The following is a 136189-nucleotide window of genomic DNA, read 5'->3' as shown; positions in this document are numbered from 1 at the left end:
TTTTGGGGGATAATCATGTGATTCAGTACTCCAAACCCAAGCTCTTAAGGAAATTATGGATTTTTCTTCTCCCTCCAATTTTTGTTTGGTTTGGGGTTTGGTTTGGTTTGGTATTGGGGGCCACTCTTGTCAGTGCGTCGGGGGCCATGTGGTGTCAGGGCTGGAATTTGGATCTCCCACATGCAAAACCCACACTCCAGCCCTCTGAGCCCTCACCCAGGGCCCCTTCAATCTTAAAAGGAATTGGAAAAACTTTCGACCTTGGGGGGCTGGAGCGATAGCACAGCGGGCAGGGCTTTTGCCTTGCACAGAGCCGACCATGGTTCGATTCCCAGCATCTCATATGGTTCCCTGAACACCGCCAGGGGTAGTTCCTCAGTGCAGAGTGTGACCCAAAAAGAAAAAAAAAACTTTTGACCTTGCTTATAAAGTTTTCTCTTGCTGTGAAAACTTCCATTGTGAGAACTGGGACTATCTCAGTCTTTTCTCCCTTCCCTCTGGATGTAACATATCCTTATCTCCCCTAGCAGATGGACACCACGGGCTCCAAGGCTGAAGTTATTTATCCAGAAATTGCATGCTATGTTTCAAAAGATAACTTTTCTAGTTGAACAAAATTCTCCCCATCCTCTCCCTTCCACCTGCAGCTAGCCCAGGACGCAGAGGTTGAAATTGCAAGATTTATTGCCAGGGTTGATACTGTGCAGTCAGTGGTTGAAGTGCAGTCCTACTGTGGACTGAGCATGGGGAAATGTAAGTTGTTCTGTCAGTGCAGTGTCCCATGGCACTCGCTCCAACCTGGGAATAAAGCTTCCCTTCCTGGTAAGCACTTACAAATGCCTAGCAGGAGACATCCATAGGTGAGTCAGGTACACTGGTGTTGACAAGGCCTGACAATGAGGAACATCAGCTCTCTCACTGGGACAACTGTCTTTCTCACAGAAGGTCTTCAGGGGTGGGAAATACTCAGCCAGTACTCAAGGAGGCAGTGAAAGAAAAATCAAGCAGCAGGTGCAAAGTTTGGGGGCCTGAACACATGCATGCCCAGTTGCAGTGTCCTGTCAGGAGAGAGGTCCCTGGTTCATCCGTCTAAGCCACGCGGTAGCACAAGACTCAACCTCAGCTTAGCCACGCTTTCTCCCACTGTGAAACAAGGTTGTTGGATAATTCCCTAGCTAGATGCATGGGATCTGGGAGCTGGGAAAGGGTTGAGTTAAAAGGGGGCTGGGGTGATAGTACAACAGGGCGGGCATCTGTCTTCTGGGTTTGATCCCCGACACCCTGAGCCCTCCTGGAGTGATTCCCGAGTGCAGTCAAGAGTAAGCCCTGAGCACTGCCAGGTGTGGCCCAAAAACCAAACAAAAAAGAGGTTTAGTAAGTATCAGCTACTGATCTAATGGAATAAGAATAATAAATAATGAATTGTTGGACAGGTGACCCACCATGGGCAATGCGAGGGCTCTGATTTCTAACCCACACACGCACGTGGACCTTCGAAGGCAAAGGCTGGCCCTAGATGAAAACGGAAGGAATAAAGCAAGGGTGCACTGAAGCAAGGGGAGGGTCTTTTTTTATTATTATTTTATTTTATTGAATCACCATGTGGAAAATTACAATGCTTTCAGGCTTAAGTCTCAGTTATACAATGCTGAAACAACCATCCCTTCACCAGTGCCCGTATCCCAACACCAAAACAAAAACAAAAACACAGTACTCCTTCCATCCCGCACCCCCCGCACCCCCCCCCGCCTTGTAACTGATAAATTTCACTTTACTTTCTATTTACTTTGGTTACATTCAATATTTAAACACAAACCTCACTATTATTGTTAAGAGTACCCCACTAGAGTCAGACCTGTTGTGAAGAGATATGAGGCCTCGCGGTTTTGGATTTCTGTACCTTAGCAACTAAATCCAGGGAGATTTCTTCCAGATATTGGATCATTGCAAGCTTGTAAACCCCATCTGTGGTCATCATAATATGGCGGTAACCATGCCCTTCACCCTCCACAAGGAAGAGGTGAGAGAGAAATACCTTTCCCCTCCTGGGAGGGCATGGGGCCTCGGCTTAGTTCTCAGTCTGGAGACATTCTGCGAGGAGCTGCCCATGCCGAAAAATGTAGCTGGCGTCTGGAGTCACACTCGTGCAGCCTTGGAGAAGCCGCACATGTGCGGCCTCCGGGATCACATCTTGGCGGCAGCAAGGGAAGGGTCTTAAGATAGAAAATCCAGTTAGAGGTGCCAGAGCGAATAGCACAGTGGATAGGCACTTACCTTACTTACCTGACCGGGTTTGATTCTTGGCTCACCATTATGGTCCCCCAAATTCTGCCAGGAGTAAGATCTGAGCTCTGCTGGGTGTGGCTTAAAAACAAAACAACAAAAAAGCAAAAAAAAAAGTGATAAAAGGAAAAAACGAAAAATGTGCCCCTAACTAGGGGTCACAAGGAGGTGCAGAGAAGGGAGAATTTCATACGTCAAAGCTGTAGCTTTTTTCACTGGAACAATAGCTTTAGAAAGCAAATGATTCATTAATCATTAACAGCAGATGTTCAGAAGCCAAGCAAGATTGTCCCCCATTGTCTACATGAAATGCCATCTAGAAAAGAGGGCTCAGTGGGGAACTTTCGAGCCTTTTCCAACTAAGCACCCCCACGTAATTCCCAAACTTTGTGTCTCTCTGGGCGACAGCCCAGGTGTCGGGGCGGCTCCCCGCAGTCCTAGCGCGCACTGGGACACTGGGGCTACAGCCCAGCACCCTCCGCTGCACTCAGACCCGGAGCCATCTCCAGCCACACAAACTAATTTTTGTCTGTTGGGGGGCCATATCCGGCGATGCACAGGCGTTACTCCTGGCTCTGTCCTTAGGGACCACCCCTAGCGATCCTGGGATGGTGGTGGTGGGATGCTGGGGCTCGAACCCAGGGGCCCTGCGTTCAAGGCAAGCGGCCACCTGCTATACTATCGCTCCACTCTTCCTCTCATCCCCCCAAACACACAGAGAGATTTTTTTTATCCCCATTTTTAAAAATTAGTATTCTGGGGCAGGGATGATCGTCGATCCAGCACACGGGACTGCAGCTCCGAGTCCGAGCGTTCACTGTCGGGGCCGCGCCAGCACCGAACCTCGGGGAGCTTTCCGTCCAGTTCCGTGGAAGGTTACAGCAGAAGAAAATAGTTCCAGACGTTCGGGAACTTTTCCCGGGTGCAGAGGGAGACGCACGTGCAGGCTGGTGGGCAGCGGTGGCGGGGAGGGCGGGGGGGAGGGGGGCAGCGGCGACCGGGCCGGAGACAGACGGCGGGCGGGCCTGAGCTGCGCCCGGCGCCCGGGAGGGGGCGCTGGCGGCCGGGGAGCCGAGCTTGGGGCCCCCCAACCCCAGAGGCGTCTTTGCGGGGGGTCAGGAGCAGGCTCAGCTCCTGGCCAGCTGCTTCTTGTCACCAAGCTCTTTCTGGTCCTCATCCCGCATTCAGGGAGCCATATTACGGTTGCAGAAAATGAGGTGGTCTGGAAAGAAAGAAAAATGAGAGGTTGGGCAACCAAGGTTGCTCCTGCCTCCGTTTTCTCTCCCTCAAATTGATTTTAGATGTGAATTGCGTTGAGGGGCCCCAAGATCAGACTCCACGGAAGGTCCGTCTTTTATCCTCACCTGATACTTAGAATTTTGGTGCAATGGTTATTTTACCAAGTGGACGCCGCATGACGCTGATGAGTGATGGACATTACCCTGGGTAAGGACTTTTGAGTTTTTGTTTCAAATCATTCTCATGTACATCCTGACTTCAAGTGAGTCAACTTACACAGCTCCGTCCAGCCCTAATCCACGTGATTCCAAAGACAAATATCTGCGCAGATAATTTCTCTAGTTTTTCCTTATTCAGATTTAGGACATTTTGTTTTACCCTATATGCGTTTCAAATAGTTTTTGCTGTGATGTTCTTGGGGGTAAAGAGAAGACAGTATCTCCTGTCAAAAAACATTTAGTTGGGAAGATACTGGATATTGCAAATGATACATCTGACATACCTGTCAACCTGGTTTGAGACAGACAGCTTTTAGAGTTTCATAGACATGGAGTATATACTATGCTTGTATACGAGAAATCTTTGTAAAATGTAAGTTCCTTACATATAGAGATTCTGTTGTATTCTTTAGTACAATGGAATTAATATCATTTGCAGTGTTGTGCATCTAGAAGGGTCTGAGAGGCTGGAGCAATAGTACAATAGGGAGGGCATTTGCCTGGTGTACAGCTGATCTGAGTTCAATCCCAGGCACCTCATTTGGTCCTCTGAGCCCTGCCAGGAGTGTTCCCTGAATGCAGAACCACAAGTAAACCCTGAACACTGCTGTGTCTGGCCCAAAAATTATAAATAAAAATAGAAGACTGTGAAAAATTGGGCTGGGTTTTTTGACTCGAGGGTCAAGAGCCTACTTTGTATGCATTAGACTTGGGTTTGAGCCTTCACACTTAGATACTGTCACTGTCATCCTGTTGCTCATTGATTTGTTCAAGCGGGCACCAGTAACATCTCTTGAGAGACTTATTGTTACTGTTTTTGGCATATCCAATACACACAGGTAGCTTGCCAGGCTCTGCTGTGCGGGCTCAATACTCTCGGTAGCTTGCCGGGCTCTCTGAGAGGGGCGGAGGAATCGAACTTGGGTCAGCCGCGTGAAAGACAAACACCCAACTGCTGTGCTATCACTCCAGCCCCACACTTAGATACAGAAATAAATAATCAAAGGGTCTCAGATGGGACAGGAACTCATTAAATGGTAACTCTGAGTTATCTCGAAATGATCAGACTCACAAATGAATCTCGGAACAGAGCAGCTCACTGCAGAGACCTTGCACCAGGCTGATTTCACCTGGGCACCTCAGATGGGAGCAGGCATTGTCCCTTCACCTGTCCAAATGAACCCTGGCGGCCTCAAGCCTCCAGAACCCAGTCACTGCCACCCTCACCGTGGATCTTCAAAGGCTCCTCCCGAGCCCCCACGCAAGAGAATGAATCTGCTGAAAAATTCAAGACCAGTGACTGAAACTCCAAGCCTCAAGGAGCCCAGAATGGGTCCCTTTCCACATCCCCCCCCCTTCCCAGGTCCTGGTTGTCACGCCCATGAACTGCCTATGGGCGCCATTTAAGCGTATTAACGGCCATGATCCAGAGACTCAGAAATGAATCTCGGAATAGAGCACTCGCTGCAGAGATGTTTCTGGACTTTGATTATTTTTTATTTTTACTTTTTTGTTGAATCACTGTGAGATAGACCCTTACAGACATCTCATACTATTCATAACAACCAACACAAAATATTCTAGCATCTGCCTGTGGGGCAGACTTGAGTGGTGGTGGAAAAATTTGAAATAATGGTGGTGGGAAGGTGTAATGGTGGTGGGATTGGTATAGAAATATTGAATGTAATCAATTATTGTGAACAACTTTATGAAAATAAAATTTAAAAATTTTTTAAAAATTAAAAAATAAAGGGGCTAGGGGCTGGAGTGATAGCACAGCGGGTAGGGCGTTTGCCTTGCACGCGGCCGACCCGGGTTCGAATCCCAGCATCCCATATGGTCCCCTGAGCACCGCCAGGGGTGATTCCTGAGTGCATGAGCCAGGAGTGACCCCTGTGCATCGCCGGGTGTGACCCAAAAAGCAAAAAATAAATAAATAAATAAATAAATAAAATAAAGGGGCTGGAGCAATAGTACAGCAGGTAGGGTGTTTGTCTTGCACACAGCTGACCCGGGTTCAATTCTCAGCATCCCATATGGTCCCCCAAGCAGCGCCAGGAGTAATTCCTGAGTGCCGAGCCAGGACTAACCTCTGAGCATCACCGGGTGTGACCCAAAAAGCAAATAAATAAATAAATAAATAAAAAGTAAAGAAACCCAGTCATGTTTTTAAAAAAAATGATCTGAGTACTCTACATAAGGCAAGCAACAAATATTGGTGAATACCTTGTTCCACAGTCTACATATGGGGGAATACCAGGATCCCTACAGGAAACCTCTGGGAACTCTCTAGAACTCTGACTTCCTTCCAACAGTGGGTTTCAAGTGGCCAGGTCTAGGCAGGAGAGTGGGCATGTCGGTTAGAGTTCTGGCCTTACATGTGGGCAACCTGGATTCCATATGGCCCCCAAGCACCACCAGAACTGATCCCCACGTGTAGAGCCAAAAGTAACCCCTGGGCATTGCCGGGTGTGGCCATAAGAAGAAAGAAAAATGGAAATAAAGAAGTGGCCAGGTCCATCCTGCATCCCTTTTAGCACACACAGGCTCCCTTGGATTTGGAATATGGGCCCTTTGACATTTTGGAGGGACTGGGGAAAGAGTCTAGTTAACTAATCGGGCCTTGGGCCTGATCACTGGGTGAGTGTGGAATTTGAGAAGTACACCGAAATATGGAAAAGCTAAACTCACTTGGCACACAGACCAGGGGGAGAAAAGGTTTCTGCACACTATTCATGTAAAGCAATTAGCGGGCCAGCTTTTTGGCGTCATTCATGAGGAGAGAGCTGGCCGGGAGCCCTGTGATCTGCTGGAGGAATCAAGACCAAACTGTCTTTGTGTTTCTGCCCTTAGCCACATTCAGGTTTTTTTGGTCACACCTGGCAATGCACAGGGGTTACTCCTGGCTCTGCACTCAGGAATTACCCCAGCAGTGCTCAGGGGACCATGTGGGATGCTGGGAATCCAACCCGGGTCAGCACAAAAGGCAAATGCCCTACCAGCTGTACTGCTCCAGCCCCCCACATTCAGTTTTCAGAATGTTTGGGGGAAAGATTGAAGCTGAACATGGAAATCTGGTTTATTTTAAGACTGTGAGACTGTAAATGGTGGAAACTTGTTGAGTTTTACTGAACTGCTTCCTGATATGACTTTGGTGAATTAATCAAAAGGGTTCTGTTAGAACATTCCAGACTTCTACTAGCTCATAAAATTGTTCTTTCTGACCGAGGTGATATGGCAGCCAAGCAGAGTGCATGGCTGTATTGGGGGAGGGAACGGAGCAGGGCTGTAAGTGCTCAGACTGTTCTTGACAATGAGATCCAACTGCCTTAAAACGGTGAGTTGCCAGTGGCTGGGTCTAGGGGAGCAAGCACAGTGTTCCCCATACACAGAGTGTGGAGTGAGTGGCTTGAACCCTGCGCGTTTTCTTCTGTTACTTTACCTGGACTCAGCACAAGCACCGACTTTGAGCAAGGTGGGAGACATAAAGCTCGGAAGCTTTACCAATGTAAAGGCATTATATTTCGTGTTTCAAGGACTGTGTTTAGAACATGCACCTTCAGATGGTGCTCTGATACTCATCCAAATCTGCTGTGAAAATAGCTCAGGTGCCCGTGCCACTGTCCTGGCTGAGAGTAAACTCTCAAAATATCACTGTATCACTGTCACTGTCATCCCGTTGCTCATTGATTTGTTTGAGTGGGCACCAGTAGCATCTCTCATTGTGAGACTTATTGTTACTGTTTGTGGCATATCGAATATGCCACTGGTAGCTTGCCAGGCTCTGTCATGTGGGTGCGATACTCTCGGTAGCTTGCCGGGCTCTCCAAGAGGGGCGGAGAAATCAAACACGGGTTGGCCGCGTGAAAGGTGAACGCCCTACCACTGTGCTATCGCTCCAGCCCAACTCTCATCATAAAAATAAATAAATAAATAAATAAATAACCAGAGAATTATAGAGATAAGCAGATAAATTACTGAAGGACTTGAACATTTTTAAAAACTTTTTATTAAATCACCATGTGGAAAGTTACAAAGTTCTCAGATTTATGTCTCAGTTATACAATATTCAAACACCCATCCCTTCACCAGTGCCCATATTCCACCACCAAAAACCCCAGTATACCCCCCGCCCCCACCCCCTACTGTATAACTAATGAATTTCACTTCATTTTCTCTTTACCTTGATTACATTCCATATTTCAACACAAAACTCACTATTGTTGTTGGAATTTCCACCCAAGAGAGACAGACCTACTACCAAGGAAGCATTTGATAATTAGTTTTCCATTGCTGGGAATGAAGAGATATGTAGCCCCACTGCTACAACTCTTTTTTTTTTCCTTTTTCCTTTTCCCTTTTTTTTTTTTCCCCCTCATCCCCCTTCCCGCGCCTCATAGTATGGTGTACGCCACGCCGCGTCGGCCAGCGTGGGGCTTTTGCTTAGTTCACAGTCCAGAGAGGTGGCTGCTACATTAATAACCTTCAATATTTCAACAAAAACTTACTGTTATTATTTGGAGTTATCCCCCCAAGTCAGACCTGTTCAAAAGGAACTGTTTCACATTGCTGACAATTATAAATGTTAAGGTTTTGGATTTCTGTATAAAGTACAGGGAAAATTCTGCCAGAAATTGCATAGCCCAGCCACAGTCCCAGTGCATTCCTGTAAGAAGTCTCTGGAATCAAAACCTTTAGGCGCAAAGGTTCCGCTTCACTCTCAGCAGCTCTGCATTTATCTGGGCCGAGGGCGTGCCGGTTACACCCCCTTCCCATGAGTCCCTGGGAGCCCCAAGTGTAAAAATCGAATACCTCTGGGTTAGGATTCTTACAAGATGGCACCTGCCATGTGGGTGCCGCCAAGCCGCCATTTTCCGTTCAGGAAGACAGGGTGGGGAGGAAAAAATCCATTCCCAGGTAGCACAGAGTTGTAGCCCAGTTCGCAGTCCCAGTGCATTGCTATTAGATGCTGCACTGGATGCCCGAATGTGTTAGGTCTCTGGAATCAAAGTCTTTAGGCACAGAGGTTCCGCTTCACTCTCAGCAGCTCCGAATTTATCTGGCAGGACTTGAACATTTTTGAAGGCTCAAATGGGCCAAAATTCTGGGAAATGCTTGGATGTTCCAACATTGGAAATGCTGCCAATGTTGAAGTCTGTTGTCAACAGTTCAGCCAACACTGAAGCAGAGGCTGGCATTGTTGGTATATACCTACAGTCTGAAACTGAATGTGCCTGGCTGACTATAATTTATTCATTCAATATGTATTTATTAAGTGCAAGGCTCAGAGATATCTTAGTTCTTACTGTCTGCAATAGTGCTATTAGGAATATATTTTAAGTCACAGATGTAGTTAAAATTTTTCAAGGGGGCCAGTGATATCACAGCAGGTAGGGTGTCTGCCTTCCATGTGGCTAACCTGGGTTCCATTCTGGCACCTCATATGATCCCCAAGCACCACCGGGAATAATTCCTGAGTGTAGAGCCAGGAATAACCCCTAAGCATCACAAGGTGTGGCTCAAAAACAAACAAACAAAATCTTTTTTTCTAGGGGCTGCAAGTGTAATTGAGTAGTAGTGACTATGCCTCACACATATGAGTCCTTGGGTTGGATCCCATGCACCGCAAAATAGTAATAAATTAAGTTTAACAATACATTTGACTTCACTAAATATATGAAAAAATGATTCTTTGAATATATCCTCAACATAGAAATATGAGTAAAATATTTTGCATTCTTGGTTTTAAGTTGTTTTTCTAATTTGCTGTGTATTTGCGCTTAGATTGCAGCTTACACCCATAGCCACTTTTCAGGAACTCAAAAGCCACATAATGACTTGTGGTAACCATAGTGGGTTGCGTGGGTCTTGGGGGAAATACAGATGAGTCAGAAGGCTCATTTCAGACAATGTGACAAAGGCTGTAACAGAGAAGTAGAAGGTACTATGAGGGGGCTGGAGCAATAGCACAGTGGGTAGGGTACTTCTCTTGTACACTAAGCTGACCTGGGTTCAATCCCAGGCATCCTGAGTGCAGAGCCAGAAGTAAATCCTGCATACTGCTGATATGACCCCAAAACAAACAAACAACAACAACAATTTAAAAAAAAAACAGTGAGGGGGCTGGAGCAATAATACAGTGATAAGATGCTTGCCTTGTACACAGCTAACCTAGGTTTGATCTCCAACACCCCATAGATCCCAATACCCCCACCAGGAATGATCCCTGTGTGCAGAGCCAGGAGTAAGCCCTGAACATTTCCAGGTGTGGTCCAACAAATAAAAAAGAGAAGGTACAATGAGATTCTGTCAAAAGCTTTCTTCCTTTAGTTCTTCCTCCAAAGTTCTCAGGATTCTCTTTGCTTCTCCGCATCCTTCCTACTGCCTCTCAGATTCTGTCATTACCTCTCCCCTAGACTTCTCCAGTAGCCAATAAAATCTCCTACCTGCACCACCAACACCCCCAGCTAGAGTGATCTTTTAAAACATGCAAGGGATGGGCAGAGATGGCACTTCAGGCAGGGCATCTGCTGCCTGCCCAGCATGCGGTCCACCTGAATCTAATCCCTAGCACCCCAGTTGCCTCCAGAAGTGGTCCCTGAGCACCACTGGGTGTGACCAAAACTCCCCCCAAATTAATAAATAAAATAAGAACATGCAAGAGAGCCAAAGAGTACAGTGGGTAGGGCACTTGCCTTGCACACAGCACACAGCTGATGTGGGTTTGATCCCTGGTGCCGTAGATGGTTCCGAAGCACTCCCAGGAATGACCCCTGAGTGCAAAACATGGAATAAGCCCCAGCATTGTCAGGTGTGGCTCAAAAACTCTCCACACTTCCAATTTAAAATGGGCTGGAGAGATAGTACATGGATTAAGGCACTCAACCTTGCATGCAGTCAATTCTTGTTTTTTGTGTTGTTTTTTTTTTTCTATTTGGGTCACACCCAGCGATGCTCAGGGGTTACTCCTGGCTCTGCACTCAGGAATTATTCCTGGAAGTGCTTGGGAGACCATATGAGATGCCAGGGATCGAACCTGGGTCGGCCGCTTGCAAGGAAAATGCCTACTCTGCTTTACTATCCCTCCGGCCCTCAACTCTTGTTTAATCCCTAGGGCTGCATATAGCCCCTTGAACACCACCATGAGTGATCCCTGAGCACAGAGCCAGGAGTAAGCCCTGAGCACAACATCTGGGTGTGCCCCCCACAAGAGAAAAACTGAAGAGACCCATGTATTAAATTATATCACTCTCCAAAACCTTAAATTGGTGATGAATACAGGTGGAACAAAAAAGTGAAATGAAGGATAGAAAGTTCCAGGCTTAGAGTTAGAAGTTCTGTTCTCATTTCTCCTGTTAACTCTCTGCCCTATTCTCCCCTCTCTGCTTCCCAGTCTTTTGGGGGAGGGGCACAAAGCAAAGCAAGTGGTGCTCAGGACTTACTTCCATCTCTGCTCTCAGGGATCATATCTGGTAGGACTTGGGAACCCTTTAGAGTACCAGGGATTGAACCTAACTCAGTCAGAAGCAAGGCAAGTCCTAACCACTGTGCCATCACTCCAGCCCCATGCCTCCTTCCCCGACCCCAAATCTCACAGATTTATTACTGTACTGAGCCACAGACTAGGTAGGAAGAAGGGCCAGAGTAATAGTACAATGGCTAGGGTACTTGCCTTGCACACAATTGACCCAGGTTTGATCCTTGGCATCCTCTGAGCATAGAGCCAGGAGCGAGTTCTGAGCACTGCTGGCTGTGACCCAAATTTTTTTTAAAAGGAAATTGGGATTGGAGTGATAGTCCAGCATGTGAGACACTTGATTTATATGTGGCCAACCTGAGTTCAATCCCCAGCACCACATATAGTCCCCTGAACCTGCCAGGAATGATCCCTGAACAAGGAGCCAGAAGTAAGCCCTGAGCACTGCTGGGTGTGGCCCACCCGTGCCCCCAGAAAAAGTTTACATAGAAAGAAAGAAAACGACTGTTTTCCTAATCCAACATGCTCAGACGGCGGAACTGTTTGAGAGAGATGACGAGGACCACCACAGCACTAATGTGTCTGAGACCCAGCTGGTGTTTCCCCAACGAATCCTCTCAGAGTAGCGACTCTGCCTGGAGCTCCCGCTCAAGCCCACTGGAGAATGGGGGGCCCTGGGGGACCCTGCTCTGTTTCCGGTCCAGGCGCTGCTTGATGTTGAGTCCGTGCCTGCCGTGACCGGGAACAGTGACCTGAGCACAGTGCCCTTCTGTGCTGCTTCTCCGTCTGTCTCTCAACTCCTCAACATCATCTGATGGTTTTTTTCTTTTACCTTCAATTTCTTTTTATTCCCTTCCTTTTTTGTTATTTTGGGTGTTCTCTCTCCTTTTAGTTTATTATCATATAGAATTTAAAGAAATGAAAAATTGGGGTGGGATGGGGCTGGAGCGATAGCCAACCCGGGTTCGATTCCCAGCATCCCATATGGTCCCCTAAGCACTGCCAGGAGTAATTCCTGAGTGCAGAGTCAGGAGTGATCCCTGTGCATCGCCAGATGTGACCCAAAAAGCAAAAAAAAAAAAAGAAAAGAAAAGAAAAATTGGGGTGGGTTATGATTTACTTCTACTATTCACATATATTTTTGTAAAAGCATAATAGGGCCAGAGCAATAGTACAGCAGGTAGGGCACTTGCCTTGCACACAGCTGACCTACATTCTATTCCCATCACTCCATATGGTCCCCCTGAGCAATGCCAGGAGTAATCCCTGAGTGCAGAGCTAGGAGTCAGTCCTGAGCATTGCCAGGTGTGGCCCCAAAGCAAAAACAATAAAAGTGCTTTTGTGCTGGGGAGAAAGGCCTGGCATACATGCTTTCACTGGGGCTCCCACATTTGGCCCCTGACTCTATGTCTCTGAGCAGCACTGGTTGTGGCCCCAAGACAAGAAGAGATCAAGGAGGAGGAGGAGGAGGAGGAGAATTGGGCCAGGATGAATTGAGATACCAGCTGTTTCAGTGTGGTCTGTCTGCATTCCCCTTTTCCTTCAGACCAGAGAGCGTCTGTAGAGAAACACACCTGCTCTTTCTGGGAGGGAAACAACTCCTTTTCATATATTTGAATTTTTGTTTTGTTTTTTGGCTTCACATGGTGGTGCTCAAAGCTTATTCCTGGCTCTGTGCTCAGGGATCACTCCTGGTGTGGGTTGGAGGACTATATTAGGTGCCAGGGATGGAACCTTGGTCAGCCGTGTGCAAGGCAAGTGCCCTGCTGGCTGTATAGTCTGTCTGGCCCCTATATTTAAATGGTTTTATTTAATTTTTTTTTCCAGAACCCAACCTCCACTATGCTCACGGCTGATCTCCACAGGTTCACTCATGAGGTAATCTGCAGAAAAATCCAGGTATGCGGGACCCATGACTGAAATCTCCAGGCTCACTGTAAGTGGGAATGGGCTTCCTCCTCCCATCTCCCAAGTTTACCCTTACTTTAATTTTTTTTAAGGGGATGAGCCGCAATTTGGCTTTACGGCTTCAACGCCCAGAGTGACTGAGCCTCTATGCCTTCGTCAGCGCCAACGTGCCCACGACTCTCCTCTGCTGGCCCAAACCCCTTTCTGGCCCGCCTCTCCCAGGTCTGCCTCTGTCATTTTATAGAAGAGTAAACGGTGCCGTTGGAAATGAGTCAGAAGGAGCCAGGAGTCTGCCTCCAGTCCTGCCTCCTGGCACCGGGCGCTAGGAAAGTGAATTATTCAGTGTCTGTGGAGGTCAATAAATAAATGAGACGCCTAATGCGCCAGCTTCAGGGTACCAAGAGCTGGCAGTTTCCTCACTTTCACACACCATTCTTCTCTTCTTGGAGGACCCATTCTCTTGCTTGAAGCAACTGAGGCAAATGGGGTGTTCTGCTTTCCTTCCAAGAAAGAGGATTTCTGGCCATCTGTGCAATTACTCATCTTTCTGTGTGTCTTCAACATACACAACTGTGCCTGAAAGCAAGCTCCCTTGACCGCTCCTAAGAGCCGGGAGAAACCATGAAACTAGAGAAGGAAGATGGAAAGTTGGAAGTAATATAAACCCACATGACCTCAAAAAGGAAAACCCACAGGCTTCTTCTCCCAACCCGTATTCTCCCTTGAGCCCGTAACTCCTTTGTTTGCCCATGTGTCTCTGCTTGCCCACGTCCACTCCGGAGAAGTCCATGTTCTCGCTTGAACTCTCTTTCTCTCCCTCAAATCTTTCTAAATAAATTTCAATAAAAAGTATCTTGCTTCATGAAAGGAAGAAAGAAAGAAAGAAAGAAAGAAGGAAAGAAAGAAAGAAAGAAAGAAAGAAAGAAAGAAAGAAAGAAAGAAAGAAAGAAAGGAAGAAAGAAAGAAAGAAGGGAGGGAGGGACGGAGGAAGTCAAGGCTTCCTAGCTGGCTGGGGGGGACAGGGGACTAAGGACACTGGTGGAGGAAGGGTTGCACTGGTGGTGAGACTGGTATTAAATCATTAAATACTCGAAACAACTGTGTTGTGAACAACTCTGTAAATTACAGTGTTTAATAAACTTCCATACCAAAGTGGGGGGGGGGTCGAGGATTTCCTGATGGCAAAACAGGATACAGTGGCACAACACAAATCAGGAGGATTTTATCCTAGGAAAAATATTTTTTGTTTTTTGGACCACACTGGGAGTGCTCAGGGCTTACTCCTGGCTCTGTACTCAGGGATCACTCCTGGCGGTGCTCGAGGACCCATGTTGGGTTCCAAGGATTGAGCCAGAATGGACTGCGTGCAAGGCAAACGCCCTCCCTGATGGACTATCACTCCAGCCCCAGAAGAATGTTTCTGTGCAGAAGAGAGCCCCGTCCTGGCCCAGAGCTGAGGAGGCCCAGCCCCCAGAAGACTGGAGCATCAGATTTAGCCTCTGCAAACATATGCTGAGTAGAAACTCCATACAAGGCGGCTCCATAGCCACCTTTTTATCATTTATTTGCAATATTCGAACCTCAGAAAAGCCCTTCAACTTTCCCCAGATAGAACCTTCCTGAATAAAGTCCTGCAGAATGAAGACCCCTGTCCTATCTGTACTATGGTATCTTCGGTAAAACAACATCCCTGAGTGATTTTCCTCCAACCTGAAACATGTTTCCCAATTTTGACCCTGACCCCTGGCACTGGCAGAGATGCTGAACCACAGACCATCCCAGGGCACGTGACCTTTGCTCTGCTTCTCCTGTCAGCCAGGACTACTCTAATGAAGGGAAGATGGGAAGGATGGTGAGCCGCTGGGAGAGACTCACTGCCAGATGCACAGGTCGGATGGGGATGATGCAGTCCAAATAGAGCACAAGTTTAGCCTATTTCCGGGGAGCAGGAAAGCCCTCTCAGCCCTTGGGCCCTTTGGAAACCCAAGTAACTGCAGTCTGCTGAAGGCCTAGAGGAGCTGGAGATGAGGCAGTTACGTGCCTAGATAATGGCGTATCCTCGCTCCACCAATGGGCTCTACACATTCGTGCCAGTTTGCAAACAACTTGTGACTAGTAACAAAATCACAGCAAGAACAGAAATGGCAAGCAAGCCTTAGAAAACTCGAGAACCGGGGACGGCGAGATAGCAGTGCGTAGGGTGCTTGCCTTGCAGACCCGGCTACAATCCCCCACATCCCATAGGGTCCCCCGAACCCCGCCAGGAGTAATTCCTGAGCAGAGGCAGGAGTCAGCCCTGGCATGGACGGGTGTGTCCCCATCCCAAACAATACGAAGCCCAGTCTGCAGCTGCACACCTCGCCGCTGGGAGGCGCTCTGGGGACCCGGCCACCGCGCAGGGCTGCAGAGCACCGCGCTGCGAGCTGAGCCCCAGGGGCCAGGAGCCGCCCAGCCGGCCCCGTCTTGCCCATTGTGAGCTTTTTCTTTATCAGTGAGAAGTTTGCTTCTTTCTTTGTTCTGGGCCACACCGGTGTCCTCGGGGATCACTCCTGGTAGCATCAGGGGCCCTAACGGGGTGCGGGGTTCGGACTCGACCCAGCCGCATGCTGCAGCTCCCGCTTCTTTAAGCCCTTTTCTTTTCTGGAGCCGAGCGGACCCCTGAACTATAAGGGGTCTGACCGTAGTGCGCTGTCACCACCTCTGACCTCCGTGACCCCCAGCCGCCAAGACGGCGCCCCTTGGGGCTCTTGGAGGGTCTCGGCAAGGAGTGAGTCGGAACCCCCGCTGTGCTGGCTACTGCCCCCTGGAGACTGCCTCTGGAATAGCCGGGACGCCTTCGCTGACCCAGCCTGGAACCGCGTAGGGGACCAGCGTCCTAGCTCAGGCCCTGGAACGCCTCGTCCACGCGTTACCCCACCGTACCTGGGAAGGAGCTAATGTGGAAGGCGGCACCGGTAGCTGAAATCCTGTCCCAGACCTGTCACACCACCTACGGCTTTTTCCTGATGCAGGACCTTACTGTGTGGGTGGCTCTAAGCCAGGAAAGATCAAAAACAAAACAAAATGTGGCCCAGAAAGTCCCAGCAGTTGATAAGATTTCCTTAGGCAAGACAGGGGCTCATGAGTGAAGAAATTGGGGGTACAGTCTCATCCCTGCAAGAAACCCCTTCAGAGAATTCATTTTATTTGAGCATGATGTTGAAGTCTAACTGTCTGGGGGCCAGAGAGTCAGCACAGTAGGTAGGCCCATCTGCTTTAGAGCCCCAGCACCCATCATGGTCCCCCGAGCCTCCCAGGAGTGATCTCTGAGCACAGAATCAGGAGTAAGTCCTGGGTACTGCCTGGTGTGGCCCCGAAACAAACAAACAAAAAAAGTCATCTAGGTATGATTTCTGCCTTTGCCCTATGTGACCTTGGGTAAATTAGTTAATTTTTTCTGGACAATAATTCTACCAATAATGTAATGATTGCAACAATTAGATATAAATAATATTTGACATATAATCAAACTTGTTTATGGAAATAGTCTTTAAGGTTTTTTGTGGTGTTTTATTTTGGGATTTTTTGCTTTGTTTTTATTTTAGGCCCTACTTGTGGTGCTTAGGGCACCTGGCTTTGAACTTACACCTGGTTAGGCTTGGGAAACCATATGGGGTTCTGGGGATTGAACCCAGGTCAGGTGCATGCAAGGCCAGAGCCCTACCCACTGTACTATCACTCTAGCCCATGTACACAGAACACATCTGATTTATTTTAAAGCTTCCAAATGGAACACTCCTGCTGTGGTTAATCTCAGCGAGAATACAGCCACAGGGATGGGAGTGATGGGACAACAGGGACAGAGTTAGCCTTGCATGTAGCCTACCTGGGTTCTTCCTTGGCACCCCACATGCCCCAAAACCCACCAGGAATAATTCCTGAATGCAGAGCCAGGGGTTACCCCTGAGCATTGCCTGGTGTGGCCCAAAACTAACAACAAAAAAAACCTTCAGCCACAGGGTGGGGGATGCCTCAAGGGTGTAGAGCCTCTTTGGGTTGGTGTGAGACCAGCATCCCGGCATCAGCTATTCCATGTGCCAAGGGCAATCCTGGTGGCACTGTCAGGACTTCTGGCACCACAGCCACTTCCTGTGTTGAGTATACCAAAGCCACGTATGCGTGCAATACCATACATTCATGCACAAGACAGCCCCCAGCATCCACGGCCTGAGCCCTCTGTCAACACAACAAAGGGAAGGAGAGAATCAAAATGGATAAATGGGCGCTTCTTTCCTCAGAAACAGGAAGACAGGGAGAAGGAAATTTCGAAGGGTCAGACCAGAAACAAGGAGAGGCTGATTCCTGAGCGAAGGGGGGAAGGAATCTCTCTTTGCTTAAAGCTCAGGCACAAGGGAGGAGTCACAGGCCAAGGGAATGAGCTGCAGCAGGACCGCCTTTTGCGGAGCTGGGAATGAACCCCCTCCTGTTTTCACACTGCATAGCCGAGTATTGGCCTGAGAGCCTCACGGGCCGTCCTGGACAGAGTGCAGACAGTGTGGTGCTGCCAACGGGTGGGAAGTTGTGTTTTATTTCTCTGCCTACTGTTTTAGGAAAAAAATCTTTCATGAATGATTCATTTGTCTCATTACTCAGAGTACAAATTTATGAGCTGATAGCAAGAAAGTGAAATCTAGGGAGAACAAATCCACCCTGGCTCTCTCTCTGACGCCACAGACGTTCGCTCTCTTATGTGCTGGGAACTGCATGGATGTGTATGCATGTCACATGCAAGACATACACAACTACACTTCTTCAAAGCCCTCTAGTTGCACATTTGCATTTCTGCAGTACATTGTATGTCAGTTGTATCTCAGTAAAGTTGTTTGGAAAAAATAATCGAATGTACATTTAAAGAACTTTTTTAGCTTGGAGAGATAATACAGCAGGTAGGGAACTTGCTTTCTGTGCAGCCGACACAGATTTGATCCCTGGCACCCCATTGGGCCCTTCAAGCTCACCAGCAGTGATACCTGGGTACAGATCCAGGACTGAGCCCTGAGCACCACTGGGTACAGCCCAAAAGTCAAAAATAATAATTTTTTTAGCTCACACCTAGTAGTGTCAGGGTCCTCTCCCCACAGTGCTCAGGCATCCATGGGGTCCTGGGGACCAAATTTGAGGTTCCACAAGCAAACATGCTTGTGCTTCCTGGTTCCTACATGTAAAACCTTATATCACAATTTGGATCTTTTACTTAAGCACTTTTTGTTTCTGCAAGGTGTGTGCCCTACTCCCTGCACGATTGCTTCAGCCCCTCTTTATGTATGTTTTAATATATAAATTTCTCTATGTTATCCTTATATGTTGGGGAACAGTTTTCCCCCAACGTGCCGGGACACGTTGTGCACAGGGTCTGGGCAGATGCGGGGTGAAGGATGACGGGCGCATGGAGAAACACTCTCCAACGCTTATAGGCATTGAAAACAGTCATTGTGAAATAAAACACAGTGATATGATTATCTGGAGAAAAACAAAGAACAGCCACACAGCAGGATAAACTGTCACTCCTCAGGGGGTGAAAGGAAGAGGAGAAAGTTTTCAGATAGTTGGAGTGAGAATGTTGTGTTTTTTTGTAAACTTTTTGTTATTCTTTAACTGACTGATTATCCTTGACCCCATTAATTTGCTGCGTGCAAATCACGGGCTCCAACTCTGGTCCTCGTTAAATTATTCTTATTTGCAGTGCTGAGACTTAACTGCAGACCTCACAGAGCTAAGAAGGATGTTCCTCACTGCTGAACCACACTCCCAACCCTGCCGTTTGTCCCGTTTACTTAATTTATTGGCAGCCACCTTCCTTTCCTAGCTTGTAGAGCTTCTTGGGAAGCCACGTGCCCCTCCATGACGATCACTTCGGAAGGGCTGGAGAGCTGGGTGGTGAGCGCGGCACTCATCTTGCCTGTAGCTCACCTCTGTTCTGACCCACGGCACCATGACTAGTCCCCAGCATGGGCAGGAATGACCCCCGAGTACCACCAGATGTGGTAACAAAAAGAAAATGAAAATAATCTTCTTGGGACTGGAGAGACAGTGGCAGAGTGTCAGGCATGTGCCCAGCTGGACTCCGCATCCCCACACCTGACTCCCCGAACACCACCTGGTCACTCCTGAGCACTGTACAGTGAGGCCCAGCACCCCCGCCTGCAGGGCTATTTGTGGACCTGGGAGAGAGCTCACTGGACCAGAGCTCATGGTTTACATGTGGGGGCCATAGATTCGATCTCTGACACTGCATGGTCCCCTAAGCACTGCTGGGAGCAACCTAAGAACACAGCACCCAGAGCAGCCCCTGAGCATCAGAGGGCACAGCTTCAAGCACTCAGGGGCACTTTCTCTACTGACTGACATTTGTAGCTGTTGTGCTGCAATGTACATGCACACACTCTCCCTACATTTTTCTAAATCGAGCCCTTAAAAAAAAAACCTAAATTCCGAAACAGGCCCAGACTGGAGCAGTAATATAGCAGGGAGAGCACTTGCCTTGCACAGTTCAATTTCCAGCATCCCATATGGTCCCCCAAGCAACACCATGAGTGATCCTGAGTGCAGAGCCATGAGTAAGCCCTGAGCATCCCTGGGTTTGGCCCCCCAAACAAAAAACAAATGCCAACACAAAAGAAACAAAATAGAATATATCAATACCAAGATCTTATTCAAGGGGCTAGAGCGATAGCACAGCGGGTAGGGTGTTTGCCTTGCACACAGCTGACCCAGGTTCGATTCCCAGCATCCCATACGGTCCCCTGAGCACCGCCAGGGGTAATTCTTGAGTGCAGAGCCAGGAGTAACCTCTGAGCATCACCAGGTGTGACCCAAAAAGCAAAAAAAAAAAAAAAAAAAAAAAAAGATCTTATTCAATAATTTGCCCATTTGTTTCTCCTTAGAAAAACTAGAATAAAATTGCCCCATCTTTTCACCACTCTGCAGAATCAGAGCTCCTCAAAAAAAGTCACCCTCATTTCTAGGAACTCCTGAATATGTTACCTGATAGATAATAAGGGACTCAGGGTATGAATAAAATTAAAGATGGGACTTAAAGCTGGGGAGGGGATCCTGGGTAATCCAGGTGGGCCTGATTTGATCACATGTCACTCCAAAGGCAGGAAAGAAGATCCATGTCAGAGAAGAGGCAAGTACCCAGGTTTGATCCCTGGAGCCCCGCCCCGTCTGGCCCCCTGAGTCTACCAGGAGTGATCCCTGAGCTCATAGTCATGAGGAAACCCTGAGCATTCAGGTATGGCCCAAAACCCAACCAACCAACCAACCAACCAACCAACCAACCTCAGAGGAGAGGCTGGCAGGGCATGGTCAGAAAGTGGGAGTGAGATTTGTAGCTGCTATGCTAATGGCCCAGTAGACAGAGCAAGGCCCAGGAGCCGAGGAACACAGCCAGAGTCCAGCACCCAGTGTCCAGCGGAAAGAAAAGCCAGGAAACACGCTTTCCTCAAACCTCCACAAAGAAGGCAGGTTTTAGGATTTCTGGCTTCTCATTCCAGGATGTAATCAGATAATTGTAGGTTGTTTTAAACCACAAAATGTGTGATAATTAGTTGCACAGCCACAGAAAATTAATTTGGAGGTTGGGGGTGGAGAGGCGGCATTGTTACCACATCCAGTGATGCTCTGGACTACTCCTGTCTCTGCACTCAGGAATCACTCCTGGCAGGGCTCATGGGGCCGAAGATGAAACCTGTTGTCTTGCCTGTGAAGCAAATGCCCTCCCTACTGTACTATCACTTCACAATTATGATTCTTTTTTGGTCTGGGGCCATACTAAGTGATGCTCAGGGGTAACTCTGGGCTCGGCATTCGGCATCACTCCTGGCTGTGCTCGGGGGACTATATGGGATGTTGGAGATTGAACCTAGGTTTGCTGCATACAAGGCAAATGCCCTCCCCATTGTACAATCCCTCCAGCCCTTGATTATTTTTTTCATAGACAAGGAAACTGAAAGTCAATTGCCCAAATATGCCCTTCAAGGGTCAGAAAGTATATTCAGAACAAATATCCTTGTTTCTCCTTTTTTTTGTGTAAAGTATAAACAGCAAAGGCCATAGCAATAGTACAGCGGGTAAGGCATCTGCCTTGCATGTGGCTGACCTTGTTCAGTTCTCGACATCCCAACATCCCAACCCTGAGTCCCACCAGGAGTGATCTCTGAGTTCAGAACCAGAAGTAATCCCTGAGCACTTTTTTTCTCTTAATAAAATAAAATAAGCAGGGGCTGGAGCAATAGCACAGCGAGTAGGGCATTTGCCTTGCACACAGCCGACCCAGGTTCGATTCCCAGCATCCCATATGGTTCCCTGAACACTGCCAGGGGTAATTCCTGAGTGCAGAGCCAGGAGTAACCCCTGTGCATCACCAGGTGTGACCCAAAAAGCAAAAATAAAATAAATAAATAAATAAATAAAAATAAGTAGCAATAAATTTATAGTGAAGGACAGAATAAAAGCATAGTTCCTTTACTCTGATCAACCAGCTTTCTTTTTCTTTTTTTTTTTTTTGCTTTTTGGGTCACACCTGGCAATGCACAGGGGTTACTCCTGGATCTGCACTCAGGAATCACCCCTGGCGGTGCTCAGAGGACCATATGGGATGCTGGGAATCGAACCCGGGTTGGCCGCGTGCAAGGCAAACGCCCTACTCGCTGTGCTATCACTCCAGCCCCAACCAGCTTTATTTTTCTATGTCTCCTGGTTTTCATCTATGTAAAGATAGATTTAAATAATGATGTGTATATTTATATGTCTACAGACATTACTATTTTACTATTAGTAGTAGTAGCAGTTTGGGTCCACACCCAGCAGTGCTCAGGGGTCATACCTAGCAGGTGTTGGAATTCAAGCTAGCATTCTTATCAGCCTCAAGTGCCTTGACCTTTGTCTTACCTCTCCAGCCTTAATTAACATTATCTTACTGTAGCGGTGTGTTCCTTTTTTTTTTTTTTTTTTTTTGCTTTTTGGGTCACACCTGGCGATGCACAGGGGTTACTCCTGGCTCTGCACTCAGGAATTACCCCTGGCCATGCTCAGGGGACCATATGGGATGCTGGGATTTGAACCCGGGTCGGCCGCGTGCAAGGCAAACGCCCTACCCGCTGTGCTATCTCTCCAGCCCCAGCGGTGTGTTCCTTTAGGTGTGTTCCTTTAGGTCCTGTGGGAAATGGATGTGAGGCAAAGTGAGGAATGTCAGAGGGGCCAGAGGGAGAGGAAGCAGGGGGCACTGGCCTTGCATATCGCTGACCTGGGTTCATCCCTGGCATCCCATATTCCACATGGTCTCCTGGGTGATTTCTGAGAGCAGAGCCAGCAATGACCTCTGAGCATCACCAGATGTGACCCAAAGGCCTAAAATAAAAAAATGAGGAATGTCATAGGTTTATTGGGGTAACGTGGGAGAACTAAAGAGAGGAAGCAGGAGGGCCAGTGGCGCCCTAAGTTGGGCTGTAGGGGCATATGAGCCCGGACACATGGGAGGGGCCCCAAGAATCAGGGCAGGGGCTCAGGGACAGCTCAAAGGACTGGAACATGGGCTCCTTCCCCAGTACTGCCTGGCCCCAGGGGTGGTCCTGGGGTCCCTGAACACCACAGGGAACCCCTGAAGTGATTGTCGGCTGGAGGAGTCATGGTGGCCAGGTCCATTGTCCACATCTGCTCAGATCTTGCTTCGGAGCTTTCCGGGAAGCTGTGGTTCCACTTCTGAGAGCATTTGCCCATTTCCCATGTCTCAGAATCACACATGTGTGGTGGAACCAGGGATGACGTCAGCAATGCCAGGGACTAGACTCACATATTGCAAACAAGTGCTTCATCCCTGGGCCCAAAAAAGTACTCTTTTTTGTTTTGAGGGGGGTCACACCTGGAAGGCTTGGAGAGCATATGTGGTGCTGTGGGTTGAACCCAGGTCAGCTGCAAGCAGACAAACACTATCTGGCTCTCAAGCTTCCAGCAGTAAGTGCTGCCACGTGGCCCCCATTGCTTTGGGCCCCGATATCCTGCTACTATAAGACAATCCGGAGCCAGAGAAAGTGTTTAGGGGTTAAGTCCGCTGTCCTCTGGCTCCTGCTTCATGAGTGTTCCCTTCCAGAAGAAAGTCCACAGGGAGGCCTGCTCCCATCTCCCTAAGCCTGTTGACGATGACCTGGGCATGGGGAGTTTCTTTGGATTTCTAGGGTGCATCCCTCGGCAGGCCTCCGCCTGGCTGTTGTGGGCTGGCCATGGCAATGAAACTGTACTCAGCAGAGATGAGCACTTGCTGCCTGATTTGAGGAGCCCCTGGGCAGAGCCCCTCTAAAAAGCTGATCCTCTGCTCTCCGCCGAGATGTGACCCCAGTGCTGCAATTGTGCTGCCTCTCCGCAGCTGCACGAGCATGATCCTGAAGGCCAGCTAAACTACTTTTGGTACCGGCAGCTTCTTGCAGAAACATCTCTAGACTTTGAACTAAGCTGCAGCCCCATGTCTGCCCAGGAGTTTCTCTCTTCTCTCTGTCTTTCTGTCTGTCTCTGTCTCTGTCTATGTCTGTCTCTGTCTCTCTGTCTCTCTCTGTATCTGTCTCTTTGTCTCTGTCTCTCTGTCTGTCTGTCTGTCTGTCTATCTGTCTCTCTCTCTCTCTCTCTTGCCTTTTCCTTGCCAGGGGGTGAAGGGCGTGGCGACCACCAGCTTATGTGGACCACTAATGAGAGGTACAAGCTTGCAATGATCCAATTTCCCTGGACTTAGTAAAATACAGAAATCCAAAACTGCGTGGCTGCGATCTCTTCGGGTCTGATTCTAGGGGGGAAACTCCAAACAATAATAGTGAATTTTTTGTTGAAATATTGAATGTAACTAAAGTAAAGAGAAAGTAAAGTGAAATTTATCAGTTACACAGATGGGGTGGGGTCGCTGGGGGCGTTGGGGGGGTGGTGGGAGGTATACTGGGGTTTTTTTGGTAATGGAATATGTGCACTGGTGAAGGGATGGTTGTTTGAGCATTGTAAAGCTGAGACTTATGTCTGAAAGCTTTGTAATTTTCCACATGGTGACTCAACAAAAATTAAAAAATAATAATAATAAAATAAAATAAATAAAATAAAAAGCTGATTCTGTCCCATGATAGTGGCCCCACAGCCAGCTGGCTCTCCTCCTGGCCTTAGATTCTGGAACCTGATTCGAGCTATGCACAACTGATGCCAGCGTTTGCCCTCAACAATTCCACAAGAACCTCATTAAGGTGCTGGTAGTCCCTGGGGAGCTTGTGGGACCCACTCAGAGAGGGCAAGGTCTCTGCAGGGAGCAAGGGGAGTTCTGAGTTTTTATTTGATTTTTGTTTGGGCCATACCTGGTGGTGCTCAGGACTTTTTCATGGGAGACCCTCTGGGGTGTTGGGTGCAAGGTCAGCGCCCTCCCTGATGTCCGAGAGAGTGGAGGCCAGCACCTTATGGGAGAGGGTTCAGAGGAGTAGTGAAAGCAAAAGTTTGGGGGTACACCTTAGGTGCTTCCATTCCATGCCCGGTTTTCCCAGCCGGGGCCCTGATGTTGGCTGGGGACCAGCCCGGGAAGTTCAGTTTGCTGGTTCTGTTTCTTGCCCCTGTGGTGGGAAGTGTGACTCTGTTACCCAGTGGACGTTATTTGGCCTTCACAGTTCATGTTCGGTGTTGGAAACTGCTCCCCCAGCTTCTGGTTCTTTTTTTTTTTTCACTTTTTGGGTCACACCCGGTGATGCACAGGGGTTACTCCTGGCTCATGCACTAAGGAATCACTCCTGGCGGTGCTCAGAGGACCATATGGGATGTTGGGAATCGAACCTGGGTCAGCAGCATGCAAGGCAAATGCCCTACCCACTGTGCTATCAGTCCAGCCCGCTTCTGGTTATTTCTTGGCAGAGCTTAATGAAGCCTCTTCCCAGTCAGTCAATTCTGCTGTCCTGGGGTTCACTGCTCCCCGCCCTCCTCTGCCCCAACCACCAGGCACTGAAATGTTCTCCTATTTGCCAGCAGGGAAACTGTCCACATCTATGCCGCCAGCTTGCCCCAGAGCCTTGCTCTGTGTCCTGTCCAGAAGGGATTCACAGGGCTGGAGTGATAGCACAGTGGGTAGGGTGTTTGCTTTGCACTTGGCCGACCTGGGCTCGATTCCCAGCATCCCATAGGGTCCCCCGAGGCACCGCCAGGACTGATTCCTCAGTGCATGAGCCAGGAGTAACCCCTATGCATCGCCGGGTGTGACCCCAAATGAAAAAAAAGCAAAAAACAAACAAACAAAAAACAACAGAGGGGTTCTCTGGATCAGGCCCTGAAGCTCGTGCTCTCCAAGGCCCAGTGGACAGCTGCTTTTTTTTTAGTAAATTCTTTATATTTAGTTTGGAGGCCACACCCAGTGGTGCCCAGGTCTCACTCCTGGCTTGGCACTCAGGGATTACTCCGGGAGGTGACGGGCCCTGTATAGAGCCGGGGACAAACCCTGGCCAGATAGGCACAAGGCAAGTGCTCTCCTCACTGTTCTCTCGCTTCAGTCCTGACTGCCTGCTTTTAAAAAAAGTGGGGGATGGGCACATCCTACAGTGCTCAGGGATTACTCCTGGCTCTGCAATCAGAAATCACTCCTAGCGGTGCCCAGGGAAGCTTATGGGGTGTCGGGGATCAAACCCGGTAGGCTGTGTGATAGGCAGACGCCCTTCCCAGTGTTCTATGGCTCCACGGCCGCATGCCTGCAGTTTAGACCGCTCTGTCTGCCAATATTCTTGGAAACTCCGAGCCAGTTCAGATGGTCTGGGAAACAGATCCTGAGATAAAATCAAGAAAAGAGGTTGATGGGTAACAGAAAAAGGCTAAGAGCTGGAGATCCAGGCTTTACCTGCATGTCGGAGCCCTAGGGTCAGGGAGTGGTATTTTTTTTTTTTTTTTTTTTTTTTTTTTCTTTTTGGGTCACACCTGGCGATGCACAGGGGTTACTCCTGGTTCTACACTCAGGAATTACTCCTGGCGGTGCTCAGGGGACCATATGGGATGCTGGGATTCGAACCCGGGTCGGCCGCGTGCAAGGCAAACGCCCTACCCGCTGTGCTATCGCTCCAGCCCCGGGAGTGGTATTTTTGGAGTGGTACCCTGAGCACCAAGTCTGGAGTAGCTACCCTGACCCCCTCAAACACCACCAGATGTGGTAAAAAAAAAATTCTGAAAATGATAAAGGAGAAGGAAGCAGGAAGGGCAGGGGAAATGCAGAGATAAAGGTGAGAGAAGCTGAGGCGGGCAGGGGATGCTTAGGCCACTGGACTGCCCTAGGGTTTGAGAGATGCGCTTGCTCGTTCAGGAGAGGCAGCCGGGCTGGATTCCAGGCTGCGGCCAGGACTCCTGCGGGCTGCCGGAACTGGTCCTTGGCCCCGAGGGGCTGTGGCTGGCGGCACACAGCTGCACTCCATGCAGAGTCTTCCCTAAGCGGGGCTGGAGCCAACATCCTTCCCTAGCAGTTTTATTTATCTGGGGTAGGACGTAGGCCCTGGTGGTGCTCAGGGGACCCTACATGATGCTCTGGACAGGACGGAGATGAGTCTGTGAAGGTGAGCGATAACTCTTTGTCCTACCTGCCAGGCTGGGCCCCCACCAGGTGTGATAGGGCTGTGTCTACAGACCAACTGCCTCAGTGTCTGGGGGAAGGCAGGGGCGTGAGTCACATCAGCACTGTTCCAGGCTCAGTGCTACTTCCTGGTAGTACTGGGGAGTTATGCAGTGCTGGGAGTCAAACTGGAGTCAGTCATGGGCAAGCACCCCGACCCCTGGGTGGTCTTTCCAGCCCCTTGACTCTGTTTTTGAAAAACAAACAAATGAAAAACAAACAAATGAAAAACAAAACAAAACAAAAAAACCAAACCAAAACCCAACCAAATGCTCAGATAAGGAAGGGAAGCAAATCAGGCAGAGTGGGGCGTCACTGAGACTCTGCTCCAGGGAGAAAAGGGAAGGGGGTCGTTTGTTTTGTTTGGGGGCTACATCCAGCAATGCTCAGGGGTTACTCCTGGCTCTGCACTTAGGAATCACTCATAGTGGTGCTCGGGGAGCCCTATGGGATGCCAGGCATTGAGTTAGGGTGGGCCAGGTAAGACAAGCGCCCTCCCTGCTGTACTCTCGTTCCCACCAGAGAGGGAGGGATTGTGTTAGTTGCCAGGTCTAGCCGCCTTCACAGAGAGACTCTGGGAGGGGAATCAGCTGTTGTTTGGGTGTGTGGAGGAAGGCGGCTCTCTGCTCCCAAAAGCATTTAACAGCAACCCAGCAAGAATCTGTTCTTTTGAATTTCCTTGGGATTGGAATCGAGTTGCCTTTTTTGCTCTCTCTCTCTCTCATATTCTCTCCCTCTCACTGGCTAGCTCTCTCTCTTTCCTTTTCTTTTTTTTTCCTTTCCTTTTCAATCCTATTCTTATTTTGAATTGACACTGGAAAAGGAACATTCTGGAATGTAAGTCCTGAGAGAAGTGTGGGGAGGGGGGAGGGCAGCTGGAAAGATAAAGGGGTTTGCATTTAGTGGTGACTCAAGGAGCTTTGAAACAGTCTTTTTTTCTTATCAGGGAGTGATTCTGACTAGGTTAAGAAAGGTTACTTGGAATTCTTTGCCTCAAACAGTCACCCCATTATGTTCCAGATACGGTAACGCGGTAACATTTTTGTTCCCAAAGATTAAACAAACAAACAAAAGGAACGGACAGAACACAGCTAGTATCCACCCACACCTCCACTAAAGGAAACTCTAAAATAATGGACTGCCATCATCTCCTTCATTTCTTAGAGAAAACTGAGTACCCTGGATTTTAGGGAGGTTGGCCAGGCCTGTGGTACTCCCAGAATTAATTGGCATGTCCAACCTGACCTCAGACTCTCTGGCTCTCCATCCTTCCTTACCCCAACCAAACTGAGGCCAGATCAAGGGCCCGGGCTGAAGACAGCGAAGTGCATCATGGGGCCTTTGCAGAGCCTGAGCCCCAGCGTTGGAAGGTATATAAAGTGTGACCATTTCTTATTATCTCCCAGCAGAGAAATTTGACTCAACCAGGAAAAGGCCTGAGTATTAGCATAATTATATGTTATTATTTCCCTTGAAGTATTTGTCAGCAAAGCTCAGGAAAGAAAGGATGCCCTTGGTGCTCAGAGACACAAAGTGAATGCTTCCTTTCCCCCTCCTCTGCCACCTCACCCCAACCTCCCTTCCATCCTGTGGCCCAGGACAGCTTTCAGCAGGGCCGGAGCTCCAGAATTCCCAGCTGTTCCTGACCTTATCCTGAGGCTCCCATTCACAGCCAACTTTCCCTTTCTTGGTCTCAGGTCCTCCCAGATACTCCCGGGACTCTTCAACCAACATTAAGAAACTATTTCCAGTTTCCGGGCTGGAGCAATAGCACAGCGGGTAGGGCGTTTGCCTTGCATGCGGCCAACCCGGGTTCGATTCCCAGCATCTCATATAGTCACCTGAGCACCGCCTGGGGTAATCCTGAGTGCAGAGTCAGAGTCAGGAGTAACCCCAATGCATCGCCAGGTGTGACCCAAAAAACGAAAAACAAACAAACAAAAAGAAACTATTTTCAGTTTCTCCCAGAAATATTATGGCTCTCTGCCCAGGGGGCCTTTGTCATCCATTTTCTTATGCATGTCCCCATTCCTGCCTCCCCATTCACCCATTTCTTTTTTCCCTTCCTTTTGTTTTTTGGTCCACACTGAGGGTTTTCTCCTGGTGCTGTTCTCAGGAATCTCTACTGGCAGGCTCAGGGATGCTAGGGCCTGAATTTGGGTTAGTGCCCTCCCAGTCGTGCTATCTTTCCGCTACCCGGATTGTGTCCCCTCATTTCTCTCTCCTTCCCTCTCTTTTATTATTATTGTTGCAACCACATTTGGTGGTAGCAAATCCTAGGAGCTGCTGTGGCTTTGGCTATCGCAAATGGCCATAGCCTTGCACATACCATGTGTGGCAAGCAGACAGATTGCCACTGAGTGTTCTCCGAGATACTGTTTGTTCCAAGGCTCCACTGAGGTAGTACCCTGTTCAAATTGAGTGGGAGACTTTGTTTGCTCGTTTGTTTTGGGGCCATACCCGGCAATGCTTAGGGCTTACTCCTGGCTCTGCACTCTGCAATCACTCCTGGCTGTGCTCAGGGGAACCAGGGGGGATGCTGGGGATTGAACCCGAGTTGGCCATGTGTAAGGCAGAGCCTTGCCTACGTACTGTTACTCCAGCCCCATGAATGGAAGGCTTCTGGGCGCGGGGAAGCCACATCTAGCAGTGCTCTGGGGTTATTTTTGCTCCCAGCACACTCCTGTCCCTCAAAGCGTTTTGGAAGTGCTCAGGAGTTGCTCCCGGATTGGGGCTAAGGGGAACCATGTAGTGCCTAGACTGAACCTAGGCATCTTGCATGCAGAGCATATTCTAGCCTCTTGAGCTTTCTTTCTAGCCCTCAGGCTTTTTTCTATGGGTTCCCCCATCCTGCCCGCTGCAGGCAGAAAGTAGAATGTCTTATGTCTACTGGTATGATCTGGTAAATGTTGGGGGGATCTGAAAATAAAATTGCTGCAAGTTTATGTGGATTGAATCAAAAAGACAAAGATTCCCAGAACTCCCAAATAGCCTACCAGATCATACCAGAAAGGAATGCTGTGGGCCGGAGAGATGGCAGGAAGGTGCTTACTATGCACAAGGCCAACCCATGATCCCTGGCACCTTATGTAGTCCCTGACTCCTGTGTGCAGAGCCAGGAGTAAGCCCTGAGCACTACTGGGGCGGCGCCCCATACCCCCTCTAAATAAATAAATAAATAAATAAAAAGGATGCTCTGCTTCCAAGTAGGCAATTTCGACAGCTCCAAATGTGTTTTGGAAGTCTTCAGGCTCAGAATTACTTCCTTCTTTGATGGGTTGAGCACTAAAGAAAAGAGTTTTCTGGTACTGGAATGAAGCCAAGGGCCTCCCACATCCATGCAGGTGAACTAAGATTTGACCAGCGGCCTCTGCAGCGTTGCTTCCAGGGCTTTTACTTTATGCCCCGAATCCAAACTAGAGCTTTCCCCCCAAGTCCCCATGCCTCAGTCCTCCCCCCAGGGGGCACTCAGGTCCCAGTTTACATGCTTGAGGTACATGTTCTGCCAATGAGCTACTTACCTCCAACTCTCAGTTTCTTGCTCACTTATCTGGCTTATATTTGGGGGGTGGGGGGCACACCACAGGTGCTCAGGGATAATGCTTGGCCACTCCACCACCATGTTAGGGGTTCAAATCACGGCTGACTACACTCAAGGCAAGTGCTTAGCTCCAGCCCTAGTCTCAGGCCCATCGAAAGGGACTTTGGACTCTCCAGATTGAGATCTTGGTGTCACCTGTTCCAGTGGTGGCTTCCCTTTTGTGTAGTGCTTCCTGGAGGATCAGATGACCAGGATAATGGTGGTGACTCACTGCCCATTTCCTCCCGTCATCTGTGTGCAGTGTACTAGGTTGGGGTGTCTCTTTTACTACCCTTTTTTTTGTGGGGGTAGGCCAGCCTCGCCTTGCTCAGGAGTAACTCCTGGCTCTACACTGAGGCTCTACACTGGCGATGCCCGGATCCAACCCGTGTGGGCCGTGTGCAAGGCGGTACTATTTCTCCAGCCCCTACCTCTCTAACTCTGTATTAACTACAAAGACACTTAAGTGGTTTTCAGGTTAGCATTCTTTCCTCTTTTACAAAAATACGAAACCACCCAGAAATGTGGAGGAACCCGGTGCAGGTGACTCTTAATTGGTATCCCCACCCCCACGCCCGGTTGTTTTTTCGTTTGTTTTTGGTTCCTCCCTGGGGCAAGGGTCGATTTGATGACTGTAGTCCCGGATAAAGCTTCCTTTGGAATTTAGAGCCTTTACAACCCGGCCGCGGAACCCGCAGGTGGACTTTACCCTGCGGAACTCACAGCTCGGCGCTGGGAGGGGGAGGGGGGAAAGAACGCGCTAAGCTGCTCGTCAGCTGGAGAGGCCACAGCGGCAGGGCCTCGCCAAGGCCCACCCGGGTTCGATAAACCGGTACCCCAAAGGTTCCCCCGAGCCCGCCAGGCGTGATGCCTGAGCACAGAGCCAGGTATCGGCCCTGGGCACCGCCGGGTGTGGACCCAGCAGCCCAGCCGGCTCCGGTGGCCGTGCCGGGATGGGAGCCGGCGTTCCTGCTGCCCACCACAGTGGCGTGTGCGTCAGCAGATGCCGGAGTACCGTCCCCGACCTCGGCTGGGCACGGCCGGCGGGAACGCGCACTCCCGGCCGCGGGCAGCTGCCGCATGAGCACAGTCTCCCGAGCACCCCCCTGCCGCAGGAGCACAGCCCCCCCCCGAGCATCTGGCCGGCCCGTTCATCCTCAGCTGCCGCAGGAGCACAGTTCCCCGAGTATCCGGCCGGCCCGTTCACCCTCAGCTGCCGCAGGAGCACAGTTCCCCGAGCATCCGGCCGGCTCGTTCATCCTCAGCTCCCGCAGGAGCGCAGCGCCCCGATCCCCCGGCCGCTTTATCTCCCTGCCGCAGGAGCACAGCCCCCCGAGTCCCGGCCGCTTTATGCCCCTGCCGCAGGAGCACAGTCCCCCGAGCCTCGGCCGCTTTATGCCCCCGCGGTTCCGCGCGCTGCACCACAAGTGCCGCTGTGGGCGTTTGCGGACGCTGCACGCCCGAGGCCCGTCTCTGGCCGCGCTTGGTGAATAATGCGATTTGAGACACGAAATGATGTGGGCTTGTCAGGCGCTCAACGCTACGCTTGGAGGCGGTCGGGGGGCAAGCGCGGACTGCGGGGCACGGCAGGATGTTCGCGGCGGAAAGTGGAGGGGTCGGGTTCGGCGGAGGGGGACGAGGGGCGGCGCGGGGCGCGAGTCCCGGGGGAAACCTGGGCAGGCCTTCCCTCCCACCACGGCTGGGCCAGGGGGCGCCACCGCTACGCCCCCAAAATGGCCCCGGGCCCCTCGGCGCCCCGCCCGCGGCGCCCGCCGACCGCGCCCACGTGACCCGGCCCGCCCCTTCCCGCCGCCGGGCCGCCGACCCCGGGTTCGGGTCTGAGGGCCGGAGGCCCCGCCCCCTCCGTCCACAGACCAATCGCAGCACGGATAAGGCGGGGCGGGCGGTGACGGCCAATGGGGGTGGAGCTCGGGAGTAACAGGTTGGTGGGCGGGGCCGCGGGGCGGGAGCGCCGAGGGACGCAGGGGAGGGCCCGGGAGCCGCGCGTGCAGCTCAGTGCGAGCCCTAGCCCGGAGCAACGAGCCCGGCTGCGGTGAGTGAACGCGGCCCGGGCCCGGGCTCCAGAGCCGCCTTCCGACCCTCCGCTGGACCCCTCTTGCGCTGGGGGCCGAGGCGATCGAGGTATCCGCACTCCCCTGCACAAGTGGTGCGCTGGGAGCAGGGCAGGGCAGGATGGGGTAGGAGAGCTGATTCCAAGCCGGTGTCCGCTCTGAGGTGCCCGCGGCAGGTGCTGGGATCGTGCCAGGTGAGGGGTGAAGGCTGTTCCCAGGGCATGAAAGCGTTTCAGCGCCAAGAGATCTCTGGAGGTCAGACGTCGGCCCCAGGGGCGGAATTTGCCTTGGAGACGGGGTGGTGGTAGGAAGGAGCCTAGAGAGCTGAAGCCCGAGGCCCCGAAGGCCCCGTGGCGTGGGGTGGGAGATGCTCGCGAGGTGCTGTGTTCCCGAGTTCTTCCCCACCCCACTCCCCGCCCCCAGACTGCCAGTCTGAGCTGGGGCTGGCACCTCCCTCTTGCCTTTACAAATGGCTCAGAGTTGTGGATCCCCCACTCCCCACCCCCCTCCACCACCACCACCTACAGGTGAAGACCTGAGAACAAGAGGCACCCGACTCTTTGCTAGGTGTGAAACTATTTAAGGCTTTCTGTGTGTGCCCTCCTTTGCCTTCATGCCAGGGAGAAATTTTCCTTCTTCGTCTTGAGACAGTGCTCACCAGATTTGGGAAGAAGCCGAGTCCCAGGCCTGCAAAATAGAAATAACTAGAAAGTTCTTCCTTCTTTCTGGGGCTGAGTGTGAGATCCTCCCCCAAGCACACACGGTCTCCTGTGGGTCTTGCCCTATGGGGCTCTCAGTTTCCTTTGTGGCCCCCCGGGTCCTTCGGACTCATAGGGGCATCCCTGAATCTGGACTCCTAATGGACCTCACTGGTAGAGGCTCTAGAGGTGCAGAAGGTAGACAAGCCTTCCAGGAAGCCCCAGAACTAGGGGAGTTCATGTCTACAGGCTGGGTGACAGGTGCCCATACAAAACTTTTTTGGGCCACACCCAGTGATGCTCTGGGGTAACTCCTGGCTCTGCATCCAGAAATTACTCTTGGTGGTGCTGGGGAGTGGGGGGGTGGCGTATGGGAAGTGAGGACTGAACGTGGGTCGGATGAAACACTGTAGGCCGCATGCAAGGCAAAAACCCTGTTATTTCTCCAGCCCACAGACAAAACTTCCAGGGCACGTTTCCTGGCCCTCGGCCACTGAGGGCATGGCACCAGCCTTCCAGCCTTCACTTGGCCCCTTTGATGCTCTGCCTGAGGAAAGTGGTTGTAATTGGGAAGTAATTAGCAGCCGCTATGTTATGGGCAGGTTGCCTCCGTGTTCTTTGCCCTCGTCTTGCCTCCTGGTGTGCGGAAGTGGGGGTTTGGTGAGGGGGACTGCTCATCCGGAGACTTGTCCGACTCCCTCTGGCTTGCCAGAGCCCTTCCTGCATGCCAGGCTGCATCCCTGGGAGGGGAAACCCGAGCAGGTGGCTGGGCTGGGCCGGTAAGCGAGTTGTCAGGAATGCAGGTCGGGAACCTGAGAGGGAGGGGCAGAGACACCTGGTTCCTGTGCCCTGCCAGCCTGCCCTCACCAGGGCCCCTGTGCTTCCACTCTCACCGCCTTCCCCCCTCAGTGCCTTGGCAGCACCCCTGCCTGTGGTTTTCCCACTCTGCCTCCTTTGGGGAGTGGAATTTCTTGGGTCTCCTTTGCTGGCTCTGGCCTTCTCCTTGCACCTCTCAAACCAGTCCAGCGAGTTTGCAGGGGCCAGCTCATCATTGTGCACCCCCCACTCTCCACTGGCCAAGTTGCTGGAGCCTGGTGCTCAGGTTTCGCCTTTTTCGGTGGACTCAGCCAAGATTCCACAGGGGGTGGTGTTGGGGAGGTTGTTAATCTCAGAGCCATAGGGAACCTTCTCTCTGCAACTCTCCGTGAGAAAACAGAAGCCTGTGCCCTTCGCGCGCTTGCTGGCTTTGCATTGACTGCTTGGCCTTCCCTGCTACCCCAGAGGGGAGCCCTCCCAAATTCCCGACCCCCATGTGCGTCATGAGCCAGTGCTGAGACTTGGCTTCTTTGCGTGTGTCGGTTTTTCGAGGAACATGCCTGAAGCCACCCCACCTCCACTCCCTTCCCAGTGTCCAGAGACCCTGTTGTCACTCTGGGCTGGCGGAGGGGGTGGAGCCGGGCAGGGCAGGCTAATGAGTAACCTGGGGAGAAGTTAGTGTGGGTGCAGCTCCCGCCATGCAGGCAGGAATGGCCATGGTGGAGTTGCAAGATCAGGGTGTGAAATCTCAGCGGGGGGGGGGGGGGGCGGCGAGTTTCTCAGAATTACTGCTGGTGTCACCATAGAGGAGAGAGCAGGGTCAGGCGTGGGGGAACGTTCAGGCCCTGGAAGCCATGCTACCTTGTCACCTGGCACTGGCTCCCTGTTTACCTACTCTGGGGCTTATGCCAGCTCTGAGAGTGGCCTGCCCCTGCCCCACCTCACTGTCCTCTGTCACTGAAGGTGGTTTGGTTTCGGGTTTTCCGGCTTGAATCATTTAGAACCCACTTCCTGATCTACCCCAAAGGTCCCTTCTGGCCCCTAACTCTAATTAAGGGAGATTGGGGGTGCCACAAAGACCTGGTGTGTACTTGGCTGCCACCCCCCTGGAGGATGAGCAGGGGACCGTGAGCACTGTTGGGTGTGGCCAGGACTCTGGGCCCTGGATCCAGAAGATGAATGAATCAGCAGCCTCCCAGGCCATCAAGGCCAAAGTCCCTGAAGGCGGCAGGGAAGCCTGGCGGCAAGTGCGGCGAGGGTGGAAGGAAACTAGCTGTAAGGGGGCTGGACAGGTCCCCCCAGTGCTGTGGGGGGCCTGTCTTGGTGCAGGACAGGTGCCAGGGCCTGGGCACACACCATTCAGCTGAGAGCCAGGATGCTCTTCCCCCCAGTTTAGAGTGAGGGGGCCAGGAAACTGCCCATCACTCTCCCCATGTGTAAAAGCAGGCCAAGGCGAGGGCCTGGAGGCTGCATGTACCGCCTCAGCTGCCCGGGCTCTGTCCGCCGCCTGTGTGAGGGGAGAGTCCTCTGACACCTGGGAGCAGGGAAGGAGCAGTGGCAGCCCGAGACAGATTGTGTGTATGTTTACTGTCTCAGCATTTTCCTTTTTCAAAGGTGAACCTAAATCAGTAAAGTGCCCAGATCCTAACTTGATACAGCTTTAAAAAAAACATTCTCTCCATTCTATCATGATTTCTATCTAACTCTCACAGGGAGATCAATCTGCAGATGAGGAGACTGAGGCACAGGCAGTTTGCTTAAAGTTATGGACATTTAGGAAGCTGCAAAGTTGAGATTCCCAGCGGGGTCCTTTCAGCGGTCAGCGCCTGTTCTGCATGAATCTTGGAGAACTTAACCTCTTTGCCATATTGTTATTATTATTATTATTATTTGCTTTTTGGGTCACACCCGGCGATGCACAGGGGTTACTCCTGGCTCTGCACTCAGGAATTTCTCCTGGCAGTGCTCAGGGGACCATATGGGATGCTGGGATTAGAACCCGGGTTGGCTGTGTGCAAGGCAAATGCCCTATCCACTGTGTTATTGCTCCAGCTCCCTCTTTCTTTTCTTCTTTCCTTCCTTCTTTCTTTCTTTTCCTTTTTTTTTGGGGGGGTGGGGAGCACACCCTGCACTGCTCAAGGTCATTTGGGATGCCAGGGATAGAACCTGGTTCTTTGTGCAAGGCAAGTGCCCTACCCGATGTGGTGTCACTCTGGCCCATTTTTCTTTCTTCTTTCTTGCTTTCTCTCTCTTTTTTTTCTTAAATGTAGGAGTACTGCTATTTATTCAGCCATTGATTAAGCTGATTGAAGTGGGCATGAACTCCACATTACTTTTATTTTTTATTATTTTTAATTGTATATCTGTGAGATAGACCATTACAAAGCTATTCATAATTGAGCTTCAGTCACACAATGATCCAGCACCCATCCCTCCACCAGTGCACATTTCCTACCACCAGTGTCCCCTGTTTCCTTACCACCATCCCCCAACTCTCCAACCCCCCATCACCAGCCTCCCCCTATAAGAGGCACTTTCCTTCTTGTTCTCTCTCCTTTTCCTTTCATGCATTTTGGTTTGCAATACAGGTGCTAAGAGGTCATGATGAAGTTCAGGGCATTTGGTATTTTTATCTGGACGGTAGACTGGAGTAGCTTTTCAATTGGGTGACAGCTTTGGGGTATGGGATATGACTGCTGAGGCTTCCGGAAGCACAGGGAGGTGGGGAGAGGTAGCCCATCCCGACCCTGAGAAAGCCTGGAGATTTCAGTCAACAAAAACTGAATACCCGAATTTTCAGCAGGTTATGTTTTGGTGAGATTTGTCCTGAGATGGTGGAGTCAGGCTGGGGGTATGGTAGCGATTTTGGATTTTGGAAACAAGTGACTGCTGGGGGCTCTGCTTGGGTGGGTAGCAGTCTGATCTGATTCTGACTCTCTCTCTCTCCCTCCTTTCCCTCCCTCCCTCCCTCCCTCCATTCTTCATTCCTTCTTCCCTTCCCTTCCCTTCCCTTCCCTTCCCTTCCCTTCCCTTCCCTTCCCTTCCCTTCCCTTCCCGTCCCGTCCCGTCCCGTCCCGTCCCTTCCCGTCCCCTCCCCTCCCCTCCCCTCCCCTCTCCTCCCCTCCCCTTCCCTTCCCTTCCCTTCCCTTCCCTTCCCTTCCCTTCCCTTCCCTTCCCTTCCCTTCCCTTCCCTTCCCTTCCCTTCCCATCCCTTCCCTTCCCTTCCCTTCCCCTCCCTTCCCCTCCCTTCCCTTCCCTTCCCTTCCCTTCCCTTCCCTTCCCTTCCCTTCCCTTCCCTTCCCTTCCCTTCCCTTCCCTTCCCTTCCCTTCCCTTCCCTCCCCTCCCCTCCCCTCCCCTCTCCTCCCCTCCCCTTCCCTCCCCTCCCCTTCTTTCCCTTCCCCTTCCCTCACTCCTTCTCCCTCCCTTCTTTCCTCCCTCCCTCCCTTCTCCCTTCTTTCCTTTCTTCCTTCTTTGGCCTACATCCAGCAATGCTCAGGGTTACTCCTGGCTCTGCACTCAGGGATCACTCCTGGCAGGTCTCAGGAGAACACATGTGGTGCCAGGGATCAAACCTGGGTCAGCCTCATGCAAGGCAAGTGCCCTCCCTATTGCACTCTCTCTCCAGCCCTCCATCTCAAATGGAGACTCAGCAGTTAGAAAGATGGAGAGTTGTTGGCCTCTTCTCCCATTGCTGGTAAATAGGTTTGTTTGGGATACATGGGAGAGGAGAGAGAACAGGGGGTCCCTTGGCATAAAAGAAGGGAGTGACACACGGAGTTGGATGTGGGGAGTCCAGGGAGGTGCACCCTGGTGCCTCAGGAGGGGAGTCAGCACCCCCACCTTGCCCTGGGCTTCCGAGCATGGTTTCTGGAAGGAACCTTGCCCGGTGACTGCTGCAGCTTTGCGGGCAGGCAGGTGGGCTGCGTTGTTTCTGTGTGGTCCTGGAAGAGGCTCCTCCTCTCATTTGGTTCTCGGCTCTGATGATGAGCAGAAGGGCTGAGAGGAGAGGAGCCGAGGCTTACTTGGAGAACATTCTGTTTGCTGACTCTGAGCCTAGGCAATGCAGACCAGGAGCTGCCTGGCGACAGATCTCTGCTCCAGCCCCTGAGCCCTCTTGGGACAATCAGCCTGTCTTGGACGCTGTCCTGGGATTGTTGTTGTTGTTGGGTTTTTTTGGCCACACTCAGTGGTGCTCAGGACTTACTCTTGGCTTTGTGCTCAGGGATCTTGCTTGGCAGTGCTGGAGTGGTGCTCGGGATCAAAGCCAGGCCGGCTGTGTGCAAGGCAAGCATCCTGCCCACGGTACCATCTCTCCAGCCCCTGGACCAGCACTGGACAACATTTTCTTCAGTCTGGTACCAAATTCAAAGGAGACAGAAAGATGCACTGTAGGGAGCCAGGAACTCCCCAATTTCTGTTCCCATGCCTCAGTAGTCCCCACTAGCCCCCAGCATCACGGTGATGTTCTGTATCAGTCTAGAAGGGCACAGTGCGCTGTGACGGCTTCTGCTTTGTATTTTGGCTACACTTGGCGTTGCTCAGTGTTTGTTACTGATTCTGTGCTCAGGGAATCATTCGTGGTGGGCTTGGGGGACCACATGGGGTAGCAGGATCGAACCATGGTCCACAGCTTACAAGGCAGGCCCTTTCCTCTCCTGTCTTTGGCGCTGTCTTCTGTGTTTTAAATGGCCCTTGGGAATGGCAGCCCTGGTTCTGGGGCCTCACTTGAAGCTGCCTGCAGAATGTGGGCTCTGCCCTCACTGGGGTGTGTGTGAGTTCAGAGTGAGCATCCTCTTCAGTGCCACCCTTCCACGCCCTGCAGGGCAGGTTTCAGAGGAGAGCCTTTTAGGTCAGTAGGTCTCAGAGTGTGGTATGTGTACCAGAAGCGGCAGCATCACTTGGGAGCTTGTCACAAACAAGAGTCCTTGGGCCCTTGAGCTGCTGAATCACTCATTCTTGTCCAGCCGGGCTTCCTTTCTCTCTCTTTCCTGACCTGGCATCACAGACCCTTGCCGCAGAGCACGTGACTGGTACGGGACTTTGAACCTGTGTTCTCACACGGGTAGGTGCTTTATTTATGGACGGTTCGTTCTAAATAGTGCTGGGGGTACCACATGTGCAGTCACTGGGGTCAGACGCTGGATCTCCATGAATCAGGCTCCCCTCCAGCCCTCCAGGCACTGCACAGATGCTTCCAGTCAGGGAGCCACTGCCTGGCCCCTGCAGCCTTGTTGCCAATTCATTTGCAGTGTCCACTGAACACAGGGCATGCCCTGTGCCATGTCCCGCACACGTGTCCAGTGGAGAAGGAACTGGCTGGCTGTCCAGTGGCACATAAAGTAGCCCCTGCTGGTGGCCAGCAGAGGTGGTTAGGGCCCTGCTCGGGGCCTCTGGGCGTCACCACTTTCCTTCCTCTCGCAGGACCGCTCGGAACACCCCCGCCATGGCCGAGCCGCGGGGCCCCGTGGATCACGGAGTCCAGATCCGCTTCATCACGGAGCCCGCTGGGGACGCGCAGATGCGCACTGGGCGGCGGCCGGCCAAGGACGCCAGGGCCAACACCTACGGGGTGGCCGTGCGTGTCCAGGGCATCGCCGGGCAGCCCTTTGTGGTGCTCAACAGCGGGGAGAAGGGCAGCGAGTCCTTCGGGGTCCAGATTAAGGGTGCCCACCGCCAGGGGCCCCCGGGAGCCCCGCACTCCGACTTGGAGCTACCCGCCGAGCACTCACGCCCCCTTGCTCAGGAGAACGCGGGCACCTGGCAGGGCAGCGTGTCGGATGAGGAACTGGGGGACCCCTGGAGGGGCCGGCTGCTGCGCTCCCAGTCCCAGGCTTCCCTGCTGGGCCCCGCTCCCCTGGGCCCCGGCCACAGGAGCACCAGCCTGCTGGAGCTCGGGCCCCCCGGGCTCGGCGCGGGCAGCGCCATTGACACTGCGCCCCTGTCCTCCGTGGACACCCTCATCCACAAGTTCGACCGGCACCAGGGGGGCCAGGCCCGGGGCCGCACCGGCCGCCGCATGAGGGCGCTGCCCGCCGAGCAGCGCAAGCGCAGTCAGAGCCTGGACAGCAGGCACCTGCGGGACCCGCCCGAGGACCGCCGCTCACCCGTCCCCTGGGCGCCTCCCAGCAGGCCCGGTAGCGCGGGCAGCTCCAAGCAGCCCGCCCCCAAGCCCATCCCCACCAGCAGCTACAGTCGGGCTCGCCAGACCCAGGACTGGGTCCTTCAGAACTTTGAGGAACCCAGGACCAGAGCCCAGGACCCCGCAGTGCTACAGGTGAGACCCCGGCTTCGGCACATCCTCAGCAGCCCAGAACTATCCGCCCCTGGGGCCCTGGAGCGCCAGATCCCAGGCAGTCTCTCCCTCCCTCCTGACTGCTGAGGGAGTCCCCTATGAGACAGCCACATGCACAGCTCCAGCGGGAGCAGAAGTAGACGGGAGCAGCGAATGGGATCATGGGTACAGGACTTGGGGCTTGGAGGGTGAGGCTTACTACTCCCCACTTTTCTGTAAACCAAGAGTAGTACAATAAAAGTTTAGAGGGACAGAGAAGACAAAGACAAAGCAAGAAAGAGAGGAAGGAAGGGAGGGAGTGAGGAAGGTAGGAAGGAAAGAAGATGAGAGGGAGGGAAAGAAGGAGGTAGGATGGAGGGAAGGAGGGCAACAGGGAAGGAAAAGAAGGGAGAAAGGGAGAGGGAGGGAAGGAGAAGCCTAACTTGGCTGGTGATTTCTTTTTTTTCTTTTTTCTTTTTGGACACCTGGCAATGCTCAGGGGTTCCTCCTGGCTCTGCACTCAGGAATTACTTCTGGTGGTGCTTGGGGGACCATATGTGATGCCAGGGATAAACCTGGTTTGGCCGTGTGCAAGGCAAATGCTCTACCCACTGTGCTATCACCCTGGCCCCCTGGCTTTTCTTACTTCACCAAAAGGAAGCTGAGTTTTTATGTTCTAGTTTGTGTTTGTGTTTGTGAATGTGGGGCATGTATGTATGTACATGTGTGGACGAGTGAGTGTGTGTGCATGCATCTGTGTGTGTGTGTATGTGTTTGCAGGTCTGTGTGTGCATTTCCCACCACAACCAGGGGAGGTGCTAGTGTCATACTTGCCCACCATCAGCCTAGCTGTCCTGGCATGCTGGATGCCCCGGGTGTGTCCCCCAGCGTGGCACACAAGAGAAGGGATGCTTGAATTTCTCTCCTGGGCATATGCCTCTTCTGTCTTCTCTGCAAGGAAGTGGCTGACCATGGATTTGGCCTTCTCGGTGTGGGGGGTGCCTTCTTGCCCCTGGCAGTTCCTGGGGCATTCCTTCCAGCATTGCTGGGGCTCTCCTGACCTCGCCATGCCCTGACCTCCCGCTCAGAAGAGCGAGACCGTCACCCAACATGGGGAAGGCCCCTCTGCCCAACAGTTACTGGCATGTTGCACAGCTGCAGCTGTGGTCATGAAGGGTCTGCATGGTTCCTCCCCAACTCAGCGCTGGGGAAAACTGAGTTTGCAACAACCCTGGGGCCAGGCCTTCCAGGGCAGCCCCCTGATGGGTGCCTGGGCCTCGGCAGGGGTGCTCCTGTCTTCCCACTTCAGGTTCGGTCATGGGACTAGGAGAAGCTCTTCTCCCTCATGCCCCACCACCTCTGACTAACTTCCTGTTCCTCTGGGTTCCTGCAGTTCAAGTCCACTCCGGACCTATTGCGGGACCAGCAGGAGGCCGCCCCACCGGGCAGTGTGGAACATGTGAAGGCCGCCCTGTATGGCATCCTGAGGGAGGGGTGAGTGGGGCTGCTTGCTCGGTATCACAACCAACCTGATATCATGTCACACTTTGTTTCTTTTCCTTCTCTGCATGTGCGCGCACACACACACACACACACACACATTTTGGTAGGGTTCAAACCCAGGATCTAATATAGTCAATGCATTTTGCTCTGCTACTCAGCTGTGTTCCTGTGTTCAAAGTCCTATAAATGCCCATGTGTCCATCCATCCATCCATCCTTCCTTTCTTCTCTTCCTCCCTCCTTCCTTCCTTTCCTATTTTTGTGCCACACCCAGTGGTGCTTTAGGGGCTACTCCTGGCTTTGCACTCAGGAACTACTCCTGACTTCTCAGGGCGCCATATGGACTCCAGGGATTGAACTGGGTTGGCTGCCTGCAAGGCAGACACCTTCCCCCTGTGCTGTCACTCTGGCCCTGCTTTCTTTCCTTTATCTCTGTTTCAGCCACACCGGGCTGTACTCAGAGCTTGCTCCTGGCTCTATGTTGAGGGATCACTCCTAGCAGAGTTTGGGGGACTATATGAAGTCCTTGGTTGCTTGTGTGGCCAGCACCCTCTTCTCTGTCCTCGGGCTCTGGTCCTTCTGGCCCTTTTTTTCTAAGTTTCTGTGCTTCTGTCCCCCAGGAGCTCGGAGAGTGATGCCTCTGTGAGAAGGAAGGTCAGTCTGGTGCTGGAGCAGATGCAGCCTCTTGTGGTGAGCGACTTCCCTGCAGGGAGCATGGGCCACGTTTGGGCCTGGGGCAGCTGTGGGATGTGGTTTTGGGCTCACTTCCTCCTTCCCGTGTTGCTGTCAGATGACAACTGGGTCTGCAAAGGTGCTGGCAGGGCAGGGCGAACTCGCCCAGAAGGTGGAGGAGCTGCAGAGAAAGCTTGATGAAGAAGTGAAGGTGGGTGAGCTCGAGGTGCAGTGGGACCAGGGCAGGGAGAGCCCAACTCAGCTTCCTCGCCACCGAACCTATGCCGGGGATCTCCTGCAGGAGCGGACAGGACAGTGAGGACTTGGGGTTCTCTGGAGCCTCAGGTGGGGGAGCACTTCCGTGGGGGTCCAGCTGCTTCCCACTCACTCGTGGTCTCCCAAGTATGGTCAGGTGGTCATCCTGAGCACAGAGACCCCCCCAGACAACAAGTAAATGAACCAACGCCAAACAGGAAACTCAAACTTTTAGTCAGATGCTGAGAAGGAGAGAGGGAGGGAGACTCTTAGCGGCCCCCACCAGCAAGGTGTCATCAGGGGCTGTTGTCGTTGGAAGACTTGGCAGGAGTTGTGGTTTCTTCTAAAATGTCCTACTCATGGCTGTTGCTGGGGGCCAACTCCCTGCCATCCCTTCTTCCTGGGGCTGCTGTGTGCTTGTAGGAGAGAGCCGGGAGAGAGCGGGGGGGGGGGGGGGGGGAGGAGGGGGGAAGGGAGGGGGACGGAGGCTGGTTGGTGCGTCTGTGGCGAGTCTCAGAAGCCCTCCTTGTCATTTTCCTTTAATTTCTGCTTTTTTGGGAGTGGGGGCATCATACCCAGCAGCGCTCAGAGATTGCTCCCTCTGCACTCAGGAATTACTCCTGGCAGTGCTTGGGTGACCACAGGGGGTGCCAGGGACTGAACCTGGGTTGGCCACTTGCAAAGCAAGCACCTTCCCCACTGTGTTATTTCTCCAACCCATGGTTCCATCCATCAGAGGAGAATCTCTAAATCTGACCTAGCAAGACTCGAGACTTGGAAGGCTGCCCTTTTTGAAAGGAATGTCCGAAGAATTTGTGGACTTAGTTGATAGCTCAGGATCAGATTTTGGGCCTCAAACACGTGAAGCACGAGCTCTGCCGTCCAGCTCCACCCCCGCCCTGGCGGACCTGTCACCTCCACCCTGTCTGGGCCTGCCAGGCATTGCTGCTCATCCTGGTGCTCTGTGGCTCCCTTCCTCGCCTTTCCAGAAACGACAGGTGCTGGAGCCATCGCGGCTGGAGCTGGAGCAGCAGCTGGAGGAGAAGGCCGAAGAGTGCCTCCGCCTGCAGGAGCTGCTGGAGAGGCAGAAGGGGGAGACCCGGCAGAGTGGCACCGAGTGAGTGCTATTGGGAGGGCCATGGGGTCTGAGATGGCAGGTCACTCAGAGTCCCCACCTCAGCAGGGGCCCGGGCTGGAGCCCACCACACCATGCAGAGCAGTGCTTTCAGGGGCAGAGGGAGTGGTAGGCAGGAAGTTGAGAAGGTGGGAGTAGGTTAAAGTGGGTCTGACCCGAGGTTGCGGTGGGCCGCCACCATGTCTGTGGCTAGTCGTCTCTGAGGTTGACCTTCTCACCAGGCTCCAGAACTTGAGGCTGCTCCTGGACCAGGCCGGACGGGTCCGAAGTGAGCTGGAGACGCAGGTGATGGAGCTGCAGGACCAACTGAAACAGGGGCCTGTGCCCGCTAAGGAGGGGCTGATGAAGGTAGGCGAGGGCAGGCACAGTGCTGGGCATTGAACCCGGGTCTTCACATGCAAGATGTGTATTCTACCACCGATCTACTTGGTCAGTCTTCCTCCACTTTTTTTTTGTTTTATTTTTCATTGTTTGGGCCAATCACAGCTGTATTGTCCTGAAGGACCCAAGAATGGAACCGAGTGCAGAGCGTGTGCACTGGCCATCGAACCAGCCTTTGCCTGCTGGAGGCCCAGGCTCCACTCCTAGCACTCCCAGCACGGTGCCCTAGCACCATCAGGAGCAAGCCGAGCACTTTTCTGGGAGTAGCCCCTGAGCATTTCTGGGTGTGGCCCAAGCCAATCTCCTCCCCACAACCCCTCTCCACACACACACAGCAGGGAGATAGCTCTAAAGACCAATGTCCATGCTTTTTTTGTGGTTTGTCTCTGGGCCACATGGGCTGTGCTCAGGGCTTAATTCTGACTCTGTGCTTAGGGATCACTCCTGGAGGGCTCAGGGACCACATGGGGTGCTAGGGATTAATCCTGGGTTGCCTGCAGGCAAGGCAAGCATCCTCCCCACTGCCCTGTCTTCCCAGACCCCAGGAAACCTGTGTTTTGATTAGCTGAATGAATTGATGGGCAGGTGGGGCTTCAAGGGTCGTTTCTGTTCTTCCTCCTTCCTCTGCCCCAGGACCTGCTGGAGACACGGGAGCTTCTGGAAGAAGTCTTGGAGGGGAAGCAGCGGGTGGAGGAGCAGCTGCGGCAGCGGGAGCGGGAGTTGACAGCCCTGAAGGGGGCCCTGAAGGAGGAGGTGGCCTCCCGCGACCAGGAGGTGGAGCACGTTCGGCAGCAGTGCCAGCGGGACACGGAGCAGCTTCGCAAGAGCATTCAGGACGCCAGCCAGGCATGCACCCAGAGTTGGGGCTGGGAGAAGAGGCACCCCTGAAGCTTTCCTGAGCTCACACGGTTTCTGCACTGTGGGCACGGAAGCCCAGGCCTTGCGCTTGCAAGGCCAGCGCCGTGCTGCTGAGCCACACTTGTCACAGAGCGACACACACATGTGTGGTGCAGTGGCCCGGGGACCTGCAGGGCAGAAAGAGGCAGCACAGACTGCAGGCAGATGGTCCCTGTGTGTGAGCGAGTGGGGATGCAGGGGCAGGTGCCTTTGGCTGGCCTGGTCCCGGGTCCCCCAAGGAGTCCGCTGAGGAGCTGGGCGTGTGCTCTGGGGTCCCCTCCTGCCTCCTGACCTGCCCCTCCCCTAGGACCAGGCTGCGCTGGAGGCAGAGAGGCAGAAAATGTCAGCCCTGGTGCGAGGGCTGCAGCGGGAGCTGGAGGAGACCTCGGAGGAGACTGGGCACTGGCAGACCATGTTCCAGAAGAACAAGGAGGAGCTGCGGGCTGCCAAGCAGGAGTAAGACCCCAGTGCCTGCCTTGTACCCCTGCCATCCTTGGGTCCTGTGCCATGGTACCCGTGCCGTGCCAGTGGCACCTGGCCCTCATACCCCCACGCTCCTGTGCCTTCTCTCCGTGTCTAGTGTGTTGGCTACAGGGGCTGGCTTTTGTGGTCCTGTGCCATGCATGGCCAATGGGCTGACCTGCTCCCTCCCTCCCTTGTGCTTCTGGGTCAGGCTCCTGCAGCTGCGCATGGAGAAGGACGAGATGGAGGAGGAGCTTGGGGAGAAAATGGAGGCCTTGCAGCGGGAATTAGGGCAGGCCCGCGCCGGGGCTGGAGGCTCTCGGCAGGTGGAGGAGCTCAGGAAGGTAGGTGGGATGGGGGGCTGGAAGGGCAGGTGGGGAGCAGCACCTGCCTCCCCAGTCCTAGAACAGCGCTGAGTCCCACTCACTCTCCCAACTGGGCTCTCCTCCTCTCCCCCGCACCGGACCCCCACATGCCCAGTGTGAGGTCCAGGTCTGGAGTGGACGGGGCCCTGGTGGCCAGGTGCAGTCCTGGCCAGCATTCCTGGCAGTATCCCAAGAGACCTCAGGGGTAGTCGTGTTTGTGAAATCCCAGGGTCGTTTTCACACGTTCAGAAGCATCGTGAGGACAGTGTGGGAAGTGGCAAGTGTATGGGCTCGACTGGCAGCTTATTAGTGAACAAAGCGCAGCATTGTCCTCTGCACTGGGACATGTGTGTGGTCATGGCCAGGTGACCTACATCGGAAGCCAAGTTGTGACTGGAAGATGCTTAGAGAGGAAGTCTCTGACCCTGGCACAGAGGCACCAGGCTCTAAGCCCAAGGCCTGGCCCGACATGCCTGGGGACATTCTGCTCTCTGCCTTTGCTCTTTTCCCTTGAGAAAATTCTTTGTATTAGATAATCTGGAGAATAGAAATGATGGCATCATAAAATCAGAGTGAGCATACAAAAATGTCTTCATGTAGCTGACATTTTATTCCATCAGAGACAACAAAGCAACCAGTTATTTTAGATGGTTTTGAGACTTAGAAAATATTGTCACCAATTATAGGGAACTGTCATTTGTAGTTTCCCAAAGCTCCATTGGCAGCGTGTGCTTCCTGGCCTTCCCATGCTTGGTATGCAGTGTCTAGTAACAAGTATCAATTAGTAACTACGTCACCTCAACTATGATACAAATGATATATATCATTTGTATTCATGTATTCATGAGTCCATTCATGAGTCCATGCATATTTGTCATACCTGTGCTATAGGAAGAGTGCTTGTTTGAAATTGGGGTGATTCATTTTGTTTGGGGGCCACACCTAGTGATGGTGCTCAGGGCTGACTCCTGGCTCTGTGCTCAGGAATCACTCCTGGCAGGGCTCTGAGGACAGACAGTAAGGGGTGCTGGGGATCAAGCCCAGATTGGACATGTGCAAGCCGAGTGCCCTGCTCACTCTACCTTTCCGGCCCCCGAGACTTAATCTTTTGTGGCTTTGGTTTGGCTCACGGGGTTGGTACTGGGCGTCCTGGCGTTGAAGCAGGGAACCTTCTTTCAAAGCATGTGCTCAGACCTCAGCACCAGGCTCCCTGACCTGGCATGGTTTTAAAATTCATTCATGGAACTAGCACTGATTCTTTCTTTCTTTATTTATATTAAAAATTTTTTTAAATTTTTTTTTCTTTTTTTTGGGGGGGGTCACACCTGGAGATGCACAGGGGTTACTCCTGGCTCTACACTCAAGAATTACCCCTGGTGGGGGCTGGAGTGATAGCACAGCGGGTAGGGCGTTTGCCTTGCATGCGGCCGACCCGGGTTCAAATCCCAGCATCCCATATGGTCCCCTGAGCACTGCCAGGAGTAATTCCTGAGTGCAGAACCAGGAGTAACCCCTGTGCATCTCCAGGTGTGACCGAAAAACCTGAAAAAAACAAAAAAAAAGAATTACCCCTGGTGGTACTCAGGGGACCATATGGGATGCTGGGAATCGAACCCGGGTTGGCCGTGTGCAAGGCAAATGCCCTACCCGCTGTACTATTGCTCCAGCCCCTATTTATTTATTTTTAAATAAATACTTAATTACTTTTAGTGACTGAAAAATCTGCTCTTTGTATGGATAAACTATTTTGTTTTTCTGTTTGGTAATTGGTAGATATTAGAGTCATTTGCTGTGGACATTTGTGTACAAGGTTTTGATGAATGCAGATTTTCTTAATTTTTTGGGGTCACGCCCGGCCGATGCACAGAGGTTACTCCTGGCTTTGCACTCAGGAATTACTCCTGGCGGTGCTCGGGGGACCATATGGGATGCTGGGAATTAAACCCGGGTCGGCCGCGTGCAAGGCAAATGTCCTACCTGCTGTGCTATCGCTCCAGCCCCAATGCAGATTTTCTTTTCCCTTTTTTTTTTTTTTTTGTGCGGGGTAGGCATCTTACTCAGGGCTTATTCCTGGTGGACTCGGGGCACCATATGGGAAGCCACGGATTGAATCCGAATCACCCATGTGCCAGGCGAGGGCCCTCCCCACCATGCTAATTGTGCCAACCCTGAGTACAGATTTTTTTTTTTCCCTGAGTTTTTTTTTTTATTAGTTTATTTTTAATTAGAGAGTCATCGTGAGGGTACAGTTACAGATCCATACATCTTTGTGCTCATGTTTCCCCCATACAAAGTTCGATAACCCATCCCTTCACCAGTGCCCATTCTCCACCACCAGTAAACCCAACATCCCTCCCCCCCTCCCCAGTCCCGTCTTCCCCTACCCCACCCTGCCACTATGGCAGGGAATTCCCTTTTGTTCTCTCTCTCTGATTAGGTGTTGTGGTTTGCAATAAAGGTGTTGAGTGGCCATTGTGTTCAGTCTCTAGTCTGTATTCGGCCCGCATCACCCTTCCCCCCACATGACCTCCAACCACATTTTACTTGGTGGTCCCTTCCCTGAGTTACCCAGAATGAGAGACCAGCCTCCAAGCCATGGAAACAATCTCCTGGTACTTATTTCTACTATTCTTGGGCGTTAGTCTTATAGTCTATTATTCTATATTCCACAGATGAGTGCAGTCTTTCTATGTCTGTCTCTCTCTTTCTGACTCATTTCACTTAGCATGATACTTTCCATGTTGATCCACTTATATGCAAACGTCATGACCTCATTTTTTCTAACAGCTGCATAGTATTCCATTGTATAGATGTACCAGAGTTTCTTCAACCAGTTATCTGTTCTAGGGCACTCGGGTTTTTTCCAGATTCTGGCTATTGTAAACAGTGCTGCGGTGAACATATAAGTGCATATGTCACTTCGACTATACTTTTTGAGTACAGATTTTTGATGCTCTTGGCTAGGAGTGGACGAGGTGGGTCGGAGGTTCACTGGCCAGCTGTGGCCTTGCAGGCAGCCCGCCAGCCCCGTCCCCCAGCCGTGGCCGCACAGCTCTCTCTGCCCTGCCCTGCACGGCGTGTTTTCTTCCCTTCCAGGAGCTGCGTCTCACAGAGGAGGAGCTGAAGGAGCTGCAGGCCACACAGCAGAGCCGGGAGGTGGCTGGGCGGCAGCGAGAGCGGGAGCTGGAAGAGCAGCTGCAGGGAGAAGCCGAGCGAGTCCGGGAGCTGGAGCAGCAGAACCTGCAGCTGCAGAAGAAAACACAGCAGCTGAGCCAGGATTGTGCAGAGGCCACCAAGGCAAGGGGAGTGGGCACAGGGGCCTGGGAGGCTCACCCGCCACAGAGCCTGTCGAGGGCCTGCCCTGGTGTGTCCTGACTAGATGCCTGGTCCAGCGTGTGCCTGCCTGCCGGCCGGGGCCGGGTCTGTGACACCCATCTTCTCTGCAGCACGCAGAATCGCAGGGAGGCCCCGGACTGGTGGTGTCGCCCCTCTTGATGTCTGATCCTTGGGTGTTGTCCTTCCTGGGGTGGGGTTGGTGTGGCCCTGGGCCCTGGGGTCTGAGCCGTCCCCCTTACCTTGCCGCAGGCGCGTATGGCAGCAGAGGCAGAAGCAGCAGTGCTGGTGCAGCGGCGGGCAGCTGTGGAGACAACCCTTCAGGAGACCCAGGGCGAGAACGACGAGTTCCGCCGCCGCATCCTGGGTCTGGAGCAGCAGCTGAAGGAGACCCGAGGCCTGGCGGAGGGCGGGGAGGCGGCAGAGGCACGACTTCGGGACAAGCTGCAGAGGCTTGAGGTTAGGGCCTCTCAGGATGGAGTGGCACAGATCCCAGCTGGGTTCCAGGCCCCCGTGTAGCCCCGCGCCCTGGCCTGAGCAGCGCTGCCTCCTCACTGGCAGCCTCACTGCTTAGCTGAGAACCACTGGGAATGTCCCCAGCCTCCTGAGCACGGCCCGTGAGGTCCCCTCCATCCCCAATAAAGCCAGGGCCAGAGCGACAGTACAAGCAGTTAGGATACTTAGCGCATACATGGCCTGGTTCCATCCTTGATGCCCGTTATGGCCCCCCAAGCACTGCCTGCAGTGATCCCTGAGCACAGCTGGGTGTGGGCCCTCCATGGAAACCAAACAAAACCATAGGAAACAAAAGGAGACTCAGCCCCCAGTCCTAACCCAGCCTCCCGCCCCGGGTTCACCTCGCCTTCATTCTGGGGTCCGCTCTGGTGTGAATGTCTCAGCCTCTGTACTAGTATTTTTGTCCTTTGTCGCAGTGGGCTTTTTCTTTTTTTTTTTTGTGGGGGAAGGGGGTGTGAGGGACCAAAACTGGATCTGCTACAAGCTAGGCAAGAGCCTTACCTGCTGGCTTGTTGCTGGCCTGGCATTTCTGTCCAGCGTCTCCCTCCCTTTGCCTGTTCTCTTGCTGGTCTGGAGTGCGTTGTCGCTGCCCACCTTTTCTTTCAATTGTCTGGGGTGACACTCCACCTCTGCAGGTGGAGAAGCAGCGGCTGGAGGAAGCCCTGAGTGAAGCCCAGGCAGAGGAGGGGAGCCTGGCTGCGGCCAAGCGTGCGCTGGAGGCCAGGCTGGAGGAGGCGCAGCGGGGGCTGTCGCGCATGGGGCAGGAGCAGCAGGCACTCAACCGCGCCCTGGAGGAGGAGGGCAAGCAGCGCGAGGCCCTGCGCAGGGGCAAGGCCGAGCTGGAGGAGCAGAAGCGGCTGCTGGACAGGACTGTGGAGAGACTCAACAAGGAGGTGGGCTTGGTCTCGGGCGAGGCTGCCCCTCACCCACCGCCTATTCTTTATGGCTTTGATCTTGAGATGGGTGAGGACCTGGGGTGAGAGTCCCTAAGGCTCGGCTGGGGAGGTGGCCTGGAGGGCCTGGGTGGATGCCGGGTTTGACCCTGCCCTGCAGTCACTGAGTGCTGCCCTTTTCACTGCTGGGCGTGGCCAGAAATCAGGGAGAGAAGTGGTGTGTGTGCGTGGCCTAAATAGAGGGGGAGGGGGGGAGGAAGAAGGAAGCAAAGGTAAGGAAGTGCTCTTTGTTTTGCTTTGGGGCCACACCTGTCAGACCTGTCAGTACTCAGGGCTTACTCCTGGCTCTATGCTCAGGGATCACTCCTGGCAGGGCCGGGGGAATACCCATCATGGGATGCAGGGGACACCACCTAAGTCACCTACATGCAAGGCAAGCAAGAGTCCTACCCACTGTACTCGAATTGCCTGTTTTTAGATAAGGTTCTCCTGCTAATCTCTTTATAATACAAGATTAAATAGAGTTGTCAGTTCTGACAAGCCCATTGTATCTCCTTAGATCCTCTGAGTTATCTAATAATTCAGGGTGGGAGTGATAGTACAGCTGGTGGACTTGACCTGGGGTGTGTCCCCAGCACCCCATATGGTCCCCTCAGCCCCTCTAGGAGTGATCCCTGAGTGCAGAGCCAGGAGAAAGCCCTAAGCACCGCTGGGTGTGGCCCAGACACCAAGGAAAAAGAAGAAAATGTGTTGTGCTTTGAGTGGCAAGTTTCCCTTTTCCAGTGATGTCTTAGAACTGTATGAACCTTGGGGTTGTTGAATAAGGTTATTTCAAGTTTCCTTTGTCTCAGATGCTGTTGTAAGGACTTTCCACGGTCAGTTAAAGTAATTTTCATAGCAGCTTGTGAGCTAGTCATTGCTAGTCCATTTTATAGGTGGGAGAGCTTAGACTCAGAGAAGCTAAGAAGTTGCTTCAAATGCACAGCGAACAAGTATCAGGACTGTCAGGATTTGAGCCCCAACAACCTGCATGGCACTGGTGGCGATGCTGTGGGGAGGCTGGGAGGAGGGCTCTGTGTGGGGGGCTCTGGGCGGGCAGGGCTCTGTGTGGAAGGGGCTCTCGGTGTGGGGGGCTCTGGACGAGCAGCAGAGGCATCCGGCTGAGCCCTTCCTTCTGCCCCGCAGCTGGAGCAAATCGGGGAGGACTCAAAGCAGGCCCTGCATCAGCTGCAGTCCCAGCTGGAGGATTACAAGGAGAAGTCCCGGCGAGAGGTGGCGGACGCCCAGCGCCAGGCCAAGGAGTGGGCCAGCGAGGCCGAGAAGTCCTCTGGAGGCCTGAGTCGGCTGCAAGATGAGGTGGGAGTTGCTGGCCTGAACTCACCTTGGGGTCTTGTGACAGCGGGGTGGGGCGAGGAGGTTAGGAAGCTGTGGGGGCGAGGGCTGGAGAGGGCATCTTTAGACTGCAGTGATCTGGGGAGACTAGGCATCCTATGCAGGTTTCCCCCCGTATCCAAAAGTATGTGGGCTGGAGCTATGGTACAGCAGGTAGGGCGTTTGCCTTGCACGAGACTGACCTGGTTCAATCCCCAGCATCCCATATGGTTCCCTGACCCCACCAGGAGTAATTCCTCAGCACAGAGCCACTCACCACACAAACACACGCACAAAACCAAATAGTTTTTTTTTCTCCATATGATTGGTTAGTTAGTTGGGATATGTGGGAACACTATTACCATAAATTTATATGCAGAAAATGAAAAAAAAGTTGTTTTGTTTTTTATTGTTTAATATTGAGGTTCTGTGGAGCTGGATCGATAGTATAGCTGGTGGGACATTTACTTGCAATGGCTGACCAAGGTTCGATCTCCAGAATCCCATACGGTCACCCAAGCACCGCCAGGGGTCATTCCTGAGTGAATGACAGGATATCGTCAGAGCATTGCTGGGTGTGACTCCAAAACAAAACAAATTGAAGTTCAGTGATTTATAATATATGGTTAATGATGGCTTCTTATTCTATGCAGAACTTTATTTTTTTTTAATGAGTGTACCATGAGATACACAGTTACAACATCGTTCATGACTGGGTTCCAGTTATATAACAACCCAACACCTGTTCCTTCATCAGTGTACATTTCCTACCACCGTGTCCTCCGTTTCCCTCCAGTCACCACCTCCCCTCACTCCAGGCTGCTTCTATGGCAGGCACTTTTATTTTCTTTTGCTCGCTCTCTCTCTCACTTTGGGCATTTTGGTTTGCAATACAGGTACTGAAAGGTTATCATGTATATCCCTTTGCCTCCTTTCAGCACTCAGTTCTTCATTTATTTGTTTTGCTTTTTGGGTCACACCTGCCGTTGCACAGGGGTTACTCCCTGCTCTGCACTCAGGAATCACTTCTGGCGGTGCTCAGGGGACCATATGGGATGCTGGGAATCGAACCTGGGTTGGCTGCGTGCAAGGCAGACGTCCTACCCGCTGGGCTATCACTCCAGCCCCAACAGCACTCAGTTCTTATCCAGAGTGATCCTTTCCAACTATTGTCATAGTGGTCCCTTCTCTATCCGAACTTCTGTCCCTCCCATCCTCCTAGCCCTTGTTTGACTGTTCTTAGGTATTAGTCTCATACTGTGTTTTGTTATGTCCTGCAAATGAGTATAATCTATGTCTGTCCCTCTCCCTCTGACTCATTTTACTGAGCATAATACTCTCCATGTACATCCATGTATAAGCAAATTTCATTACTTAATTTTTCCTGGCAGCTGCATAATATTATGTATTGTAGATGTGCCATAGTTTCTTTATCCACTCATCTGTTCTCAGGCACTCGGGTTGTTTCCAGATTCCGGCTAATGTAAATAGTGCTGCAATGAACATAGAAGTGCAGGTGGTGTTTCTGCTGTGTGTTTTTGAGCCCCTGGGGTACATTCTCAGAAGTGGTATTGCTGGGTCAGCTCAATTTCTAGTCATTCAATGCAAAACTTTTTTGAACCATCCCATAACCCCCATCCACGCCCCCAGATAAGCCACCGATCATTCCAGATAGCAGTGCTCTGCCTCCCCGGAGCAGGGACCCTGTGCCCAAGCCACAGCCTCTGCCACTCCATCATCGTGCTTCCTGGAACTGGGAGCCAGGACCAGGATTCTGGAAACCTGGTGGCTAATTTCCAGGTTGTGTGGAGAACTCCAAAACCCAGAACCCAACTCGGAGTCACTCAGTGTTCATTACCATCACGCTCTGGTGATTCGAAGGACGTCAGCCCTGGAATATTCTCCCTGGGGAGGTGGACTGCCCGCACCCTGCACCCCAGCCGCCCTCCTGACCCGCCGGCATTTCTCCTTCTGCTCAGACCCAGAGACTGCGTCAGACCCTGCAGGCTTCCCAGGCTGATCTGGACACAGCCCGGCTGGACAAGGAGCTGCTGGCACAGCGACTGCAGGGGCTGGAGCAGGAGGCAGAGAAGAAAAGGCGCTCACAGGACGATAGGACCCGGCAAGTCAAGAGCCTGGAGGTGCGACCCTGCAGGGTGCCCTGTGTGCCCAGGGGCTGCTGGGCAGCAGGAGTCCTCAGGCTTGTGGGTATTGTGCGGCCACAGCAATGTAAACTTTTTGGACTTCCCTCCGAGTGTTGCTGTGTGTGGGGAGCGTGTCAAGATGGTTTTCTCGGGGCTGGAGAGATATTGCAGAGGTCAAGGCAGTTGACCACAATATTGGTCCAAATCCTGGCTCCCCATATGGTCTGCTGAACTCCACCAGGAGTGACCACTGAATTTAGAGGCAGGAGTAAGCCCTGAACACTCGAAAATGTGATCTCCCCCTCCCCCACCCCCAGAAGAGCACATTTGGTTTTCTAGTTTCTTTATTTCTTTTAAAATTTTTTATTAGTGAATAACCATGAGGTACAGTTACAAGCTTATGAACTTCTGTGTTTGCATTTCAGTCATCCAGTGATTGTTCCACCCATCCCTTCACCAGTGTCTTTTACCCACTTAGCTCGCCTAGGGCTTCTGATGTTGGTGCTGACCAGCTGCTGCCCCGCTTTGCTTTTTTTGTTTTTAATTTTTTTTAAATTTAAACACTATCGTTTACAAAGTTGTTCATAATACAGTTGTTATGGGCTTTTGATGTTCTAGTACCAGTCACACTACAAAGTGACCTTCCCTCCACCATTGTTCCTGTTTTCTTTCTTTCTTTCTTTTTTTTTTTTAATTTTTAACTGAATAACCTGAGATAGACCATTACAGAGCTGTTCATGGTTGGGCTTCAGTCATACTGAACATGTTGTGTTCATCCAACACCCATCCCTCCACCAGTGTATACCTCCCACTACCAATGACCCTTGTTCCCTCCTACCACCCCCAATACACTCCCCCCCACCCTGCCTGCCTCTATGGCAGGAACTTTTCCTCTGTCTCTCCTTTTGTGCGTTACGGTTTGCAATGCAGGTGCTAAAAGGTCATCATATTTGTTCAGGGTATTCAGTATTTTTATCGAGAAGGTAAGGCTGGAGTAGCTTCTTAACTGGGTGGGAGCTTTGGGGTGTGAATGTGACTGCTGAGGCTTCTGGAAGTACAGGAAGGTGAGGGGTGGGGGTAGCCCATCTGCCCTCAAGAAAGCCTGGATATTTCAGTCACAAAAACTCACATGCCCAAATTTTCAGCAGATCATATTTTGGTTCGGTCTCTCTTGAGATCGTGGAGTCCTGCTGGGGGCATGGTGGCGATTTTGGGTTGTGGAAGCAAGTGGCTGCTGGGTGCTCTGCTTGGGTGGGCACCAGACCTGCCCTCCTCCAATTTATCCCAGTCTCTTCAGCCCTGCGTGGGTCCAAGATTAACTGTGTCTTTTGATTTCTTTCAAGATTTCTTTATGGGTCTCTGAAGCAAGACTGTAGAAGAGCTTACATGGTGGTGCTGGAGTTGGTTTGTGGGGGTGACAGCTGGTGCTTCCGGGAGTATAGGGAGGTGGGGGTGGTAGCCCATCCCAGCTCTGAGAAAGCTTGGAAATTTCAGCCATAAAACCTGCATATCTGAATTTTCAACAGGTTCATATCTTGATGAGGTCTATCCTGAGACTGTGGAGTCTGGCGGGGGGCATGGTGGTTTCGGATTGTGGAAGCAAGGCTGCCAGGGGCTCTGCTTGGGCAGGCACCAGCTGACCCACCCCCCTCCAATTTACCCTGGTCTGTTCAGCCTTGGGGCGGGGGGGGGGGGGGGAGGGCGGGCGGCTAAGATTAACTGTGGCTTTTGATCTCTTGAGATTTATTTATTTATGTATTTATTTGTTTATTTATTTTGCTTTTTGGGTCACACCTGGTAATGTACAGGGGCTTCTCCTGGCTTTGCACTCAGGGATTACCACTGGCAATGCTCAGGGGACCATATGGGATGCTGGGAATTGAACCCGGATCGGCCACGTGCAAGGCAAACGCCCTACCCGCTGTGCTATTGCTCGAGCCCTGAGATTTATTTATAGGTCTCTGAAGCAAGGCAGATAAATGAGCTTGTATAGCTGAGCAGGAGGTGGTTTGTGGCCTGGTTCCCACATACCTAACTTTTTTAAAAAATATTTTGATTGAACCACTGTGAGACACAGTTACAAAGCTTTCATGTTTGAGATTCAGCCATACAATTATCGAACACCTGTCCCTTCACCAGTGCAAACTTTTCACTACCAACGTCCCCATTATCCACCCCACCTCCACCCCAGTTCTCACCTTGCCTCTGTGGCACACAATTGCTCAGATATTCTCGCTCTGTGTTGGGACATTATATTTTGCTTGAATTTTCCCACCACCATTCAAGTCTGCCTTCCAAGGGGAGGCAAAGATCATTTATTTTCTATTTCTCATTTTGCATATTATGAAAGGTTGTGCGGGCTGTGTGCTTCTGAAATTCTAAGATTAAAAATGGTTGAGTTCCAGAGACATCTCTGTAGGGAGCTATTTTGTTTTGGGATTCAGTTGGGAGTTTCTGGGCCTGGCTGTTGGTGCGCCAAGATGGCGCTGGGGGGTTGGTTGTGGGCGTGACTTTGGCATCAGGGGCGGGTGGGGAGCCAGCTGAGACTTAGTCCTGAAAGCCACCTACTGGAGCATTGCTTGTGTAACCACATACCTAACTTTTGGCTCTTTAGTTTCTTGGGAACCTTGGTCCTGAGTTATTGGGGTCCGGCCAGAGGCACAGCAGCAATTTTGGGTGTCAGGAAGCCTGAAGGCACCATCAGGATGCTGATGCACTTGCCTGCAGGTATAGGTTGACCTGCTGGTGGCACCGCACCTACTTTTTATTTCTTTCTTTTTTTGCTTTTTGGGTCACATTCAGTGATGCTCAGAGGTTACTCCTGGCTCTGCACTCAGGAATCTCTCCTGGCGGTGCTCGGGGGACCATATTGGATGCTGGGAATCGAACCCGGGTTGGCCGTGTGCAAGGCAAACGACGTTCCTGCTGTACTATTGCTCTAGCCCACACTCATTTTTTCTTTCTTTTTTTTTTTTTTGTTTTTGGGCCATGCCCGCAAATGCTCGGGATTACTCCTGGCTCAGTGCTCAGGAATTGTTGCTGGTGATGTTCGGGGGTCCATATGGGGTGCTGGGGAGAGAACGTGGCTCAGCTATGTGCAAGGCAAGATAGTACTTGCTGTGCTGTCTCTCTGGCCCCGACTTTTCCCCTTTGAGCAGTGAGCTTCAGTTGGCTCTCTTTGGGCTTTTATATTAACACACCAGTAACAGCAGCAGCTGCAAACGTGTGGATGATGCTCTGGGCCAGGCGCTCAGGATATGGTTGTGGAGCCAGTCATCTTGCTTTCCCCATTTCCAGAAAAGAAAAACGGAGATGCAGGAAAGAGATGTGTCTGGCCCAGGCCTTCTGCTGGCAGTGCTGGGTGTGGCTTCTGAGCTGAGGGAGCTTGGCCTGAGCCCACCCAGACTCTGTGGCTTCCCCAGTCTGTGCCGGGTGCTTCAGGCTTGGGCTCTTTCCTCTCAGCCAGGGCTCAGCCCTTGGGTGTCTGGGGCTGCCTGGGTGAGGACCAGATTCTGGGCTTCAGCATCCTTCAGAGGCAGGGAGTGCTGCTGGCCTCGGCTGTCGCGCCGCACTGGCCAGCAGGGGGCACCAGACCAACAGCTTCCCTGGATGTGAGACGAAGCAAAGCCCGAGGAAACTGGGGCTTGAGAAGCGCCTGCACCGAGTTGGGTAACCCGTGGCCCAGCTTGAGGCAGAACTGACCTGCTGACCCACTGCCACAGGAAAAGGTGTCCCGGCTGGAAATGGAGCTCGATGAGGAGCGGAACACAGTGGAGCTGCTGACCGACCGGATCAACCGCAGCCGGGACCAGGTAGCCCCCCTACCCCCGCTGGCACCACCTCGCCCGTTCCCCTTCCTCCACCCGCCCCCAGCGCTGGCCTCCTCCAAGAGTTCTGCCTCTAGGACCTGTGGGTGGCTCTGCTTGGGGTGCCCTCTGGTCAGATGGGGAGTGGGCAGTGAGTGGCAGGAGCGATGGGTCCGAGGCCGCAGAGGCTGTGCTCTCCTAGCCACTCCTGGGACCTGGGGGCCCGGGAGCCCTCTGTGTGTTCAGTTCAGGCCTTCACTGTGGTCCTCTCAAGTCCGTTTCCTTTTGTCTCCCTGCCCAGGTTGACCAGCTGCGCACCGAGCTCATGCAGGAGCGGTCCGCACGGCAGGACTTGGAATGTGACAAGATCTCACTGGAGAGACAGGTCAGGGGACAGACAGGTGTCTGACAGGGTGTCGTGGGGTCACCCTGGGAGTGGGGTCTGCATGCCGCCCCTCCCTCAGGACTAACCACCAAGGCTCCTTCTTTTTTGCAGAACAAGGACTTGAAGGGGCGCTTAGCCAGCTTGGAAGGCTTCCAGAAGCCCAGTGCCAGCCTCTCGCAGCTGGAGTCACAGAACCGGGAGTTGCAGGAGCGGCTGCAAGCAGAGGACAGGTACCAGGGCAGTCCTTCGTGCCCAGCCTGCCCTCCTGGACTGACCCCTTGGGAGAGCAAGGAGCAGCAGGAGGCTGTGACAGAGAGTCCAGGCCCCACCACAGCCTGCCTTGCAGGGAGAAGACGGTGCTGCAGTCCACCAACCGCAAGCTGGAGCGCAGAGTGAAAGAGCTGTCCATCCAGATCGACGACGAGCGGCAGCATGTCAACGACCAGAAGGACCAGGTATGGCTGATGCTGGGGCCACGGAGCCACACCGCAAAGACGCACTTTGTGTTTGCTTGAGAGCCACAGGCAGCCCCATGGCTTGAGTCGTCTGCGCTCGGCCCTCCCTGACTGGCAGACCCCGATGAGAACAGCCACAGTCACGTGCATTTTGGCTTTTTAAAGGGGTTCCGTCTGTTAACTCATTTCATAGATGGCCCCTTGGGGTGGCAGCTCGCCCGTGCCCACAGCACTTCTCTCAGCCAGTGATCAGAATGGCCACATGAGCAACTGATGCCTTTTTGGTTCTGTGTTGTGTTTTCCTGTACTCGTGGCCCTGCCAGCTAAGCCTGAAGGTGAAGGCTCTGAAGCGGCAGGTGGATGAAGCAGAAGAGGAAATAGAGCGTCTGGATGGCCTGAGGAAGAAGGCCCAGCGAGAACTGGAAGAGCAGCATGAAGCCAACGAGCAGCTCCAGGCCCGAATCCGAGCCCTGGAGAAGGACTCATGGTGAGGGCAGGCTCCCGCCGGCCTGCAGGGAAGGGCCGGGCGCCTGGGCTAGGGCTGCAGGAGTCTGCGCAGGGCCTTCTCGTGCCATGAGCATGGAAGCCAGCTTGCTAAGCTTTTCTTTTTGTGGAGGGCACCTCCCAAGAGTGCTCAGGGGTTACTCCTGGCCCTGCACTCGGGGGTCACTCCTGGCAGTGCTCAAAGAACCATGTGGAGCGCGACCAGCTGTGTAGAGGGTGAGTGCCCTCCCCGCTGTGCTCGTGCCCCAGCCCAGGCTGACCCACAGTGCCTTAGTGCATCTCTGGTAGATTACTTGGTTTGGGCATGGGGCCATCCCTGGCGGTGTTCAGGATTTACTCCTGGCTCTGTGCTCAGGAATCATTCCTGGCTGGGTCCAGGGGACCCTATATAGTGCTGGGGATCCTGGCAACTGTCGTGCCCCACTGCACTGTTTCTCTGGTCCCCAAATCTCTGCCTATTACGGGATCTAGTGAGTAGTTTTGGGCGGAAGAGTGGGGCATTTGTTTCCTTAGCCGGAGAAGGGGGCTGCCTCAGTTTCTCCCTCCCTGACCAGTATCTCACTCTGACTCAGGCGCAAAGCTGCCCGGTCCGCTGCCGAGTCCAGCCTCCAGCAGGAAGGGCTGAGCTCAGATGAGGAGTTTGACGGAGTCTACAACCCTAACTCCATCGCATCCTTGCTCACGGAGAGCGGCCTGCAGACCAGCTCCTGTTAGCCCCAGCTCAGCTCCCCAATTCCTCCGGGGGACCCCACTCTTCGCCCCCTGAGACAAGGAGGGATGTGAGCTGGGTGCTTAAACGAATCTGCCCAGTGGCACGCTGATGTCCTTCCTCTGATCACATGGGAGTGTCAGGCCTGCTGAGCACTTCGTGGGAGCCTGAAACTCTCCCGGGGATGGGCTGAGGAGGCCTGGATCGAAAGCATCATTTCTTTAGCCCTTAACCCTCAGGCTCAGGGAAATACCTGATGTGCTTCTGCTCCCTAGAACCCAAGACGCATTTTCTTCCCACTCTGGGGCAAGGTGAGGGCCAGGGGGATGGGTCGTGGCACGCTGGCGTGGCTCTGCGCACTTCTTGAATGCATCACTTTGCACAGTTAGGGCACCCCCGGGGTCCCCACCTGCCTTCACTCCTTTTTTTATTTTCCTTTTCTCTAAACCAGGGGCTCCAAGGGACCCTTTCTGCCACCCTTTCCTCCCCACCATTCCGGCCAGCCTTCTTTCCTGCTCGTGCCTTAGGTGGGGCCAGGAGATGGGCTGCGTCTGTTTTCCACCTGTGCATTCATACCTCTCTAGGGAACAGCCTTCTCCCGCCCCCCTGGGAGAGCCATGATAAGGTGTTCAGATCTGGGTTTGAGAAGGGTTCCCACCCTCCTCCTTTGCCTCTGTAAAATCTCTGGAGGTTTTGGGGCTGGAGCGATAGCACAGTGGGTAGGACGTTTGCCTTGCACTCGGCCGACCCGGGTTCGATTCCCAGCATCCCATATGGTCCTCTGAGCACCGCCAGGAGTAATTCCTGAGTGCAGAGCCAGGAGAAGCCCCTGTGCATCGCCAGGTGTGACCGGAAAAAAAAAAAACCCCAAAAAATTCTGGAGGTTTTTAGGAGGTAGTGGCCCTCAGGAAGCTCATGTTTGCAAAGTGACAGTTTTCATCTCTGCTCTCTGCCTTGTGGCTGCTCTAACCAGGGCGGTGAGGAACCAGTGGGCCCTCAGCACCTCTGGCCAAAGACTTGTGGTAGAAATGAGGAGAAGCCAGGGAGAGTCCGTCCCTCTTTCTAGTTTCCTAGAGGGGGCGCAGCTGTGGTGGGGAGGAGGTAAGGAAGAGGTTCCCCTCAGCTCCAGAGTGGGTTCTGGAAGGCATCTGGAGGGGAAATGGCAGTTTGCACCAATGACTTGTAATTTCATGATTTAATAGCAAAGCTTTTATTTTTCAAATTTCTCCCAATCCAGCATTGATTTTATTTAAACTAAATATTAAATCTATGTCTATACTGAAATCCTTGAACTGTTGTCTCATTCTTTTTCCTGGCCTTAAAAAAATAATTGGGGGTGAGAGAGATAAAACAGCAGGTAGTGTGTTTGTCTTGCACATGGATGACCTGGGTTCGATCCCCAGCATCCCATCTGGTCCCTCAAGCACTGCCAGGAGTGATTCCTGAGACAGAGCCAGGAATAACCCCTGAGCATTGCTGGGTGTGGCCCCCAAACAAACAAAAATGGCGGGGGGGGGGAGGGGGCAGAGAAAGTACGGTGAGTAAGGTGCTTGCCTTGCACTCCACTTACCTGAGTTCGATCCCTGACATCCCCTGCAAATTGAGGCTGGGAGCAAGTACAGCGGGGAAACAATTGCTTGCACATGGCCAACTTGGATCCCCAACACCCCTATATGGTCACTGAGCCCCTCCAGGAATGATCCCTGAGCACAGAGCCAGGAGAAAGCTCTGAGCACTGCCAGCTGTAGCCAATAATACAAAAATAGTAAAATTGGGAGAGTGAGGGCTGGACAAGGTCAATGCTAGAGGTGCTGGTACAGGTCATATGCAAGGCAAGTGCCTCAACCCTTGTATTCTGTCTCAAGCCCTGACTTATATGGGGGCACAAGTTGTTTAGAAAGGTCATTTGAACTGTGCAACTTAGAGGCTGAAGCTGTTTTTTTTTCCCCTTTTTTGGTTTGTTTTTATTTAGGTGGGGGGTGCTTACTCTTTGCTCCATGCTCAGGGATCACTCCTTGTGGGACTTGGAGGTCCATCTGGGATGCGGGGGTCGAAACCAGGTCAACCACATGCAGGGCAAGTACCCTGCTTGCTGTACTAATTTCCTGCCTCTCCAAACTGGGTTTCTTTCTCCTTTAGAAGCCCTTGACAGAACCAGATGGAGCTTAGGCAGCGGGAAAGCTTAAAGGCACTCCACTCTCTTGGACAACTGGCAGGGCAGTGAGATGCTTTCTTGGAGGATCTTGGGAGACGGGATAAATTCTTTTCAGTCTTTTGGGGTTATCCCAGCATTCATGAGAACTTCCAAGCACAGGACATGGAAAGCCTGGAGATGGGCAGTGCCGATCATTCGTGACCAGGCGGCCCTGTCCTAAGAAGGGGCTCACTGCACTCCAGAGGGGGTCAGGCATCCTGACAGCCTCTGTGCCCCCTCTCCCCAGCGGGACAGTGCCCTGCAGAGAGCATTAAACACTGAGTCTTAGCTGCCTGACACTTTGTCTTTGAGGCCCTTAAGTGCTTACCAGGGCTTAGGGAACACGCCTCTGGAGAGGCGGCTGCTCCCCCAACCTCAGGACAAGTTCCTTTTAAGGCAAGACGTCCAGCCTCTCCAGCCGTATAAGGGCAGCTTGGTTACACCAGCTCCACCCAGAGCCCAGTTGGGAAAAGCAACTACCAGACTGGCTTAAGCCAGTCTCAGTGAGCTGGCCTTTAGTGGCTGCTTTTGTAAGGTGAAGGAAAATTTGCTCAGCTTCTCTAAACTTACAGGAGGGCGTACGCATGCGCGCGCGCGCACACACACACACACACACACACACACACACACACACACACACACACAGAGAGAGAGAGAGAGAGAGAGAGAGAGAGAGAGAGAGAGAGAGAGAGTGAGTAGGGAAGTGTTTTGGTCTCTCCCTCCCCCCCCTTTTAATTCAATCACCATGAGATAGTTACAAAATTGTTTATGATATTGGAACAGTCATACAGTGTTCCAATATCCATCCCACCACCAACGTCCCCAGTTTCCCTCCCGCCACCCCGCCTTCAGAGTTTACTCCTGGCTGCGCTCCGGGATCACTCCTTGGCATCCTGGGGGGTGGGGGTGGGAGACCATATGGGATGCCGGTAACTGAACCCGGATATGCCGCGTGCAGGGCAAACGCCCTCCCCGCTGTCCTATCGCTTCAGGACCCCTAAGAGACTTTTTCGTTGTAGCCGGTTTGGTTAGGCTACGTCTGGCATCCGGGTGGCGCGTAGGAGGGCCGTATGCATGTAATAAAGCTATCTGGATATCTGCCGGGACCCAGCCGGCAAGCAAGGACAGCGCTTTATCCCTATACGGTCTTGTCCGGGGTCGGGGGGCGCACGCGGCTCAGGTTTTGAAGCTGGAAGGAGAGCGCAGGACTGAGGATGTGCAGAGACCCAGGAGGAAGCTGCCCAGGTAGCTCCCAGCCCCGCCCGAACGAGGAGAGTTCCGCAGTCCTCAGGCCGGGCCACGCCCCTCGCTTGCTCTCCGCTCTCATTGGCGGGGCGGCCGGGGCGTGTCCGCGAGGCCCCTCCCGACGCGGCCGTGCGGGGGGCGGTCCAGGTGCGCCGGTCCTGCCCGGGCGGAACCGGACCTTCTATACCTGCGGTAGGAGTGGTGGACGCGGAGTGGACGCAGACGGAGCTCCGGCCCCGCCGAGCGATGAACGGGACGCGGGACTGGGGCGCCCCGGCTGACGTGCCCCCGGACGGGCAGATCACGGTAAGGACAGGCGGCCGCACCCCGTCCGCGCCCGGCGTCCGAGCTCGTTGACCCGGGCGGGCCGGGGCTGTCCGCGCGGCCGGCGCCTTTCACCGCGCCCTGCCCGTGGCTGGAGCCCGAGTCCCGCGCGGCGAGGCTCGAGCGCGGCGCGTCCGTGCCTGCCCCCTGCAGGGCGCCGGACTCGGGCCGGGCGGCGCAGCCTTCCGCGGCGACCTCGGGAGCCAGGGGACAGAGCGAACTGAGAGGACATCGAGGGCGAGAGAGCGAGGGACTCGCCCCGGCTTGGGACTGGGGGCGCGCGACCCCCAGGCTGGCCGTGTCGGCGCGGGGTCGCCTTCCCGCGCCCCTGCGCTTCGCTCCCCGGCTCCCGCTGCGGCCCCGGAGGCACCCCGGGGGTCGCCGCCCCGCGGGCCACGCTGCCGGCGCCCCCTCCGCTCGCCCGCGCCCCGCCACGGCCGCTTCGGCCCCGGGAGGGAGAGGCAGGCGTCGCGGCCGAGCGCGTGTTCCCCGGCGGGAGAGCCGCGGGGCCGCTCTATGTGGGGCATGTGCGGGGCGAGCCGGGTGCCACGGACTCTGCCCCTCTCTGCCCGCGCCCTGCGCCCGGGGACCGACTCCCCGCGCCTCTTCCGCCGCGTGCACCCGGGTCTTGGCTTGTGGTGGCCCCCAGCGGGATTTCTGGTGCCATTTGGTCGTACTTGGAGGTGGGGGTTATGCAGTGCTTGGGGTTTGAATCTGGTGTGGCCGACACATATCAGGCGAGTACCTTAACCCCTGCACTCTTTCTCAGCCCCTCTTTTCTTTTCTTTCTTTCTTTTTGGTGGGAGGAGGGGTTTCAGGCACATCCTGTCGTGCTGTGGGACCAAGAGATGTGCTTGTCGGAACTTGAGGCTTCCCCACGCAAAGCACTTAAGTGCTTTGAACCACCACAAAACAGTATGGGGCTTGCTCCACCTCTACTCCAGGGCCCCAGCACCTCCCGGTCACTCCCACAGTGGTATTCGGGAGGGATAGAAGAGATTCAGCCCCTGTCAGTGGTGTCAGCCCCACGTCTTGCCCCATGGCTTCTTGCTCACTGTACTGGAATGGTTGAGGCAGGGGAAGGATATGAGGAAAGGGAGGGCTGCCGGAGCTGCTTTACTCAATCCAGAAAGGTCTTAAGACCAAGGCAGTGTGGGGAAGGAACCCACAGGCTCTTTACTGCCTGTCTGCTGGAACAGAGGACCTGGCAGGTAAGTGGTGAGCAAGGAATTCAGTCCAGCCATAGATCAGTTTGAAGCTTACCGAAAACGTCTAGAACAACAGGTAGACAGAGATTCCTTTTTGTTTATCCCTCCTTTCCTCTTTATTCTTCTCTTTCTTGGCCAACTTGAGAGTTACTCTATGTCAAAGCAGAGAATGAAATGATCAGTGCCTCTGTCTGATCATGGAGAATTTCCTGAGCTCTTACGTAGGGGGAGGAAAGAACAGCCAACCAGTCAGGAGAAGGCTTTGTCCTGGATTCCTCTCCTCTGAGCCAGCCCAGATAAAGTTTATGGCTCTGGACTGTCCCCAGGAACCTGTCAGATGTTCTACATCATCGAGGGAGGCTGGGCGCCAGTGGAAAGTGAATAGCTAGTAGCAGGGTGGCAGCAGTGCCTGCCCGCCCACCATTTCCCATCTACTCAGCTGTGAGCCTCAGGTCTGACACCACTTGAGATAGAGCTAATGCAAACTCTGGGTTTGTTTTTATTCTTAAAGGCAGGTGTAGGGGCCGGAGCGATAGCACAGCGGGTAGGGCGTTTGCCTTGCACGCGGCCGACCCGGGTTCGATCCCCGGCATCCCATATGGTTCCCCAAGCACTGCCAGGAGTAATTCCTGAGTGCAAAAGCCAGGAGTAACCCCTGAGCATTGCTGGGTGTGACCCAAAAAGCAAAAATAAATAAATAAATAAATAAATAAATAAAGGCAGGTGTATCAGGAACTGGTGGCCAGTCTTTCTTGGACCTTCAGAGGTGAGCACCACCAGTGGATCTGAAATCAAATTAGTGGGTTAGAACCAGCACTTAAAAAAAAATTCTCTGCAAAAAAAAAATTTCTCTGCATTGGAGAGGTAGTTCAATGGGTGGCATGTTTGCCTGGCACACAGCTGACCCAGATTCAGTTCCTGGCCCCCCATCCTTGCCAGGTCCCCAATCCCTGCTAGGAGTGATTCCTGAGCACAGAGCCAGGAGTGATCTCTTAGCACTGCTGGTGTGGCCCAGAAACAAACCAACAAACAAAATTCTCAGGCCAGATAGAGTGCTTGGTTGGTTGAGCTCTTGATTTGGATATGAGTTGTCCTGGTTTGATCCCAAATAACCTACCCCCAAGCATAGAGCCTGGAGTAGCCCCTGAGCACTGCTGAGTGTGACCCCAAAAGGTATTCTTACCATGTGACACTCTGTTTTTTTTTTTTTTTGCTTTTTTTTGGGTCACACCCAGCGATGCTCAGGGGTTACTCCTGGTTCTGCACTCAGGAATTACTCCTGGCAGTGCTTGGGGGACCATATGGGATGCCGGGGATCGAACCCGGGTCGGCCGCGTGCAAGGCAAACGCCCTACCCGCTGTGCTATCGCTCCAGCCCCACCATGTGACACTCTGAAAATAGCAAAACCATGGAAACAATAAAAAGGTCAGTAGTTGCCAAGATTTTGGGGTCATGGTGAGGTCCATAGAGCATGGACAATTTGGGGGAATTGGTGAAAATAATTTGCTGATATATATTCCTATATTTTTATCCAAACAATAGAACATACACCATCTTTACTTTGTTAAGTGAACCCTTTGGACTTTGAGTGATTATGGTGTTTTAATATAGTTTTATCCTTGGTAAAAAATAATGTATGGTTCTGGTAAATAATGTTGATCGTGGGGGAAATTTATGGTGGGAATGACAAGTATTTGGAAATCATACCCTCTAGATTTCATTATACACTGAAAACTGCTCTTAAAGTCTTAAGTAGGCTTAAAACTCTTAGATTGTTAAAGTAGATTTTAGTTTCTGTAATATATTTATCTACCATATCTATTGTAGTTATAATTATAAAAATATGTGAGTAAATATATAAATATAAGGAATATATTTCTCTTTTATAGTTGTATTTATGTTCATAGGATCATGCTGTAAAATGTTTTTCAAGTAAGAAAAATAATTGTGAGCCACTGTAGTAAGTTATAGTGGCAAATAAAAGCACAAATAAATCTCAAATACTTTGATTAGACAACCCTGTTGGGTTCCTTTAGTTCTAAGCAACACAGAGTGACTCGAGCTAACTTAAGTAGAAGAAAAAAATTTGGGGGTGGCACACCTGGCAATGCTCAGGGGTTACTCCTGGCTCTGCACTCAGGAATCACTCCTTGCAGTGTTCTGGGGGTATATGGGATGCTGGGGATTGAACCCAGGTTGGCTGCCTGTGAGACAGTGCCCCGCCCACTGTCCTTTGCTCTGGCCCCAGAAGAAGAATTTACTAGAAGGAAATAATCGGCTACCAGAACTTAAGGCAAAGCTTGGGAAGTCCAAACCAATGGTGCCCAGATGTGTGGAACTGGCTACTACAGGTTTGCCTTCTGGGTGAATTGGTCCCAGCTCTTTTTTTTTTTTTTTTAATTTTATTGAATCACTGTGAGATAGTTACAAGCTTTCATATTTGGGTTACAATCACACAATGATCAAACACCCATCCCTCCACCAGTGCACATTCCCCACCACCAATATCCCCGGTATACCCCCCTTTCCCACCCTCCCCCTGCCTTCATGCAGACAATATGCCCCATACTCTCTACTTTTGGGCATTATGGCTTGCAACACAGACACTGAGAGGTCATCATGTTTGGTCCGTTATCTACTTTCAGCACACATCTCCCATCCTGACTGATTCCTCCACATCTCCCATCCCGACTGATTCCTCCAGCCATCATTTTCTTAGTGATCCCTTCTCTATTCCATCTGCCTTCTCCTCTCCACTCTTGAAGCAGGCTTCCAGCTATGGGGCAATCCTCCTGGCCCTTGTATTTACTGTCCTTGGGTGTCAGCCTCATGTGATGTTCTTCTATACTCCACAAATGAGTGCAGTCCTTCTATGTCTATCCCTCTCTTTCTGACTCGTTTCACTTCGCATGATACTCTCCATGTCTATCCATTTATAAGCAAATTTCATGACTTCATCTCTCCTAACAGCTGCATAGTATTCCATTGCCTCGATGTATCAAAGTTTCTCTAACCAGTCATCTGTTCTAGGGCACTTGGGTTGTTTCCAGATTTTGGCTATTGTGAACAGTACTGCAATGAACATACAGGTACAGATTTCATTTCTACTGTGCTTTTTTGCATCCTCGGGATATATTCCCTTGGTCTCAGCTCTTGCTTCAGGGCTTCCTGCCCTGGTGAGGGCAGCTTAGCGCTGCTCACTAGCCATCTCTGATGACCCAGTGAAGGATGGAGATTCTGCAAAGCAGAATCCACTGGTTTTCCAGCCATGTGACACAAGTTCCCTACATTAAACTTTAGGTTTCAGTGATCTCTTATTTGTTTTTCCTTTGTCTGTTGGCCACATCTGGTAGTGCTGAGTCATCCCTTGTAGCAGGGCTCAGGGGACCATATGAGGTGCTGGGAACTGAACCTTAGTCAGCCATGTACAAGGCAGTTCCGACCCATTTTTTTTTTTAAATTTATTATTATTTTTTTTTGTTTTGTTGGCTTGGGGACCATTTGGTGCCAGGGGTTAAATTTTGGGCTTCTGCATGCAAAGCAAGTGTGCGCCCCCTGGAGCCGTCTTCCTCACCCATATTTTTATTCATTTACAAAAGCAGAAGTATTGAAAATCATGGCACCTCAAATAAAAGGAAAAATAACCACCAAAATAAAAAAATGCAGGAGGCTTTCATAAAACCTTTAAGAGAAACTATATTCTCTGTTAAATACATAAGAAGGTCAGAAAGAGTACAATGGATCAGTACACCTGCCTTACATACAACTGACCCAAGCTCAATCCTCAGCATCACTTATGGTCCCCGAAGCCCTGCCAGCTGTGATCCCTGAGCACAGAGCCAGGAGTAAGCCCTGAGCATCACAGGTATGACCCCAAAACAAAACAAGCAAACAGACATTTAAATCTAAAGACAATATAGTCACGATTGGACAGAGACCTGGGCTGGGACAGTGCTGAGAGAGCTTGAGCTCTGCCTTGAGTTTTTTTCCAGCCTTGTCCCCACCTCTGCCCCAGGGGCACGATCCTGGTGGTCCCCTGCACCTCCGGATCTGAGTGCCATAAAAGGCTAACCGGAAGCAGTTAGTTTCCTGTCTCAAACCTGCTCCATCCAAGCAGCCTTTTCCAGCTCTAACTCCTTTTTTTTTTTTTTTTTTTTTGCTTTTTGGGTCACACCCATAGATGCATAGGGGTTACTCCTGGCTCTGCACTCAGGAATTACTCCTGGAAGTGCTCGAGGAATTATATGGGATGCTGGGGATCGAACCTTGTACTATCGCTCTAGCCCCTCTCACTGCTATTGTCTGGTGTTTTTCACCAGTTTTCTAATTGACACGCTAATTGTCAGTCTTGTGATCTTTTCTAGCTATCCAGTGACTTCCTGCTATAGGAATTATAGGAAGGTTTATATGCCCACCCAGCCCTTCCATGTTTTCCTTCCCTGCTTCCAGCCTTCCCATGCAATTACATGACAGTGTTTTAGTGGGGAGGGGCTTGGTTACATCCAGCAGTGCTCAGAGTTCATTCCTGGCAGTGCTTAGGGCTCCATACGGGGTACTGGGGAATCAACTGCAACACAGTCGCCATAACCCCTGTACTCTCTTGCTGGCTCCTACATGCTAGTTTTTAGTTAAACTATGATTTCTGTTAAACATGTGGTAAGAACTTGATTCTGGAAATCTGACCCAGTGGACTGTAATTTCTAAAGGTTAGAAATTTGCTTTGCCTGTGATCCCTTAAGTAAATTCACTTCTTTCCCCAGTGTCGATGTCATCATCTGCCATTCAGAATAGTGCACCATTCTTACAAGGTTGTTTTGAGGATGAAATACGAAAATGCAGGTTGGGATGTGACTCAAGTGTCAGAGCACGTGTCTTGCTTTTACTTGGCCCTACGTTTGATCCCCAGCACCACATGTCTTCCCCCACCACCCTGCATGCAATTCCCTTCAGTAAGGGGAATGGGACCAGGGAGAGAGGGCAAAAGCCTGGGTGCAGGCTCTGCAAGCAGGAGGCTGTGTCTGACGCTCAGCACTGCGTGGTCCCCTAAAAATCACTGGGAATGACCCCTGAGACAGAGTCAACCAGGTATGGTCCCAACCCTCTCCCCTCTCCCCATGGTTAAGTGGGTGAATAAATTTAGAAAGAGATAATGCATTTGAGACATTAAGCCTTGTACACAGTAAGTGCTCAGATATTAACATTTGTTTGCTTTTTGGGCCACCCCGGTGATGCTCAGGGGTTATTCCAGTTTGTACCTGGTTTGCCTTTCTTGTCTGTTCACATTAGTTGTTTGCCCACTGGTTTGTTTTTGTGTGTGTAGGAGGCACACCCAGCAATGTCCAGGGGTTAGTCCTGGCTCCCCATTCAGGGATCACTCCTGGCAGGCTCAGGGGACCTTATGGGATGGCGGGGATTAAACCCTGGTTGGCTGCAAACACCCTCCTCGTTGTACTATCTTTCAGGCTCCGACATTGTTTGTTCACCTGTTCCTTGAAGAAAGGTACCTGAGTAACCTTTGCTAATTCCCACTCAGCCAGCATGGTGGTCCTGCTGGCCCCTTTGGACCCCTCTCCCGCCTTCCCAACCTCTCGAGAGAGGTGGTGTCCCATAATGCTCAGGGTCTTGGATGAGAAGATTTGCATTTTTTCCATCCGCTGTTTTGTTCTTTTATCGTAATCAGTAATAGCCAGAGATTTTTTTCCTTCTCTCTGTGTAGATTTGAATTTTTATCATCATCTGTAGTTGAAGCCGGTGTCTTCACACTAGAATAGGTGTTTTTCATTTAGGCTCAAAGAAAATGAATTAATTTGATACAAAGTCTGTCCAGAGTCCCTTAACACACACACACACACACACACACACACACACACACACACATAAGTAAAGCTGTGCTATATTAAAATCGTTTGTTTGGTTTTGGTGGTACTCAGGGCTTATTCCTGGTTCTGTGCTCAGAAATCACCCTGAGAGGGTTCAAGGTCCTGTATGTAGTGGCAGGGATCACACCTGGTTTGGCCAAATGACAAGTACCTTCCCCATTGTACTGTCTCTCTGGCAACCCCCTCACCCACCCCCATGTCAAAATCTTCCCATGGGCCTCATTTTCTTTTTTTAATAGTTTTATTGAGACATAATTCACATATCCTACAAGGCACCCATTTAAAGCAATCAGTTCAGTGGTTTTTAATATATTCTGTATTATATTGTATATATTCTGTAGAACCCTTAACACAGTTTTAGAACATTCCATAAACCTGTAAAGAAATCTTAGCCCTTAGTTGTCACATGTTCCCCAACCCCCACCAATAAGTAAAATGCCAGTTTATTTCCTTTTTTCTACAGATTTGCTTATTCTAGATTTGGGGTGTGGAGGGCAGGGGTGAGGTTTGGGCTGTGCCTGGCAGAGCTGAGGAGCCCACATGCAGCAGTGTTAGTGAGCAGGGCTGCCTGCACGCAGGGCAGCATGGGCCCTCCAGTCCCTCCACGAGATGCTTTATGGAAATGTAATGACGTAATGATGTGATCCATTGTGCTTGGCTTCTTTCAACTCACATGTTTTTGAGGCTGACCATGTTGTGACATGAATCAGCAGCTCATTTCTTTTCATGACTGAAGTCATATTTCATCATATGTATGGATGTATATCATATTGTTTCATCATGGATCACTGCTGGAAATTCGGTTTGTTTCTCCTTTTGCTTGGTTGAGTGCTGCTGCTGTGAACAATTTCCTCACACTGTTTTACATGGATATGGCTTTAGTTTTCTCCTGGAGAAATACCTCCAAGTGGACTTGGGCCAGAGTAGCTGCGTTTAGGTTGCTGCTGTTTTGCAGTTCTAGGATCGAGTTCATGCCTTGCTCTGCAGGGAAGCTCCATCCCGCTGAACCACTTCCCCAGGCCCCAAGTAGTCGCATTTTATTTTTTAATTTTTGATTTTTGGGCCACATCTGGCCGTGCTCAGGGCTTATTCCAGACTCTGCAGCAGTCAGTCCTGGTGGGACTTGGGACCCTATGAAATGCCGGGAGTCGGACCCAGATTGACCAAACGCCTTCTCGCTGTCCTATGGCCAGGCCCCAGTTCATCTGAAAGAGGGTCTGCCTGTGGGATGGGGGAGTCTCCGGGGAAGTGGGGATGGTTCTGAGTCGGTGCAGACTCTGGTCAGAGACTCGGCGGGGGAACCTGCCGGGTACCATGGTGTGTTTCACTCCTGAGGCCCGTCTCAGTGTGTGTGTCCTTGTCTGTGCACACCGCTCCGTCTCCCTGCATGCCGCACGCTCGTGGGAACTGAGGCTGCAGACTGTTGGGGAGTCCTGGGCTTACCCAACACCCTGTGGTGTTTGGTGCCAGCATCTCCCCATATTTGTCCAGGGTGGGGGTGGGGTGCGGCTGGCTGCAGAGGGTTTCGGTTCCAGACACGCGTGCCCAGAGCATGGGATGGGCTTTCCCGCCTGCCGTGATTAAGGAGCTTGGCTCTTTGGGTGACAATGCAATCTTGTGAAACACCTTTGTTTTCCACAGATGGGGAGGTTTGGTCGGGGGAATAAGCATGTGCCAAGTGGTTGGTGGCCTAGATTCAAGCTTGGCCATCAGGGACAGGAAGGGGAGGTGAAATGTCTTTTCAGATGGGATGTATAGATGCAGATAGAAAGGAGAAATAAAGGGCTCTGAAGCATGAGAGCAAACAGACCAAGAGGCTGAGGGGATCCTGAGGGTGAGGGGAGTGAGGGAGACGAGGTGGCAGAGGAACTGCCCCAGGTTCCAGGCTGGCCCCACCAAGAAAGACTGGCAGACTTCCTGGAGGAAGGGGTGTGAGTTAGAGTTGTGAGGTCAGCCGGCACCTCCCTCTGTGCGTCCTCGATCATGCCGGGACCCTGCTTCTACCTGTGTCAGGGCTCCAGGTGAGCAGAAAGGCCCCTCCACCGAGGGCGCCACACTAAATCCCCTATTCTCATCTCACCTCCCAGTCACATGCCTCTAGGCAGCTTGCCAGACCTGAAGCTGTTTGGGAAAGGGGGTGTGGAGTAGGACCTCCTCTGAGCCTGGAACTCAGCACCCGCCAGATGAGTTTCGGCCAGTATGGGGCCCTCCCGCAGCTGCTTCAGAGAGGGGCCTCTTGTTGGACCTTGGGGGACTGACTAGTTCATTTCTCAGGGGGTAAGTCAAGGCAGAGACTGCTGCAGCCTCGTGAGAACCCACCATCCTTGCTTGTGGGAGAGGGCATGGCAGAGGGACAAGAGCCGCACCCTTGGCAGCTGGACAGTGATCTCTGCTTGCCGGTCCTCCGCATGGGGGCTGCTTTCTCTGTGCGTAGCCTTGCTCCTTCCCGCATCACCCAGTCCTGGGTTTGGTTCTTTGTTTTGTTTTGAGGTCATACCTGTAATGCGCAGGACTTACTTCTGGCTCTGCACTCCGGGATCACACTGGTGGGGTTTGAGGGGCCCTTTGGGGTGCCAGGAATCAAATCCAGGTGGGCCCTGTGCCAGGCAAGGGTCCTCCCTGCTGTGCCGTCGCCCTGGCTCTTCACAGCAGCCAGGGAGAGGGAGCCGAGAAGCCCAGTTGTTCCCACGCAGGGACGCTCTGTGAGGACCTCTGGCCCCCCATTATCTCACTATCATTTCCCGGTGTCTGGGTCTCTGCCCCTCAGCTGTGAGCTAGCCCCGCCCTGCTCGGAGCACTGAGTCATAGCTGAGACCTGTTTGAACAGAGCCCAGAGGTCGCCTATAATTTGGAGGTGGCCGGGCTTCTCCCCGAGAACGTTTATGAGGCTAGAGGCCTGTTCACCTTGTGATTAGCTGCTCCTTTTCCCGAGAGAAGAGTGCTCTCTGGCCACTCTGGCCTCTCTCGGGCCCTGCCTCACAACTTCAGGGTGCTCTGAAGCTCCCCAGAGCCAGAGACCGGGCCCCCCTCTTGCTCTGGGCTGGGATCATGGGTTAATGCCGCGCCCCCCACAGACCGGATTCTCTGGTTCTCGAGGGCGAGTGCCCAGGAGAACCCTACATTTACCCCCTGGCTGCTGGGACTTCCCTCACCATTGTCTCCCCTCTGGATGCAGGGACCGCCCGCAGCTCTGCCCACCTCTGCCCTCCCTGGCGCCTGGTGCTGCTGCCCACCTGCAGGTTGGAAACAGGCCCAAAGAGAAAAGATGGTTCATTCGAGGATCACTGGGTGTCCTCATGGGACTCACCCCACTATCTGGAGTTCAGGCCCTTATCCTTCCTCCCTTTATTTATCCCTCTGTATGTTAGTACAGGTGTGTAGAACAGGTACATTTGGCTGCTAATGTTTAAAACACTATTGTGGTGCCAGGTGATAGGACAGCGGGGAGGGCACGTACCTCACGTGTGGCTGACTGGGTTTCACCCTGGCATCGTGAGCCTGCCAGGAGTGATCCCTGAGTGGAGAGCCAGGAGTGAGCCCTCAGCTCTGCTGGGTGTGGCCCCCTAGAGGCCCCCAAGGCAAAACAGAACAAAAAAACTAGGTGTGTGTGTGTGTGTGTGTGTGTGTGTGTGTGTGTGTGTGTGTGTGTTTCTGTGAATGGAACCGAGGACCTCATGCATGCAAGGCAGGAACCTTCCTGCAGAGCCCTGTCCCGGCCCTTATAGAGTAGAATGAGGTGCTCTCCTGCTCCCCCACTCCCATCCTGCCCCCTACCCCAAGCCCTTCTCTAGCTGCATCTGCGTGAATTCAGGACTTCCTCTCAGTGGTCACTGTCAAAAAATGCTGTGTGGGCTGCAGGCCAGGGGCCAGGCTTTGGAGCCAAGGGCCTGGGGTTTCCTCGTTTATAAAGTGGGGGTGTTGATTGTAATAACGACCGGACAGTATTGTTGTGAGCACTGAGGGGTGAGTACAGGAAAGCTCTTCAGGATAGGCCCATGGAGCTGGCAGCCAGCAGCTGTTCCATAGGGGAGTTGCCAGTGACTCATACTATGCTTTGACTTTAATGTATTTTTCCATCTTAACATACAAAATATTTCTATTCTTAAATAAGGGGAAAGCCAGATTATTTTGTGAATTCAGAGGTCACTCCTGGCTCTGTGCTCAGAGATCACTCCTGGCGGTGCTCAGGGGACCTTATGAGGTGCTGGGGATTGAACCCGGGTCAGGCAATGCAAGGCCAGCACCCTTCCCACTGTCCTGTTACTACCCTGTCCATTTCTAGAGGCTTACAGGAGGGTGTTTCACAGTATAGATGGTACTGCACTTTAGGGCTGGAGTGATAGCACAGTGGGTAGGGCGTTTGCCTTGCACACGGCCGACCCAGGTTCGAACCCCAGCACCCCATATGGTCCCCTGAGCACCGCCAGGAGTAATTCCTCAGTGCATGAGCTAGGAGTAACCCCTGTGCATTGCTGGGTGTGACCCAAAAAGAAAAAAAAATAGATGGTACTGCATTTTAGATACTCCTGGCTGGAGAATAGTTACACTGTTTCCAGCGTTTCATTGGAGGGGGGCCGGGGCCTCCCAAGCGTTGCCCAGGAGCCCTTCCTGGCACTACTGGGTTCAGGAGCTGTGGTGCTGGGAGACCCCAGGTTACTCCCCGGGTGCTGACCTCTAGAAGATATTCTTGGGCCAAGTGGTGGTGGGGATTGAATGTGATGCTTGTGGCTTAACCCCTGGGCTGTCTCCAGCTGTTTCCAGTTAACCATTGTAAATGTTGGCAGACTCACAGTCCTTGTGTTTGCTTGTTTCTTTTATTTTGGTGGTTCTGGAGATGGAACCTGAGGTTACACACACACACACACACACACACACACACACATGCATACATATGAGGCTCGTGTGCAACTCTAGGGCATGCATCTCTGGGCAAAATGCAGCTATTTTCAGGGGTCACAGTCTAAAAGTGGAACTGTGGGGTCAGAGGATTTATATAAATAGGCAGACTATTTTCATATTGTCAGCTTCTAAAAATGCGTTTTCTCCACAATAGATGAGATTGGTCTTTCCTTGCATCTTTGCCATCAAGATAGTATGTCGGTATTTTTAATATTTGTCATTTGTTCTAAAACTGATCTTTCAGTAGAATTTACATGAAGAAAAGTTCACCATTTTGTTGAGAAGCAAGGAAAAAGGTTATGGATATGGGTAGTTTTAAAACATAGCAATAAAATTGACTCCTATACACTGAACATGCAGCATAAGAAATAGAATATTTTCCATATTGTTGTAAGCTTCTAGGAGGCCTTTCTACTTCCTGATCCCCAGCTCCTGACACAGGAGTCATCACTGTATGGAAATTTCTGTTATGCTTTACTGCATATGCTTAGTGTGACATGCTTTGACCTTTATATATACAGTATTAGCCATATCCTGCAACATTTTGGGGGAGGGTGAGGAGGGCACACCCATCTGTGCCCAGGGATCACTCCTGGCAGGGTTTAGGGGACCATATCCAGTGCTGCTGGGGATTGACCCCTGCGCTCTCTCTCTGGCCCTCATCTATTTCTTTCCTCTTGGGGAGATTGGGGAACGTTTGATCTACACCTGGTGGTGCTCAGGAGCTGCTCTGTTCATTGCTCTGTTCATTGCTCAGGGGATCACGTGGTGCTGGGGATCAGGCTGGGGCCGTCAACATGCAAGGAAAAACCTCTTCCTAAGCCCTGTGCTAGCTCTCTGGGCTTGTTTCCTGTTTTGGTTTGGAGGCTGCCTCAGCAGTGTTCAGGGACGGCTTCTATCTGTGCAGTCCCAGGTGGTGTGGACATAGAAGGCAGGGCCTTCTGCAGCAGGTCCTGTGGTGCTCAGGGCTGACTCCTGATCTTGAGCTTGGGAGATGGTATGGGGTACCGGGGATCAAACCAGGGTCGGCTGCGTGCAAGGCAAGTGCCCTTCTGACTGTGCTGTTGCTCCAGCCCTCTGTCTCTCTCTTGTTAGTGGACTGTTGAATTATTCCCAGGGTTCTGTCAGTGCCGATGTTGCTGCTGTAAGCACACTGTCCCTGCATCTCTTGCATCTCTAGTTTTCATGAATCACCAGGGATAGTTCATTATTGTTTTAACCTGCATTTCCCTGAATTGTTTTAACCTGTGTTTCTCTGCTTTGCCATGCGATTGAGCATCTTTCATAGATTCTTTAGCTACTTATATTTCTTCTGAGAGTTGCCTTTTTGAGTTTGGGCTAATTTTCCAAGCCTGGCATATTTAATATGCCAAAAACAGTAACAAGACGTCTTACAATGGAGACGTTACTGGTGCCCGCTCAAGCAAATTGATGAACAATGGGATGACTGCTACAGTGCTACAGTATGTTTAATATTTATTTCTTTTAAAAAATTATTTCTTTTTCCTTTTTTTTAGTTGAACCCCCATCAGATACAGTTACAAAGCTTTCATGTTTGAGTTTTAGTCATACAATGATAGAACACCCATCCCTCCACCAGTGCACGTTTTCCACCATCAATGTCTCCAGTATCTGGGCTAATTTTCTTTCTTGTATTTTTTGCTTTACATGCCCACTTTTTTCAGTAATTAGTACTCCTTCTCAAAACAGAGGGTTCTGATTTTTTTTCTTTTTGGTTCTTGGCCCACTCTGGCAGTGCTCAGGACATACTCCTGGTTCTGCCCTCAGGGATCACTCTTGGTGGGGGTTGGGGGGCCCATTGGGATCAAACCCAGCTCAGTCACATACCGGGCAAATGCCCTACCTGCTGTACTGTCTCTTGGACCATGGGGGATGAGGTTTTTTTTTCTTCTTTTTGGATCACACCTGATGATGCACAGGGGTTACTCCTGGCTCTTCACTCAGGAATTACCCTGGGATTCAAACCCGGGTCGGCCGCGTGCAAGGCAAACGCCCTACCCACTGTACTATCGCTCCAGCCCCAGGATGAATTTTTTAAGAGAAAAAGAATTGGGAATGCCCTGAGTATGTTCTCAGGGCATTCCCAATTCTTTTGAGTGCCTACGTCCTGTGTGAGCTGCCCGTGTCTTCAAGTCACTTCTGACTTTCATGGGGAAGATGAATGCAGAAGCAGCCTCGAGGGAAATGGAGTCAGCATCATAGTGGGGGGCAGGTAGGGTGCAGGGGGCTGGTGGTGCTGAGAGGCGCTGGACTGGGACCCTTAGGGGAGGAACCCCATGCTGAGCCTGCACACTGAGCATTGGAACATTTGAGCACGCTAGGGTGGGGACAGGTAGTCCCAAGGCGGGGAGGCCCTGTGTGCAACTCTGGGGCGGCAGGAGCACATCTGGCATCGAAGACTCAGTAGAGAGAGGTGGGTCTGGAGGCCTTCCTGTCCTCCAGGGGGAGCAAGGGACTGAGAGAGTGGAAGGCATGGGTGGACACTGGTGGGATTGAAGATATTCCAGACAGTGGGGGCTGGAGTGAGAGCACAGCAGAGAGGGCACTTGCCATACACACGGCTAACCCAGATTCAATCTCTGGCACTCCATAGGGTCCTCCAAGCACTGCCAGGAGTGATTCCTGAGTGCAGAACCAATAGCCCTGAGCATCACCCAGTTTGGTCCCCAACCCTCCAAAAAACACCCCAAAACCAACCCCCCTCCAAAAAAACCACAAAACCAAAAATTTAAAATGAAGCATTCTAGACAGTGATAGGTTGATCATATTTATGGAATTTTAAATGTTTTATTTTTCAGAGACATTTTACTTAGGGTCAGAGAATAGCACAGTGTAAGGGTCGGCCCTTGCCAAAACTCCCAATGATGGAGAAACAGAGAGAGGCCAAGCACAGAAGCAGGGCTTATTCTCACTTAGGCCCATGAGGCTCGGAACCCCGAGCATCGACAAGGCAGACAGTACGTACTCTTTTCAAGCTATACAACAGCTACAGCACATCAAAGTGGGACATATCTTGTCCTTACACATGTCAGCTATATTTCAGTCTTTAGAGTACAGAATGTACATTCCCACATTCCAGTTCTTATCTATCTTACATGGAGCAAAGAGCATCCGGCATGTGCATTCTCTCACTGGACTTCCCATCTGAACATTATTTCAGGGAAACTTTCATTAGAATGAGGTAGCGACCCTGGGTGCTGTCTTGAACTTAATGCAAGGTGGAGGATCTGCTTATTTTAAAATGGCTGCACTTCAGTCTCATACTTCAAAATGGCCTCGCTACAGCTTCATATTTCCCCCTCTTTTGGTAACCTGAGTTGGTCATCCGATCAACTTGTCTTCGTATGTGGGGCATTCAGTTCCTCCCAAGAGTTCATAACACTGCTGAACTACCATAAACTTAATGCGGTCTATTCTGTCAGTAACAAACTCAACCAGCCTATTAAAAATTCATGATTCAGAGACACAGCAGCAAGTCCCTGAAGACACCATAGCGTCAGAGATCTCTCTGGGTCCCATACTGGGCCAGTTCCACCAGGGCACCCCAGATGGAGCAGGTGCAGTCTCCCCACCTATTCCAGGTAGAATCCCGGCGACCAAGAGCTTCCATAAGCAAGGCCCCTCCCCGCTACCTCCTTGCATGTGGGTTCCAGGACTAAATCTCCAGACCACATGGTAGCAGAGGACCTGGGCTGTCCCTCCCCGGGTCCCCGCCCGCCCAGCAGACTGGCTGTCACTCCCACAATTTGCCTCCGGGCGCCATCTTAGCGCACCAACAGCCCTGGGCAAGAGACGCCCAACTGAATCCCAAAATGGATTAGTGCCATACAGAAATGTCTCTGGAACCCAACCATTTACAATCTAGAAATTTACACTTACAATTGCGGCCGCACGAGCTCTCATGATATTCAAAATGAGCAATGGAAAATAAATTACCTAACATCTGCCCCTGGCAGGTAGGCTTGAATGGTGATGGGAAAATTCGAGCAAAACATAATGCCCCAAATTAGAGAGAGAGTATCGGGGAAATTGCCTGTCATGGAGGCATTGTGAGGACTGGAATGTGGGTGGTGGAAAATGTGCCCTGGGGGAGGGGTGGGTGTTCCATCACTGTATGGCTGAATCTCAAATATGAAAGCATTGTAACTCTTATCTCACAGTGATACAATCAAATAAAAAAAGAAAGAGGGGCTGGAGTGATAGCATAGTGGGTAGGGTGTTTGCCTTGCTCATGGCCGACCCAGGTTCGATTCCCAGCATCCCATATGGTCCCCTGAGCACCGCCAGGAATGGTTCCTGAGTGCAGAGCCAGAAGTAACCCCTGTGCATCGCCAGGTGTGACCCAAAAAGCAAAAAAAAAAAAAAAAAAAGTGGAGTTCATGCCCAATTCAGTCAGCTTAATCAATGGCTGAACAAATAGCAGTACATTATTTAAAAAAAATTCATGGTCCAAAAATAAGCACACTTACATACCTGGTGAGTGTGTGTGTTTGGCGGTTGAGATGAGAACACAGCTGGTCTGTGTTTGTGTGTGTGGCTGTGAGGTGTGCACATACCTGTGCACCAGGTTGAGAGGGGTAGAGACAGTCTTTGTGAGGAAGTGAGTCTGGCAAGCTATGGGGGTTCATTAAAAAAACAAAAACAAAAATAAGCACACGTAAGAACAAGCATGGGGAACCTATAGCTGCAGTGAGCAGCCCTGTTCTCCAAAGGGACCAGTTAAAGAGAAATTCGTACCAATTTATTTCATTCTCTCTTTGTTCTTCCCTGTCTTGGAGGTGCTTTCTGAGTTGGCTTAAACTGTGCTGGCTGAATGACATAGAAATAGCACATCTCTCCCAGTGCCATATGCAAGCCTCCTTGTTTAGAATGACACTCTGGGGCCTGGCCGCTGACATACGTAGACTGATTCCCCAAGGTTTCTCCCCAAACCAGCCAGAAGCTAACCATGAATTTCCTTTCATAGTTAACACTGTAGGATCACATGCCCCCACAGTGCGGTTCTTTCTGCCAGAGTCTCTCCTTAAATCTACCTCCTGGCCGCTCTGGTTCCAGAAAGGGTAGGGGATGCAGTCCCAGGATGCACAGTGAAAGTTCCTTTTCCCATACTCTGAGGGGTCTTCACTGGAGCAGGCATAAAAGTGCACAGATCTTTTCCAGTCTCTTTTCACCACATCCATATGAAGCCATATAGGAGCTTCTCTAGAAACCTGTTTTGTCTTCATGTCCTTGGCTAGCTATGGCCAAGTAAGCCACACAGATCACGCTGTGGGGCGGGGATGCCTGGTGTGGTCACTTTACCAACAAGTCCCTGTCAGTGGTGCAGCTGAGAGTCCAGGTGTCATTTTGAGTAGGTGCGGGAGCCCTGTCTCCTCCGACAGGCTCACGGCCAGCAAACTTGGGATTGGTGTCAGGATCCAGGTGACCGCTGTTCCCAGGTGTCACAGCAGCCTTCACGGCTGAGTTGGAGGTCAGATTAAGTTTCAGCAGGACCCGCGGATCTGGCAGGAGATTCTCCACCTCCGAGTGCTGAACAGAGCAGCTGCCTTCGTTAGGAGGGTCCAATGGCTCCATGGCTGCAATCGGGACATCTTACCTCAGTGGGAGTGAATAAAACGACAACATAAGGACCCTTTCACTTGGGCTCCAAATTGTGAGCCCATGTCTCTTTGCCAGGTCCCAGTCACTGGGATTCAAGTGGAGGGCTGGGCTGGGCTGGGCTGCTCTCCCTTTTGCCTTGATTGCATCTTTCACATTCTTCCAGATCTCCTGGAGAACCATCTGTAGCTGCTGGAGGGGTCTAGTGGTCTCAGAGTGTTTAGTTAACAGGAAGAGTCACAGGCAACAGTGGGGGAGGTCTGCCACACACGATTTCAAAAGGAGAGTGCTTTTCCAGATGTGGGGAACCGGTAGGAGTGTTCACCCACCCCTCACCAATTTCAAGGGTTAATTTAGCCAAAACCTCCTTTAGGATCTGATTCATCTTTTCTGCTTGTCCCCAGCTCTCTGGTCTATATGCACAATGCAATTTCCAGTTTGTCCCCAGGGCTCTGCCATTTGCTGTGAGATGTCAGGGGTGAAGGCGGGACCATTGCCTGATACTGTGGTGAGAGGGATTCCCTACCTGGGCAGTTTCTTCCAAGATTTTCCTGTTCACCACTTTTGCCTCCTCAGTCCTGTAGGGAAAGCTCCAACACACCTGGAGAAAGTATCAATAAACACTAACACAGGTATTTATAACCATATTTCTCTTGTTTCACATCCGTGAAGTTTGTCTCCCAGTATCTGCTGGCCTCCTGTCCCCTCTCCCACTCCTGGTATAACACCTGCGTGGGCGCTAAAGTTCACCAGTTGGCAGGCTCTGCGCCCTGTTACTACTCCTCTATACATCTCTGCTAGTCCTGAGATCATGAAAAATCCCACCCTCTAGCTCAGCCTCCTCCATTGGTAAAAAGACCACCAGATTCATCACTCCACCATCCTCCCCGCCTTTCCCAGGCCTCCCATCCTGCCCTCTCTTCTTCCTCCTTACTGTATGTGAGATCCTGGGCCAACCAGGGTTCTGGGAGGGCAAGAGGTAAGATAGTGTCAGCCAGGCCCTGCGCAGGCTGCTTCATCAGCCTTCTCGTTTCCAGTGGCTTCGGGGGAGCTTTCTGATGTCAGGTGCAGTGCATTACAGCTACTTTCTTCAGGGCCCGACTGCCTTTAAAAGAATCAGAACCAGTTCTTTATGCGGAATCTCCTTTCCAATTGAGGCTAATTGAGGTTAAGAAACCTTGCTCCTTGTATAGTGCTCTGTGGACATGTTGTGTGGCAAAAGCACACGGGCAATCAGTATAGATGTTTACTCTCTTGCTTTCTTTCAGCCTTAGTCAAGCTATTAGTTCAGCCTTCTGGGCAGGTGTATTCTGCACCAGCTTTCACCCCAGAGAACGATGTCAGTGGTACACACATTCGTTCCCCCACTTTTAGGAAGCTGCCATCCACATAGAGAGAGTCATTTCTTCAGAGCATGTCTGTCAGATCTGGTCAGCTGCTGTAGGCCTGACAGATTACTTTGTAGCAGTCATGCAGAGGTGGTGTCTGGGTCTCGGGGTTCCCCTCGGGCAGCAGAGTGGCCAGATTCAGGCTGGTGGCCACACACTGAATGTCACTCTGGGCTGATCCTGAAGCAGGGCTTGGTAGTATGTGAGATGGGTGTTTGTCACTCACTGGTGTGGAGGTTCTGGCAATAGCCCTTCCAGGGCGTGGGTCATTACTACCTCTATTTGCTGCCCTTAAGACAGGTTATTGGCTTCATGGACCATCGGTGCCACTGCGGCTGTGATTCCCAGGCACTTAGGACACCCGGATGCCCCTGGGTCCAGTCTTTTAGATAGACAGATGACAGGTTTGTACCAAGGCATGAGCTTCTGGATGAGCACTCACCGCCTTACGCCAAATCTCTCATCCACATACAGCCTAATGGGTTTATCCATGTCGGGCAGTGCCAGTGTCCGGGCAGACCCAAAACCCACTTTTTGGCATTCCCACTGTTTCTGTTGCCTCAGGAATTATCTGCCAGTCCTTCCTGGCCCCCTTTAAGGTTTCAGACAGTGACCTCGCCAACTCAGTGTTGCCCAGGACCATAAACGGTAGTCACCCACTGCTCCCAGGAACTCCCATACCTACCTTTGGTCTGGGGTCAGGTATCTGCTGGATTCCCCGGATCTGGGCCTCAGTTAGCTTTCGCTGCCCCGTGTCAGTCTATACCCCAGATAGGTTACCTCTGGTGACACTGCTGCGCTTTCTTGGCCGATACCATGTGGTCCTTTTCTCCCAGTAACTGAAGCACATTGTGGCTATCACGCTCACAAGTTTCAAGGTCTGGGCTGGCTGGTAGCAGATGCCGCTGCAGCTGAGATCTGGGTGTTTGGACCGCAAGGCTTCCCGGCCAGCAGCCAGGTCTCAGTCCCCAGAGATGCTCGGGGAATTCTTAGACCCCCCAGGGGAAGTCTAATCCATGTGAGCTGGGTTGTTCGGCCAGTATCTGGTGAAAGTAACAGGGGACGACTGACCGGAGCAGAGGGGACACAGAAAAAGCATCTTTTAAGCCTAACACAGTGTAGACCATGAGATTGGAGACAGAGGACTGGGCACCAGGGGACGCAGAGTCTCGACTTGCTCATGGCTTCCCTGAGGCCTGCACTGGGCAGTAACGCTGTGTTCCTGCCTTCTGGGCTGGAAGCACTGGGGTGTTCCAGGGCGCCTCATGCTATCAGAATGCCTCTCGGGGCCGCTGCTGAATGTGCTTCGCTTTCCCCGCCTGCACGCCTTGCGGGATGGGGCATTGGCGTTTCGTAACCCGGCGGGCACCACGGAGGAGCTGGGCCACCACCGAGGTGAGATGTTGAACAAAACCAGGAGGCTTTTCTTCTGCCCACACTGCCCAGAATAAGAGCTTTTAACTTAGTCCGCAACTCTCCTCCTTCATCCCTTCCCCATCCCCCAGGAGGGCATCATCATCTTCCAAGACAACAGTCACAGCTACTACCTAGGGCTCTCGGAATGCCACCATAGGGTCCTCTGCTTCAAAGGAAACGTTTTCCCTTAGTTTGTTTAACAAGTCTTGTCCCATCAGAGGGTATGGGCAGTCAGCATCAGAGGGAATGAATGAGTCACAGTCCCTTTTGCCAAATCCACCTTTCTGCAAGTGGTGAATTTGTAAGCAGCTATCTTTCTCATGGCCCTTTAGCTTAGCTGTTTGTCCCAAGAGCAGTCCCAGTGGTTTCTTTTTCTTTTTTTTTTTTTTTTGGTTTTTGGGTCATACCCGGCGATGCACAGGGGTTACTCCTGGCTCTTCACTCAGGAATTACCCCTGGCGGTACTCAGGGGACCATATGGGATGCTGGGATTAGAACCCGGGTCGGCCGCGTGCAAGGCAAATGCCCTACCCGCTGTGCTATCGCTCCAGCCCCAGTCCCAGTGGTTTCTTTAGGATGGATTGTTCTGCCCTGGTGCCAACTAGGAAGTCGACTGGTTGTGCCCCAGTAGTAGTGGTGACCCTGGGTTCTCTGGGGGACACAGAACCCCGGCCCAGTCAGTCCGTCTCATCCAGATCAAGCACCTTATTGCCCTGGTTGCCTTTCCCCAGTCCCATGTGGGGCACTTCCCCTTCCAGTCACCTCTCTCCTTGCAAAGGGCGCGCTCATCCTTTCTCAGTCTCTGCCTCCCCACTCAATCTGGTTAGCCCCCTGCCTTCCCTGCCCGCCTCCCTGTTCCCCCCTAACAGAGTTCACCATCAGCACTTTGACTGGCCTCTTGGTCTGCCTGTCCCCTGCGGAGTCTTATGCATAAAGACCCATTTCTTCGGATGAGCGACTTCCATAAGCTCACTTGTTAACTTTCCTTCAAAATCCTCCATCTTTTGCAACTTTAGTGCCCTTCTGTTTTCTGGTGCTCCCAGATCTATGGGTGTGAACAGTCGGTAAGCATCCATCAGCCTTTCTAGAAAGGCTGACAGACACTCTGTAGTTCCCGGAAGGACCTTATTAACCTTGGTCAGATTTGTTGGCCGCCATGCAGCCCCTCAGAGGCCTGCTAAGGAGAAACTGGCGATAGAGCTGAAGACCCTCCCTACCCTCATTAGTATTCAGGTCCCAGCTGGTGCGGTCACTGGGGAACCTCAGCTTCCTGATGGGGTGGGGCGGCCATCAGGTCTGAGGATATTCACAACTTCTCGCCTGATTTGGTCCCTCTCTTCTGTGGTAAAGGGGGCATCTAGCAACTGCTGGCAGTCGTCCCAGGTTGGCTGGTGGCTATGAGAGAGATAAGCCTCTGGGGGTCCTCGATAAAGGAGAGATTCTTAAACTTCCATTTGTAAGTATCAGAGGTGGAAAAAGCTTGGTAAACAAAGGCAGGATCATGCTCGGCATCCCCAGGATGGGGACTTGTCTCCAAGGAAACACAGAGTAAGGGGCTCCTCTAAGATGCCTCTGCGGGCCATACTTGATGGTCTGAGGAGGCAACAGCAAAGATTCCGGATCAGAATCTCAGGGACTTGCCACATTCACAGAAGGTGTCACAGGGAGAGGAGGGGGACCAAAGTCAGGTCATTGAAGACGTCAGGTTCAGAGCTCAGCAGAGCAGGAGCTGATGGAAGAGGGGGCTGCCGAGGCCCTCTCTGAACAGGATGGTTGAGAGGAAAAGCTCTGGCCAGGAGGAGGGGTAAGGAGAACCTTAGAGGAGCAGAAAGCACTCAACCAAGTGGTCGACAACGTTAATCCAGATGACAACGTAAGGAATTGGTCAGGGTGACCAGATTTCCCCACCACTAGCCAAAGATCACCTGTCTGACATGGTAACAGATTCAGATCAGTTATTCCATGTATAGGCTGTTCCAGTCCACAGAGCGTTCGAAGAGTGAAGTGGTCAGCAGCGGCACCAAGGCCCCTTGACTTTGTCCCATACTGACCTCGACACGTCATCTCCAGGACAGTGAGTTCCCTGTGGACTGCCCGTTGCTCTCGAGGGGAACAACTGACCAGTTTCTTTCAGGAACACAAAAAGAGCACTGAGGAGGGCGAGAGGCAGGTAACAGAGGAAACACAAGTTTGCTCTTGGCCCCTAGAAGCCCAGAGCATCCAGTGACTGCCAAAGGGCTAGATGCCTTTTGGTAATCTTGGCCACGTCCAGCATTACCGACCAGGCTTGGCCCTACTTCAGACCGATACTCTCTGAGATCTCCAAGCCAACAACACCAGTCCATCGAGTGCACTCACCTGGGTGTTGAAGACAGAGGCAACAGACCATGGAGGACATGAATACGGATGGACAGCACTCAGATGCTCGCCTGGCAGGACCCTCTTGGGAACTTAAGGTCACCTTGGCATTGGAGTATGGGTGTAATCCCCCTGCCTGGTTGCCGCCGGTCACTGGAGTTCACAGGGGCAGATCTCTAAAAGCCTTTAGTGTCCACGGAAGCACAGGTTAGAGCCACTCAGGTCCTATAGCTGGTGCTGTGGGATCACCATACTCTCTCCCCAGGCTCTCTTGCACGCACTCTTACCTCCTCTCGAGCCAGGCGACAGAAGTCCAACATCAGAGAAAAGTTTAGAGACCAAAGGTGAGTGCACTCACCAGAAGTGCTCAATCACAGGAGCAAGGGCCAAGAAATCTTGGTGGTGCCTCCAGATATTAGGGTCGGTCCTCCCGGACCTCCCAGTGACAGAGACACAGAGAGAAGCCAAGCACAGAAGCAGGGCTAGTCTCACTCGTATGAGGCACAGCACTACGGGTCACAGGCCTGAGACTTGGAACCCTGAGCATCGACAAGGCAGACAGTATGTAGTCTCTCTAAGCTATAAGCAGGATGCAGGATATCAAAGCAGGACGTGTCTCGTAGTTGCGCATGTCATCTATATTCCAGTCTTATGTAGGGCAGAGCAGATGCAGATGTACATTCTCACATTTCAGTTCTTATCTGTCTTACACGGAGCAATAACATTCTGCACATGCATTCTCCATCGGACTTCCCATCTTTAGGGAAACATTTGTTAGAATGAGGCAGAGACCTTGAGCTTCAGGGGAAGCTAGAGGAGCTGCTTATTTTCCTTTTTTTTTTTTTTTTTTAATTTTTTCTTTTTGGGTCACACCTGGTGATGCACAGGAGTTACTCCTGGCTCTGCACTCAGGAATTACCCCTGGCAGTACTCAGGGGACCATATGGGATGCTGGGAATCAAACCTCGGTCGGCCGCGTGCTAGGCAAATGCCCTACCCGCTGTGCTATCATTCCAGCCCCATGCTTATTTTCAAAATGGGTGCACGTTTGTCTCATACTTCAAAATGGCTTCACTACTGATTCACAACAAACTTTGTGCCTCACCCACAAACGCCCTCCGGTGCCATGTAATCTCACCAATGGCCAAGATCCAAAGACTGTAAAACAAAGCTCCCAGAAGAGCGACTGCGCGACCTCTTTATTTTTATTTATTTATTTATTTATTTATTTATTTATTTATTTATTTATTCCCTGCACAGCAGAGCCTGGCAAGCTATCCACGACGTACTTGATATGCCCAAAACAGTAACAACAATGTGCTCTTCATGTTCCTGGAGTGAGTAGATGCCATTGGGCTATACTAGCACACGACAGGGACAAATGAAGACATTACTGGTGCCTGCTCGAGCAAATTGATGAACAACAGAATGACAGTGATACAGTGATACTGCCTCACAACAGGGGTTAAGGCACTGGCCTTGAATGTGGCCGACTTGAGTATGATCCCGGACACAGTGTGGTCCTCCAAGTCCCGCCAGGAATGCTCCCTGAGCACAGAGCCAGGAGTGAGCTCTGAGGACTGCCGGCCATGGTCAGATGCTCCTGCCCCCCAAGTGCATATATTATAAATGTATAATCAAGTCATTTTCACAAACTGGAGACAGTCCTCTAAGTAGTACCCAGATCAAGAGATAAGAAATGAATCTTTTCCCCCTGTACTGCAGTGCTAGGGATCAAACCCAGGGCCTCCTCATACATGAAAGATAAGTGCTCTACCACCAAGCCATATTTTCAGCAGAAAAACCTTTGTATTGCATGAGGCTGCTCTTGGCTCAGTGCTCAGGGAAACATGCAGTGCCTGGAATTCAGGCCTGTGAAGTACGTGCTTAACTCTCCAAGCTGTCACCTGGAGAAAATGCGAGTGTCCGCCAGGAATCAAACCCAGGGCTTCCCACATGGAGGGTGAGTGCTCAGCTCATTCTGGGCCAGATTCTGGATTTATTTATTTATGGAAGTGGGCCACAGCCCACAGAGCTCAGGGCTTACTTCTGGCTCTGCTCTCTGGGATCACTCCTGGCAGTGCTCATGGACCATATCGAGTATCCAGCCTGGGTCAACTGTGTGCAAGGCCCACCTGCTGGACTACCTCTCGGGCTCCTTTTCTTTTTAAAATTGGGGCCACATCCAGTCGTCGCTTGAGGATGGGAATGGGAAGACCAGAGCCACTCTTGCAGTTCTTGTTGTGATGTAGGCAGAGCCATGCAGTATTCTTTTGTGTGGGAGCTCATTTGCAGAGCTCCTGGAAGGGTCTGCGTGTCGCACACTTGTACCTTCTTATTGCTGTCCACTGTTCATCATTTGACCTGATCGCATTCTGGTCAGTGTTCAGGTCATTTGTAGCTGCTATCAAGAACAACACTCCTGTGGGAGTTCTGCTCTGTCTTCTAGGAGAAATGCAGATGTGTGTCTGTTGGGGGGGGGTGTCTCTTGAGAGCGGCACTGTTGGGGGCAGATGGGAGTGGCTCTTGTTGGCTAGCAACTGAGTGTGTTGTTGCTGCTGGCAGGGGTTGGTGGTGGTGACTGGGAGTGCGGCCGTTGTGTTGAAGACACTGTGCATGTATCTTCAGTATCTGCTTTCAAGTGCTGTGATCTGGAGTGTGAGAGTCCCAGTTTTGTCTCCCTTCATGTTTGATTTTCTTTTCTCCTTCCACTCATTCTTATGGGCCTTTTGATGTGATTCATGCGGCCAAGTTCTTTTTAATGTTCATTTGCATTTGGCTGTCCTCTTTTTTGAGGGATCGTTGAAATCCTTTGTCCATTTTCCTATTGGACTTTCTCTTCTTCCTCTCCCATTTTTCTGAAATGTAATAATCTTTCTTATTAAGGCACTGTGATTTATAAAGGTATTCATCTCTCAGTTTCAGATTCTGGCACCAATCCCAACACCAACTTTCTTTCTACCCAGCTGTGTTCTGGGCTGACCGTGCTCAGAGATCACTCTTGGCAGAGCTCAGGGAACCGGGATCTAACCTGGGTGGGCTGTATGCAAGAGAAGTGCCCTGCCCACCATACTATTACTCCCATGTCCTGAAATAGTTTTATTTATTTTTTGAGGGGTCCATACCCACTGATGCTCAGGGCTTGCTTCTGGCTCTGCACTCAGAAATCATTCCTAGCAGTGCTAAGGGGATCATATGGGATGCTGGGGATTGAAGCCGGTTGGCTTGTGCAAGGCAAGTACCTTACTCGCTTGTCACCCCAACCCCAATTGTTTTGTGTTTTACATTTAAATCTCCATGCATGTGGAATTGATGTGAAGTAGGAGTTAATGCACATTTCCCCTCTCCTTCTAAAGAGGTATTTTCTTTAACCTCTGAACTTATAAGTATCAGGAAAATGTGTGTGGAAGATTCTGTGAAGAGGTGCGCTTTGTCAAGCTATAAGGAAGTAGCATTCAAAAGCCCATGTATTGGGGGCCAGAGAGAGAGAAAGTACAGCAGATAAGGCATTGCTTTGCGTGCGGTTGACCCATGTTCATTTCTTGGTACCACATATGGTCCACTGAGCCCTGCCAGAAGGATGCCCCCCACATATATGTATTAATGCCTGTTAGTTACAATGTTTTCACTGTCTGTCACTTGCTATTCATCTCCAGCACCAAGCCTGGTGGAGGATAAGATCAATAGAAATAAAAAATAGAAGCTAGGACCAGAGTTTGAATTGAGATCTGAGTATTCAAATGCTATTCTCTCTCTCTCTCTCTCTCTCTCTCTCTCTCTCTCTCTCTCTCTCTCTCTCTCCCCCTCTCTCTCTTGCTCGCTCTCTCTTGCTCTCTGCTTTTTGGGGAGGGGGGGCAGAGGGAACACCTGGTGATGCTCAGGAGTAACACTGGCTCTGCACTCATGGTCACTCTTGGTGGTGCTCAAGGACTAAGGAACTTGAGAATGGGACGGAATCAACTCCGTGCAAGGCCAATATCCATCCCACTATACTTTATTCCACTTGTGAAAGAGAATGTCAAGTTGGGCTTGAGGGGCAGTGGGCTAGCCAGACAATAATTTTTCCTTTTTCCTTTTATTTTATTTTACTTTTTTGCTTTTTGGGGCCACAGCTGGAAGTGACCAAGGTTATTTTTGTCTCTGTACTCAGGGATCACTTCTTGTGGTTCTTAGGGACCATCTGTATTGCTAGGGGTGTATCCAGATATATCCAGGATGGCTGTGAGCAGGGCAAGTGCTTCAGCCCCTGAACTAACTAGCTCAGCCAGTAAAACTGGTGATTGATGTATTGGTGTGTGTCATCTCATATTTAAAATATATATGTATATGTATGTATGAGTGAAAAAAAATTAACGACCTACATAGGAGCTAGGTTATGTAACTTATTCTATTCTATTGGCCAAAATAGTGGCCAATTTTGAAGACTTTAATGTGATGAAAATTAATGATGGAATACGAAGGGAGAAAAGCAAATGTATTATACGAATGTATACTTTTTAAAATATCTGTCACTAGGGCTGGAGCAATAGCATAGCGGTTAGGGTGTTTGCCTTGCACACGGCTGACCCGGGTTCGAATCCCAGCATCCCATATGGTCCCCTGAGCACCGCCAGGAGTAATTCCTGAGTGCAAAGCCAGGAGTAACACCTGTGCATCGCCGGGTGTGACCCAAAAAGCAAAAAAAAAAAAAAAAATCTTGTCACTGTCATCCCGGTTGCTCATTGATTTGTTCGAGCGGGCACCAGTAATGTCTCTCATTGAGAGACTTATTGTTACTGTTTTTGGCATATCCAATACGCACGGGTAGTTTGCCAGGCTCTGCCGCGCGGGCTTGATACTTTGGTAGCTTGCCGGGCTCTCCGAGAGGGGCGGAGGAATAGAACTCGGGTCGGCCGCGTGAAAGGCGAACACCCAACTGCTGTAGAAAAATTAGGGCCAGAGAGATATATTTAGCAGGGAGGGCACTTGCTTGCACACAGAGCCTGGGTTCAATCCACGATACCCTGTATGTCCCCTGAGCCCACAAAGAGCGATTCCTGAGCATAGTATCAGGAGAAAGCTCTGAGCACAGCAGAATGTGACTCAGAAACAAACAAAATATATACACACATAGAAAAATAATAAATGCTATTAATCCAATTATTTTTGTATGTGAAGTAAAGAATTTTCATTAAAAAGGTGAAAGAAAATTCCTGAGAGCAGAGCCAGGAGTAACCTCTTAGCATTGCTGGGTGTGACCCCAAAAACTTTTAAAAGAAGGAGGGGATGAAAGAAAAGGTAACATACCGAAGAGAGTGTAGGCTTCTTCAGAGGGAGCGGCCCTCCATGAGATTAAAATAATGACAAGGTGGGCTAGAGCGATGGGCAGTGGGAGGGAATTTGGCTTACACTCGGCTAATCTGGGCTCTAGCTCCAGCACCGCATAGAGTTCGGCATGTCCACCAGGACTGACCCCTGAGCACAAAGTCAAGAGTAAGCCCTGAACATTACTGGTTGTGCCCCCCCAAAAAATATGAGTAAAAGATGAGGCCAGAGAGATAGTACAGCACATAGGGCATTTGCCTTGCACACAGCCAACCCAGGTTCTATCCCTGGCACCCCATATAATCCTCTGAGTAGCACCAGGAGTGATACCTGAGTGCAGAGCTAGGAATAAGGCCTGAGCACCTTTGGGTGTGCCCCCACAAGAGAAGACAAAACAAAACATAAAACAAACGAGTAATACACTGCAAATGTGAATGCAGATAATTTTTTAAAAATTTTTATTATTTTATAAAGTAGTTCACAATTTAATATTCAAACACCAATTCCACCAACATTACACCTTCCCATCACTATACTTTGGATGTTTCCATACTGAACCTCAACCCCTGTCTCAAAGCAGAACCAAAATACTTTATTTTGTATTAGGGGTTACTCCTGGCTCTGCACTCAGGAATTACTCCTGGCGGTGCTCAGGGGACCATATGGGATGCTGGGAATCGAACCAGGGTTGGTCGAGTGCAAGGCAAATGCCCTACCCGCTGTGCTATTGCTCCAGCCCCCCCCCCCCCATTTTGTATTGTTTGTTATGAAAAACCGCAAAAATACTACAAAATACAAAAAAGTTTCCTTAGAGGAAAGAATGTGAGGATTATTGTATTTCACCCAGGGCCCATGGAACCCTTCTGTAAGAGATCATTAACATGAGCCTTGTGTGCTTAAATATATATATGTAAAAACAAATATATTTCCCTCTAAGATTGGTTGCCTTCTACTTTAAATCCCATCAAATGTGGTGTGCTGCTCTCAGAATATTAGTGGTGTGAGGATGAGATGTCGTGCAGTCCAGGAATAGGTTCACCCTGAGTGAGGCTCTGCTGGCCGAGTGTGGCAGCAGTTGGGTTCTGGATGTTTTCGGCTGCCAGGGCTGGGTCCCTTGGGGCGGGAGGGGCCTCACCCACCCACCTCTGGGAAGCCCCGAGTGAAACAGCCAGTTCAGGTCTGGTGGCATGGTTATGGTGTGTGTGTCGTGTTCAAATGCAAATGAATTTTAAATGGAATGTGAACAAAACATTACTGGAGTAGGACCCAGTTTGGGCCACATCCTGCAGTACTCAGGGGTCACTCTGGAAGGGGCCATACCAGATGTGAGGGATCAGAACCCGGCTGGGCTGGCTGCCTGCGAGGCTGGCGCCCTGCCTGCTGCAGTACTGCTCCAGTGCCCGCACAGTTATCTTAACTGTGGCTGTTGGCAGTAAGACCACAAGTGCCAGTTTCCTTTACTATAGTCTTTAAATTTGGGTGGGCAGCTGGTGCTCCACAGCCTGCTCCTGGCTCTGTGGTCAGCGGGTGCTCCCGGCAGTGCTGGGGCTGGAACCCAGGACCCCCCAGGCGGAGCCTGTGCTCAGCCCATTGAACCACTCTTTAGCCTCTAATTTTGGCTCTTTGATGTTTGTATTCTTGCTTTTTGTAAAAATAGACTTGTATCACTTGTCATCGTTGCTCATCGATTTGCTCAAGTGGGTGCCAGTAATGTCTCCATTTGTCCCTGTTGCGTGCTAGTGTAGCCCAATGGCGCTGCTCGCTACAGGAACACAAAGAATGTGTCACCCTCAATAACGTCATGCGACGACTGGAATGGGCAGGAATGGGGGTGAAGATAGACAGTCGGCAACTACACCACCTCTGCTTCGCTGATGACATCGTTCTAATAACACCAAAATCAGCCAAGTGGCACAAATGCTGGCCCACTTTAACCATGAGTGTGGAAAGTTCGGACTGCAGCTGAATCTCACAAAGACAATGTTCATGAGAAACAGGCTAGTTCCTGACATTCCATTTGCTCTCAGCGGAACAAACATCTCCAAATGCAGCAGTTATGTGTACCTGGGTCGAGAACTCAACATGACGAATGACCTGGCATCTGAGCTGTGCAGGAGGAAGAGAGCAGCGTGGAACTCCTTTAAGAGCGTTGAAGAAGTTGTTAAGAGGATGAAGAACCTCTGGCTCTGGGCACATCTTTTCAACTCCACCGTTCTTCCTGCACTAACATACACCTCAGAGACCTGGGCCCTATGAAAACAGGATGAGAACGCTGTTCGGGTCTCCCAAAGAGGAATCGAAAGAGCTATGCTAGGAATATCATATTTCACTCAAGTGAGAGAAGGAATCCGGAGTTCCAACCTTCGTCAACGATCAAGAATCAGGGACGCTGTCTCATTTGCCAAGGCACTGAAAATCAGATGGGCCGGACACTTAATGTGATTTGGAGATGACCGCTGGACTAAAGCCGTTAACTGACTGAATTCCACAGGACGTCAAAAGAATGCCTGGCTGCCCACTTACGAGATGGTCAGACTTCTTCGTCAAGACCCTTAACGAATGGTTTGAGGCTCTTCATGTTCCTGTAAAAATAAACAATGATAATAGGTGCTGGAGTGATAGCACAGCAGGTAGGGCGTTTGCCTTGCACGCGGCCAACCCAGGTTCGGTTCCCAGTATTCCATATGGTCCCCTGAGCACTGCCAGGGATAATTCCTGAGTGCAGAGCCAGGAGTGACCCCTGTGCATCACCGGGTGTGACCCCCCCCCAAAAAAAAGCAAAAAAAGAAACAATGATAATAATTATCGATTCACTTTCAGCTATATGAAATTAGATTCCTTGCATCCTGTATTTAGTTTGCCTCAGTGGTAGTATTCTGCAGAACTCCAGGACACTCTGATGGCCGGGGTCCAACATCAGGTTGGGAAGGTCTTGAACATCCAGGTCTCCTCTTGCAGGCATATGTGGTCCTTTTTACACGTGGTCCTGTCATTCAGGCAACTACTGAGTTCTCCATTTCTCCAATTTTTCCATTTTAAGAATGTTATTTAACATTATTTATTTTTTTATTTACCTTTTTGGGTCATACTCGACTATGCTCAGGAGTTACTCCTGGCTCGGCACTCTGGAATTACTCCTGGGGGTGTTTGGGGGACCACATGGGATGCCAGGGATTAAACCCAGGTCAGCTGCGCGCATAGTAAACCCCAACCTACTGTACTCTTGCTCTGGCTCCATGTTATTTGGTGTTTTGGTGTTTGGACAATTTCACATAACTTTTTCTGTTATTTATTTTTAGTATGCTCGGCTGGAGTGATAGCACAGTAAGTAGGGCGTTTGCCTTGCACGCGGCCGACCCGGGTTTGATTCCTCCGCCCTTCTCGGAGAGCCTGGCAAGCTACCAAGAGTATCTTGCCCGCATGGCAGAGCCTGGCAAGCTACCTGTGGTGTATTCAATATGTCAAAAACAGTAACAACAAGTCTCAAGATGGAGACGTTACTGGTGCCTGCTCGAGCAAATCGATGAGCAACAGGATGACAGTGACAGTGACATTTATTTTTAGTTCAATTCTATGGATAGTTAATATACTCTGTGATTTCAGTTATTTTCAATTTTGCTGAGATCTGTTTTATGGCATACACTGTAATCTACCCTAACATATGTTCCATAATTACATGAAAAGTGTGTATCTACTGCTGTTGGCTGGAGTGTTCTTTAAATGTTAATAATGTTGTTGAGTTTTATGTCCATCCTTGCTGGTATTTTTGATCTAGTTGTGTTTTTGTGGCTTTTTTTGGGGTCTTTTTTTGCTTGTTTGTTTGTTTTGGGGCCACACCCAGTGATATTCAGGGCTTGCTCTTGGCTCTGTACCCAGGAATTACTCCTTGTGGTGCTTGGGAACCATATGGGATGCCGGGGACCATATGAGATGCCTGGGATCGAACCCAGGTCAGCTGCATGAAAGGCAAACACCCTATCTGCCGTACTATCCCTCTAGTCCCCGGTCTAGTTGTTTAATGAATCGTTGAACAGGTTTTGAAGTTTCCAACTGTACTTACTGTTTGTGTATTTCTTCTTTCTGTTATGTACTCTCTCCTTTCTACTCTGTGAAGCTTTTGCTTCTTCTCTTTTATACATTTGTTGTTTGGTGCATATACATTTGGGATTTCTAAATTTTTTTTGTGGGGTGACTCTTTCACATTATATAATGTCTAGGCCGGAGTGCTAGTACAGTGGGTAGGGCATTTCCCTAGCATACGGCTGGCCTGGTACCCCATATGGTTACCTGACCCTTACCAGGAGTGATTCCTGAGCATAGAGCCAGGAGTAAACCCTGAGCACCACTGGGTATAGCCCCCGAACCCCCAAATAAAACCCCACACCCCCACTGTATCACTGTCATCCCATTGCTCATCGATTTGCTAGAGCAGGCACCAGTAACGTCTCCATTGTGAGACTTGTTACTGTTTTTGGCATATTGAATACACCACGGGTAGCTTGCCAGGCTCTGCCATGTGGGCGGGATACTCTCAGTAGCTTGCCGGGCTCTCCGAGAGAGATGGAGGAATTGAACCCAGGTCTGCCGCATGCAAGGCAAATGCCCTACCCCAAGTGCTATCACTCCAGCCCACAAAAACCTTAAAGTGATAGCACAGCGGGCAGGGCATTTGCCTTGCACACGGCCAACCCGGGTTCGAATCCCAGCATCCCATATGCTCAACATTAGCTAGAGGTGAATGTGTATTTGACATTTTGAGAGTGGAAGACTCCCTGTTTGTCTTAATCCTAGTTCTTCTGACACTTTATTCAGGGCTCTTTTTTTTTTTTCCCTTTTGTCTGTCACTTCGTTGATGCTCAGGGCTTACTTCTGGCTCTGCACTCAGGAATTACTCTTGGCAGTGCTTGGGGGACCATATGGGATGCTGGGAATTGAACCTGGATTGGTCTAATGCAGGCAAACACCCTCCTTGCTGTACTATTGCTCAGGCTCCACATTCAGGGCTTATGGATCTTTACTGATACTCTGTATGGTTAATCTGTTTAGTGGTGACAGTGGAATGTTGAAGCCTCCCAACACTGTTGAGTTTCCATCATTGTGTTTCTTTACGTTTATGATCAGAAACTTTATAAACTGTGCTGAGCCTTTGTTTGGTGCACACATGTTAATCAGAGTTAGTACTTCTTGATCTCTTATTCTCATAACCAAAAAACAGTGTCCATCCCTATTTCAAATATTACTTTTTAGGTTGAAAGCTATTTAGTCTGTTATATGTATGACTACCATTTTGGGGGGGGGGCGGGAGGGTCTGTTATTGGCTTGTATGACTATTTCCCATCTTTTCACTCTGAAGCCTGATTTATCCTGTGAGTTTAGGTGTATTTTCTGTCAGCAGCAAACAGATGGATTTTGTTTCTTAATTCATCCAGCCACTCTGTGCCTTTTGCTGGGATAGTTTAGTCCATAGACACTCACAAAGATTATTGACACAAAGGGCTGTGATGCCATTTTTCTGTGTGGGTTTTAGTTATTTTTGCAGCTGGCCATTTGCTTTTTATAGGTGACCTTTCTGTAATTTTTACAGGATTCATTTAGCTATAGTAAACATTTTCAGTTCTTGTTTGCCTGAGAATGCTTTTTATCCCTTCTTCAAATCAAAATGACAGCTTTGCAGGGTGACACTCTAGTTAAAGTTTTTTTCACTCAATATTTTGAGTATGTCAATCTACTCTTTACTTTTGTGCATGGTTTCATATGGGAGATGAGTTGTGATTCTTATGTTAATTCCCTTGCATCTGAATTTTTTCTTCTCTTTCGATGCTGTAAATAGTCTCTCTCCTTTAGTTGTCTGTCTTCTTTTAAAATCATGCAGTCTCCTAAAATTGAGCCACAGAGATACGGAAAACATGAACATGCCAGTCACACATAAGGAAATTGAGACAATAATTAATTAAGAATCTCTCAAGAACAAAAGCCCCAGTCCAGATGGGTTCACTGGTGAGTTCTATCCAGCTTTCAGAGAAGATTTACTCCCTTTACTCTTTAAGTTTTTTACTATATTGAAAAAATAGTAATCTTTTCTAACAGTTTTTGTGAAGCTAGCACTATGCCAAACAGATAGAAATGAAAAGTTTGCCCAGTTTCCCTGATGAACATCGACATGAAAATCCTCAACAAAATCTTATCCAGTTGAATCCAACAACATATAAAAAAAATCATACATTATAATTAAGTAGGATTTATCCCACGGATGCAAGGATGATTTAACATAAGCAATCAGTTAAGATAATACACCACATCAGGGGCTGGAGAAATAGCACAACGGGTAGGGCATTTGCCTTGCATGTGGCTGACCCGAGTTCGATTCCCAGCATTCCATATGGTCCCCTGAGCACTGCCAGGGGGTAATTCCTGAGTGCAGAGCCAGGAGTAACCCCTGTGCATTGCCGGGTGTGACCCAGAAAAACCAAAAACCAAAACAAACAAAAACCGCCAAAATACACCATATCAATAAAAGGAAAGATAAAAATCATATGATCATATCAATCAATGCAGAGAAGTCTCTTGACAAGATCCAACAACATCCATTCATTATAAAAGTGTTCAACAAAATAGAGTTGGAATGAACCTTCCTCAGGGTAGTCATGGCCACCTATAGAGCAAACCTGTAGTCAGCATCATTCTCTTTTGCTTGTTGTTTTGGTGGTCACATCTTACAGTGCTCTTACTTGGCTCTGCACTCAGGGGTCACTCCTGGTGGTGCTGGGGATCAAATGTTGTGCCATGGATCAAACTTGGGTTGGCCACGTGCAAAACAAGTGCCCCCTACCCCTGCCTGCAATCATTCTTTTTTTCTTGTGAAGTAAGAAAGCTTTTATTGAAACAATTTTTACAGATGGGAGGGGAAGGAGAGGGAGAAGATTGTGCTCAAGAAAGAAATCAGGCTTCTCTGGAGTGGAAATGGGCAAGCAAAGAAACAAAGAGACAAGCAAATGAGATATGTGCTAGGGCTTGAAGAGCAACTCCATCAGACAGTATCATTCTTAAAGGTGAAAAATTGGAAACATTCCTTCTGAGATCAGGAACAAGGCAAGGATGTCCAAGGTCTCCACTTTTATTCATTTTGATATTAGAAATCCCAGCAGTAGCAATCAGGCAAGATAAAGAAACCAGAGGGATCCAAGTTATAAAAGAAGAAGTCAACTTCTCACTATTTGCAGATGACATGAAAATATCCATAGAAGACCCTCAAGTGTCAACTGACAAGCTCCTCAAGAGGCTGGCAAGAGTACAGTAGGGAGGGCGCTGGCACAAGTCCCGAATGGTCTCACTTGTCTGTAGTGTAGAATAACAGGAGGAAGGATGCAGGCGACTAAAGGGGAGATACCTAGGTTACTCAGGACCCTAGATTGTAGAAATAACGGGGAAAGAAAGAAATTGAGGTTGGTGCAGGAAGAAGAGGCAGACAGGAGGCAGGGGCCAGCAGCCTCGGGTACTTCAGTGATACCCAGGAGCTGTATATGTGTATCTCTCCACTCAGAGCCCACAGCACTGCAAGCATGAGATCCAAACTTAACAACGTGCCTACAAGGAGGCGAACTGTGGGCATTGGTGGAGGGAAGCTGACACTGGTGGTGGGGTTGGGGTTGGATCATTGTACCTGAAACTGAACTCTGAATAACTTTGTAACTCACATGTCTTAATACAACATTGATTTCTAAAAAGTATCAATATAAAGGCTAGGAAGCTAGCTCAAAGGGCTGTAGCACCTCCTTTGCATGTAGGAGACCCAGGTCTGATCCTCAGTACCACATGGTCCCCCAACCACCACCTGGAGTCACTCGTACTCCAAGCTGCTAGCACAGCCAAGGTGTGGCCCTGTAGGATAACATGGGGTTTGTCCTTTTAGCCTTGCCGCAAGGAACTTAGTTTACCTTAAAGCACTGTCCTTTCTGTATGGACACAGGAAGACAGTTAATATTATGCTTTGTAACTTGGGAGTCGATTGACTTCAATAATATTTACTCCCGGGCATCTGCTTTCTCGACTCAGTTGCCCTTAGTTCCTAGCACCCCAAAAGCAGGGTCCCGACGAGGGATGGAATGGATCTAGGGCAAGCTGTGAGCTACCCTGGCATCGAAATGGGCCAGGCCAAAGCGCCACAATACTCAACTATAAGTTGAGAGCATGGTCATAGACAAATGCTGTCATGATCCAAAAGTAATGACGAGACTAGGACCATGCTGGGGTTAGGAAGACTAACCTGGCCTGAGGACTGTGGTCTGCAACGTATAGTGAATGTCCTCAGGAAGAACCAAACTTTAAGTTTGATACATCTCTTACTGTGCTCATACAGAATGACATTGCTAGAAATATTAGAAGTAAATTTACTATAACTATTTAAGCGGATTACTAACTGAGATCGGAAGCGAAGGAGACAACAGAGACAGAAGAGGAGACAGCAGAGACAGAAGAAGAGAAAACACAGACAGAAGAAGACACAGCAAGGAGAGGACAGAGGCAAGACAGAAGCAAAGAGAAGACACAGAAGTGGAGAGAAGACATAGAAGCAGACACAGAGAGAGGTCAGAAGAGACCAGAGAAGAGACTACAGAGACAGAGACAGAGAGACAGACAGAAGAGAGCACAGCGACACACACAGAAGCAGAGCACAAGGAGGAGCCATCTTGATCCAGTCAATACACAGAGACTCGAGAGCACCAAATGCGAGTGGCGCGTACAAGAAAACTGCCCTGAGAACCCGTGAACAATACAACACACATATCATCTCCCCTTCTGTGAGCACGCGAGTCTTTGAGTTTTTCACATGGCCCGAAAAGTAAAATGAAGTAAGCAAGAACAATCAGAGTAAATGGTCAGTTGGGGTACTTTTTTAACACTTGAAATAGTCTGTGATTACCTCTGGCCTCTCCCTTTCTGATGAAAACCTGCTATTTTTCAAATAGTTTCAAATAGTTTCTCTTTTTGTGTTTGTTTTTGGGCCACACTTAGCAGGGCTCTGCGCTCAGGTGTCACTCCTGGCCTGGCTCCAGGGAGCATATGGGATGCTGGGAATTGAACCCAGGCCAGCCACATGCAAGCACCGTCCTGCTCTACTATCGCCCAGGCCCTCAAATAGTCTCTTCTCCTGGGAAAGCGTCATCGTTCTCTGGTGCTTTCAAGAAGATTTCCTTTATCTTTAGCTGGGGACTTTTCAGCCTTCACTCACTGGATACGTTTTATCTTTCCCTGTGTTGCTCTTGCTGCAGTGGCTGGGTTTGCATGTCAGGGCTTACACATCGGTCATAGCGCTCATACAGTGCTCTTCGGGCTGGGCTCCTGCCTCAGTGCTTGTGTGTCTGTGGTTGGGGTGCTCACTGTGACTCACTCACTTTATTTATGGCTCTTTGGCAGTGCTGGAAGCCACACACACAGTCCCAGTGCCAGGAGTCCCAGGCAGTGGTACTCCCGGGATCACTCTTGGTGTATGTGAAGTGACCTTGTGGTCTCATGTGCCTTCAGCTCCCTGCCATCCCGCTGGCCCTTGAAGTATACATTTTGTTTTAAATTTTGGGCCACGTGCAGCCATGCTCAGGGTTTACTCCTGACTCTGTGCTCAGCAGTCGCTCTGGGCCGTGCTCTGTGGACGCTATGGGATGCCAGAGGTGGAACCCAGGTCAGTCACATGGAAGGCAAGTGCCCGCCCTGCTGCCTACAGCTTGGGCCCCTGGAGTGCCCTGTAACTTGCCTTCCCTCCATCTCTCCATCGGGGGCCTGCTAGTGGGAATACCTGAAACAGCGTGTCCACACCTGGTCCGACCCATGGTCCATGTTCTTCACTTTAAAACTCTGGGTCAGTCATGCGTCCCCTGAGCAGGGCTGTCAGCTGTCAGCTCTGTGATCGTTACTGGCCTAAGGTCTCGCACACGGGGGCTGGTACTTCACAGTGGAGCCACAGCTCCAGCCCAGAGACGGTGCCGGGATTGGAGAGCGTGTCTGTGCTGGAGAAAGCGGTTGCCAGCTGCTCAGGGGGAGGGCGAGGGTTGGGGTCACACCCTGAAGTGCTCAGGGGCTGCCCTGGCTCTGGGCTCAGAAGTGACTCTGGCAGTGCTCAGGGGGTGCTTATGTGGTGCCAGGGATTTGAACCTGGGGCGCAACTCAGCCGCTTATGCAGGGAAAGTAACTTTCCTGTAGTACCGTTTCTCCGGCACTACCATGTAGAAATCCTTTTTCGGCTGGAGAGAGTAATAGTGTGGTGGGGCGGAGGGGCGGACACTTGCCCCGACACCCGTATTGTCCTATGAACACCACTAGGAGTGACCCCTGAGTACAGAACCAGGAGTCAGCCCTCAGCACCACCGGGTGCCCCCCCCAAAATTCCTTTTGTTCTTCCCTTGACGTTTCTCTTGGCCTGTGCATCAGGGAGCACCCCCTGAGCCTCCAGGCCATGCTGTGATAGGCTCTGGCAGCTGGAGGGTGATTCCTCAGGGTCACAGGCCAGCCCTTTCCCCCGCAGGCCAGGTAATGCTGAGGGAGCAGGGGTCCCTCCACAAGGCAGGGACGAGTGATGGGAAATGTGATCTGGAGCATGGGCTCCGGAGGGGACCCGCGAAAAGACACCTGGCGCGAAGGCAGTGACAGGCAGCCCTGAGCTTAAACATCCAGGCCTGGGAGAGAGGGAGGGGGCCGACCCCAACTCCGGAGAGCCTTTGTTGCCCCCTGAACATCAGGCCATTATGAACAGGGATAAAGTGTGTTCCTGAAACCAGCTCTCAGGCCAGAAGATGGTTCCTAGGGTTGGAGTACATGCGTGCATGGGGATGCTGCTTCTATTCACAGCTCTCCAGGACCCCCACGCAGCAGGGAGCAGCCCCTGGGCACAGAGCCAGGAGTAGGCCCTGAGCACTGCTGGGCTCAACCTTGCCGCCAGGACTGGGAAGGCTCATGGGCTACGAAGGCTGTTCCGCCTTCCCGGAAGAGGGTTTATTCCAAGAGTGAGGGAAACTTCGCATTTGAAATCATCTTTTTTCTCAAGATTATTGGTTTCTGTGGCTGGAGCAATAGTACAGTGAGTGGGGCCCTTGCCTCGCATGCTGTGGACCTGAGTTCTAGCCTGGCGTCCCATATGTCCCCTGTGTACCACCAGAAAGGCTTGAGTGCAGAGCCAGGAGTAACCCCTGAGCATAGCTGGGTGTGGCCTCAAAACCAAAAAATAATTATTGATTTCTTCATGTGCAACCCCCTCCAAGACTGCTTTGGGACCCGGGGGCCTTCCTAGAGACACTGTGCCCAGTTTTGTGGCCTGGGATGTGAGCTTTGGGGTGCAACAGTGCCAGGGTCCACCTGGAGCACATCCACTGGTGCTCAGGAGGTCACATGACACCAGGGATCACACGCGGGGCCTCCACACACAAGGCATGTGCTCCAGTTCTTGAATGAAGTCCCTGGGCTTGAGCTGGCTGGCTTGGGTCCTCGCTACTCTCAGCTCCATGCGTGTTGGGGGACTCCATGCTTGGGGGTATCAACTCCAGTCCTGCCTTGGGTACCATGCTTGCAGGGGGCCAGACCCAGTTCTGCCACACGCCAAGCATGCTCTCTATCCGGCAAGTTCCCCTTCTGCCCCCAGTTGCCTCTTATTTTTCATGTGGGACTAAAAGATGCGGAGTAGCTGAGCCCTTCTTTTTGTTGTTTTTTTTTTGGGGGGGGGCCACACCCAGTGGTGTGTGGACTTATTCCTGGCTCTGAGCTCAGGAATCACGCCTGGTGGGCTCAGGGGACCATATGGAAGGCGGGGGACTGTATCTGGGTCAGCTGCGTGCAAGGCAAGGGTCTATCTGCTGTATAGCTGATGGCTCTATGAGCCCTACACTTACCTTTCCACGTCTCCTGGATTATTGGTGGGCTTTGGTGACCCTCCCTGCAGCTCCAGCCCCAGCTGGTCCCTTCAGTCAGCTAGGCACTCCAAAATACTCCATAAAAGTCAGCATTTAGTCTTAAATCAAGGTCTTTATTAGCTGACCAGCAACAGGTCTCTCCAGCCCGCCTTGGGTGAGAAAGGCAGCCCTGAGTGTGAAAAGAAAGACTTCTTTTTTTTAAGGGACAAACCATTTCTTGGAATTTCACTAAGCAAGCAAGCAAATTTAGAGAAGCCAAAAAGCAGTAAACTAAACAATCCATTGATTAACACAAAAACCAAAAAGGTAGTCAAACAAGAACTAAAATATAAGTAGTTAAACAGAAATTAAAGTGTTGAGTGGTTAATAGTTAAGTGATTAAGTGATTAAATAAAGACTTAAGTAGTTAGACAAGGAATGTGATAGTTAAAGAATAAAATAGTTAAATAGCAATAAGATACTCAACAACCAATTGATTGGTAGAAGAAAAAATGGAAAAGAAAATGGTTAGCTGTGTTCTTTAACACAGTCAGCTACATTCACTCTTTAATGTTCTTTATTGATTCACTTGATTTTCACATTTTGTCTTTCTGTCAAACGAGTGAGTCTGTTCTGGATGCCAGGTCGGGTCGGTCTTCACAGCCCCTCTTTTCATATTTCCCCTGTAGCTTTACTCTTGATCCTCCAGTGCAGTGGTGTCTTGTTCACTTTCTTGGACTTAGAAAAGAAAACCTCTGCCTTTGAAGTTGGTCTGATCCCTAGATAAACGCCTATTATCTTGCCTGCTTTCATTTGGCTGATTCTGCGAGGCGGTGAGGACCTGGGCTCCGCCTGTACACGCCCTGGCAGGTCTCGTGCAGGCCTTCCGAGCTGGGGTGATAGATCCAGAAATGCCTTCTTCCGTGCGGAAACGGGGAGTCCGTGGATGAGGCTTTCTGTGACCGGTGGCTGAGCTGGCCTGGCTACTGTGTGGTCTGTTGGCCCTGGAACGGCCCTAGGTGTCGAGATGGATTTGGGCAGATATGCGTCATCTCTCTGGGCTCAGCTTTCCCAGGCTGTGTGGGTGGCCCCAGGCCTCTGCTGCGTGGCATGTGGCAGTGGCTCTGGAGGGAGTGTCTGCAGGGGTGGGGGCACCCAAGCTTGAGTTTTGGAGGGAGCAGGACTTGGCACTGGCTGAGGGACACAGGTGCTGTACTCCCTGGTTTCTGAACCAGTCCTATTCTCTCTCTCTCACAGGCGGGCAGGAAGACCTACGCCATGGTATCCAGCCTTTCAGCCGGCCATTCTCTGGCCTCAGAACTGGTGGAGTCCAACGACGGGCATGAGGAGATCATCAAGGTCAGCTCGCTGGGCGCCGTCTCCTCCTCCTCCTCGTCCTCCTGCAGCCTGAAGGGGCGTGGCTGCATCTGTGGTCTGACGGGAGTGGTGCAGACTTGTGGTGCTGGTTCCTGGCTGTCTCTGGAAAGATCTGCACCCCAGCAGACCGTAATCAGGCGGTGGCCACTGGTGCAACCAGCCCCCGGTGTGGGGGTGGGTGGGCTGAGCTTCCTGGATGCCCGTCTGCAGCCCTCATTTAGCGCAGTGGAGGCCAGTTGGAGGTGTGCTATTGTACTTCTTCCTTTCTTCCACATATATGTATGTATGTATATATATATATGTATATATATATATGTATATATATATATATATATCTATTTAGTTTTGGCATCCATATATTTGAGCCATACCTTGTGGTGCTCCAGGCTTCCTCCTGGCTCTGTGTTCAGGGATCACTCCTGGTGGTGCTTGGGGTTCATGTGAGATGCCAGGATTGAACCTGGATTGGTTACATGCAACATAAGAGTCTTAATCTGCTATACTATTGCCCTGGTCCTTGCCCCTTTTTAAGAAAAACACTGGAGATCTAATTTACATGACATACAGCAGACTCCGCTAAAGTGCATAATTGAATGTTTTTTAGCATTTTGTGCATTACCACTGTTAATGCGGGATCAGTCCAGCCACTCCCTTGGCCTCTGGCAGTCACTCAACCTTCTGCCTCTCCAGATTTGCGTTTTCTAGACATTCCATGTAAATGGAATTAAACAACATGGACTTTAGTGCCTGCCTCTTTTTTATTATTATTTTTATAAAGTTGTTCATAATAATTTATTACAGCTAATATTCTAGCACCAATCCCACCACCATTACACCTTCCCACCACACTATTTTGAATGTTTTCCATCTGACCCACAAAGCATGCCCCCAAGCAGGACCCAAATAATTTATTTTATATTGCTTGTTATGAATAATCCACTAAAAATCATCCAGAACATTTCATTAGAGAAAAGTGTGTGAAGATTGTTGTATTTCACCCTGGAGCCATTAAGCCCTTGTCTTGGTACATCAGTGGTATAGGTTTGGGGTGTTGCACAGCCGTGAGCTCCAGGAATTCTAAAATTTTAAATATGGAGATACAGCTGAAGTTAGTTAAGTTTTTTTTTAAACTGGGCGTGACTTTGGGGTCCCAAGGCATCTCTGTGTGTCACTCATGTTGCTCTCTTCTGAGAGATTTTATTTCTGAGTCTCTGGATCATGACCATTAATGAGCCTTATCTGACGTTCGTTGGTGTGACTGTCAGGCTACTGGAAGCACAGGGAGACGGGGGGAGGTCGCCCATTCCCGATTTCATGGGAGCCTGGAGATTTTGGTCACAAGTCCCACATACCTGGATTTTTCAGCAGATTCACTCATGGATGAGGCTCATCCAGGCCTGTGGAGGTTGGCCATGAGCATGGTGGCATTCGAGTTCTGGAGGTTTTTGACGGGGCTCTGTTGGGGTGGGAGGGGGACTCACCCCACTCCAGGTTGCCTCAGATTAGACAGCCTGGTGCAGGGTCTGGAGGCATCTCTGCATCGTGCTCGCTTCTCATCTCTTTATATAGTGTTGTCAAGGTTCAGCCATATTGTAACACGTGTCAGTACTTTCTGTGGCCAAATAACGTCCCCCTAATGGGTGTATACAACATTTTATTAACTGATTATCACTTAATGGACCTTTGGGTTGCTTCCACTTACTATTATGATTGATGCCTCATTATTATTATCATTATTCATAAATAATGAATATTTAGGTACAGAATTTTGTGTGTATGTGGGTTTGTGTGTGTGTGTGTGTGTGTGTGTGTGAAAGAGAGAGAATGTGTGTGTGTAGTCATAGGGACTGAATCCAGTACCTTGTGTATGCAGAACTGGACTACATCTCAGGCTCATGAGTTCTTAATTCTCACTTATCTCTGAGTAGGATTTCTGGGCTAGAGAGGTAATGGTTAGGGTACATGCCTTGCATGTAGCTGATTCAGGGTTCTATCCCCAGAATTCCATATGGTCCCCTGATCCTGGAATGATCCCTGAGCACCACTGGGTATGGCCTCAAAACAAAACAAAAGAATAATAATCTTTTAGGAATGTCAGCCTTTTTTTTCACCCTCATTAAAGTGTCTGCTCTGTTTTACAGTCCTGCCAGAAAATAAGGTGTTCTTGCCTTTTCCTTCTCAACATGTTTTATTGTCTTTTCATTGTTGTTGTTTATGGGTCACGCCTGGCAATGCCCAGGGTTTACTCCTGGCATTGCTTAGAAGACCATGTAGGGTGCCAGGAATTGAGCCTATGTTGGCGTCATGCAATGAAAGTGCCCACCTGCTATACTATTGCTCTCGCTCCTATGGTCTGTCTTTTTTTTTTCTTTTCTTTTTGGATCACATCCGGCAATGCACAGGGGTTGCTCCTTGCTCGTGCACTCAGGAATTACTCCTGGTGGTACTCGGGGGACCATATGGGATTCTGGGAATGGAACCCAGGTCTGCCTCGTGCAAGGCAAACGCCCTACCTGCTGTGCTATCGCTCCAGCCCCTCGTCTGTCTTTTTTATCCTGGCTTTTCTAGTGGTTATGAAATAGTATCTGGTTGTGGTCTGACTTTTCTTTCCCAGGGCCAGAGAAACAGCCCCAGAGAATGAGTGCATGCAGGGGGCCTGGGGTCTGTCCACATGACATGGCTCTCCGAGGCCTGCGAGTGTGCTGCCCCAAAACAAAACAAAAAATTGCATTTTCTAATGTCTTCAGGCATCTTATTCTTTGTCCAGTGCTTATTTATGTCATCTTTGAAAACACTTTCAAATAGTTTATTCATTTAAGAAAACTGTCTTTTCAGTGGAAACAAAGAACCTGAGAACAGGCCTTCTGTAGGAAATAGGCCACTTGAGGGGTGGGCGTGGGGGGCAGCTCAGGGAGGGGCAGCATCTGTGCTGGAGAAGGCAGCCATGCAGGAGGAGGGGGCAGTGCTGAGAGGTGGGAGAGTGTTGTGTATGAGAGTATTGTGTGTGACCCCAAAAAGCAAAAAAAAAAAAAAAAAGGAAAAAAAAGAAAAGAGTGTTGTGTGTGAGAACATCAGCAGCAGGACTATAAACCACTATGCAAAAATTTTTTTTTCTTTTTTGGCTTTTTGGGTCACACCTGGTGATGCACAGGGGTTATTCCTGGCTTGTACTCAGGAATCACTCCTGGCGGTGCTCAGGGGACCATATGGGATGCTGGGAATCGAACCCAGGTCGGCCGCATGCCAGGCAAATGCCCTACCCTGTGCTATCGTTCCAGCCCCTATTCATCACTTTCTTTTTTTTTTTTTTTTTTTTTTGCTTTTTGGGTCACACCCAGCGATGCTCAGGGGTTACTCCTGGCTTTGCACTCAGGAATTACTCCTGGCGGTGCTTGGGGGATCATATGGGATGCCGGGGATCGAACCCGGGTCGGCCGCGTGCAAGGCAAACGCCCTACCCGCTGTGCTATCGCTCCGGCCCCTATTCATCACTTTCTTGACTTACCAAATCTTTTGTCTTTTTTCCCCTAGGAATTGAATCCAAACCTTCCATGCACAGGGTAGGCCTATGTTTACTGCTGAGATACACCATAGCATTTGCTTTCACTCTTTTGTGGTGGTGGTTATGAGGGTTTGGGTCTTCTAGTAGTACTCAGAGGTCACTCCTGGCAGGTCTCAGAGGGTGCTGGGGATTGAACTCAGGTCAGCTGTCTGCAAGGCAAATGCTTTCCCCACTATTCTCTCCTGCTCCTATTTATTTATCTGTTTTTTTTTTTTTTTTTTTTTTTTCTGGACCACACCTGGCAATGCTCAGGGCTTATTCCTGACTCTGCACTCAGGAATCAATCTGATGGTGGTTGGGGGACCATAAGGGATGAGAATCAAACCTGGGTCAGCTGTGTGCAAGGCAAGTGCACTATGCTTTTTCTGCAGTCCCTGTTTAATTTTTTAGTTTTGGTTTTTGGGTCACACCGCTATGCTCACGGCTTATTCCTGGCTCTGCACTCAGGGATCACTCCTGGTGGTCTCCAAGAGACTAAATAGGGTCCTGGGGATTGAATCTGGGTCAACCCTGTGCAAGGCAAGTGCCCTATTCGCTGTACTATTGTTTTGTCCCAAATTTGAGGGAGGTTTTTTTATTTTTTATTTTTGCTTTTTGGGTCACACCCGGCAATACGCAGGGGTTACTCCTTGCTCTGCACTCAGGAATTACTCCTGGCAGTGCTCAGAGGACCATATGGGATTCTAGGAATCGAACCCAGGTCGGCCGTGTGCAAGGCAAACGCCCTATCTGCTGTGCTATTGCTCCAGCCCCCCAATTTGAGGTTTTTTAAAAAGGAGTTGTGCCTCATCTTTTCTGGATACCTTTAATTTTCTCAATTGTGAAAAATTCAAGCTTGGACAGAGAGCAGAGAGTGTCCATCCTCTCTTAGCCCCTGCCTGTGGATTTATGTTTATACTATGTGTGTGTATGGTATATGTATTTACTCTCTCATCTAACAAATTGACTTCTGGAAGTTGATCCTCATGAGATAAATGAGTCAGACTGGCAGAGACACTCACAGACTTGCATATATGTATGAGATGTCAGATCACTCAGGGTCATGTTTGGGGGACCCCGGGCACTGTGGCTGAACCCAAACCTCCTGCATGCAAACACGTGCTCACATCCTTTGCGCCAGTTCCCACCCACAGTGGGGGGCATCTCATCCCCAGCTGTGTGTGAAGCTCCCCGTGGGGAAGAGTTGGCTGCGCGCTGGCTTCTTAACTGCCTGGCACTGCCTTCCTGTTCTAGGTGTACCTGAAGGGCCGGGCCGGGGACAAGCGGGTCCACGAGAAGAACATCGACCAGCTGAAGAGCGAGGTCCAGTACATCCAGGAGGTGGGTCCCCCTTCCTGGTGGAAATGATCTCACCAGATTTGCACTTCAAGGGCTCTCCCCTTTGGGGCTTCCTGCTTCCTTCTGCTCCACTCCCATGTCCCAAATGCCTTCATGGGCCAGAGCAACAGGCCAGCACTTGCCTCACATCAGCCAGCCCAGGTACAACCCCTGGAGTCCAGAGCCAGGAGTAAGCCCTGAGCTACCAGGGGTAGCTCACAAACCCAAACCAAACAGAAAGGCCTTTATGGCGCCTCCGCTGCCAGGCAAGGGCTGCTTCTGATGCTTCCATGGACCAGCCGATCTGTTCTGCCACACACCACGCCCTGGGTCGAGTTTGCTTCCCAGCTGGCCTCACCTGCCCTGATGCCGGCTCCTGTTTCTCCCTTACATTTGTCACCTAGAACATACTGCCCGTGCCTGGGATTAAGTTGTGGCACGTCTCTGTGGTGTGACAGCTCCTCCAGCACAGGGTTCTTGCGTGGCTTGTGTAGGTGACACCATCCTTGGCCACTGCTTCCCCCAGCTGGTGGTCAGTTCCTGGCTCCCCAGAGCCCATGGTGGGCACCAAGTAGGGTGGTGGTGGGGGGCGAGTATGTCCCCTGAGCGTTCCTGCCCTCTGCCCAGGCCCGGAGCTGCCTGCAGAAGCTGCGAGAGGACATCAGCAGCAAGCTCGAGCAAGGCCCGAGGGAGCCCAGTTGGCAGGACGTCCAGGTACCAGGAGCTGCTGGGTGGAGTGGGCAGTTCCCTTGGGCACTCACCCAGCGTGCCAGGCTATGCAGGCTGTCTGCATTTATACACATTCCTTGCATACTGTACAACCCCTGAGGCTGCAGGATTTGGCCTCTCGGCACCCCACACTAGCTCTGACGTCAGACCAAGGGAGTATTGGGGTTGCAGCACTTGCTTTGCACTTGGCCAGCCTACCACCCCACTGGATCCCCTGAGCCTCCCAGGAGTGAAGAACCAGGAGTAAGCTGTGAGCATCACTGAGTGTGGCCCCCCAAACCAAACCGAAACATTGAAATGATGCATGAAACGATCATTAGCAGGATTATAAATCACATGAAGTAAATAATAAAAAGGGAAATCAGGAAAAAAGATCAAAATAAACTTGGAAAGAGAAAGCGGGACATCATTGGTGGGGAGATGGATAAAAGGACTAAAGGCAGCCTTTGCTGCCTGGACCCCCGTCTGCTGCTGGAGGGGCTTGCTCAGTGGTGAAAGCTCTTCATGGACCCAAAGTCTGACCCCAGACAGTATCCAAGACCCCTGTTTGCAAGGACCAACAGCCTTTAGCCTTCCCAGGGTCCACAGGGCTGCTTCTGTTTCAGGCTTCCTTGAACTTGTCAGGTTCTCCAAGGGCCAAGGGAAACATTTTAAGCAGTGCCTGGGTTCCCCAGACTGGGAATATTGGGCCTGTCTGAGCATCGCCTGCCTCCATTCCCCTACCCTCTTCTCTCCCCTCCCACCCTTCTTCTCTCCTTTCTTTCTCTCCCCTCCTTCAACTAAGCTGTCTACTTCCTCCTCTCTCTTATGGTTTATATCTCCCCCCCCCCATACACACATACACACATCTCTCTCGTCTTTCTCTCTCTCTCTCTCTGTCTCTCTCTCTCTCTGTGTGTCTGTCTCTCTCTCGGAGAATTATAGTCCATGGCTTGGTTGGTGATGTCTTAACTACAAATCTCATTTTCCTTTGAACAGGTGGTGCTAGAAAAACCCAATGGCTTTAGTCGAAGCCCCCCGCGCCTGTACAGCCCTCCTGAGGTAGGTAATGGCGCGACCCCTGCCTGGCGCGAGCAGGTCTGTTCCCAACCCTTTGCTAGCACAAGGTGTGCTTTCCTTGCTGTGGACACTCAAGATGGGCAGCTTAGAGGGGACGTATTTGTCCCAGTCCTCCCTAGTGTCCATGTGACCAGCTGAGGCAGGCGGGTTGGTCCAGTGACAGCTGCTGTCCTCAGCCTCTGTGCCACGGACATGCCTTGGGAGCGCCTAAGGCTAAGGTGCTGCCCTGTTCCCAGGGACTGTAGCTTGGCTTTCCCAAGCTGTGACGTGGGCATCCGTGCTTTTCAAAGCTCTGCAAGGGGCAGAGCCATAGCATAGCAGGAAGGGCGCATGTCTTACTGGCCAATCTGATCCATCCCTGGGGCCCTGAGCCCTGTCAGAAGTGAACTGTAGGGTGTGGCCCCAAAACAACAACAACAAAAATAAAAGCTCTTCAAATACTTCTGGTGTTTAGCCAAAGTTGAGTATCGATGTTCTTTTGCTTTTTTTTTTTAATCCTTTTATTGATTCTCCATGTGGAAAGTTACAAAGCTTTCAGGTTTAAGTCTCAGTTATACAATGCTCAAACACCCATCCCTTCACCAGTGCACATATTCCACCACCTTCTTTTGCTTTTTTATAAGCAGACAACCATATGTAAATGTCATCTCTATGTGTATATGTCTATTAATACCTATACATGTACCATAGGTGTAGGTATCCTTTGGTGAACACATGTGAATAATACACTTTTGTATGTTTTGGGCCACACCTGGTGGTGCTCAGAGCTTACTCCTGGCTCTGCTCAGTAATCACTCCTGGTGGTGTGCAGGGGACTCTGGGCAGCCAGAAACAAACCTGGGTTGGCTGCAGGTAAGGGAAGTGTCCTGCCCACTGTGCTGTCCTCTGGCTCTGTACGTACACCTGAAAAAGATCTTTCTCCTCTTTTTCTGTTGCAATGTCACTTGTTGCAAAGTCTGATTTTTATGTATTTGCTGTGGCACTGGCAGTGACACGGAGCACATCCCTCTTAGCAAGGGGTAGTGCTGATGGTGACACTGAGGCCTTGCATAGACCGGGCCACCAGCAGCTTCACCAAGCCACGTCCGGGTGCCCACAGATAAGCTTCCATAGGACAGGAATACCCCCATTACATGTGACATTCAAAAAGAAAAAGGAGTTCTCAGGGCTCCCAATCTTTTATTTATATATTTATTTTGCTTTTTGGGTCACACCCAGCGATGCACAGGGGTTACTCTTGGCTCTGCACTCAGGAATTACTCCTGGAGGTGCTCAGGGGACCATATGGGATGCTGGGAATCAAACCCAGGTCGGCCGAATGCAAGGCAAACGCCCTACCCGCTGTGCTATCGCTCCAGCCCCATAGGCTCCCAATCTTATAGTAGAGGTTGAGGTTAGTACTTTATTTCTCCTACACACACACACACACACACACACACACACACACACACACACACACACACACATATATCCTTTTCACAGTACAGGTTCCTGATAAGCATATTATTCCTGGCTTGCTCTTTTGGTTCTGTTTGGGGTCACATTCTGCAGTGCTCAGGGGCTCCTCCTAGGCCTGAGCCTTGGGATTGCTGCCAGGCTCAGGGCAGCGTGTGGTACAGTGCTTGAACCGGGGCCCCTACCCTCAGAACCCACATTCAGCCCTTTGGGCAGCTCCCTGACCCTTGTTTTTAATCATTGGAGAATATTACAGCTTTTTTTCATGGTGGTATATGTCGATCCATTTGACTCTGTTTTTCTCCATGGCCATACTTTCTTCTCCAGTGTTAGCGAGGCATTGTTGACAAATGTGTTTATTTATTTGTTTATTTATTTATTTTTGGGGGAGAGTTTGGGGTCATCCCAGGTGCTCAGGGCTTCCTCCCGGCTCCATCCCCACCCGCCTCTGCGGCAGGTGCTCTCTCTGCTCCTCTCCCTCCCCCTTACTCCCCCTCTCGGGGTTGCTAGCACCATGTTTTACATGATCTATGGTGGTATATCTTTTCATTTGAGGGGGTCCAGATTTCAGGATACATCTGATGGTACTCAGAGGCTGCTTCTGGCGTGGTATTTGGAGTCACTTCTAGTGGGGCTTGGGGCCCCTGCATTGCTGGGGACACAGCCAGGGTCCTCCTGTGCGCAGAGCCTCTGCTCCCTCGCTGACTTCTCTCTCTGGCCCGTGTTGCCATGTTAAATAGACTTTCTTGTTTCTAACACAGTGGTTCTATAAATTTTCATCCTGAAAATCCTCCAGGTCATTAGAAAGTCTTATGAGAACCTCATTTAAAGTAAACACGTTATAGTTACGCTCCAGGGCCTTGGAGACACGGCACAGGGCTGGTGCATGTGTTCTGCATGCTGAGACTGAGGTTTGATGCCTGGCACCACGGGCCCTAAGCCCTGCCAGGAACAGCCCTGAGCCCCAGTGTAGGCAGAGTCCCTTGGCACCAGTAAGTGTGGCCTGTGAAACACACACATACGCATGCACATACACATTCTTTTCTCTTTTTTATATCACACTTGGTGATGCTTAGGGGTTACCCCTGGCTCTGCACTCAGGAGTTACTCCTGGCAGTTCTCGGGGGACCATATGGGATGCCATGAATCGAATCCGGGTTGGCCTCATACAAAGCAAATGCCCTCCCCACTGTCCTGTCACTCCAGCTCCATATATACATACTCTAAACTCACATGAACACACACAGTACATACTCATACAGACACATGCTCAAATAGACACACCCAACACACAAAATGCATGCTTCCACACATGCATGGATACATTTACATGCATTCACACACAAATACACATGCATACATTCACACACTCACACACAATGCACATGCTTACATACTCTCACACGGATGCACATACACACTCATGCGCACACAGTTATGCTTCAGGAGTCTTTCAGTGCTCCCTCTGGCCCAGTGACTTCAGTGCGGGGATAGAGCGATTGTCCAGGGAACTGACCATTGTGGAAATTTGCAATGTTGGGATTCTCACCTCTCTGGGATTTTTTTCCCTCCCTCTGAACCACCATATCTGGCAGCTGTGCCTTTGGGGACAGGCACCATGATGCCTGGTGTCGCCTCTGCACCCTCTGCTCACAAAGTTACCATCCCCCTGAGTTTGAGGGAGCCTGGAGCTTGGGGGCATGCTCACTGGTTCCCAAGCCCCCACTCCTGTAGAGATAAGGACCCAGACTCAGGCCTACCGTGGCTCTAGCTGTCTTGTGCCAGTTCCCATGGTGCTGGACAGGTGTGCAGGGGGCTAAGACGCTGTGTCAGGGGCAGGGCGGCAGAGATGGGGGCGAGACCTTGCATGCCAGCACAGCCCTCAGCAGCCACAGCTGGGCGTGCCCAGGAGACTCGCGGGAACCAAGGAGACACCTTTTCCTTTGTTAAATCAGATTACTGGACCTGCGGGTGCTTCCACTTCGAGCTGGCAGCATTCATCATCAGTAACCCTTCCCATGCCAGTCCTGGACCAGTGCAGGAGCAGCAGCAGCTGTGCCTCTGGGGTGTGCCATCTGGGAGGGGGCACACAGGGAAATGAGCCTTAGCTGTCAGTGAGGAAAGGGGGCGTGTATGGAGAATGTATAAAGATCTCTGTATGGGGGCCAGAGAGATGGTGCAGTGGGTAGGGCACTTGTCTTGCATGTGGCTAACCCAGGTCTGATCCCCAACATCCCATCTGGTCCCCCTACTCATGCCAGGAGTGAGCCAACCAGGTATGGCCCCAAAACTAAATAAGTTACTGCACGTACCCTAAAATAATTGGGGCTTTGAAGAGGGTTGACTTTTGCAGCGAGTGAAGAGAACGTGCTTTCATGGAACCCCAGGGGCTTTGATGCCCAGTACTAACTCCCCCTTGGCAAGTAGGAATTCTTTTTTTGTTTGTGTTTTTGTGGAGTGGGGATTTTTTAAAAAAAATTTCTAAAAATATTTTAAAAATAATGTAGGAGTACTGCTATTTGTTCAGCCATTGATTAAGTTGATTGAATTGGGCATGAACTCCACATGGGGATTGGTTTGGGGGCCACACCCAGGCTCTAAGCTTGGGGTTTATTCCTGGCAGACTCAGAGGGTTATATGGGCTGCAGGGGGTGGAACCTGGGTGTCAGCTATTTGCAAGGTAAGTGCCGTCTTTCCTATACTGTCTCTCCAGCCCCAAGGAAGTAGGAATTCCTTTGTGAGGGTGGTCTGTGCAAGGTGATCCGAACAAGGGGTGGTGGAGCAGAGGGAGTGGGAGATCTGAGCCCCAAACACTCAGGCTTCAGGGCTGGAGAGACAGGACAGTAGGGAGGGCACTTTCTTTGCATATGGCCAGCCTGGGTTTGATCCCCACATCCCATATGGTCCCCATGCAATGCCACAGGTGATCTCTGAGTGCAGCTTCAGGACTAAGGCCCAAGCATCCTTGGGTGTGCCCCGCCAAAAAGGGGGAGAATGTACAGGTGTCATTATACTCTCACGGATCCAGCCGCAGGTTGATGCCTCTGTACATGAAGACGTTCAGAGCCTGAGGAAGAACGTGCAAGACTTGCTCGCCAAGTTGCAGGAGGCCGAGCGAAAGCACCAGTCAGACCGTGTGGCTTTTGAGGTGAGATTTGGGATTTGAGAAGAAGGTGCCTGCAGGTGGGGCTGCTGGTGGAGATGCCAGTGACTGTCTTGACACGGGCTTCACGTTTTTCTGGCTGAGTTTCATCAGCTGGAAAAGCAAGGCTGTCTGCTGGGCCCTCCCTAGAGATTTACAGCTTCTCCTCTCCCCGGCCAACTCAGCATTCCAGCATCAGCGCCTGATTCTCTGCTACCTTGGAGCCGAGTGTTGGGACCCATCTTGGGGACTGCAAGTGGGAGGCGAGTCCCCAAGCCCAGGTTCTCCCTGAACATGCAGCTTGCTGACTTGTCTGCTTCTGTGCTTGCTTCTTCCCCTGTGGAGACGTCTGTTCCCACTTGAACACTTTTTTTTGCTTTTTGGGTCACACCTGGCGATGCACAGGGGTTACTCCTGGCTCTGCACTCAGGAATTACTCCTGGAAGTCCTCAGGGGACCATATGGGATGCTGGGAATCGAACCCGGGTTGGCCGCGTGCAAGGCAAACGCCCTACCTGCTGTGCTATCCTTCAGTGAACACTTTCCCCCTTTCTCTGTTCTTTTTTCTTTCTTGCTTGCTTGCTTATTTTGTAGCCACATCCAACTGGCCTGTTTTATTGAGATGCAGTTAATAGTGTGAGGACGTATGGGAGCAGAGGAAGGGAAGAACACTTTCCCCTCCCCCAGACATGGCCACTGCCCCAAATAAAAAATAACCAACTATTTTTTTTAATTTTATATCTTTAAAATAAGTTTTTTTCAGGGCCGGAGCGATAGCACAGTGGGTAGGGCATTTGCCTTGCACACAGCCAACCCGGGTTCGATCCCCGGCATCCCATATGGTCCCCCAAGCACTGCCAGGAGCAATTCCTGAGTGCAAAGCCAGGAGTAACCCCTGAGCATTGCTGGGTGTGACCAAAAAAGCAAAAAAATAAATAAAATAAAATAAGTTTTATTCAGTAAAAAAACTACTTTGTTTCATTAAGAAAAGTTGTTTCTGGGAGCTGGAAAGATTGTACTGTGGGGAGGGCATTTGCCTTGCCTGCATCCAACCAGGGTTCAATTCCTGATGCCCTGTATAGTCCCCTTGACACCACCAGAATCCCTGGAACCCCATTTGATCCCTGAGCACAAAGCCAGCACTAAGTCCTGAGCACAGCTGGGTGTGGCCCAAAACTAGAATTAAAAAAAAAAAATAAAAGGTGTGGCTAGATTATTAGAGAAGATTAAAAACTCTCCAAGGCTGTGGAGCGTGCCAAGTTTCACTGTTGAAAGTATGTCTGAAGCACCTGCTTTGCGTGTGGGAGGCCCCGGGTTCAATCCCGGCACCTCATGCAGTCTGAGCTGAGAGAAGCCCCTGTGTACTGCCAGGTGTGGCCCCAAACAAGAATGGAACAAACATGAAACAAAAGGGAATAATATCTGGGAGAGAGCGAAGGACTGGGATGCATTCCTACATGCAGAATGACAGGGTTCCATCTCAGTCATGTAGGCCCAATCCCCTGCCCAGCTGCAGTGGCCTTGGGACCACACATGGTCAGCCTAAGGAGCACCACGTCACTGTACTGGGGAGTGGCCCCCTCCAAATGAAGAAAAATCTTAAAGTATATGATATTACCCATACTTTCCAGAAAATTCTTAGATTATAAAATGAGATAAACCAGGCATTTTCCTGTGTGTGTGTGTGAGAGAGAGATGAGCCATCTGTTATTTGCTCTTGTTCATCTATGTACATGTAAAATTTTTGTCATCAATGTGTAATGCTAGGATTATGTCTTGCTGAGACATGCTAGGAATGGACGTTTAGAAGAAGGCCAGCTGGTCTTCAAATAGAGATCATATTTGGAGAGGATCCTTTGGAGATGGAGGAGGGAGAAGGGTGCTGAGAATAATTAGCCACCGCTAGAGTATTTGAAGTCTCACTTTAGCAAGTAATTTAACCTCCCTAAGAATCAGTTTCAACTCTTGTAAAAAGAGCTCATGAAATGAACCTTTCAAGTTTGCAGATTGAGCAAGGCAGCTGTTGTGTGTGTACATACACTCTCATACACATGCCTGCACTTGCACTCATATACACATACTCACACACACATGCTCCCACACATACTCTCACTCATACACTCACACTCAGCTCACACATATTCAGACTCATGTTTACTCATGCACACACTCACACACACTCACACTCAGACACACACTTATCTACATTCTCACACTTGCACTCACATACATTCATTCACAGGCTCTCACAGATGCTCTCACATACGCACATACACAGACACACACACTCAGATACATGCTTGTACTCACACTCACATATATGCTCACACACTTTTTTTGGGGGGTCACACCCAGCGATGCTCAGGGGTTACTCCTGGCTCTGCACTCAGGAATTACTCCTGGCGGTGCTCAGGGGACCACATGGGGTGCTGGGAATCGAACCCAGGTGGGCTGCGTGCAAGGCAAATGCCCTACCTACTGTACTATCGCGCTGGCCCCACTCACACACATTTTTACACTCACAATTTTACAGGCACTCACATATGCTAACACACCCAGACTCAGACACACTCATAGAAATGGTCACACTTGCACACACACTCATAGAAATGCTCACACTTGCACTCACACTCATACGCACATGCTTATACACACATTGACATGCATGCTCTTACATGCATACACACACTCAGACTCACATGCATACACATGCTCACACTCATACATACATTTACATGCATGCTTTCGCATACATGCACATACTCAGACACACACACATACACATGCTCACACGCACATGCTCATACACACATTCACGTGCATGCTCTCACATAGATACATATATATATCATACAGAGTCATACACTTGTGTTCTCTCTGTCTTTCTCTGTCTCTCTCTCTCTCTCTCACACACACACACACACACACACACACACACACACACACACACCTCTATCAAGTTTTAGAAGTAGAACCAGGGGAAGGCTTGAAGGCCTGGGTCTGACCCTAGGTACCACAAGGCCTCTCAAGTGCTTCTGGGATGGCTCTAAATAAAGAAAAGGTTTATAAATATATGATTCGCTTTATTTTTATCAAGTTGTTTGGGTTTGAGGCAAGACTAAGATTCATCTGATTTCGAATGCAGTGGCTCTGGTAGCCAGGCACTTGCTGTGCCTGTTTCAGATTCCACAGCCGAGAGAATATGGCCGGGCCCAAGTCAACTCATCGGGCAGCTCTCCTGGCCCCTCCTGGGGCAGAGCAGGGAAGGACAGGACAGGCTGAGCACTGCTCTGACTGTGAGTTCTGGAAAGAGATATTTGCATCGAGAAGCAGTGTAGCATACTTATCTATCTTGGCAGACTGGGGGGCTCTCTACTATTCTGACATTTTGAACTTTGATCAGAAATATTCTGAGGGTCAGAGTGATGTACAGCCAGTAGGGCACTTGCTTTACATGTGGCCGACCCAGATTCAATCCCTATCACCCCAAGTCCCGTCAGGAGTGACTCCTGAGTGCAGAGCCAGGAGTAATCCCTGAGCCCCCCACCCCCCACAAAGTAAGCAAAAAAGAAATATTCTGAGTCAAGAAAGGCTGTTGCCTGGGGCCAGAGAGATAGTCCAGGAGTTTCAGTGCCTGGCTGCATGTGACTGCCTCTGATTTGGACCATGACACCACATAACCCCCCTACACACTGACAGGTGTGACCACAGAAGAGCAGCCTGCGTCTTGCAGGGTCCTTCCACCAGTGCTCACATGCTGGTGTTGCGGAAGGGCTGCCCTCAAGCCCCGTGAGGCACTGACCTCCAGTTCTCCCAGATTAAGTTGGGCTGGCAGCCTCTTGTGACGAAGATGCTCCTTCTGGGCAGGGCCAGCTTAGCTGTTGAATAGATGTCTCGTTTGGCAATGAAGTGACCTTTTTTCTTCGTGATTTGATGGTGGAGCCCACGGTCTGCTAAGGCTATGCTGGGTGCAGTGTTTACACACAGAGACAGGTGCCTGGCCTTTGCTGTCCTGCGCGGGGTGTCCTGTCCCGGCTGCTGTGGGGTGAGTGCCTCTCTCAGCACTCCCAGAGAAGAGGACTCTGCCTTGATTTTCTAGGCCTGGGGTTAGCAAGAGCAAACTGCCCGTTCCCGTGGAAACAGTCTGTCCTCCAGGCTGAGTTCCCAGTCTGTTCTCAGGAGGGGATTGGCAACAGGCTGACTGTGGCCAGGGCTGGGGTGCAGCCCGCCACACCTCCCCCCAGGCTGTTCTTTCTCCTCCCTGGCTCTGGCTTTGGGAGGAGCTGGACAAACTGGCTGCTGAAGATGCATTTTCCCAGGGCTGGCGGGGCTGTGGAGAGGTCACCAGCTGCTGCTTTGACAAGTGAACCGGAGAGGCAGCTGGGGGTATTGCAGTGAGTGGGCAGGTGGGCTCTGACACGAGGCCTTCACTAGGGGCTGAGCCTTGACTGGGTCAGTTGACCTTGAACTCTGAGTGGAGATTTGCTGTGATCAGTTCCCATCACTGGCTCAGGTTTTTGGGTGTTTTTTTTTTTTTGGGGGGGGTAGGAATTGTGTAGTTCCCGGGTTTTGCACGGGGCTGAGCTCTGGCACTTCCCCTGCTGCTCAGGTGTCGGCTGCTCTGGCGTGGATGCCCAGTCTCAGGGCTGCACACAGTGAGCTGAGGCAGCTGCGGGAGGAGGGGACCGTGGGCTGCAGAGACAGGACGGCAGGGAGGGCACCTGCCTTGCACACAGCTGATCCAGTTTCATCCCTGGCACCCCAGAGGGTCCCCCAAGCACTACGAGGAGTGATTCCTGAGTGCAGAGCCAGGAGTAAGCCCCGAGCATTGCTGGGTGTGACCCAAAAATAAATCGGGTGGGCACTGTGTGTCCTCCTTGGCCGAGCACGGGGAGGCTCCTCAGGGCCGAGCTGGCCCGAAGAGTTACTGGCCACGTGCACGGGGGCGGGGGACGGGGGCCAGTTCTCTCTGTTGCTTTCACATGAACTGCTCCTGTTGGGAGGGGGTTCTGCAGCCCTGTTACTGCATTACAGATGATGGTAGGGGCGGGCGGGGGCCCCGGGCCAGAGTGCACGCTTTGCAGGCCAGAGCCCCAGGTGACTCCTTGAGCACTGCTGAGAATATCTGGCAGGAGCAGCTCTTGAACCCCGTCAGGCACAGCCCCAAACAGACAAACAGACAAACAAACTCACTGCTGCTGCCATCCTGTTGCCGTCCTTTCCCAGGGCTCATCCCCCAGACAGGAGAGAGGTGGAGGTGCTCTCTGGGGTCACTTGGGTTTGGATTAGCAGAAAGGTCATAGCCTTGGGTCCTGTCGGGTGGGGGCGGGGAAGGAGTCGCTGAAGCGTGTGGAGATGGGCACCTCAGGGTCCTGCTGCCCTGGGGCTCCATCGGTTCTGGGCCTCTGGCCCCAGCCTCTCCTTATCCCTCCCTTCGCCAGACGCTGCCCCAGCGCCCCGCCCCGAGTCACACAGTCCCGTGTCCTAGGTCACCCTGAGCCGCTACCAGAGAGAGGTGGAGCAGAGCCATGTGGCCCTTCGGAGCACTGAGGCCCGAGCGGAGCAGAAGGAGGAGGCTGCCGGGCAGCTGCAGGAGCGCCTGCTGGCCATGGAGACGGTAGGGGGCCTGGGACCCGCTGGGCCAGGGGGCACAAGACCAGCTCAGGGGGCCGCTGACACTCCTGTCTCACTAGCAGCACCACAGAAATATGTGTGCACGCACATGTGTGTGTGTGTGCCTGTGCGTGTGTGCATGTGTCTGTGCGTGTGTCTGTGTGTCTGTCTGTGTGTGTGTGTCTGTGTCTGTGTGTGTGAAGGCGGGGGAGGGTTTGGGCTGGCTGGCTGCATGAGGGTTTGGAGGCTGTTCTCCAGTGCTCAGCCTGGTTGCTTGGGCTTGGAGCACTGCTCACAGGGCCCCGAGAGCAGTGGGCGAGGTTGGCGGCTGTGTGCCGAGGGCGGGCAGGTTCCCAGGGGGCAGGCGCCCTGTCAGACCAGCGGGGCTGCTGCTCCTTGGCAGCAGATGCAGCAGCCCTGGCCGCCCCCTTACGCCTGTGCCTTTCCCGGCCCGTCAGGAGCACCAGGCCTTGCTGGCGAAGCTGCAGGAGCAGGAGGTGTCCCTGGAGGAGCTGCGGAGCAGGGATGCCAGCTGCCAGGCAGAGCAGGAAAAGTAAGGGCCTGCGTGTGAAGCTGAGGCGCTGTGCTCGGAGGGCGGCGGGGCGGGTGGGGGCCCAGGCTGAGCCCACAGTGCCGCCGTGAGTCACCGCGCCCGGGTGTGCCCGCCTGGGAGCCAGCTGTGCACAGGGCAGTTTCCACACAGGCACTGAGACTTCAGGGTCCGGCCCTCAGCGTCAGCGAGGCCAGCATCCCAGCCGTCAATCTTGGCCCACGGGCTGGGTGGCTGAGAGCATGTGCTGCCTCCCGCACACGATGGTGGCACAATTCAAGCCCCATCTCAGAGGCCAGGCTGAGAGCGAGAGACAGTGTAGTAGGTACCACACTGGCCTGCACCTGGCTGACCCAGGTTTGATCCCCGGCACCACATAGGGTTCCCCAAGCACAGCCAGGAGTGACACCTGAGCATAGTTGCGCTCCCACCAAAAAGAAAAGAAAAATGTCACTCGTCACTCTGAGGAGAAACAGAACAAGGGCTTCATGGAGACACTCAGATCCCTGACAGGCACCATCCACAGGGCGCAGGGGCCTCCCTCTCTCCTGGACTCTCACTTAGGCGGAACCCAGGCCCGGGAATTCTCGGGGGACATGGACTCAGTGACTCGGTGCATGCCTCGTGTGTGAAGCCCTGAGTTCCATCTTCGGCACCACAATCGACCAATAAGATCTGAAGTGAGGGGCAGGAGAGACAGTGGGAGGGGCTTGTCCTGCACACTGATGACTCGAGCCCGGTCCCTGTTACCCGCTAGGTTCCCTGATCCCCAGCAGGCACGATCCCTGGCTCAGCCAGGCGTGAGCCCTGAGCCCTACGAGGTGTGGTCCCAAGCACTCCGACCCCCACCCCCACCCCCCACACATACTCTAAGAAAGCTTTGAAATGGTAAATCAAAATTAATACCAGTTTGTCGCATTTGATTTCCCTTGTGTGAGTTGGAATCCTTCCCCCTTCTTTAGCAAGGGCCCCTCCTGCGGCTCAGGTGCAGTTCCCAGCAGTGCTGGGGACCCAGGGCCACGCTGAGCAGTTCAGGCGGGGTGGGTGCAGTTCCGGGGATCTAGCTCCGGGTCTTCATGCAGAGCATGGAGGGTCCTGGGGCTTTGCCTGGACACTTTAGTGTGCCGCTGCTCAGGCCTGCAGTGCTCAGGACCTCCAGGGCCATCCCAGGGGGTCAGCCAGGCCTCCACTGCCACCCCAAGTGGTCACCAGGCCTCTGCCCAGTGGGACTGAGGGGTCATGAGACTCCCAGCATTCACCATGGGTGTTTGCACATTTCCTGACCCCCCCAAGCTCCTCCAGCCCCCCACCTTGGTATTTTGGGGTGTCCCACCATGTCTGAGGAAACACTCTGAGACCGCAACAGGGCCAGAAGCTTCCCCAGGCCTGAGCCTCTGGCCCCCCTGCAGGGCTGCTGGACTCGAGAAGGAGGTGGCCGGGCTTCGGGAGAAGATCCACCACCTGGACGACATGCTCAAGAGTCAGCAGCGCAAAGTCCGACAGATGATAGAGCAGGTAACGGGCTGGTGGCCTTCCTGAGGTGCCTGCACGCCCACGGGTGCCAGCTCCATTTCCTACTTCCTGGGCGCGGGGCTTCTCTTCCTCAGCCTCTTCCTCTGTGTCCTGTCAATGTGGAGGGTGGCCAGGAGCCAGGCAGGTGGCTCTGTTTCAGTAGGGGGCATCACGCAGCAGTGCGGGAGGTCCCCGCCGTGGGGCTGGGGTGGGCCCTGCCCTCCTGCTGCCGAGCTCAGCCCTGGGCTGTTCCCCAGTTCTGCTCCACCTTCTGTCTTCTTTCCTCTGGGAAAAGAAGGGAAGACTGAACTCCTGGCTGGAAACTGCCGGGAAACTAGGCCTGAGTCCTGGTAAGCCCATTTCCCGGTCAGTGACCCACCTGTGGATCTCACGGGCAGGTTTCTGCCTTCGCCAGGCGGAACTTTAGAACAGCCGCTCAAAACTGCTAACTTGCAAATTGGCTTCAGGGGGTGGGGGCGGGGTGGGGGGCAGGGAGGTGGAAGGGGGCCACCCTGCCTGGCCGGTTCCATTTGTGCATGTCAGTCCTGTTCCCTGTTGTGTACAGTAGAACCTGTCAGAGAGCAAACACTCAACACATACTTACTGAATCAGCCATTTATTGACATTTCTTCAAATTCGGTAGGATTTTAAATTTTCACATTTTGGTTTTGGGTCACACCTGGCAGTGCCTTGCTCCTGGCTCTGTGCTTAGGGGACCATGTGGGATGCTGGGGATTGAGCCCCAGTCTGCCACATGCAAGACCAACGCTCTCCCCGCTGTGCTATTGCTTCAGCCCCACTAAGGAATTTCTTAATTTAATCATCTGTTATTTGGAATTATTTGGGTGTCCTGGCATCATCCCCGGAAACATATAATGACTCAAACAAGGCTTTCACAGAGAAACTTGACAAGTCACATGTGAGGTGCCGTCTTGCCTTTCAGCTCCTTGGGCCCCCCCACCCCCAGGTCCATGGGTGTGTGGTGAGTCATTCCGAGTGGCTCAGTGTCTCCCACATGTCCACAGCTCCAGAACTCCAAGGCTGTGATCCAGTCCAGGGACAGCACCATCCAGGAGCTCCGCGAGAAGATCGCGTATCTGGAGGCCGAGGTGCGTGTGCCAGGCGCGGGCCCCAGCTCGGCCTGATGCCCCGCGGTGTTGGCTGTGCTCGGCTGCCTGCCACTAGCTGAGCAAACGATTTCCAAGAACCCTGAGTGTGGCCAACACTAGTGAGACCCACCCTGGTCTGGAGCTGACTTCCAGCCTCGTTGCAGGGCGTAGCTGACTCACGGGGCTGGGCTGGGTGCTAGCGAGAGGCCAGACTGAAGAATGGGGCAGCTAGTGGCCCCGGCACCTTCTGCTTTTCCCATTCATGGCTCTCTCCACCCAAGAATTTTATGTTTTGTTTGTGTGGGGGCCACACCTGCAGTGCTCGGGGCTTACTCCTGGCTCTTCACTCGGGGGTCACTCTTGGCAGGCTCAGGGGCCATCTGACAATTGAGCCTGGACTGGCCACCTGCAGGGTAATCGCCCTACCCACTCACTCTGGCCCGTTGATCATTACTCTTTTGTTGTTGTTGTTAATTTATTTTTTATTGTATCACTGTGAAATACACAGTTATAAGGTTGTTCATGAATGGGTTTTAGTCATACAGTGTTTCAAGACCCACCCCTTCACCAGTGTACATTTCCCACCACCAAAGTCAACAGTTTGCCTCCTGTGCCCCACCCATTATTCTTAAATAAGAAAAACTGGCAATGTCACCAGTGTTATATGTTATTATTAGTAAAGTGCTGAAATAAAATTACCTTAGCCCCCTTTTTTAATAAAGGGGGGGGCTAAGCTGATACTGCAGCAGGTAGGACATATACCTTGCGTGCAGGTGACCCGGGTTCGATCCCCAGCACCACATATAGTCCCCTGAGCACCATCAGGAGTGATCCCTTAGCACAGAAGCCAGGAGTAAGCCCTGAGCACCACCAGGAGTGATCCCTTAGCACAGAAGCCAGGAGTAAGCCCTGAGCACCACCAGGAGTGATCCCTTAGCGCAGAAGCCAGGAGTAAGCCCTGAGCACTGCCAGGTATGACCCCAAAATCCAAAAGCGTCTTACCCACTGTATTCTCTCTTTGACCCAAAGTGGGAGAATTGTTTAACCTTCAGGTTGTGTGTACTCCATAGTTGAGAAATAAAATATGTTTTAGAAAGCAAACATGTGGGACTGCAGCAGTAGTACAGCAGGGAGGTCGTTTGCCTTGCATATGGCAGACTAGGTTCAATCCTTGGCAACACATATGGTCCCTTGAGCCCCACTACTAGTGATCCCTGAGTGCAGAGCCCAAGTAATCCTGAGTAATCCCAGGTGGGGGCCAAATACTAAGGGGAAAAGAAAAAAGCAAAAGAGCAACCAAAAAAATGCTTGAACAGTGTCATTTAGGGCAGGTGAATTGCCAACTGTCCAGGGGAAACTGGACACAGGCTGTAGGTCCTAGTGGATGTACAGAAATGACAGCGTCCACACCCTTGGGGGACGTGGTGACCACCAACAGTGGTGGCAGTGGCAGTGTGACACAGCGGGGACACCCCCTGAGCGCCTTGAGTCTGGCCATGGTCAGAGAGGCCATCACCGCTCTTCCCTGTGCTGCAGAACCTGGAGATGCACGACTGCATGGAGCACCTGCGCGAGAGGCAGACCAGCCCCGGTGGCTTCAGCACGCAGACGCGGGCCAAGACAGAGAGCCTGGGCAGGTGAGTGGGGGCACAGCCGGGACAGACCTCTCATGGCCAGCTGTCTCCAGAACCCTAAAGGGGCCCAAGTGTGGCTGCTAGAGGTCAAGAACCCCTGAGTTATGTGTGCAGGGTGGTAAAGGCACCCATTTCTGGAGAGGTATTTATTAATTTTGTTGTTGTTTTGGGGCTCGCCCAGTGATGCTCAGGAATTATTCCTGGCTCTGGGCTCATGTGTCACTCCTGGTAGGGCTTGGGGGACTCTCCAGGGTGCCAGGAGCAAACCTGGGTCCGCCAGGCGCAAGTCAAGCACCCTACCCACTGCACTATAGCTCCAGCCCCCGTTTGTTTATTTCTGAGAAAATCACCAGAACCAGCCAACATAACATAACAGCCAACATAATCCTCGCTCTGCGTTTCTCGGCCTCTTCCCTCTTCCGCCGCGCAGAGCCCCGTTTTCTCCCCTTTTCTCGGCCAGCAGAGCCTGAGGCGAGCCCCAGCCAGGGCCCTGGGTGCGGAGTGGGGGCTGCAGCGTGGCGGGGGCAGTGCGGGCGGGCCTTAGTTTTCAGTGGGTCCCTCTTGGTTTCCAGCGTGAGAATCTCGAAGCCCCCTGGCCCGAAGCCGCTGCCGCTGATCCGGGTGGTGGAAACGTGAGCGGAGGCCGCTGCGCCGACTCTCCAGTCTCGGCGTGGACAAGCCTGTGGCTCGTCGCCTGGACCTCCTCGTCCCTGGCTCCCTCAGCCGCACTCACGGAGCAAGCGTGACGCGTTGGCCAGACTCCTGTCCAATAGCCGGCCAGCGAGGACATGCCCCCTGGGCGCCTTGGGCCTGAGCTGTGTCTGGGGCTGGGCGGGGCCCTTCCTCCTCTGCGCCCCCTTTTCTCTAGCAGAGCTGCCCTGCCCAGCCCCCTGGGCCAGGCCTCCGCCCGGAAGTGGAACTGCTGGTGGCTAGATGTCCAGGGTGATGGGAGAGTCCCAGGGAATGAAGCTCCTGCCACAGTGCTCACTTCTGAGCAGTGGTCTGTTCCACTCATTGTGCCACCCTCAAGCTGCTGCTGACCTGGGCCTCTGCATGTGGACAATGGACATCTGCCGGGACCTGCCCGGGGCTGTGGACCTTGTGACTGTGGGTGGCCGTGGCTTTGGGGAAGAGGCCGATGTATTTTCATGGGGTCGCTTCTAGCCAGAGCTTCTTTGGGCCGTGGGCAGGGCCGTGGGCTGTGGCTGCTGCCAGGCCCCGGGGTCCCAGGCTCACCTTCCACACCGCCAGGCACCTGTTGGTCTGTCTGGCCCCGGGTCACCTGTATCTCCCCGAGGCGCTCCGTGTATTTATTTTGCTAAGTTATTTTCACTTTTGCTGACATCTCACGTTTAACTTCAACCCAAGACTTCTCTGGCCTTCCCACACTGGGTCTGGGTTTGCAGACTTGGGCACGATGGTGAGCGAGCACAGTATGCTTTGTGGTTTATTTTTGTGGTTTTTTTTTTTTTTTTTTTTAGGGGGACACACCCAGCAGTGCTCAGGGCTTACCTCTGGCTCTGCACTCAGGGATCACTCCTGGTGGTGCTTGGGAACTGTACGGGATGCGGGATTGAACGTGGGTCGGCTGCGTGCAGGGCAGACGCCCTTCTGCCAGATGACTGCCAGGCCTAGCAAAGCGGGCTCTGAACTCCTCTCCCCTACCAGCCCTCTGCCTTCCTCTTGGAATCAGGTGTGTCCCTCAGGAAGACAGGCATCTCAGGATGTGTCTGGGGGAGCAGGGAATACAGGACCCCCAGGCGAGGTGTTGAACCCCTCTCCTCCCCCTTGCTGCTTCCGAATTTTCCTCTTCCCCCGCCTCTGAGTGACTCTTCACCAGCGTGTTCCCTTCAGGCCTCCTTATTAGGAGATGTAGGGACTGTTAAGTCTGAGAAAAGTTCAAGCAAAACAAATGTGGATTAAGCCTCTGGGCCATACTCGCTGCAGACCAAAAGCCTTAAGCCTGCACATTTGTGGGGTTCCATGCAGCCCATGTGTTTGTGGGGTTCCATGCAGCCCATGTGTTTGTGGGGTTCTGTGCAGCCTACGTGTTTGTGGGGTTCCATGCAGCTTACGTCCCAGCCCTGTTTCTGCTGGTTTCTGGTGTTCACCTTCTTTCCTCTGTGTCGTCTCCATGGGCCTTTCAGTTCTGATTTTTCCCCTGTAACATAGTTTTTGTGTGGTAAATTTAATAAATTATGTTAGTGTTTCTCTTTGAACTCCGGGCCTGTGTTCTTCTTCCTTGGTTTGGGGGCACATTGGCAGTGTGTGAGGACAGCTCCTGGCTCTGTGCTCGGGGCTTGTCCTGGTGGGGCTGTTTTGGGGGTCCATGTGGTGCTGGGGACTGAACCCTAAACCTGCACTCAGCCCCCTCAGCCATCTTTCTGGCCCTGACCTGGGTTCTTCACTGGCCAGTAGCAGGGCTGTTGCGTCTGGGGGCTCTGCTCCGAGCGGTGCGGCATGAGAGCTCGAAGCACTGTGGCTTCCCATGTTCCTCTTCTCCCTCACCCTCCCTCCATTTGTATGTATATTTTTGAACCGAGGTTCTGTGATTTACAATGTTGTTGATTAGGAGTTTTTGTGTACTTGATTTGAACACGACTTCCATCGCCAGTTTCCCAACCTCCTTCCTTCCCGCCGGCGCCCAGCATCCAGCCTGAAACTCAGTCGTGTGGAGCAGATCTCCCGTTGTGCTGGCTTATGTTCTGTTGCTCCCTTGCTGTGTTTATTTGAATCTCACATGTGAGAGATCATTCTGTGTCTGTCCTTTTCCTCCTCCTGATTCCACTCAGCATGATAGCCTCTACTTGCACCCATATTGCTGCGAAGTGTGTGTGTGTGTGTGTGTGTGTGTGTGTGTGTGTGTGTGTGTAGCCCTCTTTTTGTAGTGCCAGGGATAGAACCTCAGGTCTTAACTCATACATGCAAGGCAAGTGTCCCGTTGCCCCAGAGTGTCTCTTCAGCTCTGTGACCTTGGTCTCCCGAGCTGCAGTGTGGACCCACTCTGGGCATGCAACCTCGTGAGCTCTCTGAAGGTTGCTCACTGTGTCCTTCTCAGCTGGTGAAGAGCCGGTCCAGGCACTAGGCCTGTGACTGCTCAGTTATTTGCCCATCAGCGCCCAGGATGAGTGACTGAGTCCTTGCAGAAATGGAAAGCACATTACAGGTGCTGGCTATGGCCCTTTTGGGGTGGGATTGAGATTGTTTCTAGGCATTATTCAGTTAGTCCAATCTGTGTTTTTCCTTTCTGCCCAGAATGCAGTTGACTGCAGGGCTCAGTGGGGAAGTGCTGGGGGCGGAGGGCGGGCATCACTAAATTGATAGAAGTCTTCATAGGAATCTTTTTTGCACTGGAGAAACTAGAAATGCTGTCCCCAAAATCGCTGACCTGGTTTCCTTCCCAGCCCCCTTTCTCCTTCAATTTAAAGAATAAAAACTTGTCTCTTAGGACTTTTCTTCCCTCTGCTCCTCCAGTTCCTAGCCAGGCCTCAGAATGTTTTTGGGAATCCGTGCATTCCGGATAGGCTTCGTTCTGTTCTCTCTCCGACAGGCTCGCCAGCATGGCTGTCCCTAGATCCTGCTGCTTCTCGGGGGACTAGAAGGGGGGTTGCCAGGGGGCCGAGAAGATGTGCAAGGCTGCCGAAAGGCCAGAGCTGGGAAGCTGCGTGCAGAAAGGGGGCATGAGCCCTGGGCCTAGGGGCGCAGCAGGATGAACCAGAATACCACTTGGAGATGGTCAAGTGTCCCAGAGAGAATCAGGCTATGACGTTCTTTTTTTTTTTTTATGTGTAATAATATTTTCATAAATTTTATTTAAAAAAAACTTTTTATTAGAGAATCACTGTGATATACAGTTACAAACTTAAGAACTTTTGTGTTTGCATTTCACTCATACAGTGATTGTTTACCCATCCCTCTGCCAGTGCCCTTTCTCTTCCACCAATGATCCCAGTATCCCTCCCACCACCCCTACTCCATCCCCCACCATGCCACCCTGCCTCTGTGGCAGGGCATTCCCTTTTGTTCTCTCTCCTTTTGGGTGTTCTAGTTTGCAATAGAGGTATTGAGTGGCCTTCATGTTCGATCTATAGTCTACTTTCAGTTCGCATCTTCCAACCTGAATGGGTCCTCCCAACATCCTCTACTTGTGCTCCCTTCTCTATCTGAGCTGCCTTTTCCCTCAGCATGTAGACATTCTTTGAACATAAATATGCCACTGCTGTGTGCATATCAGCGTTGGACCAGCAGACAGTGGAGGATCTCTGGAGAGAGAGGACAGTCTCTGGCAACCCTGTCAGCTTGAGGAAGACTCTCCCAGGCCTGGGAAGGACTACGGTGGAGAGCTGCTCCTGACCCAGCCACTGCTTCTGTCCCTGGTTCAACCAACTCTGAGCTGCAGAGGGAAGATTAGCTGGAACTCAGTGGGACTCTGCCATGAAGCCTGTTTTCTGGAGCTGCATGTTGAGAACTGCCCCAACAAGCAGCTTCATCAACAGCCTCCTGCAAGCCTGGAGCAGTCCCAGTGTGGGAAACACTGCCAGCAGGAGGGCTCGGAGCCTCCCAGCCCCTCCCTGAACAGCAGCACACACACCGGCTGCTGCTCAGAGCGTGGAGCAGGAGAGCTGTCGCCCCAGCGGGCCACACGCCTGGCACACAAGGCTCCAGGTCTGGGTCTCCGTACAATAGATCACCTATTCCAGCACCACTGAGTGCCCTGACTACCCCCTCCCCACCCGCCACACACACACACACACACACACACACACACACACACACCCCACACACACAGTTAAACACAGTAGGCCCAGGGGAGAGGCCAAGACACCCATCCCTGCCTCAGCACCATGGGGATGGCCCCTAGGAAAAAGAAAACCCCATGCCAGAGAGATAGCACAGGAGCTGAGGCATTTGCCTTGCGTGCAGCCTACCCGGTTCCACCACCTGCACCTCATATCACCCTCCAGGCACCTCCAGGTGCCCTCTGAGCACAGAAGCAGGTTACTCCCCCCAAAAGAGATGAAGAACCCTGGGCTGGAGAGAACTCAATGGGCTTCGTGCAGGCTCCACATGTGGGACCCTAGGGTCATTCCCCAGTACCACCTCGAGCACCGTGCTGGGAGTAGACTCTCACACTGAACAGAACACAAGCACTTGGAAGAAGTGCTATTTCCTACCACGGATGTGTTGGAATTTTTTTTTTCTGGAACTGGTCATTTATTGGGTGGTATTTGGTATGAGGAATTGGGGTGTAGAGCAGAGTCGGAAATGCAGGGCATCCTCCTCAGCCTTCAAAAAATATGGAACGCTTCATGAATTTGCGTGTCATCCTTGCGCAGGGGCCATGCTAATCTTCTCTGTATTGTTCCAATTTTAGTATATGTGCTGCCGAAGCGAGCACTGTGTTGGAATTTTTTATGCACAGTTTCTAAAAGCACGCACCGATGGTCAGGGGTTATTTCTGGCTCATGCACTCAGGAATTACTCCTGGCGGTGCTTGGGGGACCATATGGGATGCTGGGAATCGAACCCGGGTCGGCCGCGTGCAAGGCAAATGCCCTGCCCGCTGTGCTATCTCTCCAGCCCCTCATTTTCATCTCTATCTAAAAGACCCTTCCAGGGTCTGGAATGATGGTGTGGTGGGGAGGGTCTTGCCTTGCATGTGGCCAGCCCGAGATTGATCCCTGGCACCACATATGGTCCCCCGAGCACCGTCAGAAGAGATGTCTATGCACAGAGCCAGGAGTAAGCCCTGAGCACCACCGTGTGTGGCCCAAACACAAGGGAAAAGATCTTTTCACAGGACACGTTCTGGAACTTAAATGTGGAAAAATGCTGTGACATGATAGGGTTTAAAGCCACTTAATTTGACTGTGGAGTGTAATCTCCCCTGTTGCGGGGGAGCCGATGTCTCTTTAATCAGCTATCGGGTGTGTTGCTATTTTTGTGAGGCCTCTGCTAGCCTCTGGCTCCCCTATTCCTCAGAGCCCAGCACCGCTGCTCTGGGCCTGTCTCCAGAAGACTCTGACCCAGCAATGTTAGCTCGGGGCCCTCGACCTCTTTTCTCAGGCTTGATTTAGAATTCCAGCTTTGCCAAGTGAAGTGATTTCCTCTCTCCCCTGGCCCCATTCTAAGCACCGTGGCCTTGAAACTCCAAGCTGGGGAAGCTAAAGATGCTAGTGCTCGCCCCAGCCCCCACACCTTTCCACGGGAAGATTCTCACACAGGGAAGGATGAAGATGTTCCAGAAAGATGAGTAACAGCTCTGCCTGTTGACAAGGAGACTTGCTTGTATGTGTGGCCTTTTCTGCCGGGGCTTCTCTTCCCGGAGGCTCCGGGAGCAGGATTGAGAGTGGATGGCAGCAGGATAATTAATTTCTGTAACAACCTTTTGGTGGCCAAGTTTCAGACCACAGGATCTAAGTCATTAGGCCTCATGACTTAATCTGTCAGTTCTGCACTGGGGACACATTCCAGGCCCAAGTTCATACGCCTGCATGAGTTCTAGAGGTTTGGGGTGGGGTGTTGGGCTCACCTGTCCTATCTCTGTATGCCTGGGTTTGGACGGGCCTGCTAGGTAACTGTTGGAAAATGTTCGGGGAATAACGTGGTTTCAGGAAAACCCCATTTTTGGCCTTTGTTTTTTTTTTTCCCCCTTTTGGTTTTTGGACCACAACTGACAGTGCTCAGAGCTGTTTGCTCAGGGTCACTCCTGACAGGGTGCTGGGGTTCACACTCAGGGTGGATGCAGGCAAGGCAGGTGCCCTCCCTGCCGTCCTGGCCCCTCACATGGAACATTTCATCACTGACACTTCCGCTTACCAAATTCTAGGGATTTTTCCCCATGCCAAACAATTTCTCCCCACGTGAACCAGAGGAGCAGATTATAGTTTAACCCAGCTCTCAATTCTAATAGTCTCTAGAGATAAAGTTAGGGTTCAGTCCTACAAGGCTGCCCACACCACTCCCCTCAGATGCCAAACTTGGATGCCTCCAAGTTTCCTACTCACAAGGTCTGTTGAACTTGGCTAAAAGCCAGACGCCCATGAACTCGCATTCCCATCAGGCATCCAGTACACTCGCTAGAGCAGGCACAAAACTCAAGAACATGGTCACACTCACCAGCTGACCGATGGGTGTGACCAAGGCCACAGTTGGAGAGGTGAGACGCAGGAACTTTGACCCTTGGGGTTGAGGTGTGCCATTTTTCCAGGGTGGCTGTGTCCCCCACCCAGAAGTCCTTTGAACCCTGTTCTATCGAGATTCCCTGAAGCTTCCTTATTGGTGTAGTCAGTCATAGCTCCCTTCCTCTCCCCACGCCCTTCCCTGGAGATTGGAAGGCAGGACGAATAGTCCAATCTTCCAGCGACTAGGCCCTCCAGGGTCCACCCTGACTCACCTCAGTAGAACAAAAGTGTTCATTCTGCTCTTAACTCCTTGGCAAGGGTTTCAAAGTGTTATGCCAGGATGGGGAATAAACACCAATCTGTGTTGTTTTCTTTGGGGGTTTGGCTGGGCCACACCCAGCGGTGCTCAGGGCTTTCTCCTGGCTCTGTGCTCAGGGATCACACCTAGAAGTGCTCAGGTTTTAAGGGGTGCCAGGGGTCAAACCGGGGTCAGGTGCACACACACAAGTTTGACCTTTGTTTGTACTGTCTCTGCAGACCCAATCTTTGTTTTCTGTTATCCTGTAATTGGTGTATAGACTTTCCATAGATAAGGGATCTTAAAATTGGGGGGACCAAAATTAATTGCCTTTGAATGTCTCTTTTTTTTTAAATCTCTCACACTTTTCTTAGCAGACAGAATCGATTTCCCGAGTCTTTTTTAAATTTTCTGTTGGCCGCACCCAGCGATGGTCAGACCTTCCAGTGATGGTCAGGGATCATTTCTGGCAGGGTTTGGAAGACCCTGTGGGGTGCTAGGGACCAAACCTAGGTTGGTTGAGGGCTAGAGCAATAATACAGCAGGTCGGGTGTTTGTCTTGCAAGCAGCCAACCCGGGCTGGCTTGGTCCCCAGCACCACATATGGTTCCCCGGGTCCTGCCCGGAGGGGTCCCTGAGTGCGGAGCCCGGGGAAGCCCTGAGTGTTTCTCAAGAAATCAACCAAACAAGAACCCTGGACAGCTGAGCGCAAGGCAAGTGCCCTATTGCTGTACTACCTCTCCATGCCCTGTGCTTAGGAAATGTCAAGTCTTTTTTCCATTCTTTATCCTGTATATCCAATTAGTCAACATGTCCTAATGTTCCCACTTTGGGGAAAATCTCTTTGCCTGGACCCTTCCTGTCATAGTGAGATTTGCCCATCTCTGTCAGCCTGGTCAGAGGTACCCCTCACCTGCCCATGCCCACCCTCCTCCTCCTCCTCATTTGAAACATGCTCAAATATTGATTTCATCCTCTCAGGAGGAGGGCGGGTGTTTAGCCAGAACAAAGCAGGCTGATGGGAAGCATAAGAGCTGTCACCAAAGACGTAAAAGCCCCTGTTGGCCCAGTCCTCCAGGACCAATTCTCTGAGGGCAGAGTTCTGAGGCTAGAACTCAGATCTTGCATGAAATTAGAAGGGGAGACAGCTAAGAAAGTGGTGCTGGGATTCAGGAAATGGAGGACCCTTGGCATTGAAGTTCTAGAAGCCATAAAACCAAGAACTATTTGGAGAGGCAGATACAATCTAAAAAGAAATAACCTCAAAGCCAAAACTCCCCGCCCCACCGCAGACAATTCACAGGCGAGAATTAGGCTCTGATAAAATTCCAGACTACTAGAGTTCAAAGTTCTTTTATTTTTTTAAATGCTATTTTAAAGCAATGTCATTTATGCGCCATGATTTACAAGGCTGTTCATAACAGATTCTGATATCCAGTGTTTCAGCTCCAGTCCTGCCTCCAGTGGGCCCTTCTCTCCACCAGTGTCCCGGCTTCCCACCCCACCTCCGCCGAGCCTCCCCTTAACAAATTCACTTCGTATTGCTTGTTACAACAAAATGGCAAATGGAATTATCAACTAGACTGTGAAAGTCGCTGAGCGGGATTCACCGGGTCCGCTGCGCTGTCTGTGTTGTTTCTGGACACTGAGCTTGGCGACCTCCTGGACGCGTCCCTGTCACCTTTGCTGCACTGCTACTGGATTGTCGGTTCTGGAACTTGGAGGTGCTGCAGCTCCCCTGCCGCCTGCGCCTGAGCTGTGCAGCGGGCGGATGTGACCTGCGGCTGGTGGGGCGCAGTCGCGGGGCTGGGCCATTCCTGTGACTCCTCCCTCATTCCCAGAAGCCCCCGGAGTTCTCAGCCCGAGAGGGGTCTCTCTGGGACGGTTCAGCCTCTTTGGTCTTTTCCACTATGTTTTTCCCGTGACACAAAGCCTAAATCAAGACCACTTGGGAATGACCCCTGTGTCATCAGGCGGCCTCCCTCCCCCCTCCCCCCTCCCCCCCCCCCCCCCCCC

At 51.5% G+C, this 136189-nt stretch overlaps 2 protein-coding genes and 1 non-coding gene across 6 annotated transcripts; 2 read left to right on the top strand and 1 right to left on the bottom strand.

Moving 5' to 3' along the window:
- Positions 1 to 32306: 32306 nt before the first annotated feature.
- Positions 32307 to 61262, top strand: CGN (cingulin). 3 transcript variants are annotated; one of them, XM_055130365.1, is made up of 21 exons: positions 32307 to 32394; positions 39350 to 40202; positions 41593 to 41693; positions 42322 to 42391; positions 42492 to 42584; positions 43618 to 43745; positions 43985 to 44111; positions 44778 to 44990; positions 45349 to 45497; positions 45715 to 45847; positions 48965 to 49165; positions 49454 to 49660; positions 50353 to 50610; positions 51796 to 51966; positions 53961 to 54122; positions 57848 to 57937; positions 58233 to 58316; positions 58428 to 58546; positions 58663 to 58771; positions 59095 to 59258; positions 59848 to 61262. In XM_055130365.1, exons 2-21 carry the CDS (start codon positions 39372 to 39374, stop codon positions 59987 to 59989), a joined length of 3552 nt encoding a protein of 1183 aa, XP_054986340.1. In that variant the 5' UTR covers positions 32307 to 32394; positions 39350 to 39371; the 3' UTR covers positions 59990 to 61262. The 3 variants fall into 3 exon arrangements, with proteins under 3 accessions (XP_054986340.1, XP_004618152.2, XP_054986342.1); XM_004618095.2 differs by having other exon boundaries at positions 32330 to 32483; XM_055130367.1 differs by lacking the exon at positions 53961 to 54122 and having other exon boundaries at positions 32330 to 32483.
- Positions 61263 to 63566: 2304 nt separating this feature from the next.
- On the top strand, positions 63567 to 128970 carry TUFT1 (tuftelin 1). Of its 2 annotated transcripts, XM_055130395.1 has the most exons (12): positions 63567 to 63729; positions 104950 to 105051; positions 109865 to 109951; positions 110576 to 110662; positions 111656 to 111718; positions 116220 to 116339; positions 121822 to 121950; positions 122405 to 122499; positions 123906 to 124011; positions 125034 to 125117; positions 126654 to 126754; positions 127324 to 128970. In XM_055130395.1, exons 1-12 carry the CDS (start codon positions 63670 to 63672, stop codon positions 127385 to 127387), a joined length of 1098 nt encoding a protein of 365 aa, XP_054986370.1. In that variant the 5' UTR covers positions 63567 to 63669; the 3' UTR covers positions 127388 to 128970. The 2 variants fall into 2 exon arrangements, with proteins under 2 accessions (XP_054986370.1, XP_054986371.1); XM_055130396.1 differs by lacking the exon at positions 110576 to 110662.
- Positions 128971 to 132042: 3072 nt separating this feature from the next.
- Positions 132043 to 132149, bottom strand: LOC129403790 (U6 spliceosomal RNA). Its single transcript, XR_008629451.1, has one exon. It is a non-coding gene; the product is annotated as a U6 spliceosomal RNA (small nuclear RNA).
- Between the last annotated feature and the right edge of the window lie 4040 nt (positions 132150 to 136189).

The sequence above is a fragment of the Sorex araneus genome, chromosome 3 (assembly GCF_027595985.1).
Source record: "Sorex araneus isolate mSorAra2 chromosome 3, mSorAra2.pri, whole genome shotgun sequence".
In the NCBI taxonomy this organism is placed as follows: domain Eukaryota; kingdom Metazoa; phylum Chordata; class Mammalia; order Eulipotyphla; family Soricidae; genus Sorex; species Sorex araneus.
The sequence above is the reverse complement of the archived record's forward strand: the minus strand, read 5'-3'. Positions and strand labels throughout refer to the sequence as shown.

Coding starts and splice junctions, on each gene's coding strand:
- CGN (XM_055130365.1), top strand. CDS start 39,372: ATGGCCGAGCCGCGGGGCCCCGTGGATCACGGAGTCCAGATCCGCTTC. Junction 42,392..42,491: donor AGCAGATGCAGCCTCTTGTG/GTGAGCGACTTC, acceptor TGTTGCTGTCAG/ATGACAACTGGGTCTGCAAA. Junction 58,547..58,662: donor CGGCTGCAAGCAGAGGACAG/GTACCAGGGCAG, acceptor CCTGCCTTGCAG/GGAGAAGACGGTGCTGCAGT.
- TUFT1 (XM_055130395.1), top strand. CDS start 63,670: ATGAACGGGACGCGGGACTGGGGCGCCCCGGCTGACGTGCCCCCGGAC. Junction 105,052..109,864: donor GGCATGAGGAGATCATCAAG/GTCAGCTCGCTG, acceptor TTCCTGTTCTAG/GTGTACCTGAAGGGCCGGGC. Junction 121,951..122,404: donor GCCTGCTGGCCATGGAGACG/GTAGGGGGCCTG, acceptor CCGGCCCGTCAG/GAGCACCAGGCCTTGCTGGC.